At 31.8% G+C, this 144,179-nt stretch overlaps 1 protein-coding gene across 1 annotated transcript; it reads left to right on the top strand.

Annotated features, from left to right (window-relative positions):
• The first annotated feature begins 27,248 nt into the window (after nucleotides 1-27,248).
• Nucleotides 27,249-87,816, top strand: LOC115875305 (peripheral plasma membrane protein CASK). The gene is made up of 11 exons (XM_030890724.1): nucleotides 27,249-27,267; nucleotides 27,344-27,552; nucleotides 27,874-28,038; nucleotides 37,231-37,299; nucleotides 45,681-45,779; nucleotides 47,491-47,626; nucleotides 64,768-64,887; nucleotides 65,238-65,360; nucleotides 72,606-72,745; nucleotides 74,790-74,933; nucleotides 86,740-87,816. The coding sequence occupies exons 1-11, from the start codon at nucleotides 27,249-27,251 to the stop codon at nucleotides 86,917-86,919; spliced, it is 1,404 nt and encodes a 467-aa protein (XP_030746584.1). The 3' UTR covers nucleotides 86,920-87,816.
• Nucleotides 87,817-144,179: the final 56,363 nt, after the last annotated feature.

Genomic DNA, 144,179 nt, shown 5'->3' with positions numbered 1-144,179 from the left:
GCCCACCATGCATGAATACATGGATAGCATTATGCTCCTTCCTTAGTCTTCTTATTCAAAGGTTGAAACAATAGTATATTAAACAACGATTTTCGAAAACGACGTTTTGCATGCGATTTCGACAGTTTGTTGGCTCGCGCCGCAAGCAAGATCCACAAGTCGAACGAGTGTACAAAGAAATTTTCGAACCAGTTTTTACGCTATTTTTCTTCGACTTCAAATTAGCAGCAGGCTATAGTTTTTGCAGGTTTTGTGAAATAATTTGCGATGTAATGATGACAGTTTTCTGACGGCTGCGTTGCGTTGGCACAAAATTGGCACATGTCGTGTGCAAAATGACACACGTCGTGCGCTAAAGCCTTTGCACATAACAGTTTGCAAAACGCCAATTTCAGATCGAGTTTTCCGTGTGTCAAACTGCATTTTTCTAGGCTAGTCATGAAAATATTTTATATGGTATATATTGGGAAGACAAGGCATTTATTATAAAGGGACTTAACATGTTTAAAAAGCTTTGGTTTTGAGACTAGTATGCATGCTATAATAAAAAACTTTTAAAAAAAAAAAACACCCTGTACATTACTTTTAGAATTAATTTTGTGCTGACTTTCAATAGAGAAATAAGCTTTACTAAAAACTTGGTGCTTAAATGTATACAGGGTTATGAAAAATTGCTGATCTATTTTAACTATTTAGTTTACAAAAAACGTTATTTCAAATGCAACCTCCACAGTATTTTTTAAAATAAGTTGAAGCAGATTTAAATGCTCTTTCAAAACTATATTTAGGTTTTCTATACCTATTCGGCCACTAGGTTTTATAAATAAAATTATTGAGGAAATGTTTGAATAGTTTACCCATGTCTTTCGATATGTCTTGAACCCGCTGTATATAAATTGTTTCTTTCGACCAGCGAGACTGAGTTTCAAAAAGCTGCTCTAAAAATATACGAAGCACGTTAAAACTTTCTGAATAAAACCGATTAACACAGACACTCTGCAGTTATCAAAACTCCCCCAAAAAACTGTACAACTTTCAAGTGTTATTCTTTGTTCCCTGATGTAATTGTTATCGAAAAATCCTGTGGGACAACAGAGCCTGCTGGCCATGCTGTGTTATGTAAGTATATTTGTGCAATTTTCCTTTCTTTTTTTATCTGACACAGCATTAGTATAAAACAAGATGAAAAATCGACCGAAGTAGAGACTGCGTTTATAATTAGGTAAATATCTTTTCTTTTCTTTGTTTGATTATATGTACGTTTGTCCGGTATATTTTCTGTATTTTCTAGTTATGAGTATGATAAATAAACGTTGGATGGCTTCGAAAACAACATTTAATGAGGGAATTTAAATTAAACGTTAAGTTCAGAGACAAATTTAAATATTTTGCTAATGATATATAGATATAACAAATGAATGTTGAAATAAACTATATAAACATATTTTCAACTAATTAAAACACATCTAATTAATATAAAATACAGTGGATTTTCTCCCTTTTTTATAAATAAAATTTGGATATTTTTGAATAATCCTTATATTTTGAATAGATATGATAATTTGAATAAATCCAAAACCAGATATCATTTAGATTAAAGGAAATGCAATTTAATTATCTCGGCAAATAATATTTTAATTGCTCTTTAAAACTGCCAAAAATGTTTACTAAGAATTCGTTCTGAATAAAAGCTTCATTCAGAACGTCGAATTTAGTGAGTAAATTAGTGGTTTCGATTAGCGTAGAAGTTTGTTTTTTTAATTCCAATGTAAGCATTCAAAACATCAAAATTAGTGTTAGTCACGTTCAACTAGTAGAAACACTATAGATACACTACTGACTACCGAAAACTATTGGTAAGATATTCTATTAATTTGAATTCTGTTTTTTAGACATTGTGAATGATCGCAAACTAAAAAGAATGAAGTATTATTGAAACCACTAATTTGTTCCACTAATTGCGAGGTTCTGAATGAAGCTTAAGGACCTTAAAATTGAATAATAAAATATTAATATAACATCGAAAACAAAATATTCCTAATTTCGAGACAAGTAAAGGACCATTGAAACGTTTCTACCCGTTAGTTGGCATTCGGCGTCTTCCACCAGTCCCGTCCTCTGTAGGTGAGATCTCACGCGTTCCATTCCTGCCGGCCTTTAGGAGTTCTCCTGTTCTATGTTTGGATGGCCCTGCTAGGATTTTCTTGGCATGTTCCATTCCGGGACTGTCATTCCAGTCCCGGAACGTCGCACGTCTAACCCATTCGCAGAGCCTGTTTTTTTGGAACGCTAAGTGTCGATTCTGGGCTCACGAATGGCGAGCCTGCACCAATTTTGGCGGGGCAATCAGCGTTCATTTCTCTCTAGGCCGACATGTCCCGGTATCCATATTAGCGACACTTTGTTCTTATCTCCCAGTATATTGAGTGGTTTCTTACAATGAAGAATCGTCCCGGACGTGCTTTTCGTTGCCTCATGTGCTTTCAGCGCGGCTTGACTATTTGAAAATATGCATATTGTTTTCCCGGTGTATTGCTGTTCTACCAACAGATGCACACAGGTTTCAATAGCATATAGCTCAGCTTGGAAGATCGTGGTGTGTTTTCCAAGACTGTAGTAGATCTCGGTCTTTGGACTGCTGCAGTAAATTCTTGCGCCAGATCCTTTTTCGGTTTTGGATCCGTCCGTGTGCCAACACATTTCCCATGCATGTAGTAAACCGTTTCCTGGCTTATCCCACTCGTCCCTATTCGGAAACAGGACGTTGTAGGTGCGCGTCAAGAGTTGAACTGGTGGTGTAAGATCCGAGATCATTCCTAGAATCTCATCTGACTGTAGTTCTTCTACTAGCCGGTTTTGTATGAACATAATTGTTCCTTGGCTTCCTCGTGCTATATTTAGAAACCTATATGTAGCCCATCTCGCCTCTCTTCCCAAAAGGATTTGGAGAGGAGTTAGGTCGAGTAGGGTTTCCATAGCTTTTGACGGCGTGAAATGGAAGGCACCAGTCACCGCTAAGCATGCTTGTCGTTGTAGTTTCGACAATTTATTCTTTACCATTCATTTTGGTTGGCTTTCTGCCACTGCAGGCAACTGCACCATACGTGATAATAGGTCTGATGGCCGTCACGTATAGCCAGTACATATTTTGGGGGTTTAATCCCCAGTTTCTACCACAAATTCGGCAGCATGCCCATAGAGCATAACTAACCTTTTTTGATGTTTTTTCAGATGAAGGTCCAGCTAAGTTTTTGTCCAGGTTTAATCCTAGATACTTATCTTCCTCCGCAAACGAAATTGTCTCACCAAGAAGAATGGGCGGTTTCAGTTTGTCTGTTTTCCTTCTTCTGGTGAATGGTATGATCACGGTTTTCTGTGGGTTTACACTTAATTGTTCCAGTGTGCACCAGCCGTGAATTGCCTCTAGGACTTCCTGTATTTTTGAGGAGATGTCCTCCTCTTTGTGTCCTTTTACTAGGATTACCAGGTCGTCTGCATATGCTTGTGCTTCAACCTCGTATGCATTGATGATTGCCATCAGGTCGTCCGCTAACAGGGTCCACAGAAGAGAAGAGAGAACTCCTCCTTGCGGGCATCCCCTGCCCGGAACAAACCTAACGGACTCACCACTGAGCGAGGTCGTTACTACTCGATTTTTGAGCATTTACTCAATCCATTCAGTTATGGTTGCTTCGACTCCTCGTGCTTTCACAGCGCCTAGGAGCGATTGAGGGGTGACATTGTTGAATGCTCCTTCAATATCTAAGAATATCCCTACCGCAATTTCTTTGCGATCAAAGGTACTCTTAATTTCCCCTACCAAATTGTTGAGGGCCAGTTCTGTTGATTTTTCCTGTTGATACGCATATTATCGGATATTCAGGGGATTAGACGTAAGAATCCTCCCCCTAATATGTCCATCCAATATCTTCTCCAGAGTTTTCAGCAGAAATGATGTAAGGCTTATTGGTCGATATGAGCCAGGTTGTAGGTTTTGTTTCCTCATTTTCGGTATGTACACCACCTTTGCTCTCGTCCAGTCAGCTGGCAGGTGTGACCATGCCAGACTTGCCCTAAAAATTCTTAATAAGCGAGGGACGATAATGTTCTCAGTCTTCTGCAATAAGGCCGGAAACACCCCGTCCTGGAGATTTGAATGGGTCGAAACTTTCGATCGCCCCTTTAGTCTCCCTATAGGTGATTACTTTCTTCGCTATCTCCCAATCCTCTTTTTTGGGCCGATTTTTACGACGCATGAGTATCGGGGGGGGTAGCTCTTCATCACCTAGTATCAGGCAGCCTGGGAAGTGTTTTTGGACCAAAATCTCTAGCGTTTCTTTCCTGGACTCTGTGAAATTGCTGTCTAGGCGCTGTATCGTCCTTAGCTCATTCACTGGTTCTTTTGAGATTACTTACTTAATAATGTTTAGCCCTGTAGTATTTTAGCAATAATTTTTTTAAAAAATATATTTTTTAAGATTTTGTCACTTATTAATAGAAATTTGTAGGAAAGAATGAAGTAAGATATGTTACATCACCGTATAAAGAAAATTAGCTTTTAAATGACACTTTTCTTTCACAAAGAAAGTTTTTTTTATGAAAAATTGTCATATTTTATATTATAAGTGATATTATATATTTATATAATATATTATAAGTGACATAGCGTTGTCGAATGTCATAACAATGCATTTTCACGTCTTCTTGTAGGGTTTTCCGCACACCCTGCGAATCCGATATTAAGATTAGAAAGATAAGTTAGCAAAAATATAATGTTATATTATTATATACTTAATTTGTTCTTCGCTATTATATTTTTGTCTTTTTTTGGCCGTTTTTTTTTCAGTTTCTTGGAAGCCTTAAATTACAAAATCAAAAATGTTCCATAAAGCTTGCTTTTTTGTAGATGTTTCAATATGCAGCTAACAGCTATAAGGAACTGTGTATCATGGACTGTGAAGTTATGAAAATAAATGTAGTTTTTGTCAGATATTTTGAAGACAGTAAATAATAAATTTAACTATTTTACTACTAGTAAATTTAGATATGTATACTGGTAATTTTAAACAACTGTAGAAAGAAAATAAAAGTGGTTTGGAAGTAAATTAGTCTAAGACTAAGAGAAATCTGTATCGGTTGGTTCTAGACCGAATATTATTAAATTATTCGTAAAGAATTTTTTCTAACGATGCCTAAAAATTTGTATATAAAAAATAAATAGTTCACGTAAAGCAAATAGACCCATAAATAGCACTTTTGTTGGAGTTATGGAAAATTAATACACGGTCGATTTTATTAAAGAATTGTTTATTCATTTTCTAAAAACACGCACTCGGAAAATATCTTTGCAACTTAACTCTAAAGCCGGTCCCAGACACTACGTGCATTTGGCGAATATTCGGTATTCGAGCTTATTCGCGTAGCGTGTGGTACTTCGACGAAGATTCGTACTTCGTCATTTTTCCGACGGCTGTCGGTAAACTAGCACGCATCAAAGGAGCTCGTAGTGCGGTATAGTCAACTTCGGAATTAGTCCCAGACGCTACGGCTATTTGTTTACGTGTTTTTTTTTCTTTTAGCGGCGCGCTCCCCTACACGTTGCTCTACTACGGGAAATATTTGTCATTGGACGCATTTTTACAAATAACGTAGCGTGTGGGAAGGTGGCCGAAACCGCAGTACATAATTGGAATGTTCGCACATTCGCCAAATGCACGTACCCAAGTAGCATTTGGATGTTATCTAACGTTGGGTATACGTCGCGTTCAATAAACCCGACGTCGGGTACCAACGTCAGTTCGACCGCCTGACGACCCTTATTTGCACCTAAATGGGGAATACAGATTCGGGTCGCCTCGACGTCGGTATCTGACCTAATAAGGAATGTAATTCTAGCAATTACCAACGTCATATCACGTTGGATTTTAGTCACTTATAATGCGTCGCTAAGCACTTACGTTACGTTTGGTTTCATATTCGCTACCAAGAATACGTAAAAACCTAACCAAACTACCTAATTACAAATGGCCTATCTAATTTTATATTATAATAATTCTAAATCATTAATCCAGACATCAGTTTGTCAACGAAGTCACTTTTTTTTGATATATCTGATTAAAATACTTCGGAAAACAACGAGCGCCTTCAAATTAGGTAGATTATGAAATAAATATCTATAAAAGAAGTAACTCATAAAATATTTTTAATTTTTTAGCTGGTTTAATCATAAAACTGTACTGTGGTTCCCCCAAACCCAACCTTATCAATATTATTCTAGAAATCGAAATGTGAATATAAAATTTTAAAAACAAAAACGATTTTTAAAATGGCTGACAATCGGATACTTGTTAAGAATGGCGAATTTTTATTCCGGCAATATGAACTACTAATATACCAATTCCGACCAGGTCTCCAACATTAGTCGTCTCACACGACCGAAGTCATCAAACCGGACGACCGGCAATCGTATTATGACGTATATAATTCCAACGTACGCCACGTAACCTCACTTTGCGTATCATTGATTTGTGGATTTGTGCAACTATATTTTTAGTTTTTGTTTCTCTTTAAAAATGGACAGCGCAAGTCTAACCTCACATGTTGGAGGAGGATGGGGTCTACTGGTTTCCTAAGCTAAAAAATGAAATTAAGATGCACCAGTGTAATGCAGCATCTCTTCCGGATAAAAAAGCATTTATGGGTGGAGGCAAGACTACTACTACTATTATTATTTTGCAAGCTTCGATCTCTTTCTGTGAAATGTAGATGAATGTCTAAGTACCTTTGTAGTGTTTTTTAGGCATAATAAAAAAATTAAGTTTGTTACTAAAACTTTTATTAGGTTATGTTTATGATGTTTATTAGGTCGCAAATGCTACCTAATGGGTTGTATTTACGGATGTAAATAGAAATACGTAAATTAGGTTATAAATATGAACATAAAATACAACAAAATATAATTGGACGTTACTTTAGGGATTATCAGTGAGACGTATCCTATATTCGGACAACAGGTAGACGTCGGGCTAGTTCAAGTATATGTACGTTGTGCGAGCCAACGTGGGAACGACGTTAGAGGAAGTATAAAAAGGTACGTTGTTATTTTGTGCGTCGACAGATCGTTGGATTTACCGACTAGGATCCAACGACGTCGCTTTTAATAGGAAAGCGACGTCACCGGTCGTATCACCAGCACCTGACCTAAATTTGCACAAAGTCTGACGTCGCTTCAGGTCAGATTTAGTTCGAAGTCAGATAGATGCTACTTGGGTAGTGTCTGGGACCGGCTTAACTGTTTAAAATACGTAGTATATCACTAACAAAGAACACATTTAGGCCACAACTGTAACGGGCCGATCATCTTACATAGCAGTTTTTGTATAGTTATTAATTATTAACTTACTGCATTCATAGCTTTCGTGCTCTAAACTTTAACATCATTAAATATTAACTAAAGACAACATGAGGGCGTTGGTCTTAGAATATATATTTTTGTTTATAAAACATATAAATTAATTTTTGTAAACACTCCAACACTTTTCTTGTCTAAAGAAAGTTTTCATCAAAAATTGACGTAGATACACAGAGCCTAAGGGTTTCAATTTCAAGAAATGCATTTTTCACGTTATTTTGTCGAGGTTTCTGTACGATATTTAGATTTTTACGAAAGGAAGACATTAGTGAGAATTATTTCTTAACTCGTGTACCGCTTTTCTTATCTTTTTCAGCTGTTTTCACCAGTTTTGGAAGCTTGAGGTTAGGGAAAAATAAGGAAAAAATACCCCTTGTAGAGGTTGAAATATACAGTTAGCAGAGATAAGGAGCGGTAAATCATATGCAGTGGAATTATGAAAACCGTGTGTCATTTTAATCGAGATTCTTTTTAAAATTTTGAGAGAAGTCTTCAATAGTGTATTACACTTTTAGTGGAGATTATTACAATGTTCTCAATGTCTACCAGTTGATATTTCTTTGTTTTAGATTCATCCATAGATTAGCTTCAGTCTATAGAGGGTAAGTCTTTAATAAGTGCAAATAATTTTACGGGTAATTAATTTCGACTCCAGAAACATAATTATGAGGTCTTTTTCTCGATTTTTTTCGAAATTGGGAATGTATTGAATTTTTTATTAAAAACCATAATTTCTTGATAATATGGCAATATAGAAGGTAGTAGATTAAATTTACAAGAAAGGAAACCCAGAAAGATCAATGGTTCTCAAAATTTAAGCAAAAATATTATTTTCGAATTTCAACTTAAAACTCGGTTATTTTGGACTTATTTAAAGAAAAACTGGCAAAGGAAGATGTTCTTTATCCAGATCACCAGCTCTGAAAATATTTGCATTTTTTTTTTTTTTAATTATGTAATGAATATACATAGAAAATAAAAATTTCGGCATAAAAAAGCCAGTAGGTTCTTCCGCACACATTTCAGATTTTTTTTTTCAAATTTCTTTTTCAATTTTTGAAAAAAAAATTGTAGAAAGAAAATGTTGGCAGTAAATTGATCTGTAACTGAGAAATACGTATCATTTGGTTCGAAACCTAATAGCATTTTAGAAAAAAAATGTTCCATACCAATATCGTGCACATAAAGCAAATAACACCTTTCTTGTTAAGGGGAAGTGTTTCATCAAAAATTGACGTTCACAAGTGACCTAAGGATGCCGAATTTCTATAAGAATGTATTTTCACGTCTTTTGTCGGATTTTCTATACGATATTTAGATTAGGAAAGGAAGCCGTTAGCGAGAATTATTTCTTAGCTCGCCTACCGCTTTTCTTATCTTTTTCGGCTATTTTCTCCAGTTTTGGAAGCCTAAGGTTGCAAAATAAGGGGAAAATACCCCATAAAGCTTCTTTTTAGAGGTTTAAATATGCAGTTAACAGAGATAAGGAGCGGTAAATCATATACAGTGGAATTATGAAAAGAAAATGTTTGTTTTGCCGAGATTCTTTTTGAAATGTCGTAAGATTCTTAAAGAGCAGTACTCTAATGTCTAGCAGTTAATTTGTTGTTTTATTTTGATTCATCCATATACCTACTTAAATCTATTGCATCCTTCTATAAACTTTTGTAAAACAAAAAACAACGATTTTTGCTAATGAAGAAAGATTTGATAATAATTTAAATATGTAAGGACAGTAGATACACAGGTAATATTCTAAATTCCGTATCTCTTTATATTCCGGTCGCTTACATTTTTTGATAAAAAAAATGTAATTGATCACATCTGCTGGTAAAATTGGCCCTCTATAGTTTAAAATACTATCTATTTAAAAAATCCAATTGAAGTTGCTATTGAAGATTATTTCGGAGGATTTTAAAAAATCTATGAATCAAAATCGTTTTGTATCTAAAGCGCGATCGCGTCGTAAATCACCAGAAACGAAATAGCGGATGCTTTTTGCTTTTCTGTTGTTTTTTCTATAGGCATTGGTTCGATTTCTACTGCTCTTTTACCGATACATACGAAAATATGGTAATGAACCACTTCGGATTTGATGGTCAGGAAAAAATCCTGGATTTCTTTTACCTTTAATAGTCCTGATTTATTTCTTTAGGTTTTTAAGGTACTAAAAGATATAGCTGAAAGCCTTGGGAACATTTCCGCTAAAGAGACAGATATATTTATTACATATTTTTATAAATATAATGGTGATTTTTTATGAAACTGAAAAGAAAATGTAGAAACTAAATTAATCCGAAAAAAATTGATTCTAAAAGTTATGAAATAAAATGTTCCATGGCCAATATCATGCGCATAAAGCAAATAAACCCTTAAATAACACCTTTCTTGTTAAAAGGAAGTTTTCTATCAAAAATTGACGTACATAAGTGACCTGGTATTTGAATTTCGATGAAAATAATTTTTTTTTAAAGATACGACGCGACGGGTTTCCTATACGATATTTAGATCAGAAAAGGAAGCCGTTAGCGAATTATTTCTTAGCTCGTCTATCGCTATTCTTATCTTTTTAGGCTGTTTCCGCCAGTGTTGGAAGCCTGAGGTTAGAAAAATAATGAAAAATGTCTCATAAAAAATTTTTGTAAATGTTTAAATATGCAGTTAACAGAGATAATGAACGGGAAATCGTATACAGTAGAATTATGAAAAAATTTGTCGATTTTTTTTTTAAATTTTAGCAATTTTATATTAATAACTGGTGATTTTTATGTTACTGTATAAAGAAAATGAAAGTAAATTAATGTGAAAATTAGTAATTTTATGGGTTGATTCTAGACCTAATAGAATTTTAGAAAAAAAATGTTCTATGACCAATACTGTTCACATAAAGCAAATAAATTCGTAAATGACACTTTTCTTGCTATAAGGAGGAAGCTTTTCTTCAAAAATTGGCGTACACAAGTGACCTAAGTGTGTCGAATTTCTATAAAAATGTATTTTCACGTCTTTTGTCGGATTTTCTATACGATATTCAGATTAGGAAAGGAAGCCGTTAGTCAGAATTATTTCTTAGCTCGTCTACCGCTTTTCTTATCTTTTTCGGCTATTTTCTCCAGTTTTGGAAGCCTATGGTCGCAAAATAAAGGAAAAATACACCATAAGACTTCTTTTTAGAGGTTCAAATATGCAGTTAACAGAGATAAGGAGCGGTAAATCATATACAGTGAAATTATGAAAAGGAAGTGCCTGTTTTGTCGAGATTCTTTTTGAAATGTAAGATTCCAAAAGAGGCAGTACTCTTCCAGTGGATATCATTGTAATGTCTAGCAGTTAACGTGTTGTTTTATTTTGGTTCATCCATATACCTACTTAAATCTATTGAATCATTCTATAAACTTTTGTAAAACAAAAATCAACGATTTTTACTGATTAAGAAAGATTTGTTAATAATTCAAATATGTTAGGACAGTAGCTTACATTTTTTATAAAAAATCTTATAATTGATTACATCTGCTGGTAAAATTGGTCCTCTATAGTTCAGAATACCATATATTTAAAAAATCCAATTGAAATTGCTATTGAAGATTATTTCGGGGGATTTAAAAAAAAACTATGAATCAAAATCGTTTGTATCTAGAGAGCGATCGCGTCGTAAATCACCAGAAACGAAATAGCGGATGCTTTGTGCTTTTCTGTTGTTTTTTCTATCGGCATTGGTACGATTCCTGCTCCCCTTTTACCGATACACATGAAAATATGGTAATGAACCACTTTAAAGTTTGATGGTCAGAAAATCCTGGATTTATTTTACCTTTAATAGCCCTGATTTATTCCTCCAGATTTTTAAGATACTAAAAGATATAGGAGAAAGTTTTGGAGATATTTCACTAGACAGGTTTAAAATAAAAATAACTACTTTTATGAGTTTAATTTTCCCCGCGACTTCTTCCGTATAAAACAAAGTACTAGTCTATCATAAATTAATATTTCATATTTTTAGGCCCAGATGTAATAAATTTTGAGTCAATTTTTATATTTAATTTATTCCTTTAAATAATTAAATAAAGTTTCTAATACTCAAGAAGTCATAGTTAATTTTCATGAGTTTTGATAAAGTCACACTTTATTTTGCATCTTAAAAAGATGCTGATGTCAAAAAGATTCTTGATTCAAAGGTGCTTCTCTCTGGTGTCAGAATTTTAGAATTTAGAATGAGTGGGAGGGGGTTAATCACTGCGACCTTAGATCTATTGTGTCCTCTTTCTTGAGTTATAACTCATCCTACAGTCCCAGGGCTGACAAAAGCCAGTATCTGGACGGTTTTATAGAGGGTAATTCTCCATCTTCAATATAAGTCGTACCAAAGTTCATGGCACGAATGGTTATCGTCTCGGCACACTAAGTCATCTGGTTTTTCCCCAATTTTCCCCACAGAATTTGCATTCATTATACTGCATCATACGTTAACTGGGTTGAAATTCTGTGAAGAAAAAGTTCAGAAAAGGAGAAACCAATAATGTATAACTATTAATCTTATACAGTTCTATAATATTTTTTTGGTTTATTTTTTATTTTTTGAAAAAAAGATATGAAATAAATGCGTCTAGCCTTAAGTCACTCTTCAGAGATTTTCTGTAAGTATTATTCTTATATTTTCTCCTTTTCTTGCAGTTCTGTCACAAATGGTTTTATGACAAATAAAATCCGAGGAGATTTGGCTGAAGTCTGGTGAAATATGGATAATTCCTTTATTTTGGATGACTGATAATCTTTTATGACATAAAAGCAATAAAAAATATGAAAATATTAAACAAACCATGAGAAATGAATATAAGATTTTTTTTCAAGCATAAATATAAAAATTTCCAAACACATACAACGCGCAGAGGAAGTCTGCGATATATTGGATTTTTTATTAATTGAATTAGGTGAAATTTTGTCTTTGTCGTTAATTTTTGGTCTTGACTTTGATTAAAAATGGCATAATAATACTTAATCTGTTGCTTGCGACAGACGATATTAATTTATAATATATAAAAAATAAAATAGAGATAAATTAAGAAAATAAAGATAAAATTATAAAATTCTATATACTTATGTACTTAAAATTAACTTACTTACTTAATACTTACGTACTTAATATAAATATACAGGGTGTCCCATATAAAAAATCAAATTTTCTGTTGATAATTCTTAAATTATTAATTTAAAAAAAATTATACTTAAACCATTAAATTCTACGTAAAAAGGTGCTTTGGAAATGTTTTCATAAAAATAAATTTTCCATAGCAAAAAAGTTACAGACTTTGTTAAAATGCATATTCTTGAAAAACACCCGTAACTCCAAGCAGTAACAGATATCGATATGCGGTTTTTCACCATCATGTTTTGACAAAAATTGAGCTCAGATACCGATATTAGTTTCCGTCTATCTCCTATAGAAAAGTGTTTCCATTTAAAAGCGTCGAATTTGACCCACCACCCTGGCCACACCGTTTTTAAACAAATAGACAACTCAAATTTTAATTTATCCATTGTTGTAATTACATATATATTAAAAAAAATGTGTACAACTAAAAAATCAAAACTACCAAGCACAAGCTTGTTTCGAAAATAAACTTCGAACAAACTGTAAGTACTTTCATATGGAAAGCTTTCCAACACAACAAAACACAGTTTTAAAAAATACTTCAAATTTAATTTCGAAAGAAGAATATATCTGTTGTACAACTGCAGAAGGAAAAACAAAAAGGAAATAAATTAATTTTTCTTAAGTAAGTTAAGTGCTAGCACAAGAAAAAGCCCCAGTTTCGTACATTATTATGATTAGCTCATAAATAAAATTACCCCGAAACATATTGCAGGACTTAGGACACTATTTTTAACTTTTTTTATTATTATTAATGTTGAAATAAAAACAGATCTTAGAAGTAATTTTTCGCAACAAGAAATATTTTAGAGAGAATTATTGTTTCTATGATATTATTTTCAGAATATTACGCATTTTTTAGTTTAAGTAAATATATATTTTATTTTGGATATTGCGAATCTACAGGGTTATTCACGCAGAACATTATAAAGGGTTAGGCAATAGTGCGTCGAGCAACTGTAGCTCATAGATAAAAGCAGAATTTTGTTTAAGTTAGTTATGGGAATACCGGTTCCACATGAGTCGCATTACAGTAGCGACCGTTCCAGAAAAATACCGCGACAAAATACCGCTATTTTGTAATCGAGGTTCCGACTTCCACAGTGTCGCGGTCCTCGCTTATGCAATATTTCTGGCATTAGTTACCTACTCTCAACCAATGTTGTCTGGTTCTTATAATTGTACCAGCTGTTACAACCATTCACGAATGGTTATGGCACTCACGAATGGTATCTAGGTTCATGGCACGCCATGAACGGTTCATATTTATGTGTATTGCAACATAATATATTTAATCAAGAACAAAGTTCAAACCACTGTCAAAAAAATTCTTTATTGGTAACCGGTTTCGGCAATTCCAGCCATCATTAGACCTTAAAATAGATATAAACAATAAAACTTATATAAATGTATAAAAGCAAATAACATTTTTATTTTATTTAATTTTACGTTTCATCTTTCTAACAACGCTATTTTATGTCATGTCTAGTACATACCAAAAATCGCAATTTCGAAAGTAACGTAGCGACGGGACCACCAACGCCAGTAGTAACCGACCAAATCGCGACAGGCGAAAACGAAACCCTAAAAGCGCTCCAGCGACTGCTGGAACTAAGTCCGTCGCCGCCGAGGTCGAGCGTCGATAATCAGTTACAACAGTTACTTCTGTTCGCGACAGGGAACTAAAACTCTAGGAGCGCGACGGCTGGAGCGAAGTAGGTCGCCGCCGAGGTCGAGCGTCGATGCCCAGTTACAGCAGTTACTTCTGTTCGCGACAGGGAACTACAACTCTAGGAGCGCGACGGCTGGAGCGAACACGTCCCGATCGAGATCGCGCGGCGCTACATACATACCAGTTCCAGTTACTATTGTTGGCGACCGACGAAATCGCGACGGCTGGAGCTAAACACGTCGCTATGCGGTTACTACGGTTCGAGCTAACTTCAAGAGCGATTATAAATAATTTATTTGCAAATTATAAATAATTTATAATTTTGTTGTCATTATGATCGTCGTTCTTCAATAAGCGCGACACGACGTTACAAAAACATACCGCTCCAAAATCGCGTTACTCAAATACCGACACATGACTAGTTTAAGTGCAAACCTAAAGTATGTATTAAAATGTATTTCAGGAAAATATTTTAACCTCTACAGCGTGACTCAAGAAAGTGTGGGTGGATAGGGATGATTTTTTTAAACGGAACAAACTCCCTGTATATTATTGCGTTTTTGGTTTTTTATCTGATCACTTTACATAGTCCTACTAATATACTAAGATATTTTTAGATATGTTTTGATAGTTTCAGAATATTAATAAATAAATAAAAAAAAATTCAGAATCTTTAAAAAAAAAATATTAAAATACAAGAACTGTGAAATGAAAACCTTGGTATAAATATCGTAATTTTATATCATACAGCGTGTTCAAAAAATATATTAAAAAAAACTTTATAAAATATGAAATAATTTTTCTTGTTTTATTTTAAATGGAACACCTAGAATATGCCATTCTTATTGCTCTTTCAACGGTAAATACAGAGAAAAATTTTAGTAAGTTTTGATAAAAGTTTACTGTGGGAAATGCCATATGAAATATAAAACCGCAAATATTTGCAAAACCGTTAAAAATCTTGAAATACTCTAAATGCAGAAAATGTTTGTTTTTTAATTCTCGATCTATTAAAAAAAAAAATATGCAGGTGTTTCATTTAAAAAAACAAAAATTTTATATTTGCAAAAGTTTAACGTAGAACTGGGAACACCCTATAAGATAAGATCACGATATTTATTACCAAAAGTACAGACCATCTAAAGTAAATATATATTTTTGATTTCAGGACAGTTCATTTATTTTATTTTTTTTTTTTTTAAGGTAGGCTGAAAAATTTTTCGTATATATTTATTAATAGATCTGAAACTGTCAGCTATATTTACTCTATCTTAGGATTATGTAAGTGATCTGAAAGAACAAAATGCAATAATTTACAGGGTTTTTTTTTTTTTTTTTTTTTTTTTTTTTTTTTGTAGAATTTATAATATGTGCCTGAAGTTCCCAAATTCCCAACAAAATTTAAGTTTTATTTAGTAGTAGATTTGATTCAGTACAGATGCCCGACACACTATTGTCGGACTTTGTAGATAAATTATTATTTTTTATTTCTTGGGCCACTATTACACTATCAAATAAATTTATTTACAAAAAAAAAAAAAAAAAAAAGAAAAATTTGACAGTGTTAATACAATATTTTATAAAATCACACACATATTACACTGTCAAATTCTTCATAAAATAACTTTAAATAAATCTTTGACAAAGAGATTTTATAATTAACTACAGGTATACTGAATAATGAGTAATATAAGCTTATATATCATCTTCATTACTCTAACCATAAATAGAGTCATAGCTCCTTTAGGACATTATTAATGGGAATTAAGATGACATAATTCTCTCGACCTTTTATAGGTAACAACCATGAAATATATTAGAGATTTTAAGTAATAATATGAGATGAAAATGGATATATTTTATTTTGGATACTCTTTCGTAAATCCTCTTCTGATTCTTAAGTTACATTCTCCAGCTAACCTAACACTAACCTAACCAAAAATGTCTTTCGCACGAATTCGGCACACGTTCGAGTACACGTTCGAGTACGTTTCCACTAAAATGGAGGAAATATTGAAAAAAACTGAAGAAGCACGGCAAGCGTTACTTCTACCACAGAATATCTAGCTACGCAACAGAAAAATACTCGAAATGAAAGAGCTAAAATTGCACAAATAGAATACTAGATGGCGCGACAATATCATAATCACAATATAATTAGAAATTTTGAACTTTCGGTTTTGGATCGACGGCTCGTCGACGGCCTTATAGCTCGGCTTAATATGCACAGTTGCCAGATTCAAAAAGACTTGAATTGGCATCCCATTCTTTATATTGTGTATAATGCAGTATGTGTTTCTTTCTATTCTTCTTTCCTTGTCAGATGCACTTATATTAATTATTCCTTTGGCTATTAAAATAGTTTTAAGTATATTAGTACAAAACATATACACTTTTAATATACGCCTTATAATGTTAAGTAAAATACCGCTTAATTACTTTTAAAATTAATAATATGGGGCGATTGATAGTGATATTTATTAATGCTGGGACGTTAGTAATGAAATATAAGTTTAATAATAATGGAAATAATTTATTAAATAAATTGCAAAAAATGTTAACTGACTAAAAAATATATATAACAAATTTCTTTCCGTTTGCCACGTTATTTATATAAGACCTGGTAGATTTTAAAAAGTGACACGGGTACAATTAATAATATATTAGTTCGGCATAAAAGTTGCTGTCACGACATCGAACTATAAGTAAAAATTGTAAATAAATTAAAATTAATTAAACAAATTTTTTTTTTTAATACAAAACATTATATACAAATTTGGGCCCAATGGAACTCCAGGAAATGACATCATAATAGTGTACTATATTATGGTACCACTCGATATACTTTAAGGTACCATAATATTGCAATGTCAACGAAGATCCGTAGTATACAAAATTTAAAACAATTTTTTTTTTTTTTTTTTTTTTTATTTTTTACTTTAAGGTACACTTTACCTTCTCTATCTTATTTATCATACAATGTCTTTAAATGCATTGTGTCCCAAGTTTCGCCAATCCATGACGCCATGCTTTACGTAATATTTTATATTATGGTACCAGTTGATATACTTCATGGTACCATAACAATGCAATGTCATCAAAATACGCAAGTATATATCAAATATGAGCTCAATCGAACGCCAGAAATGGTAGTAGTTAACTATATTAAAATTTTCTACATAATATGCATCATAATACCATCATATTATAGTGTAACCGAAGATACGTATTATAACAAGTTTAAGCCTAATCGAACGTCAGAAATGGTATGTGTATATTTATATTATGGTAACCTCATATTATGCTCCATGGTGCCATAATATTACAATATCACCAGGAATACATGTATTATCCAATTCTTAATCAAAGCCATGGCACCAATATGGGCTATTATGCCAATTTATATGATGGTGCCATCATATTACAATGTCACCGAAAATACGTAGTATACCAAGTTTAAGCCCTATTGCCGCCATGTGCCTAATATTGCTATGTCATCAAATGGTACTATAGAGTACCCTTTATGTATTCTTGGTTCCATGATATTACAATGTCACTGAATATATAGTATACCAAGTTTAAGCCAAATCGAACGCCATGTATCGTAATATGGTACTATAATATGGTACCACTCGATATGCTTCTGAAAAAACAGCATTAAGTTGGCTTGGAAGGGCGATCGACATTCCCCATAAATTTACATATAAGTAACAGCGATATTCATTTCACCTTATCGCTAACGCCAGGTTTTTGATTAACTTAAATGCCCATGAACTTGTTATGAACACAATCGAACGACAGGAAGTGGTACGAATCTATAATAATAGTTCTGTAGAACAATCCTTATTATATTGTCGCCGAATTACAATGAAAATTCAGGATTGAATTTTACAATCAAACGTCAGGAAGTAATTGTAATTTAGCTCATAAGATTTAATTCCAGCTAACATGGCAAACTGAAAAAACAGCTCTGATCTGTTATTTTAATATGTTAAATGATGTAGCAAATTTGAAGGTAGGCTTTATCAGGTATTACGATATGAATTACACAATGGCAACACTGCACAAAATTCTTTAAATTTTGTTTGTGAAACTGTTTTCTTTTAAATTTGTGCCCTCTATTATGTAGTAGCGAAACTACCACATCAAAATATCTGATTTGGAGACAGGCTTTTAAAGCCTGTCTCCTTTTGCTTCCTACAATTTTATACATGTAACGAGGCTTCTGTTGCGTAGCTAGATATTCTGTGCTTCTACGTAGAAGTGAATCCATTTACGAAAAGGAACATAAAAAATACCTTCTGTGGTTGGGACAGAAATATATTGTGGGGATGTCGATGCAACTGTTCTCTTGTAAATTTATGTGACATTAATGACTTCTAGTCATTAATTATTAGTTACTATTCTAATAATTTATTACTATAATACAAATATTTAGTTCTAATTCTACAAATATTTCATTACAAATAATTTATTACAAATACTTCAATATTAAGAAAAAAATACTACAGATACTTCATTCTAATAATTTATTACTAGAATAGTAACTAATAATTAATGACTAGAAGTCATTAATGTCACATAAATTTACAAGAGAACAGTTGCATTGACATCCCTTGCTACAATATGTTTCTGTCCCACACACAGAAGGTATTTTTTATATTCGTTTTCGTAACTGGATTCACTTCTAGGTGGAAGTAACACTTACCGTGCTTCTTCAGCTTTTTTCAACATTTCCTCCACGAAAGACGATTTGGATAGGCCTGGAGAATGTAACTTAAGAATCAGAAGAGGATCACAATAGATCTGAAAAGGTCGCAGTGTGGACCAGTGTTTTCATTATTAACAACTAACGTAATACCTCTAAAAGCTTAAAACATCGCGCTATTCATAATCAGGGCCGGCTTTAAGCGATGGCTTCTCCCAAATGAATCATGAGGTCGTATCAGGACCGGGCTCGTTGGAATCTAGCCCATTTTTAACGAGATTACCGTTGTGTTTGACCTAACCGATCCTGATCTACTTTTCCAGGGCTGAGTAGAAGGATATCTAATAGTGTATTACATATATTATACTACGGTAATGAAACGATAGCTCGTGACTTTTGAGAGTTGATTTTTACATAGATATGAAGCAAGAGTTAATTTAATAGCTTGTTACGTAATTTACTACGGTAATGACCGAAGTAGATTATAAATTGTATAGGAGGGGAGAGGGGGTTAATCACCGCGACCTCATAGATCTATTGTGTCTTTCTTGAGTTATAAGTTATAACTTATCCTACAGTGTCAGGGCTTTGACAAAAGCCAGTATCTGAGACGGTTTTACAGAGGGTAGTTCTCCATCTCCGATAGCAGTAGTACCAAAGTTTCTGGCAGGAAATGTTGTCGTCTAGGCGCACTTAGTGATGAGTGATGAGGTACTCTGGTGTTTCCCCATTTTCCGCACAGGGGCTGTAATTGCTGTTGTTTTTTAGATTTAATTTACTGAGGTATTCATTGAGGAGACCGTGTCCTGTAAAAACCCCGTGTCAATCCGAAGATTGTTTTTACTTAAATAAAAGAAAATCTCTCGAAAATCTAGTGTGCGATGTAAAATACCTGTTAAGATGCGTTCTCTAACCAGAATATGTTTTTTCTTAAGGGACAGTAGTTCTCTGAGAAAATTGGCCATGTTATCCATTATATAAGAACTGTCTTTACCTAACATTAATCAAAACAGGAAATATCAAATTAAGAGAGCCTCTAATAATGATCATTGTAAACATCTAACCGAGGCGTGTAAATTTTAAAATTAAGGAAATTCAAAACATATTTTATCTTTACTAAAAAGTCATTCGAGGCATAACAATAACTTCGTCGGATCAGTTACACCATTTATAACTTTATTGGCAATTGATAGCTCACGTCACTAGAGATCTGGTTGTTATTTAACTACTTATCTGTTATTTTATAACAGTTATTTAGAAATAACATAACGCAACCGTTGCTACATCTAAAAAATAACAGATATAAAATAACGATACGTAGAGATCGACCGCTCGTGATACGAAGTTGGCGCTATGCATTGCCACGAAATTTTATTCGGCTCGAAGCAGTTCCAAAAAATAACTAAGTAGTATGAAAAATCTCAGTTATTTCGACAACCATCGATAACGGACGACGGTCGAGATACAGCAGAGTGGGGAATGCTCTACAGTAAACGTTGCTGCATCGGTCGATAGTCGATGTTGTGCTCTCAACATCTTAAAATAACGTATATAAAATATAAGCAGTTATTTCATATACTACGTTATTTTTTAACCAGTTGCGAGCATAACTTCGAGGCGGTCGAGATAAGCAGGTCGAGATAAGCATCGGTCTATGGTCGATGTTGGGATCGCAACGGGTTGGTGAATAACGTATAGAAAATAAGTAGTTATTTTAGATACGTTGTTTTTTAACCTGTTGCGAGCATAACGAGCGGCTGTCGAGATAGGCGATATCGGAAATTGTATCGGGCGGTGTATGGTGACGCTAAGCTCGAAACAGGTTCAGAAAATAACGTATATAACAACCAAATAACCAAATAAACTGTAGTGACTACCGATATAGTTCAGATAGAAATTAACAGCTTTGTTTTTGAGCTTCTGTTATTAGAATCGTTTTGAGCAAGTTTATTTCACTATTTTGCTTTCTGCAAACTTATTTTTATATATTTATTTCCATTTTAAAGTTATAATTTTGCTACGTTTTAAAACTCTTCAAAGACAGTTTTACTTGCCTATCAGCAATAACGATGTCAAGAAATTGTGAATATTGATTAGGTATTTAGTGAATTAGAATTTTGGTGATTATTAATATTAAGTTCTTTCAACTACTTAAATAAATTGAGCTTAGAAAAAATTAATTATATAAAATATAATAATTTAATAATTAGCTTAGACAGTCTAAGCTAATTTTTTTAATATTAATAATGTTGATTTTTTTTAATAATTATTTTCTTAATTATTAATAATATAATAAAAATATTCTAAAAATTAAAACAGAGTTTGATCTGTTTATAAATTTTATATTTTAATAATTATATTATTTTTTATTAGTAAGATAAAATATGAATATTTTTATGATTTTTTTTACAATTTGGATAGGTAATGTGTATGCTCTTTTAGATGTTTAACATTAAAGTAAAAAAATAGCAAAAACCTATTATTTTAAACTGTTATATATAAATAACAGTAACAATTTCAACTGTTATTTAAAAGTAACGGTTTTGCCCACCACTATAGGTACTTTACACACGTTAATAGCTTATACCAATAATGATGCCTTCTGCAAGTTAGTGGCATAGTAGACATTATGGAATAGAAATTCAACGGAAAATAGTACAGTAAAGACTCGATAATCCGAAGAGCACTAATTCGGATTCCTTGCTAGTCCGGATCGGCAGCGCACTTGCATTATGTACCTTGTAATCCGAATTTCGTATGATTCGGTAATCCGAATTTATGGTTCTAACTTGTTTTAACGCGTTTTCTCGAAGCGGTAATTCATTTATATCGTAATAATTTGACGGCCGGACATGTTTTAACGTAGGTACCTAGTTCACCTATCACTTTGACGATAAAACAAAAAGGTGAAATATTAGATCAACTAAAAAATGTTGTTGCTGGTGAATTACTTGCACAGAAGTATGGCGTTGGAACTTCTACTATATCCGACATTAAGAAAACTGAGAATAAAATAAGGAGGTAAGATTAACTACATACATATTTTGAAAAGAGCCTTTTGATTATCATATCAATTTTTTTAGATTTATTGACTGATTTTTTTATTTATTCAACAAACTTTTTGTGATCTCGAACATGAAGTTATAGACGACGCCGACGAGACCAGCGATGAAGAAATCTATATCCAGTCAAAAAAATTAATCATGTTGATGCAATAAAATATTTTACACTGGGATTGCAGTGGGCTGAAGAAAATGATCTTAGTATTAACGATATTCTTGTCTTAAAAAATATACAAGAGGAAGCTATAGTTAAGCATTCTTCAGTTAATGCACTTAAAAAACAAAGTAAAATCTCTGATTATTTTAAATAATGTAGTATGTATTTTATACTTTGGTATCTATAGGATCTATGTTCCTATTCACAACGAGTTTTGTTATAGAATATACTTATTCTTACTTAAATTATATTTGTTTAAGGTTTTGCTAAGAAAAATGTTTTATTTTATTCGTTTTTTAAATATATGTGTATAAAAATGCAAATCGCGATAATCCGGATTTTTTGTTAATCCGGATTAACCTGTGCTTTAATTGATCCGGATTATCGAGTCTTTACTGTATATTCAAATCTAGAGAGTAAAGTAGAGTAAAAATAATAACAACTCATTTCAGATCATTTGGTCAATCAATCATCCGTACCACAAGATTGACAAAAAATACTTGCACTTATTTTGGCAGTACGACCCTAGCTGGTTTAGCTAGTTTGACGTAACAATAACAACTTTTTTTGCTAAATTTATTACGTAGTTAGTATAATGTAACATGGATAATATAAATCTTGACTTGTAACATTTGCCCATCCCTTAATTTGAGTTTAGAATTACCTCTTCCCATCCCTGCCACCCACTTTACAAGCCATATTTTAAGATTCGGGTCAGCTTTACGATTAATAACTCGCCAGTTTTCGAAAGTACTTTGTCGACAAGGGCTTAAATCGATTTGGGTTTGTGTCCGAACAAGTTTCATCTTGATTAGAACACCATCCATACATCTAGAATACGAATTTCCTAGAAAATCCAGTTAATTTTTGAACTGACTATAATTCCTTAATAGGATTGTCTCGCAGTAAAGATTTCCAGCGTATAGCAGTTCAATTTGGAAAGTTTTTGTCTCTATACATTCTTTGCCATTGGCACGTAACCAATATACATTGATTTGTTTTGACCCATTTTATAGAAGCAACATGTAAACAAACCGTTGGTTTAGTTTAAGTTTGATTTGAATAAATTTTAATAGGTTATTTAATGACGTCTTGTCGTTGAAATTAGTTCAAAAATCAGGTATTTGACGATTAAAATTCAACCAGCTATTTTTGAGGCTTAAACTATGCTTTTAATCTTATACTACAAAAAAAATATACCTCAGTAAAATTGCCAAATTCAGCGTTTATCACAGTTCACAGGAACACTTTAGCCCACGGCCACACAGAAAGCGATTTTTACGTTATTTGCGTGAAGAGCCTTTTGCGACTAAAACAAAATAACAGGATTATATACGAGTAGCCCGACAAAAAGCGTGTAGCGTTCTTAAAAATTAATTTTTAAAAAAATTGTATTTAAACATCAATATTTTTGATAAATACGTGGACTGCTCACAAATACACGTCGCGTCACTACGTATTTCTAAGCCGTTATCACTTTTTGTTACTACTAGTTTGTGTGTCGGCCCAAGTAGCAAAATTACGTTGTTCAACGTAATCACAACGTCGCCGGGAGCAACCCAACGTTGCCTGACAACGCCGAAGCGACGTCTAAGCGACCCATATTTGCACCAAAATGGTGGATGTTTTTAGGGTCATTACAACGTCGCCAACGTTGGCGACGTTGTTTGAGGCGACGTAGTACGTCGTGTGCTAAAAGTTGTTTTTCTTGCCGATTCGCGATATTTTGGGGTTAGAGTTAAAAATATTCATCGTCAAATATTACTATATTCAACCATGGGGAAACCAAACTAAATGACGTATGAATTAGAAATGGAATATATTATGCTCCATTAAGAAATATCTAGGTGAATTCAACTTCGACAAACCTGCAAAGTTTTGAGATGTCGGCAATTGAAATTCGTCAACGAAGATTAGTTTACTGTTGAAAGTGACCATGATACTTCGAAATATGGCAAAACCCTTTTTTTATTTCCTAGTTTTAATTTTAAAATTATAGTTTACTTGGTTAACCTCATTTTTTTTTAATTTTGAGACAAATATGCGAAATCTATCAGGAAAATTAGCTTACAACCCTAACAGATACAGTTTTTTAACGAAATTCGCAGTATTTTGTGGTTTCTGATATTTTATTCAATTCGTTCACAACGCACGAAAAGATAAATCGTATTAAAATGGCGGAGTTGCCTAAGGCAACCTTTAAAATACCAATATAGTGCATAAGGTGCGGTAACCGACCTTTGGGTTACCTATGCCAACCTTTGGTTCTGAAATTGACACCTGCTTTGACGAAATAGGACCTCTGAACCCTACCGACATCTAGGAGGTAAATAACAAAATTCCTTCTTACAGTGCTCTTTTTTACCAAGGAAAAATAAAATAAAGAAGAAAGCTGGGTCATCCTTTGGTGGTGGTGGTCACATACTCGTTAATAAGATCGCTGACATTAGATCAGTATTTCTATTTATTTATTGTTAAAAAAAGCCGTACAGGAAGTATTGTTGATCTTACCACTCCACGTGCATCAATCGGCAGCCCTTTTATACCACAAGATGATAATCCTTTTAAAAGCTAGTTTACAGTTGAATGGGATATATTATTTTGTACACTCCACTGACTTGTTCGAAAGGACGTCAGGATGAATTTCAGTTGACTGCTCTTCTGGAGGATCATTATTCTCATAGTATTTCTCTGTTGTATGGGCTTCAGGTGTACTGTTATTTATTTCTATAGTATCCATTGATGATAAGCTACCACTAGTAGCACATTGCGAGGATGTAGATGACGAACCTAAACTCGTTATTTCCACATCATTTTTCGGACACTGACTTGCTCGCTGACTTTCTTCTAAATACTTTTTCCTTTTTCTATAAAAAGTTGTAGAGTATTTATATACTTTTTTCCTATGCATCTTTTTTTTTCTTTACACAGTATAAGTACCACAGAAAAAAAACGTAACCAATTGCTCTGTGACAGTACAGTACAGAATTTTTTGAGGTTAGGTGTAGATAGTTCCGCTTCCACAACAAAAATCGATATCGTCGCGCTCGTCGCCGTAATCCAACGTAGTAATTGGTTAATATAATTTTGAAGTTGCTTTGGGTCCTTTAATGAAACGTTGTATTACGTTGTAGTTAGTATGTACTTACACTCGTAATTTAAAAGTACGTTGCACAACGTTGTACTACGTTTGTTATTCTGCAGTACAATAAACGTGCCTTCTGGTGACGTAATGAAAACGATATAAAACCCCACTTCTAACAACGTTGTGCCCTACAACGTTTACCAACGTTGTTAAGGGTCAAAATATACAACTGTTTAAGTGCAACGTCGTAGCGACGTTTTGGCTACGTAATTTGAGGTTTGGGTATGCATAGGGCAGGGAAAAGTACCAATTTCAACGTTGCGCGTAGTCAAAACTAGTCGGAAGTCGGAATTTTGTTACTTGGGATGGCCATCTCACTAGCTCGTATGTCACGGCTTTGTAATTTTACTCCCAGCACGCGTCAAAAAATTTCACTTCAAAAAGTTTGATAAATCATGTCCTAAAATTACGTTACCAATTAGTAATATTTACTATTCTAACATAAAAAATCTATACACAAATAAACTAAAATTCCTAAAATATATGGCAAATAATAATTATTATTTTACATACGCCACTGGCACTAGCAGTAGATTGCGTTTGTCGTCTAATATGCACCCCGCTCAACTTTCGATCCGAGCATATCTTTCATCTTCGTCTTTTCAACGCTAACCGCGCCGATCTCGCCTATATCTTTCTCAAAGGATTGATTGTTGAACGGGCCGGGAATTCCAAGAGCTTTTTCCTTACTAATCGACAGCTTGATAGAAACTGGAGACCTACCGCTTCTTTTGCGTATTTTTAATGGATACAAATCGAAATAAATAAAGCTTCAAACGGTAAAATCGCAAAAGCGCAAAAAAATGCTTCTATGTGGCCGTGGGCTTAAGCCATATTTATACACCAGACTTTAATTCGTTAAAAAAATAGTAGGCGTCTGTCAGCTTTTTTAATTAAAATACATTAAAGCTCTTTGTCTGATGAAAATGTTTGTGCAAATTGAGAATTATACTGTAATTTCCTTATATAAACTTATATGCTAGCACATAATTTTATAATTAAACGCCAAATCGGAACATTTTATACGGAACTCTCTTTTATTTTTTTAAAAGCAATTATCTTCCTTTTTCTTTCCTTCTTTATTTGCACCATGTATTTTATGTTTTAATGTCAAATAGTAAAATATATGATGAAGTTGAACTGGAGATTAATATCCATTTGAAAATTATCAAAGCCATCTATTGATCGGTTCATTAATTTGATTGACAGTTAAATGTTAGCAGTTTGCCAGTTCTCTATAACATGATTTAGTTTATGAGAATAAAGAGAAAATTCAAGCGAAATTTGATGCAATTATGTTTTGTGTTTTTTGTGTTTTTAGTACATAACAGTTTTTGTGATTTTAAAGGTTTACCTGCCATATTCCGGTATCGGTGAATACATTTTGTCGTTTTTTTTAATGTAAAGGGTGTCGCACCTCATTCGCCTCGTTTAATTATACAAAAACGGCAAAATCTAGAAACATAATAGTTTATGAATTTTTGATACCCCTGTATACATTTAAGGAAGCAATTAATTTTTTTAGTTAAGTTTATTTCTCTGGCTTCAAAGTCAGTCCAAGTATTAACTCTAAAAAATGATGTACAGGGTGTTGACAAACTGTTTTATTATAACATGCATATTTAAATATATCTAAATATCTCAAAAACGAAGGCATTTAAAAATATTAAACTCTTGTAATAAATGCCTTATTTTTTGCCCAAGAATCCCCAAAAACGAAATAAAATACCGGGTATTCCATAAGAAAAAATATAACTTTGGTATGGATCTTAGTTCTGACACACCCTGTACATTTGAAAATAATTTTAAATTATGCACATTTCCTCTCTACATATACTCATAAAAATTTTGTTTCAACATCTTTCTGTTTTCGTATAATCAACCGAGGCGAATGAGGTGCGCCACCCTGTATACTGTAAAACTGGATTTCTCGGAGTTGGGTATATGGTAAATATCTATAGAAGTATCGTACTTCTTTAACGCCCATTGTAAGAACTATCCCTATTAATCCTGTGCATATTCATGCATACTAAAAGCAGTTATTCTTCTTTTGCAGGCTCTTCTGCAAGCCCACGACGTTGTAGCGCACGAAGTCTATGGAGAAGACGCCGTACGAGTTACCCCTCCCCCACTCCTACCCTACCTCAATGGTGGGGAGGAACTGGACGGCCCCAATGGCGACCTGGAAATGGAGAACGTTACCAGGGTGAGATTGGTGCAGTTCCAGAAGAATACCGACGAACCTATGGTAAGTACTAGCAGGAGTTTACAGTGTATGACGTAAGTTGGTTCACTCCCCGTCAATCAATTATTTTCTAATAAAATAGAATGAAAGTCAGAATAAGTTATCAAGATCGCCATTATAGTATTTCACTCCTAGACATAAGACTGTAAGACTCTCTTGATAACCTGGCGAAAAAATCTTCATTATTTAATTAAATACTAAAATCACCATTTACGATCTTCCTTATTAAATTTTATATTCTTTTGGTATATGTAAAACATAAAATGTATTTTTTTGTATAGACACTACTTTCTGAAATGCTTTATATTTTTTCTTTTTTTTTAGGGTATAACGCTGAAGATGGACGAAGATGCAAAATGTATAGTGGCGAGGATCATGCATGGTGGCATGATACATCGCCAGGCTACCCTGCATGTTGGTGATGAAATTCGAGAAATCAACGGCATACCTGTAGCCAATCAGTCTGTCAATGCATTGCAACGGATCCTTGTATGTATCTCTTATTTTGAATACAAAAGTAGAACAATTTTTTTTCAAAAACATCAAACCGTATACGCGGTGTTTCAGAACAAATTAATTGCCATTGAAAGTCGTTGCCGTTGCTCACAAGATCGCACTTCCTAGAGGAAGGGCCTACACTATAGGCACGCCACTAATACCAATGTTAAATTTTCTTAGAAAAACATATTTTAAAAATAATTTATTAACAAACATGTTTTAAACTAACCCATCTTTTGTATTATCGTCGCTGGAAAGTCAAAACCTCGTATCTCCAACTTTTGAGATTTACTAGTGTAAAATGTTTCAGTAAATATGTCCGCGTTAAATGGCAACACCTAAGGTTAGACGTTATTCACTACGCATCCGAATAAAAGTTGATTCTCACTATACCTTCCGTTTCCATTCCATATCCATTCTATATCCATTCCATATCCATTCCATATCCATTCCATATCCATTCCATATCCATTCCATATCCATTCCATATTCATTCCATATCCATTCCATATCCATTCCATTCCATATCCATTCCATATCCATTCCATAACCATTCCATATCCATTACATATCAATTCCATATCCATTCCATATCCATTCCATATCCATTCCATATCCATTCCAAATCCATTCCATATCCATTCCATATCCATTCCATATCCATTCCATATCCATTCCATATCCATTCCATATCCATTCCATATCCATTCCATATCCTTTCCATATCCATTCCATATCCATTCCATATCCATTCCATATCCATTCCATATCCATTCCATATCCATATCCATATCCATTCCATATCCATATCCATTCCATATCCATATCCATTCCATATCCATATCCATTCCATATCCATTCCATATCCATTCCATATCTATTCCATATCCATTCCATATCCATTCCGTATTTTTTTATTGTATTGACGCTATACGTAAGCTTCCGTTCCGAATCAGTTCCATACTTTTTATTGTATAATTTATATCATTAGGAAAGTTTCATTTTAAAAATTTGTATCTTTTGAAAAAGGTAATAGATTTAATTAAGAGGTGAAAGAATAAATAAATATCAGCAAAATTTTAACAGAGCTGGTACAAATGTAAGAACTTGACAACGCTCTTTCCTATACGCTTCAGTCCGTCCGCCAACAAAATGTATGGAAGGAAATGATATGGAAGGGAAGGGAAACGGAACGGATAGTGTGCATTGTCCTATTCATTTACATGATATAATATTTTATGTAAACGGAAGGGAGCTGATATGGAAGGTATAGTGAGAATCAACCTTAAATAATCTTGATACGAGGTGTTACATAGAACGCGGACATATTTACTGAAATATTTTACACACTCGAAATTTCAAAATTTGGAGATACGAGGTTTTGACTTTACAGCGACGATATATTATTCAACGGAACTTCTATGTAAAATCATTAAAAATATTTCAAATCCAATTTTTATGTATAATTCAATCATAAAAATGTATTGTGTTTAAACTAACTCAGAATGTATAAAAGCGATATTAAAAGCGTTCAATATGCCAGCGTTTTTAATATCACTTTATTATACAGCCCACTGGATTTTTTTTGAGAAATATTTACCTTCCCGAAAAGTAATGAATTACATTTTATTTTTTAATTTCAAATCCTGAAAGTTTATGAAAAAAAATACAAGAGGTAAAAGAAAGTCAGGCTGTCTAAATTTATCTTTGTACCGCTAACATATCCCTAATGGTTAACTTTTTATAAAAAAACAAAATATTTTTACTAAATAATCACCCCTAAAGTTTCATTTATTTTGAAACATTCTGTATAGAAAAAATATATAAACTAATCGAAAAAAGTTAAGGATATTGTGTTTTAGCTAGGAAAAAAAATCAGAAAAAATGTGTTATAACTATTAATACCTATGCGTTTGTGTTTAAAAAAATACTGTTTGTGAACATAAAAAATTGTACTCAAACAAATAAAAAGCATTATCATCAAAAATGTACATTTAATTTTTATTTAGAATAGAACTTGTTTAAGTGTTGCTAAGCGGCAGTTTGCGATATTGTGGTTATTCTGTCATCGATAATATGAACAGACGTCATTTAACAATAGAGGAAGCAAATCAGGCCATTGGGTTGGTTCTTAGCAGTGCGCGACAGATCGATGTGGCTGATCGATTTAAAATCACCTAAAGTGTAATTTCTATGCTTAAAAACCAATTTAATGAGACTGGATCTGTCATGGAGAGGCATAGGAAGGGTCGACCAAGGTCGACAAATGCTAGGGAGGACCGAAGCTTACTGAGAGGAGCAATGATGGATCCTGCAAGAAACTACACATTGCTCTGTCAGGACATTTCGGCTGCCAGCAGATTACGTATTACCCTTCGCACGGTCTTAAATCGATTAAAAAAAGCAGGTTTACATTGCTATAGGTAATAAGACGCCCTCCGTTGACCGCGAGAGTAAGGTTGAGATCACAAAGCTCAACGTTTGCTCTGGTGTAATGAAAGAGCTAACTGGAATGATGAATGGCATACTGCGATGTTCAACGATGAAAGCTGTTTTTCTCTTTGTACTGACAGACGTACAGTTCGTGTGTGGAGATTAAGAAATACAAGACTTAACGACCGATGTTCAAGAAGGGCATCCCTTTGGAATTAGAGGTGTAATGGTCTGGGGTGGAATTTTCTGCGGAGGCCGAATGGAATTGTATATCTGTGAAGGTACAATGACAGGTGAAATTTATGCCGACAACATCATTGGAGGATCACGAAGGCCGTCTTATAGGCCTATATCAATGTAAACCGGCTTTTTTAATCGATTTAAGGCCGTCCGAGGGTCAATACGTACCCTGCTGGCAGCCAAAAGGTCCTAGCTGAGCAACGTGTAGTTTCTTGCAGGATCCATCCTAGCTCCTCTCATTAAGCTTCGGTCCTCTCTAGCATTTGTCGACCTTGGTCTACCCTCCCTATGCCTTCTATGACAGATTCAGTCTCATTAAATCGGGTTTTAAGTCTAGAAATTACACTTTAGATGACTTTAAATCGATCAGCCACATCGATCTGTCGCGCACCGCCAAGAAGCAACCCAATGGCTTGATTTGCTTCATTTACTTTTAAATGACATCTATTCATATTATCGATGACAGAATAACCACAATATCGCATACTGCCGCTTAGCAACACGCAAACATATTCTATTCTAAACAAAAATTTAATGTACATTTTTGATGATAATGCTTTTTATTTGTTTGGGTACAATTTTTTATGTTTACAAACAGTATTTTTTTAAACACAAACGACATAGGTATTAATAGCTATAACACATTTTTCCTGAAGAATTTGTTTCTTAGCGAAAACACAATCCTTAACTTTTTTCGATCAGTTTACATTAGGGTGGATCAAGAAAATTGACTTTTTTTCACGTTACTTTGAAAAAAAGGTTGGTTAGACACCTCAAAAAATTCTCTCCAAGTATGAGTTCTTAACTTTAATAGGTAGGTCCTCCGCCTTTCAGTTTTCTATTTTTTCCTTGTATCTCCGTTGATAATTTTGTTTTTTCTTCTAGATCAATACTTTTTATATTAAATTTGTCACAAAAATGTTATTTACTCGAAATTTAATGAATCATTGACTCTAAGTTAGAAAAAATGCAATACTTTTTTGTTTCAGGTGCTTAGGACTAAAAAAACTAGAACAAAAGTTTAAAACATTTCTTTGTTCATAGAAACTCAAATTTGTACAATTTTTTCCGAAACTCATAAAATAAATTGGAATCGTTCGAATTATTAATCAAAAACTGTTAAAATTATTGTGCATTGAAGTTTGACGAGGAATATCTTTTAAACGGTTAATTTAATCGACTAATCATAAGAAACCATTTTCGTAGAGCAGTGAATTTCCTACAAAACCGTGAATTGCGCGTATCATAGTGATTTTTTGTTAACGAGTTATAAAATTCATAAGAAAAAAAATTGTCTTAAAATAATCAAATTTCAACCTTTAATAGCGTTCGAACGGTGAGGTTTACAAAAAAAATTATAAGAGACCTTTTTTTATAGAGAATTCACTTTCCTACAAAGACGAGACAAGATATTTTTTCCAAATAGTAGATACCGAGATATGATTTTTTCTTTCTAATAATAAGGAAAAAATAGTAAACTGAAAGGCGCATGACCTACCTATTAAAATTAAAAACTCATACTTGGAGAGAATTTTTTTGAGGTTTCTACCAACCTTTTTTTCAGAGTATAAAGTAAAAAAAATACAGGGTCGCTGATATTTAGGGAAACGGTCGATTATTAGGTAAAATATACAAGATACCGCAAAAAGTTAAATATAAAAGTTCTAGGGTTTTTAAATGTCTATTATCTGGTAGTAAATTTAGGTATACAGGCATACCATTTTTTTTAAATACAGCCCCCTGTATATTAATGCATATTTCAATTCTTCCTCCAATTTTAATCAATAATCGTAATACACATATGTACAGGGTGGACCATTTTGGTTGTTGGTATAGGGTATCTAGGAAACCGTAAGAAATATTCAAATTTTGATACTGCAGTCGCGGGTTCATTTTTTGAAAAAATCACAATGCCGCAAACGGATCGTGGCCATCTTGATCGGTTTCGAAGCTACAGGGGGATTCACAAAATTTGTACTTTTTGAAGATGTGCTATAGTTTGTTTTTTTCAGCAACTACGCAAAAATGAATTATACATTCTAAAGGCACTTTTCTATGTAGAATGCAGTGGCGTAGTCAGACTTTTTTCGAAAAAAATACTTTTTTAGATATTAACTATACTTCTGTTTTTTTAAATAGAACCCCCTGTATATTTTTAAATTTCCTGATTCAGCTTGGGATGGGCTTCTCGAAAATATATAACACTCTATATTTATTTTCACTTGTAACCTCAACAATTTTTCTTAAAATATCCAGTTAGTAGTAGTCCGCGCCGAGTAACAAAGTAAACGGTTGTCATGGTGATCGGGACATACCTTTGATGGATGCGTGACATTTCACTTCAACAGATTGAAGTGTGTGTATTTTAAATAATAAAAAAATGAGTAAATTTGAAAATTTTGAGAAATATAATATGTTAGAATGTTATATTGAGTCTAATAAACATAAGCAAATGGCAGCTGATTTATATTTTGGGCGCGAGCAACCAAACCCAGCCATTTTTAAAAGGTCAGAAAATAGTTTAATCCTAGCCACCTAGGTCACCTGATATACAGGGTGTCCCAGAAATGAGTGCAGATATTTTAAGGGGTGGTAGATCTGGTCAAAATAAACATATTTTCTCTTTACCATTTTTAAATTAAATTGAAAATAACCGAGTTATTTAACTTTGAAAATTTAAAAAAATAATCGCAACATTTTGAGAACCACCGGCAGATATCGCCAACTACATCCAATTGCCCGGATCAAGCCCGAATTTCAGTTAATTCGACGCACTGTGTTGCCATAGGGACAAGAAAGTGTATGTTAAAAGTAAGTCATAAAATCACAACACCTGACGAGTTTGCAGAGATTCATTACATTTTTAAGATTGTGATATTATTACATAAAATAAATTAAAAGTTAAATGTTTAATAATGTGTTAAAAAATGTGTTAAAAAAGTTAAATTAAAAAACTTACCCAACATTAAAAAAGATACTTATGACAGATTGTAACTGTGACAATTCTCTTTTTCGATATACACTTAACTAAAATACACTTCACTGTGCTGCTTTACTTGTACATGCTGTAGTTATTATAATAACTACTAAAATAACAGTGTCCCCATTTTTAACACATTATTTTCATATAGGCCTCATCACAATTTGAATCACTGATTTACAAAACTCCTTGAAAAGCACACATTACTTTGAATACCTTTCTGAATGAATAAATGTTGAGAATTATTGTCTCTCACCGCCACTTTACGAACTACTTTCAATCTAAGGAAATACATGTTTCACTCAACAATTTTAAATACATATTTTGTTTTTTCGCTATTTTTTCTATGTATTTCAACAATTCCATCGACAGCCCAATCGTCGCGTCGGCCACCGGCCAAGAGAGCGGCGCATCACTGGTAACTGCTCCTTTGTCGCGCCGCCGTGTCGAGCTTGCGTCATGCGAGGTTGCCGTAGTTTCAACAATTTCAAATTCAAGACACTCGAAGCAATCAAATTCTTATTAAATTTTAAAAATAAAACAGAACACATGAAAGGAAACAAACAAAACACAAATGAATTGGTTACTGATAGGGTCACAAAAAAGAAATTTCTAAAATGTTTATCGTAATTCAGAATTCAATACATCAAAAACAGCCCGACGAATAATCAATTCATTTTTGTTTTGTTTATTTCCTTTCATGTTTCTCTGTTTTATTTTTAAAATTTAATACGAATTTGATTGCTTCGAATGTCTTGAATTTGAAATTGTTGTAACTACGGCAACGTTGCTTACATCGTCGTCTGACGCAAGCCCGCCACGACGGCGCGGCGACCGGCGACTCAAAGGACCAGTTCACACGCGGCGGTTCTTGGCTGACGGTTAGGCCAGAGAAGAACGACCGGTTAGGGTTTGTCGATGGAATTGTCGAAATACATCGAAAAAATAGCGAAAAAACAAAATACCTATTTAAAATTGTTGAGTGAAACATGTATTTTCTTAGATTGAAAGTAGTTCGTAAAGTGGCGATAAGAGACAATAATTCTCAACATTTATTCATTCAGAAAGGTATTCAAAGTAATGTGCGCTTTTGAGGGTGTTTTGTAAAACAGTGGTTCAAATAAAACAGAGAAACATGAAAGAAAACAAACAAAACAAAAAGGAATCGATTATTCGTTGGGCTGTTTTCTAAATTTCTTGAATTGAATTCTAAATTACGATAAACATTTTAAGAATTTCTTTTTTGTGACCTGATTGTGAATAATATGAATCATTTTATTAAATTTATTCCAAAATAAAGTTATTTTGCGCATAACAAAGATTTTCGTAAACGTCATAAACGTAATGTTTTAGTTAATTTTCGGTGGTTTTTGTTAAGTTTTCATTGAAAGGGTAAATACTAAAAATAATTAATGTGTTTTTTTTTCTATAATTATTAATAATGAGCACTGATAAAAGATTAAATTTACCATTCCTAATTTTTTGAGTAGAAATTTGTCTATGAATTTATAAATGTAGAACTATGTTCCGCCGAACTATGTAGAATGTCGATAACATAGGAGGTTGCAAACTGCAAGGTTTAGATACAAGTGAAATTTCACTTCAACAGAACAAGTGGTGTATTTTAAATAATAAAAATGAATAAATTTGAAAATTTTGAGAAATATAATATGTTAGAATGTTATATTGAGTCTAATAAACATAAGCAAATGGCAGCTGATTTATATTTTGAGCGCGAGCAACCAAACCCAGCCATTTTTAAAAGGTCAGAAAATAGTTTAATCCTAGCCACCTAGGTCACCTGATATCACTCCATTGAACTTCTTTCTCAGGGGTTCTGAAAACCGCAAGTTATCGAAATGCAAATAGAATATTAGAAGAGTTACAAGATAGTTTTGTGTGGCTTTGCAAAGTGTAACCAACATGCACATTCGAAATGTTAGCGGCGGCGTGCAGAGACGGTGCCAATTCCGTCTAAATAATAATGGGCAGCAGTTTGAACATTTAATGTAGTCTTTGCCTTTTTATTTTTTATATTAACTGAGAAGCCCGATTGAAGTAACCTGTTGCGTTTGTATCATAGAGAAAGTAATAAAAAGAAAGAAAAAAAAATATTATCTTTCTCTATGGTTTGTATTAAAATGTGTTCTTTGGTTTCTGTCACACTTATTTTTTATTTGCTTCGTATTGTTCGAATTTATTTATAATATAATTATATTTGCTAATACATGGATTAATTTGAAAGTAGATATTCGCTTGTTTCCTTTAATACTCAGCATGACCTACTACGAGGAAAGTCGATATCTTTAAATAAATTGGAATTTTAAAGTTAATAGTGAAAATAAATATATAGTGTTACATATTTTCGAGAAGCCCATGCCAAACTGAATCAGAAAATTTAAAAATATATAGGGGGTTGTATTTAAAAAAACATAAGTATAGTTAATATCTAAAAAAATATTTTTTTTCGAAAAAAGTCTGACTACGCCACTGCATTCTACACAGAAAAGTGCCTTTAGAATGTTTAATTCATTTTTGCGTATTTGTTAAAATAAACAGACTATCGAACATCTTCAAAAAGTACAAAATTTGAGAATCCCCCTGTAGCTTCGAAACCGATTAAGTAGCCACGATCCCTTTGCGCCATTGTGATTTTTCCAAAAAAAGAAACCGAGACTGCTGATCAAAATTTGAATATTTCTTACGGTTTCCTAGATACCCTATAGAAACAACCAAAATGGTCCACCCTGTACATACCTAAATTCAACAATTTTCGAATTATGAAAATTTGATTTTGAAATGTTATATGAAGATTTTGTAATTTTCAAACTTGATATAATCTCATTTTATACACTATACACCTATAAATGGTAACTTGAAAACTATTGTCAAATATTATTATCACAGTTTTCACAGAATGGCATCGTTAAGTCAAACGGAACACATCGAAATTAATTAAATCGATTTTTTTAAGTGATATTTTCAAAACTCTCGGAAACGGTTGGTTTGAGGTTCATTGTGTGTATTTCGATTTTTGCTTGGGATTGAAGGAAGAACTGAAATATGCAATAATGTACAGGGGGTTCCATTTAAAAGAAGTAAATTTTGATGTGCCACGATTTTATGAATCGACCCTGTATACTTAAATTTATTACTCGTTAATAGGCATTTAAAACCCGTATAACTTTTATATTTAACTTTTTGCGGTACCTCGTATATTTTACCTAATAATCGACCGTTTTCATACATATCGCGACCCTGTATATCTTATGAGATTATAAAATTCTGAAGAATTTTTTTTTAAAATTGGCGTTCTTAAAATAAGTTTTTTTCTATCGACTATTATTAATGTCTTGCTACAAAAAAAACATGACCAACCCTCTTATTTCTCATTTTATATATACGGTTCTTATTAAACTCGTGACATATTGCCCAATAAATTCTGCCACGTTTTTTGTATATTATCGATATCGATAGCGGCATTATATTAACTTTTTTTTTATTCTTTCCTCTTCTTTTTCCTTTGACAGAGAGAAGCCCGCGGCTCTGTCACGTTCAAAATAGTTCCCTCATACCGAAGTGCCCCACCACCTTGCGAGGTAAGTCGTTGACATTCTTTGCTCGTCTTCAATTTGTTCCTCATGACAGGATAGATAAAATAGACGACATTCCAATACAAAATGTCGTCTGTTTTTATTCGTTCTTGTTTATTTTTTGTTATTTAAGTCATCTTCAATTTAAAAAACATTTATTGTCTGTCTAGGCATGGATTTGACTAAACTTTGACATTTAAAGTATAGTTAGATACATTCTAGACCAGGGTTTCTTAAACTTTTTGCAGTCACGGACCACTTTCGCAATTTGTACAGGGTGAGTCAACAATAGAGTAAAGTCCATTATCTCATTTGTTTCGAGGTTTACAAAAAAATGTTAAATACAAAAGTTATAGGGAAGATTAAGATACACATTTTAAAAATATTATAGAGTATACAGGATGCTTCAAAAAAGTGAGGAGGATATAACATGTTTTTTTAAAGGCAACAACCTATTTTTTATTTCATTTTTAGATTCGGCGTAAAATTCTATAACTTTTTTATATATAATGTTATATACCTAAAATTAATAGTTTTTGTAATATTTAAATTTGTTTATACAAATGTTAAATTGCAGTGTGGTAAAAAATTGTCAGTTGTGCCATTGTTTCTGAAGTTGGAATACCAAATTTGGTATGAGAGTTCTATAGAGATTAAAAAGAAGATATATGTTAAGATATTTTAGTTAAATGCTACAGGGTGTTCAAAATATATTTATAAATTTCAACTACTTAAAATTAAAAAATCTAAAATTTTTTAAATGGTACACCCTATATATTTTTTCTGATAGATTTTGCAAAGCTCTGCAACTTTTATTAAGTATGTCATATACCTATTTTTAATAATTTGCGATTTATTCCAATTTTTTCTATTTTTACCCATATCTTTAATACAATTACGCTATAACATCATAGTTACCATGACAAAAAATAATAATTGTTATCAAAATTTCATATGTCTGTTAGGGAAGTTAAGAACAAAAGGTGAATTTTAGTTTAATTTGTTCTAATAAGTATAAATGTTAGAGGTAGATGTAATAGTTTCAGATTTTTCTGAAAATGGATTAGTCATTGTGACTGATAAACACGAACAAGCCAAAATAAACATATTTTTTGGTTCAGTACTATATATTATATAGTACTTTGCTAAGTACTACAAGAATAGATGTAGATTATCTAGAGAACATTTTTATATTATATTATATTATAATATTTTCAGTGTGTAATGGGACGGTTTTGTGGCAGTAGTAATATTGGCTTGACGAAATAAATTATAAACCAGAATTACTACGAGAACAAAAACTTTACTGTATGTCGGAGAAAATTTCAATATCAGTAGTCGTCAACAATTAGGTAATCTAGTTAGAATTACCATAATCTGTGGCTATTCGGCCCGACGGAAAATCCAAATGTCATCTTTCATAAGATAGAAATACACCAAGAAATTCACGACGATTTTAGTTTATTTGAGTAAAGTTAATTAATTTTGACTAATAATAACATTTGTAACTGATTATTAAACTACTTATTAAAAATAAGTAATAAATATGTTTGTTTTGTTACGGTAACTATGATGTTATAGCGTAATTGTATTAAAAATTAGGGTAAAAATAGAAAAAATGGAATAAATCGCAAACTATTAAAAATAGGTATATGACATACTTAATAAAAGTTGAAGAGATTTTCAAAATCTATCAGAAAAAAATAAAATTTATAGGGTGTACCATTTAAAAAATTTGAGATTTTTTAATTTTAAGTAGTTGAAATTCATAAATATATATATTTTGAACACCCTGTAGCATTTAACTAAAATATCTTAACATATATCTTCTTTTTAATCTCCATAGAACTCTCATACCAAATTTTGGTATTCCAACTTCAGAAACAATGGTACAACTGACAATTTTTTACCAGATTGCAATTTACCATTTGTATAAACAAATTTAAATATTACAAAAACTATTAATTTTAGGTATATAACATTATATATAAAAAAGTTATAGAATTTTACGCAGAATCTCAAAATAAAATAAAAAATAGGGTGTTGCATTTAAAAAAACATATGTTATATCCGCCACACATTTTTGAAGGACCCTGTATACTCTATAATAATTTTAAAATGTGTATCTTAACCTTCCTTATAACTTTTGTATTTAACATTTTTTTGTGAACCTCGAAACAAATGAGATAATGGACTTTACTCTATCGTTGACTCACCCTGTACAATTCAACGGACACCTATCAGAAATAATAAGGCCTTATTAAGGAAAATAAAAAAAGCCTTATTTATATAAAAAGAAAACGTTTATTAGTAGATTTGTTACACGTACACTAGTAAATTAGTTAGAAGGATGCTGCTGTTTAGCCTCAATGAGAACGTAAAATAACAAGGCAGGGCGCATATCATCTGCGACGTTCAATCGGTTACAACTTTTTGTTTTTATTGAGACCAGAACCGACGCTACTCCGTATGTACCTCGCAAAGGTACGTAGTAGCAAATGGTATCAGAACGGACATAGCTCGCTTGACAAGAAGAGGGTAAGCTTGACTTAAAGAACACCAAACTCAAAACTTTCAAAACTTCTTTTGATATCATGTCAATTAAGTCATCTTTAATGAGATCTTCATTGCTGATATTATCCGTGTCGATTATAAATGGACCCCGCACCCGCGGTTTATTTTCACGCGATTCTAAGTTACAGTAGCCTTCAAAAGAAGTTTGCAATGTATCCAAATGTTTAGGCACCTCTTTCTGTAGCATTTTTGATATCGTGTTGCCGTCACCTTGTGCTATCGACTCTTCAAACAACGGAAAATTTGCAAAGTTACCAGATTCCACCCTCCTTTTCCAAAGTGGCAGTTTACATATGACACCTTTCAACCGTTCAGATTCATCCACGATCGTCACCGCAAAGCCCTGAAGAGACAAGTTAATCTCATCCAATTTCAGCCAAATACGCTAGCCCCGTACAAAATCTTTGCTCTCAAAGATATTCAGACAGTGAATTTCCTTCATCTTTTAGAAAAAGTAACACTTCTATCCTCAACTCAAACAATCGCTTTAAGATCTGTCCCCTTTACAGCCAACGAACTTCTGTGTTGTAAAGCAGTACTTCATGTTCTGACCCCATTTCTTGACAAAGTCTTTTAAACACGTGGTGGATTAAAGCTCTTGCTCTGATGAATTTAATTATTTTGACACATGTATAACTGCCTTCATAAATGTAGGTAAAGTCCGTGAAGACAAGGCATGTCGATGTAAGACAAAATGAGTTATTATAACATGAGGGATCTCTTTCTTGACCAAAGCCGCGAAACCAGACGTATTACCAAGGATTGGGGTAGCTCCATCGGTGCAGATACTACCAAGTTTATTCTTCCAGTCTATATTTTGTTTGTTGAAAAACCTTTTTGTCATTTCAACAACATCTGAAGCCTTTTGTAGCCAAAAGTGAATTGCAAAAAAGAAACTCTTCTTATACTACGTATGTCTTGTTGTACGTAACGGACAAATACCAAGAGTTGGCTACATTGTGACACATCGGTGCTTTCATCCAATTGAATGCTGAATGGAAACGGTGAAGCAATTAATTCTTCAACGACTTGTTGTAAAACATTGACGACATTTCAACAATTCTAAAATGAATAACATCGTTTGATAAGGGAACAGCTTCAACTTTGTTTTTTTTTTATCCTTACGGGCATCGCGTAGTGTTTAGTGATTAAATACCTACTGAATTCGCCGCCCTACACTATATCTTTTCTTAATAAATATATTTACAGTTAACTGGCGTAATGCGGACCATGGGGAACCCTGATACACATGCTATGGACCCCTAAGGGGTCCGTGGACCACACTTTAAGAAACCCTGTTCTAGACTGTATTTTTTTACGGATTTGGGATACCAGACGATTTCATGCTTTATAATTTTAGTTGTATCTTTTCTAATTAGATTGATGTTTTCCATGTGATGGACAATAAACTCAATAAATTGTTTATTTTTTTAATAAATTATTCTTACTAAATAAACCTTTTTGTCTTTTTTATGTAACTTGTAAATTATGAATAATATTGAAAGTGTATTTTAGTTGTTTTAAATAAAGGATGTGAACTTATTTTTAAATTTACCACCTCCAACTCGAATCGTAATGGAGGCAATTGTAGTACTTTGTAAAAAATAAAGGATTGTAACATTTTTCACCTTCTAGCTCTTAACTCTATAAATCTAGTGTCCTACATTTCTAGAATTAATATCCTTTATGATCAGTATTTTATTTCATACTGATTATTCTGTGAAAATTTCCAATGTAGAACATGTTTTTTAAATTTATAATTAATATTTTATTTATTTATTTATTATTTCTACAAAACATGTGCTCTTCTTTTTAAATCTACAGCCTCTAAATCAAGTCAAAATTGAGGTAAATGATGTAATGTGTGTAAATTTGTTTGACCAAACTTCTGTAAATAATAAAATATAATATCGACAACTTTAGAAATCTTACACATCTTAGAAAAACTTTTTTATTATTTACATTTTGAGAAAAATTAATTTTTCATAAAAATTTTTCCTTGTTCTAAAATGGTTATTTTCGTTTATACTTTTCCAAATTTCCTTACCGTTTTAAAGAAAATTAAGAAAAACATGAAAATAGGATGGAAAGTCCTAAAAATCAAAAGGCGTGTCTATAGCAAAATAACTTAGACTATTAGAGTTATACTACTCTATTTTGTACAAATTACTACACTAGAACTACTTTTCAAAATTTATAATAGATATTTTAAAATATTTTGACACGATTCCTGTACATACACTAGAGAAACATAAAAAATATTGTTTGTATTTTTGATTTTTATAAATTATTTCAGCATTTTTTTATTTTCAACTTCACCGAGCAATGAATTTATTGAAACATTCCAATTAAAACAGGGAACAAACTCTTTGACAACACATTTTGTTGACAAAATATTCATTGATTGCAAATATATTCTCTAGTTTGGATGCAAATTTGTTCGTAACTTGTTAAACGTTTCTACTAGTTGAAAATTTCAAATTAGTTAGTCACAATGAAACTGTACAGGAGAATATAACTAAGTAAACTTTTAGTGGTGCAGCTTTACTTTTGTTTGAAGTAGTACATATTTTTGGAATTCGTTGATGTCTTTATTTATATTTTATAATTTTATGTATCCAATCATTTATAAAACGAAAAATATTTTAATGAAAGTATATAAGTTCAATTTTTGCTTCAACTGTACCGCTTATCGATGGAGTTCACATTCTAAATATAGATTTCGATGAATAAATAAATATAGGTTGTTATTTCCTGAAATGCCTAGTCAATTCACGTATTACCGGCAAAACGTAGCCTTTCAATTGGTACATCGTTTGACTATAGATCTCAATCGTTCCTTGTAATGACGGAATATTTCATTGAAACGCCGTAATAAGCTACATTAATTAAATTCCACTGTCTGCCTGTTTTAGGCGATCATTTAACTTAAAGACAGTGTTGCCTTTTAGTGCATCAAGTACTGTATTTTCCGTAGTTACGATATTTAAGATAAAATGTACAGGGTGGTCCGAACTGTATTCCGGAAACTTCGGCAGCATATTCTGCAGATAAAAATAAGTAAAAAAGTTCGCATAAATGTATGTCCTAAAAAGCTTAGTGTACAAGTTTCATTTTTATTTCGATTGTTTCCAAGTAATTTTTGAAACGTCAAATTACTGTCTGGGAGTTTTTTGACATGAGAAATTTTATTTTGATGTCAATATGACTCCTATTTGTAGGGGGCGCCACCTATGTGTTTTAACTGTTTTAAAGAGTTATAACTTTTCGTCCGTAACTGTATAAAACTACCGAATGAAAAAATATATATTTGCTTGATTTTTTACGTAAAAAATCTCTCTCGATAAAAATCGCTACGAGCAACCGTTGTCAAAATATTTAGAATGGAAATAGTCAATACGTCATTATTGGCAAAAATACACACGTTGTGTGAGTAGATAGTTATTTAACTGAAATAATAAATTTGGGAAATTTTTATTTTTTTTTAAATGATAAATCATAAATATTGCTGCTAAAAAATGATGATAAAACAGTTTCTGTTGAACTTTTGGCACAAAAACATTTCAAATTTATAATTTCAGTCCAATAACTATTTAGTCAACACGTTTACACGTTAATTTATGTCAATGATGATAGGTATTGATAATTTTGATTCCAAATATCTCGAGAACCATTACTCGTACCTGTATAAAACAGCTGAAACTAAAAATATACATTTATGACGTAAAAAAGGTCAGACAACAAAGAAAAATGCATGGCTGCAAGTTGCTAACCTAACACTAGAAAAGCCCGCGGGTTTCACAGACTATACCAAATGGATTGTACGTAAAGTATGTCCAAACACACTATAAATAAAGAACATACAGTTCATAGCATACAAAAAGTAACGAAATAAGAAATAAAAACACAAGGATAAAATAAATTCAGTGGTATAATTGCCATAAATTATTTTTTCATCCCTAATAATTAATAAAAGACAAAAAAAAGAGAAACAAGGGAATTGTAATGAATCAATTAATTAGGGCGTTTCACTGAAATAATTCCTTCATTACAGGGAATGCCCCGAGATTCACATTCAATCGATGTATCAATTAAAGAGTTACGCTGCTTGCCGGAAATACGTGAAACGATTAGAGATTTCAGGGAATGACGGATATCAGTGTATGACATCTTCCCAAAAACTAATACATCCTGCGATCATTTTTATTTCATTTCCCTATTAGTATTGCTTAGCACATCTCATCATACCAGTAAATATGATTTGTATCTTTATTTTTTATATACCCCAGGCAGTAACATATAGTTTTAGGGGCCGACACAGCTATTTATGTTTAATTTCGTTATTTTTATATTATTTTCGATCCAAACAGCTTTGTTTAGTTTGTTTTTAGTAGTGTTATCATCAAAATTTTCTAAAAATTGACGATTATATGAAATTTTGTGTTTTTTTTTGTTTAGCTGTTCAGGATCAAACCCCTGCCAGTACTTGTAAGTACCAACAAAGTAGAGAATCAGAGTTTTACTGGTGATGTGATGTGCTGTATATTTGCTTTTTTATATTTTTAGGTGCTGTTTTAAATGCGTTAAATATACAGGGTGTATAGATGTATAAGTGCAGAAAAAAAATCAGTAGCCGATTTTTTTAAGTAGTTGTTTTTTAATATCGGCTCGAGTTGTAAAATTCGACTATATATTTTTTGATTTCTAGAATAATTTTTGAAGTAAAAAAATGCCATATCAGTCAATTTAGAATTTTTTATGAATCTACACATTTATTGTTCTACATAGAGCTTTCTACAAACTGATTTTTTTTGTTAGTCTTCATTTATACCCTCTATTTTTAGTAGGTATACTTATAGAGAAATTTTATAAAATAAAAAAATATGTACCTACCTATATTTGAGTGCTGTTTTTTTCTGTTGATAGTTATATTTAAAAAAAAAACGTTGTATTATTTTTTATCATTGTAACAGTTAGGTATTGGTATGACAATGTTTGGTAAAATAAATATCAGACTTAGTGGCCGTAGAATTGTTTACTAGAAACCGAAATTACAGTGCTATCGAAAAAAACAGCAACCAGTTGGCTAGAAAAGAGCGATCCTATGGCACACATTTCCCATATAATTTTACATATAAAATGACAGCGACCTTCATCTCAAAGTCATCCGTGACGCCGTTTCATTTTGAATCGTATCGTAGATAAACTGTAGACTATGTAGACCTTACTGTACAAAATGAAGGTACCCGAGATATACAAACCAGATGTAGACAGAAAAATGCGAGGTTGCGACATATTTATTAACAAAGTTTATCACGAAAATCATTTATCAATTATAAAATAAAAAAAATCATGTAAATTATTCTATTTCATTAAATTATTGTGTAAAATCATTGTTTTTTTACCATTTGTAGTTTTTTTCGTAGTTTTTGTAGTTTAATTTTTCGGGTCAAATTTCAATTTGGTTAACATACAATGGTTACTGGAATTAAATATTAGGCACTACCAATTGCTTGAACAACTATTGTAAAGAAAGACAATGCTCGAGTCATTGTGGCACAATCGCAATGGTTATCATCTGCCTTTTTTTACTTGAATAATTATAATTCGTGTATAAATCGTGTAGCTTAGGATATTTGTTTTTAGTGTCTACTTGATAATCGGGAATGATAATATCTATATATGGCGACACCTCGAATGCGAATTGTTCAAATTAAAGTTTTATTTCACTAACACAACTGTTGCAATGATAAATACCCTTATTTTTGAGCAGAAATAGAATTTAATGGTCTCTATTTTTTTCCCGTTTTTAGATATTCGTTAGAGCTCAGTTTTGCTATGATCCTCTCGAAGACGATCTCATACCTTGCGCACAAGCTGGCATCGCTTTCAATATTGGCGACATCCTTCAGGTAAGGAAACAATAAAATAGTTTTATTACAGTAAAATGATTTTATTACTCGTCTAGAGTAATTGCTTATCTAACTGTAAACGAATCTTATTTTCATCAGATATTGTACAAAATTAAAATCATACATTTTTGAGATTTGTAACATTCTAGCTTTACGATATTTATTTTCCGTGAAAAATATCAAATTGCTAATTTTCTTCCACAATTCTTCGCATGCAATTCTATCTTCATAGAGGGACAGTGAGACATCCATTAAAAGAACCAAATCTTTTTTTTTTTAGATTTAGTTGGTAAAGATGGAAACTAGAGTTGGTCTAAAACGAGAATTCGTATACACAGTTATACCTGTGAACGTGATCTTTTATTCACGGTGAAAAAACATCTGAATGCAAATTTTACAATTTATGATCATTTTTACATTTAGGTTATGTCGTTGCCATGAGGATGAGCTTATTATTTTTACATGAATTAACTTGCCCCTGATTTCTTATACCGGGTGCGTCTCAAAAGTGGCTCACCCCTATAACTTTTTTATTTTTTCTGATAAAAAATCGAGATTTGGTATGTTAGTATATGGCATAAATTAGGATTGATAGACGTATTCAATTCTTTTCGGTCCCTTCCTGTTTCACCGGAAATGACTATAACTTTTGATTTCTAAAGGGCACCCTCATTATTTTTTTACTTTATTCGATAGAAAATGACACTCTGAATAGAATGACATATCATATATCAACTTTTGACATTTTCGCTTAAAACCAAATTATATTTTTAATTTCAATGCTGTGTTAAAGACACTAATTTTTAATCAAGGAGCCTTGGAAAAATAGATTTGATCGTCTAATGTTTTTAGTATCTTGTCCTGATCGGTTAAAAGATTCCCAAATCGTATTTTTAATCATATCTCAATTTTTTTAAATGGAACGAGGGTGGCTCATTAGCATATTTGGAAATTTTTTGCATTTTTTACCAATAATTTGGTACCACACACTTAGTATTTTAAGTCAAATTGTCGTTATGAATCGTTTATTGCAATTTCAAATAAACCACATTCGAAAATGTCAAAAGTTCACATATGATATGTCATTCTATTCAGAGTGTCATTTTCTATCCAATAAAGTAACAATATACCAAGGGTACCATTTAAAAATCAAATGTTGTAGTGATTTTCGGTGAAACAGGAAGTGACCGAAAACAATTGAATACATCAATCAATTCCATTTTATGTCATATACTAACATACCAAATCTCGATTTTTTATCTGAAAAAATAAAAAACTTATAGGGGGTGAGCCACTTTTGAGACGCACCCGGTATACTGCTGCTTTTAAACTTCGGGAACGATTTCACTATCGTAGTTCTCATTACCAATTATTGATATATATAGTAAGATTAAAATAAATAAAATATACAGTTGAAATGTTCAGCACTTGTATGTATACACCATTTATATTTTATAAAATTATAAGTCTATACAAAAAGTAATAAACTTATAACGATTGTAGTAAATATGAAATATGTTTGTTATTTTACTTTGAAATATGTTTTTATGTGTGTTTTTGCTATTAATGATTACTGCTATTAATGACGAATTCCTGCAAACCCCGAAAGTCAACAAAAACAAAAACTTTAATAGTAACACTATTAAATTTCATATTAAAAAAAATAAAAATATAAAAAATTAATTTTATTTTTTGTCTGTGGTCCTCTTAGATTATCAGTAAGGACGATCACCATTGGTGGCAAGCCAGGAAAGACCAGGCTGGATCAGCAGGGCTCATACCCTCCCCTGAGCTGCAGGAATGGAGAGCAGCCTGTGCAGCCATGGAGAAATCCAAGCAGGAACAAGGTACCGCTTTTTAGCTCGATGGATTTTTTTTGTGTTTAGTTTTAAACGTAAAGCCAGCTTTTTACTATAATTTTTCGTGATTATTTTTCAGAAGAAATTTTCTGATGGCTAGACTAAAGTATACAGGCCTGCGGTGCGATTCTGTAAACTCGTAACATGAAATTTATTGATTGTGACTCACTCTTCTTATGATATTTTTAGGATGTATGAAATAATTTTCCTCGATTTACGAAACCTTTTCGAAAGTTTCTTAGATCCTGAAACTACGCCAATGACATTGTAAAATCTTATAAAAAGGACTATCTCTCCAAAAAAGTCCTATACCGGGTGTTGCATCGTCGGACGGGACATAGGAAATCCCATAAATCCCCGTAAATTTTAATGGGTCAATTATTGGCTTCCATAATTAATTTAGAAAATAATTCTATTTAGGTTTATTGAAGAACACTAAAACCGACATTCAAAAGAATAACTAAAAAGATATTTTTGATTAGCTCGTTTACGAGTTATCGCCGATTTCTTTTTAAATATTTCTCCTCTCTTATGGCCCTGTATTTACTTATGAGCACCAGTTAAGGTAAAAGATAACTGTCAAATGCCAGTTGTCATTTCAGAAAATTACCTATTTAGTGCTTTATTATTATTGAAAACTCATTCCTACATCGGAAATCTTAAAGATGTATTTATAAATACAAATTAACATGAATTAAAGTAAAATAAAGTAATCAATTACAAGGCTAATTATAGTATTATTACAATATTCAATAACTTATTAATTTAGGTTCTATTAAATTATTAGAACTTTACGATTTAAGACGATGTTCAAATATTCCTCCATCGACTGCTAGACAATACCCCAGGCGATCATAAAATTCTCTTCTTACATTCGCTAGTTGGTAAACTGAAATTCTATTGCATTCGGCAAAAATAGCATTTTTTAACTCGTCTTTTCTCGGAAGATTTGGGTATTTTTTATCCTTGTATATCCTGTTTTTTAAATGGCCCCAGAGAAAGAAATCATTTGGCGAAATATCAGGAGACCTTGCTGGCCAATTTACTGTATGATTTAGGCCAATAACGTTTCCGTTAAAACTATTGTCTGAATATTCCCGAACAGCCAGGGTACTATGTACCAAGCAGCCATCCATTTGGTACCAAACTTCCTGATTTTCCCTAGCGGCATCATGTAAAGCAGGTAAAATATGATTTTCGAGTAATTCCAAATAATATTCTGCATTTAAATTTCGCGTAAGAAATAATGGCCCGATAATATTGTGTCTGAATATCCCTGCCCAAACATTTACTTTCTGTGGATATTGCGTCCTTGTTTCGACAAACCTGTGTTGGTTTTCTTTTTCCAATATCGATAATTTTGAACATTGGATTCATTATTTAAGGTAAACGTGCATTCGTCAGTGAAACATATGTTTTTTAAAAATTCCCTATCCGTGTTTGCTCTTTCCATCATATCAAAACAAAACGCCTGCCGCCGTATTTCATCCCCATCTCTTAGCTCTTGGTGTTTTTCATATTTGAAGGAATAGTATTTATGTCGTTTCAAAATTCGAAACGCTGTAGTGTGATCTATTCCTATTTCATCCTCAAGTTTCCTTGTGCTGATCTTTCTATCGTTCTCTTCCACGCACAATAAAACTTCCAAGTCGGTATCGTTTCTTGCATCTTCTCTTTGTTCCTGCCTTGCTTCACATCTGCAGTTATTAGGGTACCTTTGGTCTCAAATCTCTGGATATTTCTTGCGATTGTAGATTTTCCAGGTATCGGTCTATTCGGATACAGAGCAGCAAACATGTCCGACACCTTTTGATAACTATTTCCTTGATAATACCATTTAATCATCAATACTTTTTCTTCGGTAGTGTAATTCATGGCTAATATTTTCGATGTAGGTATGAGTTTTTAATAATAATAATAATAATAAAGGACTAAATAGATAAATTTCTGAAATGACAACTTCATATGACAGTTATTTTTTACCTTGACTGGTGCTCATAATTAAATACAGGGCCATAAGAAAGGAGAAATATTTAAAAAGAAATCGGGCGATAACTCGTAAACGGGCTAATCAAAAATATCTAAAGTTATTCTTTTGAATGTGGGTTTTAGTGCTCTTCAATAAACCTACATAGAATTATTCTCTAAAATAATTAGGCAAGTCAATAATTGACCCCATTAAAATTTACATGGGATTTTCTATGTCCCGCTCGACGATGCAATACCCGGCATAAGAAAGTCTACAAAATAAAATAATTATTTTTGTTAACACTGCTGCGTTAATTCAACGGAGACTAATTGTCAGCAGTGGCTTACAAATGAACTAATTTGCCTAACGGACAAAAAAATGCTTAACGTTTTGGAAAGTACATTAAAATCTACCCTGTTCCCTGTGTTCCATGAATGCTGAAAAAAATAATGCAAAAATTATGATGAAAGAAGCTATAGCCTCTAAAAGAAAAATAATAGAGGCTTTTTAATTCAATCTAATAAAAATAAATGTATTGTTAAAGCATCTGTAGATGTTAGTAATGTACGGCAACATAAATAAACATAACATACGTAAAAATTTAAAAAAAAAATAAAAATAATTATACAGAAAGTTTGAAGCTTTTTGGTTTTACCTTATTAAGTAATTGTTATCAGGTAGTATTTGTTAATTTTGAACTTTAACTTTTGGATATAATGTAATTTTTCAGAACGTCAACGGTTTTTGTAGAAGTATCTGTTTAAAAAAAACTAAAGTGTTCTGGAATAGTTGCATTTAGATATTTAAATAGTTTTTTCTTTGTTCTTTGTATGTATTTGCTTCCGACGACGGAAAGAGATATACTTTCCGAAATGTTAAGCATTTTTTTGTCCGTTAGGCAAATTTGTTTATTAGTAAGCCACTGCTGACAATTAGTCTCCGTTGGATTAACGCGGCAGTGTTTACATAAAATAACTATTTTATTTTGTAGATTTTCTTACAGTGGCGAAATACCCATAGGACTTTTTTGGAAAGATGAATCCGTCACAGAGGTATATACATTTTTTTTAAAGGATTATATTAAGTCTATGGTCAGATCAAACTATAAATTAACAAACGGTATTTTTTACATTTTACTTGTATTTATTGGATCAAACTAAATCAATGTATTTATATGGTCAGCCTGTCTTTTATACATGTCTTTATCTTTATCTTACTTACTGAAATAGAGCCCATAAATCTTTAGAGTGATATGGCTAGTGTACGTGGTGTACCATTTTCGGGTGTTTCATGAGTAGAGATAGAGTGTGTAGCATCTTTAATTTCATAAAAAGTAGCACAGTGGTGTGAAAACCGCATCTTTGTATCTCTACTCATAAACGAGAAACCCTACAAAACACGAAAATGCGACACCCTGTACCTAAAAATCGTACGATATCTGGCTATTTTTTATTGAGGGCCCATTTCAAAGTCTAGTCATTCGAAAATTAAAGTTAAACAACTGAAAACGTACAACAACAGTATTTATTTTGATTTTTCATTTGCAATTTGACAGTGTTTTATTTTCCAGCAGATCATAGTAAACAATATGTTAATTTTTCTCCTCCGCACTTTATATATACTCTGTTTTTTTTCTACTCTATGCGAATGTAAATATATCGATTTTAATGCAAATATTTTTGTTTAGTCACCCTTTTTCCTATACTTTTATTGTTTCCACTATAATCATAGAGACAGATCTGGAATTTGCTCATTAAAACTTCTATCTATCTATAATTACATAATTTTTTAAACCTTTATAATGTTACAGAGTGTATTTAATTTATCATATTACATTATATCGTTGATTGAAGAAATAAGAAGATGGCAATCTGAGCGATTTCATGGGACAAAACATGTCCGAGATGTGGCTGGCGTTACCGTCAGCCTGTCCGAGATTTTGTTCTGCGCCGCGCCGCGCCGCTGCGTTGATATATAGTCGTTTACAGCTCAGCGGTTAAAGAATACTGTAACCTCGTTCTTTTTTTATTTTTTTTTTGGAGGTGTAAAATACCTTTACGTACGGAGTGTGGGACTCAATCTCTCCTTAAGCTGCCTGGAGGACACTACCCACTAAACGTCATCCCCTCGCTCCTGCCACGTCAACCTGGACCCGCTGGACGCATCTCCTCAAGTAGACGCCGGACTGTTCCTTTTTTGTCATTACTCCTGCTCTTCGCTGTATTTTGCCCCTAGTATAATTTGGGCCAGTTTTGAGATGGCTTCAAAGTTTTCTCTTCTTTCTGTTACCGATTTTAAGAAGGCATCTGCGGAGATCAATCATCTACCAATCGTCATGCGTGCCTCACATCTTTCCTGTTCCCATCTTGGACAAGCAAACATTGTGTGTTCTGGAGTATCATTGGGTTCAGCATAGTATCGGCATTCCGCGACTTCCCTCTTTCCAATTTTACACAGGTAACTCCCAAAATTTCCTTGGCCACTCAAGATTTGAGTAAGATAGAAGTTTACCTCTCCATGCTTTCTTTTAATCCACATATTTATATTTGGGATGAGCTTATATGTCCATCTTCCTTTTTGTGATAGTTCCCATTCTGCCTGCCACTGCTGCACTGTGCGGTTTCTCTCCATCTCTCTGCTTGCCCTGGTTTGTACTTCACCCTTGAGAAAGAGTCGTTCTCTTTCTCTTGAGAGAAGATGCAAGGGCACCAGACCCGATATCACCAAGGCTGCCTCAGTTGAAGTTGTGATACGCCGAGCAGACCCTCAAAGCTATGACTCTCTGTGCACCTTCAAGTCTTTTTTATTTACGTGCATATTGGTTGACTCTCTGTGCACACTTCAAGTCTTTTTTACATACGTAATATTCTGGCACGCATATGCTAACACTCTTCTCTTTGCTGGTGTTGGGCCCCGAACGTTTGGCAGTATTGCGGACAATGCTTTAGCAGTTCGTTGTGATTTCAGACACACCTCCTTGATGTGCAGGCCAATCGTGAGTGCACGGTCTATGTGGAATCCAAGATAGTTGACTTGCTTTACTGGATTTATTATTATATCCTTAAAATTAAACCTTATATGGTCAACTTTTCTCTTGCGGCTCAGTAAAATCGCCTCTGTTTTTTCCACAGCTATTTCGAGTCTGTTCTCACGCATCCATCTGGCTATGATCTATGAGTGTATAATCCACAGTCTGCATTAGGTCGAGGTCGTTTATTTTTTTGTTTCTTTTAGTTTTTTTTGTTATTATCACAGCAAGATCATCGGCGTAACAGATCAACTCTGTCCCACCTGGTACAGTAAGCTCCATGACACTGTCGTATAATATGTTCCACAGAGTTGGCCCCAGCACCGAACCCTGTGGGACGCCACCGAATACCTCTCTTTCATCTTCTCTATTGAGAACTATAAATCTATTATCAAGATAGCTTCTTATTATGTTCACCAAATAGCCACTTATGCCCCATCTTCTAAGTTCTTTAATTATTATGACGCGCCCAAATGCATTTTTAACGTCGACTAAAATCAAAGCATTATGCCAAGTGGCTTTTCTTTCACGATATCCGATATTTTCTTCATTGCATGTGTGGTAGATTTCCCCTTTACAAATCCATACTGGTTTGGATGCATACCATTTCGTTTCTTCCTAATTTCTTCCAAGAGTCGCGTATTGATGAGTTTCTCATAGACTTTCCCGATTACATCAATTAGGCAAATCGGACGATATTTTGATGGATCATTTAGGTGCTTCCGGGGTTTCTCTATTAGGGTTAATTTGGCAAGTCACCAACTATGTCAGCTTACAAAATGGCAAAAATAATTCGCGCAGCATACCATAAAAGTACTCCGACTGTCCGTTGTAACCTCGTTCTGCTTTCAGTCGACAGAGTCAGTGGTTGCCAGAGACGGTGTTGCCAAAACTACGGATTAGTCCGTAGATTTACGGATTTTGGATACAGTACGTTAATAATACGGATTTTTAACATTAAACAATTTAATATAATATTATATAATTAAACGAAGAACGGCGTCAGAGTTGGCTTGGAAACGTTCTAAGCCAACTAAACACCTTTTTTTCGATCATACGTATTCAGTACCTATAAAAGAATTTTTATTTTTGTTGTTTTTTCTATGTTTAACACGAATAAATTTTCAACACATAAGCGCGGATTTTTCATCCAAAGATATTTTCGTCAAACGTATTACAGATATTACACATTTTAATATGGCAACACTGTCTACTTTCAGTTTCACACCATCTTCGATATGCCTTCGGTGGCCGAATTAGAGAAAATCAGTGTTTTATGCGATGGCCGCAGAACGATTGGTGGCTCCACCGTACAGCACTTGAGACGTAAGGGGAAATCAAAGTAACCTTGTCACGAATTCGCCTTTTAGATTGCGTAGATCTTCCCAATTCTTTCAATCACCGATTATATGTTTTACTGGAGATTTTAGTAAACATAGAACGCTTTAATACGTTTGAAACTGGCAAATTAAAGGATGATTACAAGAAATCACGAAAAATAAACTCGCCACGAGAATCAAAAACTCCATTCTCTCTGGCTTTACACACAGCTACTTTATTTTACGAAATTTCAGTTTCTATTTACTTATTTATCGAAACATTTTGTGCAATTTGTTTGCTTTGGCAACAAAGCAAATATTCGAACCTTTACATTGAGCTAAAATAATTTTGAGAATTTTGTTGTTTACTGACCCATGTGAGAGCATTTCTTGTATTTAATTTAACGAAAGGTTTTGTTAAATTATTTATTAAGTTATCGATAGAGTAAACATTTGAAATGTAACAAGTTTAATACGCTACATTAAACTATTATAAAGTAGATAAAGAATGACTCAAATTATGTTTTATATTAGCAGTTCAAGGCAAGAAACTCTTATATAATTTTATTATATACCTAAAAACTGCAGGAAATTTAATTTCCATTATATAATTTGGGCTAGCCCAAAAAAGCATTTATTTACTATCGATAGTTGTGCCTCGGTGGTACGAAAGTACTACCATTGCACGCAGGCCGCTATCTCGCGATGCGGGACTTAATATCTTACCGCTACTTTACGACAAGTTGTGTTTATATACTCTGCGCTGTACTCGACATATTGTGGAAACGACCCAGGCTCACCTGATGATGGGGTAGGGCCCCGAAACCGGTAGTGAGAGCAGGTTGGTCCACATTATGTCGAACACAGCGAGGAATTAATTTCTATATTAGCAGTTCAAGGCAAGAAACTCTTATATAATTTTATTATATACCTAAAAACTGCAAGAAAGTTAATTTCCATTATATAATTTGGGCTAGCCGAAAAAAGCCTTTATTTACTATCGATAGTTGTGCCTCGGTGGTACGAAAGTACTACCATTGCACGCAGGCCGCTATCTCGCGATGCGGGACTTAATAGCTTACCGCTACTTTACGACAAATCGTGTTTATATACTCTGCGCTGTGCTCGACATATTGTGGAAACGACCCAGGCTCACCTGATGATGGGGTAGGGCCCCGAAACCGGTAGTGAGAGCAGGTTGGTCCACATTATGTCGAACACAGCGTGGAATTAATTTCTATATTAGCAGTTCAAGGCAAGAAACTCTTATATAATTTTATTATATACCTAAAAACTGCAAGAAATTTAATTTCCATTATATCATGTTTTATTAGATATACAGGATGTTTAAAAAACACGTGCCATCTCTCCTGGGGAGATTACTCACGTGAAAATAAGGTTAGGTCCTTGGTGAATCTGTCGACACTTTTTTAGCAATAGAATATGTCGCACTTTAGTAACGTTTACCCTCAAAATTTCATTTGACTCGCTAAAAGCACTTGGAAAAAAATTATAATAAATAGAAAAAATATTAAAACTTTAACCCGCTATAGCTAGGAAACAAAGCAGAATCGTTGTTCGTATGTTGATATAAAAAATAAATCCTATTTTTAATGGAGGTATCTCTCTACCAGATGGCACATAATTTTTGAAAATCCTGTAGAGAGAGTTGAGAAAAAATGAGCTATTCCATGATCTGTTTCTTTAATGCATGTCAGTTTTATTATTGCTTCTATTAAATTTTCATTTTTAAAAACCATTAATCGCCCAAACTTAAAAAGATTTTCTGCTACTGTTTATACCCACATAAAACAAACATTTACAAGATCAAGAATTCTTTAAAGTACTGAAAGAGCGAAATGTCTTGTTTTTTCTAAAAAGATTAATATAAGGTCATTAAAGACGGATTTTAAAAATAGCAGAAGAATCTTTTTAAGGGGCGATTTATTAAAAACAACTTTGTAATTAATTAAATTTGTAAGAGCCTTAAAAACCCCTAATCTAAACCGATCTCACTTAAAAGTTTCCCATCGGTAAAGTTTCCAGATCGTTTTTGGTTTTAATTTTAATTAAATATTAATTTTACTGGTGCATAGTATGGCGAATTTGGGGTTTGTCTCTAATCCTAAACCTAATTTAATAAAGAAAGAATATCTGACCCACTAAAACAGTTTTTTTAATGGTATTTTTTTGTCAAGCGGTATACTGGTCTTTTTTGAAAAATAAAATATCACATGAGATTAGGTCTAGTGGATAACTTAATGTAGGGAGATTATTATATCTATATAATGCCATGTTAGTAGACCCACTACAGCTTTGACTGTTTTTCTCTCTTTGCAATATGATAGATACGATGGCTGAAAAATATTCAGAATTAAAAATACAGATGAAGCAGCAGCTACTCTAGTTCATATTTGGGAGAACTTATCTTAAGAGTTGATTGATACTGTCATCTGAAAGATGGGGAGACAGATAACTACTGTCATAAAAGCACGTGGAAAATAAAATACTTATACTCATTTTGTAAATATTGTTGATGGAATGAAAAATAAATTGAAATGTGGACCTGGGGCGCTATTCTGTAAAATCGTCGGTATCGGTAAGTTACGACAGCTCAAAATAAAGGGTTTCAAAGAAAAGATTAGGATTTATTTTAATTTTACCCAGGGGCGCTATTCTGTACACGGCATCGACAATCGTCGGTATCGGTAAGTTACGCCAGCTCTCGATAGGTATTTGTATATAGTAAAAATGTGTTAATTGTTGTTGTCATAGTTACCGCTCGGTCCTATGACAGATATCGCAAATTTGTACCGACGAAAATCGGTCTCTCTACCGTGCCCTTGTCAACCTCACGGTAGAGATACCGAGAGTCGTCGGTATAGTCTGTCCAACGAGAAGATCCTTGACAGTGATAGATGTGTCTGTCATTTTAATTTCAAAGTAGTTTATTTTATTTTACAAAGAAATAAGTTGGTACAACTGGAACGCATAGCAGGATATATTTAAAATTTGATTGACAAGATGACAAGTGATTACTTCAAAATATTGTGAAAAAAACTGTATAAAACTGAAAAAATGTAATCGAGTTATTTTATTTAATAAAAACGGTATGTGTTAATACAAAACAAACAAGAACAAGACACTACATACCAAAAAAAATATAAAAAAGAACTATTATTTACTTTCAAGCTTTATGAAACTATCTGCATTTATGATATATTTATCAATATAACTTATGTACAAATACAAATTTGTAATATTCCACAGGAATGAATAAAACAACATAGGTAAATAAAACAAACTATTTTATTAATAATAACTCTTACCAAATTTTATACCTTAAAGGTTGATTAATTAACTTTAATCTTAATTTTTTTAAACCAGGACCTTTTGACATTATTTTTCTGCAGTACTAAAATCCATTATTTACCTCTCCTGTGATGTCGATATTTTACAGCTACTCGAGTTTTTAGTATATGTTTAGTTTGATCCTTCTACCATATACGAGATGCACTTATCTACGACGAAATGGTATACAAACTTTATCGAGACTTTCTGCCTGGACAGCGAGAATTAACCATAAAATGTGCTCTGGGTCTACAGTTAATTTTCACTCGATTTTTCCTCCACTTGACTTCAAAAGACACAAAACACACGTAATAATACGAATCAAAATGCATCATCTTCCAAAACGCAGGGTATTTAACAAAAGTTGACAGAAAATTATAACCTATAATTTGGCAAGACTTTGACAAGCGTCAAAAATGACAAAAATCTAAAGGTGAGTTCATAGGCATCGGTGTCCGTTTGTCGTTCATCGTTCCGTCAAACCAATAAAAATGAAATACGATCTGTCTTGTTTTTTAAATAAACCAATAAAACTGGTTAAAACAACAAGACACGACGCATGACGGATTTATATTTAAACCCATCCATAGATAACTTAAAAATTATTAGAAACTTTTTTTAGTAAAATAAATAGATTGGTATGGGACGTCATCTGCTTTTCTTCTGTCATCGTCTGTCGAAATCTTACCTGAGAAAAAAAACAGAGTATACAAATTTGCGATATCTGTCATAGGGCCGATCGGTAACTATGACAACAACAATTAACACATATTTACTATATGCAAATAGGTAACGATAGCTATCGGTAACTCACCGACTCCGACGATTGTACAGAATAGCGCTATGGGGGGCTATTCTGTACACTGCATCGACAATTGTCGGTATCGGTAAGTTACGACAGCTCTCGATACGTATTTGTATATAGTAAAAATGTGTTAATTGTTGTTGTCATAGTTACCGATCAGAATCGCAAGTTTGTACCGACGAGGATCGGTATCTCTACCGTGCCCTTGTTAACCTCACGGTAGAGATACCGAGAGTCGTCCTGTCCCCTGGGGCGCTATTCTGTACACGGCATCGACAATCGTCGGTATCGGTAAATTACGACAGCTCTCGATACGTATTTTTATATAGTAAAAATGTGTTAATTGTTGTTGTCATAGTTGTTGTTGACAAGGGCACGGTAGAGATACCGATTTTCGTCGGTACAAATTTGCGATATCTGCTTTGAATAAGAAGACTAAGGAAGGAGCATAATGCTATCCATGTATTCATGCATGGTGGGCGGAAAAGCCACCATAAAAGCTCTCTAGGGTGGGGATCCTTGACAGTTCTGTTTGACGATTCATTTGACACATTTGAATTTGATTTGAAATTTTGTGGATTTGTCAGTCTTTACGGAGCTTATTTTATGTTATTTATTATTTATTCTACTACTGATAGTTGTATAAAGGTAGTAAATCTAGATGAAAATTGTGGCAGAACTTAAATTAACAGTGACACTCTTCGCGATTTATCGAAAAGACTCTAAAATAGTTGTTGGTTGTGTAGCGTGCGGTAGATCTCGGCAAAAATGGTGAAATAATGGAACAACTTTTCGCTAGTAAGTGACTATATAATATACATACGTGTAGTAAACCGATCATTTATGAAATTCACTTAAATTAACTAAATTATATATTTTTCTTGCATTTTAGCTTTTATTTATTACTTGTCAAAGATTAGATGTCAAAGAATTTAGATAGGTTAATTTGTCTTACCTGCTTCAGTAGCGTATCGGATGTTTGTGTTAATAAATATTTATTATAACTTATCTATTTTTATTAGAATTATATATTTTTATAACAATTTTAATAACTACCAACATTTATTCACAACGTAAAATAAAACAACAAATTATTGAGTCTACCCCACGTCTACCCTACATCATACTTTTACATTTTTTAAATAAAATTAGAACGACACTGATAAACCGGAATTTAAGTCGGCCATATTTGAGACCCATCGCGGTGTACCTAAGATTTTTGATATGCTCCTTCCTTAGTCTTCTTATTCAAAGGTACACCGCGATGGGCCTCAAATATGGCCGACTTAAATTCCGATTTATCAGTGTCGTTCTAATTTTATTTAAAAAATGTAAAAGTATGATGTAGGGTAGACGTGGGGTAGACTCAATAATTTGTTGTTTTATTTTACGTTGTGAATAAATGTTGGTAGTTATTAAAATTGTTATAAAAATATATAATTCTAATAAAAATAGATAAGTTATAATAAATATTTATTAACACAAACATCCGATACGCTACTGAAGCAGGTAAGACAAATTAACCTATCTAAATTCTTGACATCTAATCTTTGACAAGTAATAAATAAAAGCTAAAATGCAAGAAAAATATATAATTTAGTTAATTTAAGTGAATTTCATAAATGATCGGTTTACTACACGTATGTATATTATATAGTCACTTACTAGCGAAAAGTTGTTCCATCATTTCACTCAATTTTTGCCGAGATCTACCGCACGCTACACAACCAACTATTTTAGAGTCTTTTTCGATAAATCGCGAGAGTGTCACTGTTAATTTAAGTTCTGCCACAATTTTCATCTAGATTTACTACCTTTATACAACTATCAGTAGTAGAATAAATAATAAATAACATAAAATAAGCTCCGTAAAGACTGACAAATCCACAAAATTTCAAATCAAATTCAAATGTGTCAAATGAATCGTCAAACAGAACTGTCAAGGATCCCCACCCTAGAGAGCTTTTATGGTGGCTTTTCCGCCCACCATGCATAAATACATGGATAGCATTATGCTCCTTCCTTAGTCTTCTTAATCAAAGCGGTGTACCTAAGATTTTTGATATGCTCCTTCCTTAGTCTTCTTATTCAAAGGATATCTGCCATAGGACCGATCGGTAACTATGACAACAACAATTAACACATTTTTAATATATACAAATACGTATCGAGAGCTGTCATAACTTACCGATACCGACGATTGTCGATGCCGTGTACAGAATAGCGCCCCTGGGTAAAATTAAAATAAATCCCAATCTTTTCTTTGAAACCCTTTATTTTCTCTGATAATTGAGATATTACAGTGAATAAAAAGATCGGGATAAATATATATGATATAAAATCAAATCATTTAAAAATAGCCATAAGTCATCATATTTATTCAGTCAGAGAAATTGATGCCAAACTTAATATACGGGGTTGTTCACCACATATCACACGGAGTATTGTAGCTAAACGACTGGATTTTTACAAATTGTAAGTTTTGGGTTCGTTGAAGGTCTATTAGAGCTACAATTTAAAAATATTTTTACAAGATACAGAGTGTCACAAATAAGTAAGAAATATTATAGTTGTATTTTTTAAAATGGAACACTCTATATATTCTTCTATTTTTAGATTCTACGATTGAAATAAAGGAAAATTTGATAAATGTGTATCACACCTTAAACCTTACCGTTTTTGAAATATTTTCAATTTTATGAAATTGCAGTAAAAATTTTAAGGCATCATTTCTCCAAGGGTATCAAAGTTTTTAATACTAAATATATACTGAAGTTTATTTATTGATCAGATATTGTGTTGCAATAATAAACAAAATATTACATTTTACAGAGTGTTTAAAAATATATGTTACATAATTACTAGCTTTAAACGGCAATAACTTGTTTAATTTAAATGGAACACCCTGTATATTTTACGAGAATCAGATGCGCAATTTAATTGTCTATCAAATAGTATTATATCATTTTTTACCTATCCCTTCAAGTTTTCGTAGAAAATGTACTTTCTTATCACTTAGACCTTATTTATCACTATACCCATGGAATATTGACATTTTGGATTATTTCTAAAGATGTAAAAAAGAGTACCAGATTGTTGATATAGTTCGCTTATTTCATTAAAATTAAAAAAAAACTGTTTAAATATTTTTTGTCAAAGAGGACCAATTAATATGATCCCAGAATTCAAACTATATTAATTGACTGTTTACGTTGATTAATAAAATTGCTCCAAATACTAAAAAAAAAATTTGAATGTGTATTAGACAGTTTGGTAAAAAGTAACACTTTATAAATTTTATATAATTTTTTGACGAATGCTTATTTATAACAACAGACACGTTCATTTTTATAACTTATTATTATATTGATTTCTGAGTCAAATCCACATTTGTTAAGAATAATTTAATAATTAAAACAATTAAGGATGTAATTAACTAATTTTTGGGCGGAAATAATGGTGGTATATTTAATTGGTATACTCTTTTACAAAGATTTAAATAATTTTCTTTTTGTAAACATATGGGCTTGCAATATTATTATTTTTACCACCTGCACATTTTGTACATATATCCTACATTAATTTTTTTTTTATTTAAAATGTTTCCATGGGTTGGTTTGGTAATAAATGAGGTCTAAATTATAAGAAAATGCATTTTCTATGAAGACTTGAAGAGATCGGTAAAAAATGGCATAATACAATTTGATAGAAAATTAAATTGTGCATCCGATTCACGTAAAATATACAGGGTGTTCCATTTAAACTAAACAAGTTATTGCCGTTTAAAACTATTAATTATTTAATAAAAAAAATTTGGACACTCTGTATAAGGTAGTATAATTGTTATTATTGCAACACCAATATCTGATTAATAAATAACCTTCAGTAAATATTTAGTATTAAAAACACTTGGAGAAATGAAGCCTTAATTTTTTTACTGCAATTTCACAAAATTGAAAATATTTCAAAAACGGTAAGGTTTAAGTGTGATAAACCTTAATCAAATTTACCTTTATTTCAATCGTAGAATCTAAAAAAAAATACAACTATAATATATTTTACTTATTTGGAACACTCTGTATCTTGTAAAATTATTTTTAAATTTTAGCTCTAATAGTCCTTTAACGAAACCAAAACTTACAATTTGTAAAAATTTAATCGTTTAGCTACAATACTCCGTGTCGTATGTGGTGAACAACCATGTAAATATTGTTTTATCAATTTTAAGGGTGGGTGGGTGTATTATGCATCAGAGTTTTCTTGCATTGTGATAAAAGTCTAAATAAAATGGCGCGTTTGCCTGGAAACATTACTGACGTAAATTTGTATTTGTTGTGACATATATATTTCTGTTGTGGTACTTACCTACTTGGCTAGAACTGGAAAAAGGATGTTCGTCGCACGCTAACAGTTGTGATGGTTCAACAGGTATAGGAGTAGACTATATTGTAGATCCGTACCGTAGCTTAATATGTCTTTTTTTATTTGTATTTTTGACCTGAGTTTTCTCATTTCTTCTGGTAGATAGTATAATTAAAAACAGTTCCTCTAATCATATTTCAACGTACAATGGTCAACTGCCACCTTACGGAATGCCATGGTAAATCACCTAGAGTAAGGTCTGTTTAAGGAGTCAGGAAAGATTTCGATACACGACATCCCAAAAATTACAAAAAATACAATTTGCATATAAATTAGAGTGACAGACACACTGCCACTGTCAGAGGTCAGCGATAAACTATAGGTTCCGTGTCTGACTGATGACACATCACAAGTATACTTTATCCAAATCAATGACTAAAGAACACAAAGACTAATAACACCCGAGACCAAATTGTTATCATACCTCCAACCAAAAAATATGGAATATTTTTTCTATGTTTTGCAGCATTACACAAATGGGAATAAATATAAACTATAATAGGTGAGGATAAATAAAAAATATAATATGTGTTTCAAGATTTTATATAGAAAAAAAAACTAAATACCTTTTTGGGGGTTAGTAAGTAAAACTTACGCTTAGCTTAGTTTTCTTTACTCTTTCTCTTTACATAGGGCATTGTCTTTGTGGTAAAGACGTCATTCCTTTTTTTTTGCTTCAATAATTGGATATTCTGAACAAGATGGATTTAATAATAAATTGTGACGTATGTGAGGGGCAATTGTGACCTAAAAAAAGACTTACATCCAGGCCATTTATATTTTCAAATGTCAATGTTGTCAATATCTTCCTGTGATCTTTTTGATGTAAAAAGCTTGATTCTTCTTCCAATATTTTACTTGTAGTGAGGTAAGTGTAAGCAGTAGCCATAACTACCCTCACTAGGGTAACAGAGGCTTTGGCCTTTAGCCTTTTTGAGGCATATTTAATGCACTTCTTACCCGAGAACTACTAGTAAGAGTGAAATTATCTATTTTAATAGCTGTCAACCATTTTTACGAAGCTCGTCATTTTTGGCATGTAAAAGGCATGCTACAAAGAATGAAATACCTATCTTTTGATTATTGTAAGTAACCATTATAAAGTACTATGCAGACTGGCGGCGAAGGCTTTTTACTCATTTAGGTGTAATATCTTGATAAATACTTCTTACCTTAAAATAATTAATAATAGAGGAGTACGACAAGCACAAAAGTTTGAAGTTCCCTATGTGGAATGACTGGTTTGGATTTTTATTACACTGTTATTTTATCACAATTTTCTGATCACACCATGCACTGAACACTAAGAACTAAACAAAGGTGTTGCAGAAGCAAAACAAACTAGAGATAATTAATTATTTCTGGTATGCAATCGGAACGAGAAACCACTACCGGCTTTTCAGGTTAAAGGTAAACAATTTAATAATGCCCTGCCTTCGCCGCCATATTTGCCTTGCCCATATCATGTTGATTGGCCTTGAGTTGAGGTGGTGCTGGTCAAATTAAATTTCAATGTTGCCAGTTGTTGGCTGGCGCACGAGCACGGTTCTGCAATGTGATTGGGCGTATTTTTCATACGTCATCAATTGGCACTTTAAAATTATTTCAAATTAAAGCAATTTTGAGGGCCTATAAAAAAATTATTCAATGTCATGGAACTATTTTTTTTTTGGATAAATATACTGAAAATAGTCTTCTATTTTAGATTTTGTCCTGGAATTGGGTATTTTATTTTTTGTGAAAGAGGTAAATTAAATATTCTGTCTGTCATTTTTTAATGTCACCTGTCGAAATATTTCCTGACTTTTTGGACAGGCTTTATATGAGGGGGATTGTTTACGCTTTATTCATTACACTATTCGAAGAGAGACATCCATTTATTACTCTCTTCTACGAATTTTTTAAGTATGGTTAAAGGGAATTTTGAAAATGAGGGTAATACAAGCTACATGATAATAAATTCTTATTATAATAACATGGTAACTATAATTATTAAGTGAGACTAGCAAGTATTACCTACATCAATACATAATAGAACAAACTCTGTACGCATGCTTACTAAAATATACACTGGTGCTTTATTCTGATGATTTTTTTTCTTTTGTGATGTGCTGGGAAAATAAGAACATGGCGCATGTCCATATAAAACAACGCATAGTTACAAAAAGGAAACAGAAAATATGTATAACGGAGTCATGAGAGATAGCTTCAAAGTTTTTCTTTCTTCTTTTTCAGTCAATTGCTCAATTTTTGGAAGAAAGAAGAAGCAGTACAAGGACAAGTATCTGGCTAAACACAACGCAGTTTTCGACCAATTAGATTTAGTTACCTACGAAGAAGTTGTTAAATTACCTAGTAAGTACTCGTAACAAAAAGATTATTAAATGATTAATCTCTGGGTCCGGCAATAGTGCGTCGGGCATATGTAGCTCGTAGAATAAAAAAACTTGGGAATTTTGTTTAAGCGCAAACGTAAAGTATGTACTAGGATGTATTTCAGGAAAATATTTTAACTTCTATAGGGTGGCTCAAAAAAGTCCGAGTAGATTGGGATGATTTTTTTAATTGGAACGCGCTATATATTATTGCATTTTTGGCCTCCTTTCAGATCACTCTATATAATCCTAAGAATTGAGTAAATATATTTCGATAGTTTCAGAGATATTAAAATATTTAATTAAATTAATAATTAATTATTTTTACAGTGACTGATCCCGCTTTCCAAAGAAAAACACTAGTGTTACTCGGTGCTCACGGCGTTGGAAGGAGACACATAAAAAATACGCTCATAGCTAAACATCCGGATCAATATGCCTATCCTATTCCACGTAAGTATAGTAAGAATAAATAAGTTATAAAATTCAGTAAATAAAATTATTTTACTGAATTATTTAGCTTTAGTGGATTATAAATTTTACTGATCATAAATTTACCTAAGTTAAACTGGTATCTCGGACTTGAATTGTCGTTATTAAATTTTGTAGTTATATTTGGCTGGTTTTAACGACTATAACTCAGGATATCCGAATTAAAGTTTATATTATACCAATATATTGAACTGCAAATTTTGAACTGTGCAAATATTGGCTCCCCTATTAATTTTGCAGCTAAATCGTAAATAGATTTTTAGAGGTTTGCCTATGCTGAATACTAGAGATGAGCAAAACTGCGATTGCGATTTTTAAATCGCAACGGACTGTAACTTGCGATTGCGATTTTAATGTTGAGATATTGTACTAGAGGTATATAATTGTCTGTGTATGTATTTATATCTGTGTATGTATCTATAACAGTTCAAAAGAGTTAATAATAATCAGTTGTTTAGTTTTTAAGTTTTTTAACATCTGCAACACATAGTTCTTTAAATTTTATATATGTATGCTGCAAACTGCGGCAACTACACGTACCTACTTTTTCTACGGTTCTCAATTATTATCTAATTCTTTATCCAATTCTTAAAAAATCTAAAAAAATATTTTTTAAGATGACTCACCTCTATGATTTTTTTATTATTATTTTTTTTTAGAAAATTTTAAAATTGCAATCTTAACCTGCGATTGGCTGTCATAGGAAAATACGATTGCGATTTATTTTACTGGCGATTTAGCCCACGGCCACACAGAAAGCGTTTGTTGCGTTTTTAGCGTGAAGCGTCTTTAGTGACTAAAACAAAATAACCGAATTATATAGGAGTGGCCATACCAAAAGCGTGTAACGTTCGGCGTGTCTCGCAAAAAACACAAATGAAAACAAATCAATTTGTTTTCTGTAGCGTCTTTAGCGTTTTCTAAGATGAGACCCCGTCATAGGCGGACGTTATATTTAATAATACAATAAAAATAAATTAAATAGTATGCATTTTTTTTTCATTTTAGGGTATTATCTAAAAATATTTTTATAAAGAACATCTACTGTTTAGGAAGATTCTATTAAATTCAAAAATTTGAAGGAAATGTTTGAAAAAGTGTAGTTTCAAATGTTGAAAAAGTAATAAATTAAAGGAATATTTTTTTACGCTTAAAAAATAGTTTTTTTATGTGTAAAAAGTGTTTTTTTTCTGCGTAAAAGTTTTTTTAACAGTAACAAATAGTTTTTTTACACGTAAAAATATATTTTTGGGTAAAAGAGGCTTTTACTAGAAATAATAAGTTTTTGACGCGTAAAAATTAGTTTTTTACGTGTAACAAATAGTTTCTTACACGTAAAACATATTTTTTTTGCGGAACAAAAGGTTTTTTTACCAGAAACAATAAGTTTTTGACGCGTAAAGAATAATTTTTTAACTGTAACAAATAGTTTTTTACACGTAAAAAATATTTTTTTGTGTAAGAAAGGTTTTCTACCAGAAACAATCATTTTTTGACGCGTAAAAAATAGTTTTTTACGTGTAACAAATAGATTTTTACACGTAACAAATAGTTTTATAAACGTAAAAAATAGTTTTCTACCGGTAACGAATAGTTTTATACGCGTAAGAAATAGTTTTCTATCAGTAACAAATAGTTTTATAAGCGTAAAAAGTAGTTTTTTACGTGTAACATATTTTTTTACACGTAATAATTTGATTCACTTTTACAAAATCTATATTCAAATATCAATATTTTTGATAAACTCGTGGACTGCTCACAAATACACATCGCGTCACTACGTATTTCTAAGCCGTTAACACGTTTCGTTACAACGAGCTCGTGTGTCAGGGCCGTCTCACTAGCTCGTATGTCACGGCTTTGAATTTTTACTCCCAGCGCGCATAAAGAAGTTTCACTCCAAAAAGTTTCATAAATCATGTTCTAAAATTGCATTAGCAACTAGAAATATTTACTATTATATTATGTAATAATCATTATTTATTATATTATATTATAATTATAACAAGTACTAACCACAACACTACAACATAAAAAAAATATACACATATAAACAAAAATTCGTAAAATAAATGACAAACAATTATTATTATTTTTACACACACCACTGGTACTAGCAGTAGATTGTATTTGTCTCCGAATATATGCCCCGGCCCGTCCACAATTCAATCCCAGCATCTTTTATCTTCGTCTCTTCAACGCTAACGGCGCCGATCTCGCCTATCTCTTTCTCACAGGATTGATTGTTGGACGGGCCGGGAATCCACGAGCTTGTGACGTTACTAATTGACATCTTGATAGAAACTGCAGACCTGCCGCGTCTTTTGCGTGTTTTTAATGGACACAAATCGAAAAAAGCGCTTAAAACGGTAAAATCGCAAAAAGCGCTTGAGACGCAAAAAACGCAAAACGCCAAAAACGCTTTCTGTGTGGCCGTGGGCTTAGGCAACGAACTTGCTGCGACTTGAGATTTTGCTGCGATTGTGATTTTATAAACTGGAACCGTGATTTCTATCTGCGATTTTAAATTTTTAGGAGGTCTATTGAAGCATTTTATAGTAAACTGCGATTGAATTTTTTCTGTGATATTATTTATTTATCGAGAAAATTATATAATATATATTTTTTCTGATAAAAAACCCCTATAACTTTTTTATTTTTTTTTCTGATAAAAAACAGATTTGGTACGTTAGTATATGACATAAATGAGGATTGATGGACTTATTCAATTGATTTGTATTCAATTCTGTTTCACCGTAAATAACTACAACTTTTGATTTTTTAATGAACCTTCGGTATTTTTTGATGTATTTTTATTACTTTATTGAATAGAAAAAGGAATAAAAATATCATATATTATCAACTTTTAACATTTTTTTCGCATATGGTTTAATTGTTTATTGTTATGGTTTAATTGGTTCATAACGACAATTTTACTCGAAATACCAAGTGTACCTATGGTACCAAATTAATAACAATAGATGATAAATGAGGATTGATGGATATAAATGAGGATTGATGGACTTATTCAATTGATTTGTATTCAATTCTGTTTCACCGTAAATAACTACAACTTTTGATTTTTTAATGTACCTTCGGTATTTTTTGATGTATTTTTATTACTTTATTCAATAGAAAAAGGAATAAAAATATCATATATTATCAACTTTTAACATTTTTTTCGCATATGGTTTAATTGTTTATTGTTATGGTTTAATTGGTTCATAACGACAATTTTACTCGAAATACCAAGTGTACCTATGGTACCAAATTAATAACAATAGATGATCCCAAAGACATCTAAATAGGTAGACAGAACACTCCATTCATAAAACTCAATTTTTTAGAATCATATATGGTTTGACACTTTTATGAGAGTTAAAAAGAGATGGGTACATAAATATGACAACACGGTTGAGTTTCGTCTATCTTTCTGTCATTTGGCTCTATCAGTGGCGTAACGGTGGCGTGATGTTTTTTTATTAAAAATTGATGAATTTTATCAAAAATTGATTGGGATTGCCTCAGACCAATTTTCCATTATAACTAGTTTTGCCTGTTATTGAGTGTAATTAATTTCACAATCGAAAGCGCCAACAAATAAGAAAATATACGTATTTTTGTCAGGGGCGGCTTGTCCTATGAGGCAGTGCCTCACCAATACATTTGAAAAATTACACGTATTAATCGATACCATCTTTAATCACAATTTTATATTTTTTTCCCTATTTGCATCAATAATAATTGTATTTTTTATCCGTCATTCTACAATAAATTACGTCGATGGTATTCCTTTAAATGCGCTTCCTTTCCCATATGCGACAAACTCGACGTACTCGACGATGTATATCCATCTCATTTGTTCTTTAAGAAGTATATGTGCAGAGGTTTGCCTCTCGCCTTTCCTTGTCTAGCGTATTGTGGTATATCGCACTGACGGAGCGACAGCGTTCACTGGAATCTTAAATATATAGACTGAAAAGAAAAAGCATAGGCAAAACCTTTAGTTGAACAGAGATAAAATGTATGGAGTAGTGGCGCGTAAAAAGACTGTATTGAGGCGAGCCTCAAATGTAAATTTAAACCTTAAAAGCCGTTCGTTAAAAATATGTATCACTTCCCGATCAGCCCGAGAGATTTTAGGCGACAGACTGAAAATGCAGAATTCCATTATTTGGGAATTTGGATTAGTTTGAATCAGAGTTTGAATTAACTCTGCCGGTTATTGCACTGTTTTGTCTCTTAACTGATTAATATATACGTTTTTTAATGTGAATTGCATGTTTAATTACTCGTCTTACTGATTAGGTATTACGTATTAAGTAAATACCTAAAAAGTGGGCAGTGACTTGTTGATTGATATGATGATTTAGAGGGACCATGCATCATCAGAGGACTTCCCCAGGTAAAGTTTTTAGAATCATTTCTAGATAAATTGTGTAAGTCAAAAAGTAAAGCAACCTGTTTCAGATTTCATTTTGTTTTATTTTTATAGGATGGGTGGAAAAATAAAATTTTACCATACAGATTAAAATACAAGACAAAATATCCTGAGGTCGCTTTGATAAAAATTTACTGTTGCAATAGCCCTATGTAATAGGTATAATACTGCGAATTATATTACATAGGGCTATTTCCGCAACTGCTAAAAATTTATAAATATTTTAAATAAAAAAATGTGCGCTTTTTAAGTCTGTAGGTATCTAAAATACTAAAAATAATATACAGTGTGTATTGCATTTAAACAAATTGAGATATAGCATTATAATATTGCAATGTTGGCCGTGCCATAAAAAAATCCCTGTATAAAATAATTCTAGGATTTCTTCTTTTGTCCTACATACCTCGCTATATAGTACATACTTAAGCAATAATAATATATCAATAAGTTAAATTCACACCAGGTTTTTACCACTTTCTAAAAAATTAAATTTTTGAAATATGAATTATCATGGAAATCCCGCATATATAGTGCTTCAAATAAATCAATAGTGTGATGTATGCTGAATTTTATGTTGAGCCCAATTCTGTACAGAAAAATGGTAATGCGATTGCAATTTTAAAGAAAATATTTTTTTAGGATATGCACTTTTTTATATAGAACTTTTTTTTCATATATTTGTCAACTACGACGATATTGGACTTCCTCGTACTAATGGCCACCCTATATACATACTAATAAAAATTCTCTTCTAATGTGCCTCACCATCTTCCAGTGCTACGAGCCGCCCCTGATTTTTGTAATAATCTACTTATAACTAAAAGTGTCTAAATACGCTAATGTAAGCTGGCTAAAGGTAAAAAAAACGTAATGACACTTACCGTCGAAATATCAATTCCGGGTTAGAATAGTCCACCTTTTTACAAACTATGCACTGGCAAACCATCGTAGATAGTTAAAAACTACGTTAAATAGTTTTCTTTGCAATAAACACTAATAATTATTAGAAAGTTGTTCAAAAGCTACAAAAACTTTCAACTACCGCAGAAAACTCAAAACCGCGCGCTGTCAAATATCAGTTGAATGAAAACAAATGAAAACGTCAAATGTCAGCGTAATTCCTACAGATTTCGACAATTTCTTAGTAAAGATGAATCCACAACGATGCCGCTAGTTGTCATTGTAATTTCCCTAATATAATGTAATTAGAAAACTAAAAATAATTTCAATGGTATTATAATCCTGGCACAATCTATGTATATTAATTAAAGTTTTATACCTATACAAATATTTAGTTTAACGTTTCTATAGATACCCAAAAAACATTAATAACAATAATAACATTTGGAACTCGAACCGTATTCTATCACATACCGCGTAAATCTGTTATCATCGATTTTTGCGGAACACGGTTCGTGATCGCGATAAAATGTAAATTATTTTGTCTCCCTTTATTTAGATGTCTTTGGATGATCCATTCTATTTTTCCAAGGCATATTGATTAAAAATTAGTGTTTTTAACACAGCCATGACATTCTAGATTGAAATTTAAAATACGATTTTTTAAGCGAAAATGTCAAAAGTTACCATATGATATGTCATTCTATTCAGAGTGTCATTTTCTATTGAATGAAGTAAAAGAATACTGAGGGTGCCATTTAAAAATCAAAAGTTGTAGTCAGTTCCCTTGAAAGAGGAAGTGGCCAAAAATAATTGAATACGTCGATCAATCCTCATTTATGTCATATACTAACAGACCAAATCTCGATTTTCAAATTTATTACAGGACATTCTTTGATTATAGTTGGGGGTTGGAACCTTAGCAAAATAAAACACCAATACACCAAAACGCTTACTTTTACAATGCACTTTTACTCATCAGCAGATAATTAAAACTGAGTAGTTTTAATCATCTGCTGAAACGCGCGTCCAGTGTAAAAGTAAAAGTGTTTTGGTGTATTGTGGTGATTTAGTGTTTTATTTTGCTTTTGAGGACATTCTTATAAAATTATGAAAAAATGATCTTAGTTTTCTTTTTCTTTTTGTCGTAATTTGTGGAGATATTTATGGTTTTACCAGTTTCATGATCTAATCGTCGTTTTAAAAATGAACTCTTCCAATACCGTGGTCTCTTTCATCTTGGATTTTCACACTCAATGCATTGGAGTATCAAAAATCTATGTAATAAATTAATAATCAAGAGAAAAAGGCATGGTGAAAACTGTTCATTTGGTAGAAACTTCAGATAACATTTTTAAAACAAAAGATGCGGTTTCAGTACATTTGGTGAATTTGGAGATTGTTTTCGAAACTGAAAACATGTTCCTTTTTCTGTTTTTGTAAACATAACTAGTTATAATGGAGCACAGTTTATAAATGAATTGTAAATATTCAACGGTGAATAATTGGTTCATCAGTTAGATTGTGCCACGAGAACTCTATTGAGTTTCTTTAGAGAAGTTTTCCAAGTTGTTGTTACTTCAGTGCTTTGTTTGCTAAAAACAGTATTGTTTTGAATAAAAAAGCCTTTTAGATTTTAGTTTGTTCTAGTGTGGTTTTCTGTAAATAACTCTCAACCTCGAACCACTAAATGCCCTGTTGATTTTATCAAACATGGTGTACTATTCTTGATTTTTTTATCTTTCTCTATATTGTGTATTAGTGTAACTGTTCCTTAACTCTAATTTCTGGTGATCTATTTTAAAGAATATTACTCTAGAGAAGCGTTTAGTATTTAAAATCTATTAACAGTGTTTTTTTTATAGATACAACGAGGCAGCCTAGAGCTGACGAGGAAAATGGACGTAACTATTTTTTCGTCACTCATGACGAAATGATGACTGACATTTCGGCCAATGAGTACCTCGAATACGGTACTCATGAGGACGCCATGTACGGCACCAAGGTAATACAACCACACCAAAAGAAAATACTAGTAATAATAAATATAGAAAACTTATTTTTATTATATTCAATTTATTTTTTATTAGGTATTTTTTTCTATCGATTTTTTACTTTATTATACCCGAAAGTTGTCCGAAATTTCCCCGATTTGCCCGAAAAAAAGAAAAACACAGCGTGGGGTAAATTTTTCATAGCCCCAGTTCACGGCAAGAATTATACAGGGTTGTTCACCACATACGACACGGAGTATTGTAGCTAAACGATTAGATTTTTACAAATTGTAAGTTTTAGGTTCGACTATTAGAGCTACAATTTAAAAGTAATCTTACGAGATACAGAGTGTCCCAAATAAGTAAAAAATATTATAGTTGTATTTTTTAAATGGAACACCCTGTTTATTATTCTATTTTTATATTCTACGACTGAAATAAAGGTAAATTTAATTCAGGTTTATCAAACTTAAATCTTAGCGTTTTTTGAAATATTTTCAATTATATGAAATTCCAGTAAAAATTTTAAGGCTTCATTTCTCCAAGGGTATCAACATTTTTAATACTAAATATTTACTGATAAATATTAAATTAAATAATTACTAGCTTTAAACGGCAATAACTTGTTTAATTTAAATGGAACACCCTGTATATTTTAGGAGAATCAGATGCACAATTTAATTGTCTGTCAAATTGTATTATACCACTTCTTACCTATCTCTTCAAGTTTTCGTAGAAAATGCATTTTCTTATAATCTAGACCTCATTTTCATTATACCCATGGAATATTGACATTTTAGATTATTTTTAATTTTTAAGATGTAATTAATTTTCAAAGAGTACAGGTACTATTGTCGTTATACTTCTCTTATTTCATTAAAAAATAAAAATAAAACTGTTTAAATATTTTTTGTTAAAGAGGACCAATTAATATGATCCCAGTGTTGAAATGTATTAATTGACTGTTTACGTTGATTAATAATAATTGATTTCATTTTTTAACGAATGCTTATTTATAACAACAAAATAGAATAATGTATTAATTAAAACTATTAAGTATGTAATTAACTAATTTTTGGGCGGAAATAATGGTGGTTTGTTTAATTGGCAGCTATACTCTTTTACAAAGATTTAAATAGTTTTCTTTTTGTAAAAATTTGTGCAATATTATTATTTTTACCACCTGTCCATTTTGTACATACCTATGTTGCTTTAAAAAAATCTAAAATGTCAATATTCCATGGGTATAGTGATAAATGAGGTTTAAATTATAAGTAAATGCATTTTCTACGAAAACTTGAAGAGATAGGTAAAAAATGGTATAATACAATTTGATAAATAAATTGTTCATCTAATTTACGTAAAATATGTAGGATGTTCCATTTAAATTGAACAAGTTATTGCCTTTTAAAACTAGTAATTATTTAATATAAATTTTTGGACTTCTGTATATAAATATTTCAAAAACGGTAAGGTTTAAGTGTGATAAACCCTAATCATTTTACTTATTTGGGATACTCTGTATCTTGTAAATCTGCATCCTGTAAATTATTTTTAAATTGTAGCTCTAATAGTTCTTCAATGTACCCAAGACTTACAATTTGTAAAAAATCTAATCGTTTAACAGCAATACTCCGTGTAGTATGTGGTGAACAACCCTTTATAAACTATTTATGTACGTAAAACTGCAAGAAAATTATTTCCACTTTGCATATCCAGGCTTTCGAAAAATGTATAATTTGCAAGTGTTCTGTACATAGATATCATTTATGATATAAAATTGAGAATATTTAAAAAACTGGAGTATATAAAAATTATTGGTGCTTATATTTATTTTACACGGCTGACAATTTTATGATTTCTGTTTAAAATCATAAAATTATTAGCTACTTAATACCGGTTTCATTTAAATTTGATACTTTTAATGAACGGGTTATGTGAACAATCCTCTGTATACGAATAACAGTAACTATATTACATTTTCTAATCTCGATTTGATAAAAACGAGAAAATTCTCTTTAAATATTAAGAACGTTCTGTTTTCTTATTCCACAGCTGGATACGATAAGAAAGATCCACCAGGAGGGCAAGATGGCCATCTTGGACGTGGAGCCGCAGGCCCTGAAGGTGCTCAGAACAGCTGAGTTCGCCCCTTACGTCGTTTTTATCGCGGCGCCGGTGCTGCAAAATATCGCAGACGTGAGTAGATTTTTTCGTGTTTTTGTGTTGAGGTTTTAAAGAAGAATATTCGTTCCGTTTTTGAGATCTCAGAGAGATTGTATCAGCGATATTTCTTGAAGTTGCTGATGGTTTTTACAAAATATTGTCCTTTGTATTCGACATGTTTAAATTTTAAAAAAATACAGGGTGCGCATAATTTAAAATTATTTTGAAATGTATAGGGTATGTCAGAACTAAGATCCACATCAAAGTTATATTTTTTCTTATAGAACACCTGGTATTTTATTTCATATTTGGATCCTTCGACACAAAATAAGGCATTTATTATAAGGGTTCAATATGTTTAGAAGCTTTGGTTTTTGAGATATTTAAAGATATTTAAATTATGCATACTATAATAAAAAAAATTGTCAACACCCTGTACATTACTTTTCAGAATTAATTCTTGTGCCGACTTATAAGCCAGAGAAATAAACTTTACTGAAAAATTTGATTGCTGCAAAAAAATGCTGGTCTATTTTAAATGTTTATTTTACATAAAAACTTCGTTATTTCAAATGCACCCTGTATTTTTTAACATAAATCGAAGCAGATTCAATATCTGTTTCAAACTATATTAGGATTTCCTATACCTATCTCAAATTTTAAATAAAGAGCAATTTTTCAATAAAATGTCAACCAAGAGGGCTGGTGTCGTCATGGCAAGTTTGTAGTGACCTTTGAATAAGAAGACTAAGGAAGGAGCATAATGCTATCCATGTATTCATGCATGGTGGGCGGAAAAGCCACCATAAAAGCTCTCTAGGGTGGGGATCCTTGACAGTTCTGTTTGACGATTCATTTGACACATTTGAATTTGATTTGAAATTTTGTGGATTTGTCAGTCTTTACGGAGCTTATTTTATGTTATTTATTATTTATTCTACTACTGATAGTTGTATAAAGGTAGTAAATCTAGATGGAAATTGTGGCAGAACTTAAATTAACAGTGATACTATCGCGATTTATCGAAAAAGACTCTAAAATAGTTGGTAGTGTAGCGTGCGGTAGATCTCGGCAAAAACTGAGTGAAATAATGGAACAACTGTTCGCTACTAAGTGACTATATAATATACATACGTGTAGTAAACCGATCATTTATGAAATTCACTTAAATTAATTAAATTATATATTTTTCTTGCATTTATTTATGCTTTTATTTATTACTTGCTTTTATTTATTACTTGTCAAAGATTAGATGTCAAAGAATTTAGATACGTTAATTTGACTTACCTGCTTCAGTAGCGTATCGGATGTTTGTGTTAATAAATACTTATTATAACTTATCTATTTTTATTAGAATTATATATTTTTATAACAATTTTAATAACTACCAACATTTATTTACAACGTAAAATAAAACAACAAATTATTGAGTCTACCCCACGTCTACCCCACATCATAGTTTTACATTTTTTAAATAAAATTAGAACGACACTGATAAACCGGAATTTAAGTCGGCCATATTTGAGGCCCATCGCGGTCTACCTAAGATTTTTGATATGCTCCTTCCTTAGTCTTCTTATTCAAAGGTAGTGACAGTAGCTATTTTCAAAATCGAAATTAATTCATGGGCTTTATTTAATTTTATAGCCAGTTTACTTTTATTGAATTTACCTATAATAATTTAATAAATATTTATTAAATATGAACATATTTATTATTCTATCAAGAACAACGAAGAAGTAGTTCTTTGATTTATTTTACGATGACTTGAGATATAATATGGATTTTCTATAAAAGAGCCAATTACGGAAAATTCATTTTCTTTACTTCCAACGATAGGTTTCTGCCTAATAGGTTTTTTATAAACCACAACTACCAGCTCTGCAAAATAGGACAAGTAGTTTTTCAAAGGAACGCTTATCAGGAATAATTCCTATTTGGATATCTTTGAGCATAAGCCATTGATGCTAAGGAGCAATTTTCCTGACAAAATAAAATCACTAGTAACATATCTATTCATTCCGCCAGCAGATACTGCTTTATTTTTCTTGATAAAATAATGAATACTTACTTATTAAACTATTGTGGGTAAATTCAAGTAAACTTAAAATAACTTATAACTTTAAAATTCAATTATAAATTTAAATAATAATGTTCATAAACTAATGTCGATTTTGAAAATAGTTACTAACTGTCACTAGAAAATTGCCATGGCGACACCAGCCATCTTGATTGTCATTTTATTGAAAAATCGGGTTTTATTCAAAATCTGAACTAGATAGGTATAGGAAACCCTAGTATAGCTTGAAAGAGCATTTATTTTAAAAAATACAGGATGTTGCATTTGAAATAAAGTTTTTATGCAAAATAAATTTTTAAAATAGATCAACAATTTTTGGTACTCCTGTATAAATTTAAGGCAGCAATAAAATTTTTCAGTATAGTTTATTACTCAACCTTTAAACTCAGCACAATAATTAATTCTGAAAAGTAATCTAATTAACTTTAAATATCTCAAAAACCAAAGATTTTAAACATATTTAACCCTTATAATAAATACCTTTTTTTGGGCCCAAGAATCCAAAAATGAAATAAAATACCGGGTGTTCCATAAGAAAAAATAAAACTTTGGTATGGATCTTAGTACTGAAACACCCTGTATATTTCAAAATAATTTTAAATTGTGCACATTGCATCCCCACATATACCCATAAAATATTTTGTTTCATCTTTCCGTTGTCGTATAATCAACTGAGGCGAATGAGTGCGCCATCCTGTATAGTAATTGTACAGGGTGGCCCATCGAAAACGTTCCGCAAGGCATAACGGCTAGGGTATTCTTTTTTTCAAAACTTTTGCCCCAAAAATTATTGCGAAATCTTCAACCCTCTGAGCGGGAGTGTCATCCCCCAACTTTTTTCAAATGGGAAGGGGGGTCAAGTGGCGCCGCAATGAAAAGAGCTTTCTATTCTCTATATTTCCCTGCCTCGTTTTTGAAAATCGGTAGAGTCATTGAGGAAATATAAAGGATTGAAATTTGAAAAGTTGATTTAAACATTTATCAGAGTAAATGATAAGGATAAATTCCTTCCACCAATTTGAGGTTTTTTCTTGTTATTTCTAGATGTTTACGCATTTTTTCAGTTGCCACAAGGTTGAACGATCAGGTGCGGTAGTTGATAGATAGCTGCTCTGTGACTTGTGCGTTGAAGATCTTCTCAATATCGTTAAACTGACCCCCACAATAGAATTTTCAAAAATACCAGCCCACACGTTCAATTTCTGAGGATTTTGTGTGTGCATCTCGTGAAAAACCCTGGGGTTGTCTTCAGCCCAGTACCAACAGTTGTGCCGATTAACTACACCGTTCAAAAAGAAAGTACACTGATCCAAAAAACACACATTAAATAGGAAATTATTATCATTCGCACTTGTTCACTCATAGTTTCACAAAATTGCAAGCGACGATCAAAATCGTCTTCGTTGAGTTCTTGTACCAATTGAATTTTGTACGGGTGGAACTTGCTTTTTTTAATATCCTTTGGACACTTGTACGATTCACGCCGGTCTCATTGGCTAATTTTCTTGTACTCAGCGTACTATCCATGGCAACTTGGCCCAATACGAATACCTCCATAGCTTCATTTACTACGGAACTTTCCCTCTGCCTCTTTTTATTCATAACGGAACCAGTTTCGCGAAATTTTGCTGCTAACTCGCGAACAATTTTGCAATAAAGGTGGTTGTCAGGATGGCGTTCATTGCCTGCGCAACCTGATTGCCACATTCATTATTTTTAAAATAAAGTTCGATTATTTCCACTTTTTCTGCAAGTGAGTATACCATAATAATTGTTAAAAAATTTACCGATATAACTTTAACGCATAACAGCTATCTAGCAATTACCGCATCTGGTCGTTCAACCTTGTGGCAAGTGCAAAAATGCGTAAACATCTAGAAATAATAAGAAAAAACAGCAAATTGGTCGAAGGAATTTATCCTTATCATATACTCTGATAAATGTTTAAATAAACTTTTCAAATTTCAATCCTTCATATTTTCTCAATGACTCGACCGATTTTCAAAAACGAAGCCGGAAAGTATAGAGCATAGAAAGCCCTTTTCATTGCGGTACCACTTGACCCCCCTTCCCATATGAAAAAAATTGGGGGATGACATCCCCGCTTAGAGGGTTGAAGATTTTGCAATCATTTTTGGCGCAAAAGTTGTCCCCCTCACAAACAAAATTGACGTGTTTTTGAACTTTCTATAAAAAATTACCCTGGCCGTTATGCCTTGCGGAACGTTTTCGATGGGCCACCCTGTATATTAAGTCGACAGTTCTCCTTTTTTATATCGGGTTGTTCAACATTGTTAGAAATATAGAAAATCCCATGCAAATTTTGAACTGTCCAAATATTGACTTCCCTGTAAATTTTACATGGAAGTCGTAAATAGTTTTTTAAAGGTCGGCGTATGCTGAATGCACATACCAAATATCTAATGTCGGGTCCAGACCAAGCAGACAAAACAACGACAAGACAGAAACATTCATGTTTAACGACCAAATTACGACAAATCCAATACATTTCTGCGACATTTTTGTCTCATTTTTGTTTTGTTTCAAATTTCGGAGACTTTTCAATATCCCGTCTCGAGTCGATAAAGATCAAAGTGTCTATGTTTTGTTCGTATATTTTACGACAAGTTGTCGGCGCAGTGTGGATAGCTTGTGCTACCAATAGTAGGATACCAGTGAAATCACACATGGTTAATAAAACTCATTCTCAACAACTAAACTTTTTTGACTTTGTTGTACTTTTGTCCTTGCGGTGTGGACAATTTTCTCAAGTTTATCTTGTCAGAATTTCCAATTTTTTGTCGCAAGTTTATCTTGTTTTTGTTCTCAAAATCGTGTTTACTTCTGTTATATCCGTTATATATTATTCTGCGTAACAACAGAAGTTGCAGCAACACAAAAGAATACTAACTTTATATCACGTAGATATACTGACTAGGCTTTTAGAGAACTTAGATATACTGACTAGGCTTTTTAACAAGATCTATGATAGAGGAAAAGTACCTGATGACTGGCTCCACTCAACTTTTGTACCGCTTCCGAAAAAAACATCAGCTCGACATCTCAGTGACTACAGACTTATTAATTTAATGAGTCACGCACTCAAAGTGTTACTTATAATAATACATAACAGAATTTATAAGAAGTGTGAGCAAGAAAACGGCTATGAACAGTTTGGGTTTAAGTGTGGATTGGGAACACGAGAGGCCTTATTCTGTTTACAATTGATGGCGCAGAAGTGTACAGACCAACAAAAATCAATGTATGTGTGTTTCGTATATTTCGAAAAAGCATTCGATAGAGTCAAACATACGAGACTTATCGAAATGGTGTATGAGTTGGGAGTTGACAGCAAAGATGTAACACTTCTGAAAAATATATATTGGCAACAAACAGCCCACATGAAAATTGAAAATGACAATTCCAATCCAGTCAATATACAGAGAGGAGTAAGACAGGGATGTGTGCTGTCTCCTTCGTTATTTAATGTTTATTCTGAGGCGTTTTTTCGGGAAGCTTTCTCTTCAACAGATTGCGGTATTAAAGTCAACGGCGAAGTCATTAACATTAGATTTGCCGATACTGGTCTCCATAGTTTAGTGGAACGACTTGAAGGCTCCTGTAAGAAATACGGGATGATGATCAATTCTCTTAAAACTAAAGTCATGATATTTGGAAAAAACCAAAATGTTCCAATTCCTATTAAAATAGAGGGCAATACCTTAGAACAGGTCTACAAATTCAAATATTTGGGGTCCTGGATAGTTAACACCTTGAACAACGACGTGGAAATAAAAACCAGAATAGAACAAGCGAGAAATGCATTTTTAAAAATGAAGAACGTCTTCCAGAACCCCAGATTGGACCTAGAGTTGAGAACTAGGCTCGTTAAGTGTTATGTTTGGTCAATCCTATTATACGGAGCAGAAACATGGACACTGCAAGTTCAAGAGATGAATCGCCTCGAATCGTTCGAAACATGGATATATCGAAGAATGCTTAAAATTCCATGGACAGCCCATATCACAAATACCACAGTCTACAACAGAATAGGCAGAGAGAGAGAATTGCTCAATATAATAAAAATAAGAAAAACATCGTACTTAGAGCATATATTGAGAAATGAAAAATACCACGTCTTACAATTGATAGTTAAGGGTAAGATTGAAGGAAAGAGAGGCAGGAAGAAACTATCTTGGTTGAGAAACATCAGAAACTGGACTCACCTAACTTTTGAAGAACTTATAAGGAAAGCCGAGAATCGTGAAGATTTTGCCAATGTGATCGCCAACCTTCACGAAAGAGACGGCACGTAAAGAAGAAGATATCTACAATCGAAATATAGATTTTCTCTCAATTTTTTTATCTTTTTATACAATTTTAATAGGATATTTTTACAAACTTAGAAATTCGAGAAAGAGAGCCGAGTACAAAGAAATTCTATACGCCTAGAGGAGTAAATTGGAAGTTTGTTCAAATTAAGGGTGCGAGAAAACGAATTATCAAAGGAATCGAATACTTCTGTGAATTTGTATTATATTACGAAGTATACGGGCTCTTTTTATAGTTTCTTTTGAAGCTAAATTCTATTGCAAACTTGGTTTTAATTTTGTTTACTGTGTTGAGTATATAAAATAGAGAAAATAATGTAGGTTAGATCTCAAATGTATTTAACAAAAAAGAATGGTTATATTGATTTTTACTGAGTGCATGGGTGCCGCCAAAGTTTTTTTCAGGGGGTTACATCTGCAGCTTAAGCATGGGAAGGAAGTACCATACGATCGATTGACCACAGTATACCGGGTGCGTCTCAGAAATGGCTCACCCCTATAACTTTTTTATTTTTTCAGATAAAAAAAACATTTGGTATGTATAGTCTGTCCAACGACAAAATCCTTGGCAGTGATAGATGTGTCTGTCATTTTAATTTCAAAGTAGTTTATTTTATTTTACAAAGAAATAAGTTGGTACAATTGGAACGCATATTTAAATTTTGAGTGACAAGTGATTACTTCAAAATATTGTGAAAAAAAAACTGCATAAAACTGAAAAAATCTAATCTTGGTTAATTAACTTTAATCTTAATTTGTTCTGCTAGTACTAAAATGTATTATTTACCTATCATGTGATGTTATTTTACAGATACTCCAGTTTTTGGTACCATATACGAGATGGTATACAACTTTATTTGTGGCTAATACAACTCTCTGGCCATAGTCTCTGGTAAACTGTGTTTCTGGCGGTCTCTGGGCACCGAATATTAACTGTAAACTATGGTCTGGGCCAACACTTAATTTTCCCTCGAGTTTTCCTCCACTTTATTTTAAAAAACACGAAACACAATTAACAACACAGTCCAAAATGCAAAATGCAAAATATTTATCATTTCTATTTGACACAAAATTATAACCTATAATTTGGCAAGACTTTGAAAACTCTCAAAAATCTTAAGTCGAGTTCATACGCATCGGAGTCCGTTTGTCGTTCATCGTTGCGTCAAACCAATAATATTGAAATATGATCTGTCGTTTTTGAAATAAACCAATAAAACTGGTTACAAACAACAAGAGACGACGCATGACGTGTTACTTATAAACTCATCCATAGTTAACTTAAAAAATATTAGAAACTTTTTTTAGTGAAATAAATGGATTGGTATGGAAGTCATCTGCTTTTTTTCTGTCATCGTCTGTCGAAATCTTACCTGAGAAAAAAACAGAGTATAGTATTTAGTATGTGACATAAATTAGGATCGATTGACGTATTCAATTGTTTTCGGTCACTTCCTGTTTCACCGGAAATGACTACAATTTTGATTTTTAAATGGCACCATTAACGACAATTCGACTCGAAATACCAAGTGTGCGGTACCAAACTATTCGTAAAAAATGCTTTTTCCAAATGTGCTAATGAGCCACCCTTGTTCCTTTTGAAAAAATTGACTTATGATTAAAAATACGATTTGAGCATCTTTTAACCGACTAGGACAAAAGACACGAAAAATATTAGACAATAAAATCTATTTTTGCAAGGCTCCTTGATTAAAAATTAGTGTTTTTAACACAACTATGGCACTCTCGATTGAAATTTAAAATACAATTTTTTTAAGCGAAATGTCAAAAGTTGAAGTATGATATGCCATTCTATTCAGAGTGTCTATTGAATAAAGTAGAAAGATATCGAGGATGCCATTTAAAAATCAAAAGTTGTAGTCATTTCCGGTGAAACAGGAAGTGACTAAAAACAATTGAATACGTCAATCAACCCCCAATTCATGTCATTTACAAACATACCAAATTCGTTTTTTTATGAAAAAATAAAAATGTTATAGGGGTGAGCTACTTTTGCCCGGTATAATTCTTTCTTCAAAATTTAACGACGGTATTGGCATATATTTTCAGGATCTTCTGAAAAACAGAAAAAGAGTATTAAGCAAATAAAAATAGTCCTATTCAGGGAATGTATGACCACAGATTAGGTATTCTATAAGTATACAGATAAAAATCTTGTCCCTAATTCGTGGTACGAAAATTATTTTTTATGGCGATGTGCAAACGAGTAAAATTTCCTGTGCGTAAAAATAAACTCGCGTAAAATAACAATAAACAGCGTAATAGAGAGATATCGCTAAACCGAATAGCGTGCATGGACGTTAATAAGGCCAGGTGTTATTTCCTTTACATGAGGTGGTATTAAGTCTCTTCATTTATAGTTATCGGATCGGAAAGAATTCTGTTCGCGTCGCGTCCGCTATATAAACTTAACCTAACTTTGAATTTAAAACTTTGAAATTGTTTTGTTTACTAGGTATTTTAAAACTAAAGGGCTAAAGTGCTTATTTCCAGTGCTTTATTGTTCAACGTCTGCCAGTGGGCTTAGGGCAATAAGCAACAAATTCTCTTAGAAGGGCTAAGTCGTCATCTGCTGTAAACTTAAGCCTCTTTATAGGTTCTGTAATATTGGAAGAGGTGGAATCCATATTTTGAGCCATATTTATTTAATTAAAACTAATCCCAGCTACTTAAATATCAAATTACCTAATAAAACTAAAGTAATAATTCACAACAATTCAAACATAACCTAAAATAAAAGATCTCGCCCCGGTTGTCAAATACCCGCTATTGCCCATTTAAACAATTTTTTAACGTTATTTAGAAATAGCGCTTGGGGTAATTGATCCGCAAATTACGTCCGGCGGTAACGTTATTAGCGGGTGTTGCGTTAAAAATTGACTCGCGCATATCGTAACCATGATAAGGTACGCGTAAATACTGCATGACGCTATTTGGTTTTCCGATACCTCTCTAATAACTGTGCCGGTCAGGCGCTGTGCACAATTTTAGAGGCCATAAGTGGACGTGCTATGTGCGCAAACTAGTAACCTAACGAGTGCCCGATTCCGAAAATTGGAACCACGAAAAACAATAAAGAAAAAACAAAGTTTATAATCTGTATAATCTGTGGTATGACGGTGATAAATTCATTCAACGATCCTCCCCCCTTTGTTGGAACAGTTATTCGCGTCGCTCGTCAAAGTTGCGAAGAAAACCCATCGAAGGAATTTCATCTATATTTGTTTGACCCAGGGATTGAGGTCTAGTCTCAATCCTAAGACTTGAAAAGTTGAGAATTGGAAAGTTAAGAATTGGGAAGTTGCCCCACACATTTAAATATCGGTTCCGCAATTCTTTTCCGTATAAAAATATTATTCTGCAGTTTTTATCTTTCTATGCATAATAAAACCAACACTGGATATTTAAATACTAATCGATATTTCTACTATTTCCGGGTAGGAGTGTGCCCCATTTTCGTATCCTGTATGGGATTTGTCGTTTATGAGTAGAGATACGAACTACAGCGATTCATATAATAATAATAATAATAATAATAGCTCCCGTATATAGCGTTTAACGCCTTGGGAGTAGCAAGGTACAGCTTGCCATGCTAGAGCCGTTCGATATACAAGGAAGGTAATGTGGCTAGCACTACGCTTCAACCGCCTATTATTACCGCAGGATTGTGAATCCCAACTACTCATTTAAGGCTGAGTCGACCTAGGTACCCAAACAATTTTTATTTTATTAAAAATAGTCGACTGATGAAATGCCGGGTGTATGATTCGAACCCACAACCTTGAGATTGGTAGACGAGAGCCTGTACCTCTACGCCACCGGGCACCTACGTCACTACAGGGATTCATCACTATGCTATTTTTTATAAAACTAAACATACTACACACAGGTTTATCCTAGCCCCTTTAATTCTTTAAATACAGGTCAAATTTGAAAATGTTGCATTTTTCCTCTCCTTCGTGTCTTGGTTATCTTAAAACTAAACGAAACTGTGTCGCGTAGAGTTTTTTTCACGAAAAATTCAGTAGCGTAACTAGTTTTTCGCTAGCAGTCATTTTTGAAATATTACTCTTATTTACCTTCTTATTAGCCGACCATACCAACAGGTATGGTAGGCTATTAATATCGTCAAAAAAAGTTTTTTTAATTTCACTCAAAATGAGTTATTTGGGTCATAAATGACCTAAATACAAAATATTTTCATGGTGTCTGTCTGTCTGTCTGCCCATATGTCGGTCCGTCCGTCCGTTCGTTCGTCCGTCCGTCTGTCTGTCTGTCTGTCTGTCTGTCTGTCTGTCTGTCTGTCCGTCCGTCTGTCCGTCTGTCTGTAACACGATAACTCAAAAACCGCTAAACCGATTTTAACCAAATTTGGCACAAAAATACTGTGGCACTCGAGAATCTGGTCATTAATTTTTGGTGGGGGTTGGAAGGGGCTATGGGAGGGTGTTAAAAATTTTAAAAAATCGTAACTCCAAAATTACAGTAGCTAGCGAAACGCGGTTTTCAATTTAAGATTAGGAATAATATTTGCAACAAAATTTGTAACAGCATCAAAATCAAAGTCGCAGTTTTTGAGATAATTGAAACTAAAAGAACTGCCTACCAACTTTTTATTAACATATTTTAGTATGGGCTCCCGGCGCCATTTTTTTTTCAATCAGACAGAGACACCTTGTATATTATTTTTTGTTTTATTTGCCTTGTTATGGGTTTTCCACCAAAGATTTTCCAAAAATATATATTCTATACTTCGACAAATAAGGTAAAAATGCATTACTTAACTTTTTAACATAAATCAACCTAGTTTAAAAGAGTATTAATTTATTTATTTTGAACCACATAATTTTATTGCTTTCCATTGTGTTATCTTAATAAATTGCACTGAAAATTTACATATGCAGCCTTTAGATAACGCGCTGTCAATCAGAGCTATTGATATTTTTGATACACTTGTGCAATAAGTTTACACACAGAAACTAGTGTGGAGTAGCCAATACCCAAATTCCTCATTACCTTGTTTATAAAAATAAGTATAGAGTATTGTATTTTTAGAAAGTTTATAAAAGGCAAATAAAATAAAAAGTAATAATATTCAGAGTCAGGGAATTAAAAAAATGAGTTTGGGTTATACTAGTTACGCCACTGAATCCTACGTGAAAATGCTTTATGGGTCTCAGTTTTCACCTTCTCGAAAAGTTATAACCGAGATTCGAGAGGAGTTGTAAAATGTAACCATTCCAAACTCGCATGGTTTGTCTAAGGTTGAAAAGTATAATCAGTCATAATATTCTCTGTTGAAATCAAAATATTACTGTTTGCAATAATTTTGGATATGTATTTATTTTTTATTATCTGCTTTTCACTTGTATTCTATGGTATTCTACCTAACTGTTTCCTTTTACAGTTTGACGGCAGCCTGGAACGCCTAGCCAAGGAATCGGAAATGCTGCGCCACGCCTACGGCCACTACTTCGACCTCACCATCGTCAACAACGACATCGACGAGACGATCGCCGCGCTGGAGACGGCCATCGGCCGCGTCCAGACCACGCCCCAGTGGATCCCCGTGTCCTGGGTCTACTGACAGCAGGAGAACCAGGACTATTACGGGTCTCTGCAGTATTTTTAACGTTGGCAGTACCGGGGGTGGTAGTGGACAGCCGGGGGCGCCCCTGGTTGTCGAATACGACGAGGATGATCTGGTGTGAGGGTTGAACATGTAACAAACTCGAATTTTTGGCGAAAAAGGGACGATTTTTAACGTTTTTGTTGTTAAGTCTTTGTTGAGTGTTTTATTTTAATATATTTAGTAGGTGTCTCAGTGCCCCGATTTCATTGGATTGGATTTTTTAAAGTAGAAACATAATACAGACCTGGCTATTATAAAATTGTGGTCTGGATTTTAACGTGATGATAAAGACAGTGATAAAGTATAAATACAAACGTGTTAAAAAGAGAAAAAATGGACTGCTTCATTTGTTCTTTGTGGGGGTCAGTTGTGTTCCATTTAAAAAATATATATATAACTATCCTAGATCATACAGACTTACGTGGATAAGTAAATCACTATGGAAACTGTCGCAAACATATTAACGACTTCCATTTATCTTCTTTTTTTGTTGCATACGCGGTGCTTCTACTCTATCTATCCTTGTCGAGGACCTATCGTCCGCGCGCCATATTTAAACATTAATTTTAAAAATTTAATTTGTAAAATGCTTATATTTGAACAATAAATTGAATGTTCACTGTCTCAAAAATTAAATTATATAAAAAATAAATTTATCCACTCCGTACGAATATCAATATTCTTAGGAAATCTTACAAGAAAGTATGCATGTGGCTTAATATAAATAAAAGAGCAACTGAATACTTTACTTATTGCCTATGAAAAGATAATTCGGGAACCTTATTAGAACTTTCACACACTAAACACTTTCTAGCCATTTTTACGAGTATTTAGAAAGTCCAACGAAAAAAAAATAGAAATATAATTGCACAAACTTAACATTAACTTCTCACTGAACACACTTGCATCCTTGGCTATATAAAAGCGGTCGATAAAAGAGTAATTAATACGATTTTTAAAATAAAAACGCAAAAAACAAGCGTCGTTACACAATATAAATAAGATGACATATGATTATGACCATAGATTATGACAATATGATGACAATGAAAAGTTGGTTTTTATAACAATGTTTAATTTGTACTTACTAAACCGTATAAACCGTGTAAAATTGTAATTATTTTGGAAATACGTGCAACTTTTAATGCGCATGCGCAAAGTAAGTCCCTCGAGTAAGACAAACTTATTGAACTGATTGTTTCGTAAGTACAATAAAGAAGGTTTGAAAATGGCATGTCGTGATGTTGGAGACATATTTTTTAATGCTAAACTTATGGCGCTGATTTATCCACCATATGATCTAGGGTAACTATGAAAATAAATAATTGTTGGATAGAACTGTTTTAATAAAGAAAGGGAGCGAAGTCTAAACAAATTATTTTAATCATATACCGTGCTGGCACCTCTTACTTTTGGGTCGGTATTTACATGTGTGGAAGTAAATCGCATAGGTATCTTATTAAGTCGGAGTGAGAGAAATGCGACGGTGTGCTGTTGCGGCGTTGCCACATTTCTTTGGCACGCCTTTCTCTATCAAGTAAAGTAAAATTACAATTACAAACCGCTAATTTTTTAAAGAGTTTTATTTTCGAAAAGATAACTAGATAATATCATTAGATATGTTTCTGAGCATCTGAAATGGAATTATAAGGATATCGTTAAGGCGTCCATCTTTTTATAACGAGAAAACGTAGTAATTCGCGATAATTTAAAAACTCAACTTTTTAACATAACACGCGATAACTCAAAATAAAACACTTAATCACCACAATACACCAAAACACTTTTACTTTTACACTGGACGCGCGTTTCGCTAACCATGTTAGCATTTGTTTTTGATGTTTGTGGCGATTTAGTGTTTTATTTTGCTGTGTGACACCAAAAATTCCAACCCCCAACTGTAATAACGCGATAACTCAAGAACTACTTTAGATATTGAAACTTTTTTTATTTTCAGATCTTTTAGAAGATTTTTAAATAAGAAAAATTCGAAATGATTTTTCAATTCAAAATTTAAAAAAAACTTCCATTTACTTTTAGTGCATTGCAATTTTCAGCAATCGTGTAACTTTTTTATTTATAAAATTTTCACATACTGTCTGCGAAGGAAATATAGCAGAAATATTAAGAAAGTTTTGAAAAAAAAAACTACAAACAATTATTTCTAATGAATTTCGAGATATCAATTTTTGAATTCATAGTTCTAATAGCGCGACCACTGTCGAACACCAACTCAATTCCACTTATTTCTACCAAAAGTGCAAGTGTTTCTAACTTACACTTAAAAATTTACAAGCTCTAGGGAAAATTACAACGACTCGTTAATAAATAAACAAATAAAGTATCAGAAGACCACGTGAACCACGTTAAATCGTGAAGCTGAACGCATAATGTATAATCTTTCCTAGAATTTTAAGTACTGATACGGAATATGGTACTGATTGGGTCGACTGGTCGACCGCGACGAATCTGCTATATCCCCTTCCACGTCTTTTAGCAATGTGCACAGCTTCTCGGTTTATTTCATACGTTTGGCAACGTTTTTACTGTTCTCTCTTTGTTCAGTAAATTATATAAACGCATTTTACTCTTTTTACATACGGAAATCTCGATCCAAGACTAACCTTTGTCAGCCCTTAGTATAATATCGAGTATAATATATTAAAATTCAATAGATAGATAGATATAGAAAAAATATATAGAACATATGCCAATATTTTTAGTTCCTATACAATGATATATAAAAAAAGCTAATATTTTTTTTAAATAAAATTATATCTTTATAATTTATTTTGTAATGTTTTTTTGTTATTTAATATTTATTTGTATTTATATTTGCTTCTATTATGATTAGTATATTTATGTCTAAAAAATCGTCTCTTATTTCGCCTAAATGAACTCTGAACCAAAGTGACAACTCGCTACAAGCGAGTCTATAAAATTTGTTAAGGACTTCCAAAGATCAATTATATAAAAGTTAGATCTTAGATAAGAGAGATTTAAGGAAAACTAACGCTCAGTCGGCATTATTTACTAACGAATGAACACCCTGTACGTAATGTTTTTTGTAGTTAGATAAAATATATAGGACAGTATAAGGTATGGATTGTATCATTCAGGATATACAATACAACTGGTATTTTACATACAGCACTGAGTGTCATTGATTCAGCGGATTACGTCACCTGGTAGCATTTGCTTATAAACTACTCTTATTTCTTATTTATTGCGATGATTTTGAAATTTTGACTAATAATTTCATTACTGTGAATTACGCTTGCGATAAATTGTGAAGCGGGTTTATAAACTATTACAAATTATTGATCTGTGGCTACTTGTAAAAACTTGTGGTATACTACATGCAGTCATAACATACGCTGGAGCATACCATGTGTATCTTGAAATCAACTAAATCTTTTAAACGGTCTATTAAAAAATGTGCCATATTTACTCTTATATCTAAATATAGTTCTTTGGACACTGGTTGAATTCATAAAACCTCGTCTTTTCACTATATTATGTCTTAGAGACATTAATTTGTCTTGTGTATAGCGGGGCACAGTTTGCTATATGTTTACTAAAGTTTGTACGACTCATGGAAGATTTTGACAGCTGACATCTAGAAAGATTACAGAAAATACAATTTACCTGTTAAATAATCATAACAATTGAGGGGTTCAGAAGTGAACTGGATCATGTCCTAGAAGATAATTATAGAGAAAATGAGAGTTAAAGTTTTTTAATGTTGCTTAATTAAAATAAAACAAGCTGGAGAAGAAAACTTAACACAATGCTTAACCCTCAACTGGCGTGGTAAATTTTTGTAACGCTTATGGCATGCTGGGGTCCCACGGACCCCAATTTATTTTTTCAGTTAAAAATACACGATGAAGAGATTTTATAAAAAGCTTGTTATTTTAACATTGTTTACAATATATTCAAACTTGTGAACAAATAGTTACATTAATATTTTTAACAAATTAATAAGAACAGACACAAAAATAAAGTAAAATGCATTTTTTAGGCATTTTTGACAACAGAAATATAACTTGGTTAAGAAACCCATAGAAATTAAAAACATATATATATATATATAGTCTGTCCAACGACAAGATCCTTGACACTGATAGATGTGTCTGTCATTTTAATTTCAAAGTAGTTTATTTTATTTTACAAAGAAATAAGTTGGTACAACTGGAACGCATAGGCATAGCAGGAAATTAATATATTTAAAATTTGACTGACAAGTGTGGACAAGTGATTACTTCAAAACACTTCAAAATATTGTGAAAAAAACTGTAAAAAACTGAAAAAATGTAATCGAGTTATTTTATTTAACAAAAAACGGCATGTGTTAATACAAAACAAACAAGAACAAGACACCACATACCAAAAAAATAAAAAAAAAACTATTTCTTACTTTCAAGCTTCATGAAACTTCCTGCATTTATGATTATATTTATCAATATAAAAAATGTCTATACCTATGTGGCGGATTCATCTATCCAAAAAAATCCTTATGGGTTTTTCGCCACTGCACTGCAAGAAAAATCTACAAAATAAAATAGTTATTTTTTGTAAACACTTCTGGCGTTAAACCTAAACGAAATGCATCAAAAATATAACTATTATTTATTAATTTTTATCAATATAACTTATGTACAAATACAGATTTGTAATATTCCACAGGAATAAATAAAACAACATAAATAAAACAAACTATTTTATTAATAATAACACTTACCAAATTTTATACCTCAAATGTTGATTAATTAACTTTAATCTTAATTTTTTTAAACCAATACCTTTTGACATTATTTTTCTGCAGTACTAAAATCCATTATTTACCTATCGTGTGATGTCGATATTTTACAGCTACTCCAGTTTTCAGTATGTGTTTAGTATGGTCCTACCATATACGAGATGCACTTATCTGCGACGAGATGGTATACGAACTTAATTGATGGTAACTTTATTGGTGTATTAGACTTTCTGCCTGGGTATTAACCATAAACTGTGCTCTGGGTCTACAGTTAATTTTCACTCGATTTTTCCTCCACTTGACTTCAAAAGACACAAAACACACGTAATAACACGAATCAAAATGCATCATCTACCAAAACGTAGGGTATTTGACAAAAGTTGACACAAAATTATAACTTATAATTTGGCAAGACTTTGACAAGCGTCAAAAATCTAAAGGCGAGTTCATACGCATCGGCGTCCGTTTGTCGTTCATCGTTCCGTCAAACCAATAAAATTGAAATACGATCTGTCATTTTTGAAATAAACCAATAAAACTGGTTAAAAACAACAAGAGACGACGCATGACGGATTTATATTTAAACCCATCCATAGTTAACTTAAAAATTATTAGAAACTTTTTAGTAAAATAAATAGATTGGTATGGGACGACATCTGCTTTTCTTCTGTCATCGTCTGTCGAAATCTTACCTGAGAAAAAAAACAGAGTATATATATGGTGACAATTTTTCAATCAAGTTATCAAACTCCTGTACAGACAATCTGTGAAAATTCCTAAATTTTTTCTCATCTCTTGTACTCATTTTTTGAATTAAATTGCGATAAGCACCTTGTTGCTTACGAAATTTTAATATTTCACATGTCCCAAATGACCCATAAATGACCTATAAACCTGTGCTATAAACCCGTTCTTTTCTACGTTTTAACAATAAGTAAATGGCAATTTTGCGCCTTATTCTGTTCCAATCCCACAATCGTAATCGATATTCATAATCATTAAACAAATTTAAACTCATATTGTATGCTATAAAATGTAAAATAAAGATCGCAAACACGAATAAATATGTATAAAACAAATTAAGTTATCTCAGGTTATGATTTTTTTGGTAACTTTCAGTGGAGCAAAAATGAAATGTCCCTAAAAATTCGCGACTGTATGAAATAGGTCGAAATTTTACGAATATTTATTGGCGAATCGCTTTTCGCAATTCGCGATTTGCGTCTACATGAAACAAGCTTAATGCGTTAAGTATGACTTGATTCATATCTCTACTGGAAAAAAAAAACAATATTTTATAAATGTATAATGACGATTATCTTAAAATAGTTTTAAATTGGACTTGATTCGTTTTAATTCTGATCACTCCAACCCGTGCATTCAAAAATTAAAAAGTATGTAATATAGTTTTACGTATTCAATCATATCTGAAGAGACTATATTATAGTTATATGCGTTTAAAATAAAGTAGATTTATTACAGTATAATTTAGTTAATTTTATTTTTAAATAAATGTCTTAAAAAAGTATTAAACATATTTTTTAGTACTGAAAACTGTTGATTTTTCTTGAAAAATATTCTTATTCTATTTTACACAAATAAATCTATAATTTTTCTCTTACTTTTTAGAAAAAATATTACAATTTTTTTAGGAATCTACTTCTAAGCTCAAATTGATAAATGAAATAAGCAATATCTATAAGTATTAACTATACATATTACGCTATTGGTGCACCAAAGTTTCTTTGTTCGACTTTCTATCGCACTTAATATTAGAAAATACAGGGTGAATCATATTTAACACACTGCCTTCGAAAAGTACATTTTTGTTTTCTTAGTCTTAGTTTCATTTTATTTTGAAGGCTTGTTCATTACATATTGATCATCCTGTGTACTCATAGGTCGCTAGATAAATATGAATCATCTTGTATATATGTACAGGGTGTATATAGCGGCATTTACTAAAATAAGTATTGCCTATCAATTACCAAAAAATTAAGATAAGGCTAAAACGAAAAGTATATTTTTGGCTTCTTGCTTTATTTAGTTTATAGAGGATGTTAAAATATCTACTATTTTTACGTATTTATTTTATATTTTTTTAGTCAAAGATAAAAAGAACTATAATTATTTAATAACTAGATTTCTAAATATGTAGTGTATTTTGGCATCCTTTTTTTACAGTTAGGTGTAAAATTGTAGAAAATGAGTAATATATTTCTCATATCTTATTCATATACATGTATATTAAATTTAAATCATTTTCTACAATTTGTTAATTAATTTTGACTGATTTTGATTGATTAATTTACTCTGATTTTTTAGGTATATCCTTGTTGAACGATAAATTTTATTGTTGATTTTAATTTAAACCTTATTTATTTTATTTTGTGATATACCTATAAAATTCATCGATTGTATCTTAGAAAGAAAACATTTTATAAATTCTCGACATTAAAAAAGAACTAAAAAACTGAAAATAACTAATTATGTTATAAAAATATAGATCAGTGACGAAATGAAAAGAATATTAGAATAATAAAAAGATCCTGTAAAATAATTATAGGTGTAATATTTTTTTCTTGGATTTTTGTACAGAATCGATATAATATTAAGTGCCTCTGTTATGTGTTTTTCCTTTTTTTTCTAAAATATTTAAAAAATGCCGATTTTAGTTCTGAAATACAAAAATCCAAAAGAAATAGATACAAAAAAGCGCAGGTTTTATATTTTATTAATAAAAATATCCTGTTAAAATAATTATAAACCTTGTATAAAAATTACTTTGTTAAACTCGTATGATCATCACATTTTATCATATGTATTTAAAATTCATGTAGGTACAATATATGTGTTGTATATTTTCTGAATATTGTATTTTTTTTTTGTTATAAGTAGTTCAAAATAATACTATTAAGGTTTTCTTTTCAATTTTTTTTTGTTCCTATGTTGTCAGTGTTTTATTTTAAACAATATACAGCGTGAAAATGAAAAAGTGCTGAAAAATTCAAGATTTTAATGAGATTTAGTATTATTTTGAATGATAAAAATACCGTATGATCGAAAAAAAACTGGGACCAGTTAGCTCGGAAATGAATATCGATGACTCCCCATATAATTTTACATATAAAATGACAGCGATCGTCATCTCATAGCCCTCGCTGATGCGGTTTTTTTTCCGATCATATGGTATTACGGACATATAAATAAAAGGATTCATGGCGTCGTGTACCCAATGACGTAGAATATACGTCATTGCATGTACAAGGTGTGTCTTAAATAAGTGAAAATATTTTCAAGGGTGGTATATTTCGATCCCAGGAACACGCGTCTATGAGTTTTTTTTCGCAAAAAAAATATGTTGAAAATCGTGCATTTTCTTTTAAATTTTCCTGTATATTTTAGAAAACTTTTAAGACTGCCTGTTTACCGCAAATTTTCCCACGGTATAATTTCTTAATCCCTGATATTATCATGATTATAGCAATAAAAGGGCTGCAAATACAGAAAAATCCGGTGGCTCTCCAAATTTTTTAAAAATGAATCAATCAATTTTTCAAATGTTTAAAATTGAATAACTCGGTTATTTTGCTGGGGTTTGGGATTCTGTGGGATGTTAAATTATATATTTGAAGCCAAAGCCTCCAATTATGATTGGCCTATTTGGCGAGCAATACCCCTGTATTATTGTGTACCAAAACTTCCTCTCATTCTTTCTCTGCGTTAAAGAACTTCCAGCTCTTTGCAAAGTTGACGATGTCGTTGATGTTGGCTTTTGCTGCTTCCTCTAGTCCCTCCAAAAACCCATGCCCAAAAGTTTTAAGGCGTCGGTTTTCCAGTGCATGACAGTGGTATAGCGAATGCTCTATTGTTTCTTCTTCCTCTCCGCATTATCTGCAGTAGTCGTCGTTGGAAATATTCCATCTCACGTGATTTACCCCTGTGGGGCAGTTTTCAGTGACGACACCCAGAATTATGGTACTAGATTCTTTATGTCTCTATAGTTGTTTTGTCTTTTCCATGTCTACCATTGGCCACAGTCTTCGAGCTGTAGCGCATTTCTCGCTGTGTTGCCACGTTTCTTACTGCTTGGCCTTAGATGGTATTCCTAGAGCGAATTCCTTCAGTGTGTTTGGTGCATCCAAGTGATTTGAGTCATCCACACATGGCCTCTCCTACTGCACAGTGCTTCAAACATATGGCCTCTAGAGGACAAAAATGGCAAAAACTTCTCTTTATTGTAGGCAATTTATTCGAAACATAGGTTTATTTGACCACAAAATGATGACTACTCTCATTGTACTAAATGACGATGTTCTTAAGTCCCACTTTATGAAAAAAAATCTTGATAAATAATAAAAATGTTGGAGCTCTGTTCCATCTAAGGAGTAATAAAATTATAGTATGAAAACGGTAAGTATTAAATAAATCCCTGTGATAAAAAGAATTTAAATAACATTAGAACTATTCCTACATATAAGCCTAATATAAAGATAAAAAAAAAAAATGTTTTTCTTTAATGAAAAAGAAACGTTAATGTTATGATTTAATTAAAAAAACTTAAGATACTAGAAATTTACTTTAGGACAACAAAATGCATAGATCGTAACTTACTGATTCAGAAAAATCACTGCTGACAAGAATCTTCCCCAAATTTATAGTAATCCAAATTACAGGTAGATGAAGTATCTTCACATATAAGATATTTCTGTACATCATTCTAATATGTACTTTTTTCGCGTTGTTACTATTCCTTTTGTTTGGTTTTGGTTTTAAGGGGTATGAGGTTTAGAATGAGGGGTTCGGATGTTAAAAGTTACCTCTTTAATAGACCATATCCGGTATATTATTTTTTCCTTCCTTGGGTATGATGTTTTATAATAAATTGAAAGATGGGAAAACTTTTTATGCGACGTTGGCTCCAACATAGGGCTTTTTCAAATTACAGGTGCCTCAATTGACTGGAGGTCATCAATATCTAAAAAAGAACACATTTTTTGAAATTACAAATAATTTGAGTTCTTGTCCTTATGATCAAGCTAAATATTAACCAGATCGGCATTGCTTATCAATTTTACTCCATTTGAAAATTATATTCTCCGTTTTAGAATAAGCAAAAAAAAATAAAATATACCAAAAATTAAAAGTGTATGCAATATTGACAGAGAAAAATATTCAAGAAATACGATAGTGTTTTGAATTTTTAAATGCCTTTTTTAAGTTGAAAACGGAAAATTTTTATATCCAATTTAAGAATCATCTAAAAAATAAATAAAAAACTAAAAATCACGAAACGTTGTTAGAAATAAATTTAAAGTACATATCTTGTTTAACAATATCCATAGTGGCTTTCAATTTAAGTACGTACCGTTTAACTCCATAATAACAGGAACTACTATAACAGTTATTTTTTCACTGATAAGATAATTATCGCAAAATCTTATTTATTAGGAAAATATTTGCTAACAAAAAACGCTGTTTATGGAAAAATAATATACAGGATTTTTTTTTTTTTCAAATAAATACAAATTTCACATATTAGTAAATTTTAACCTTTTTTTTCGATTGTTGTCCATGGGACGAAGCACTGTGCTCTGGCCCCCTCTTTGGCGAGTTTGTCTGCTTTCTAGTTGCCCTGCTTGCGGGTAAATTTGAGACTACGTCCACAATAATTAAACATTTTGCTTAGAAAGTTGGAAATTTTAACTTCAAAATCAGACCGTATAGAGGTACATAAACGATTTAGTGGCTGGAAATCATGTAATTCTACCAGAACATATAAGAGCAATAAAGTAATCAGGTCTTTGCAAAATTTTGCACCAAGAATAATATTTTCCTCGCAACATGAATCCTTTATCGAAATTTGTCTGAGTGAAAACTATAATTTTGATGTAATTCAACAGACAAAGTCTATCTCAGTATACAGGGTGGTTTTTTAAATAACCAACCTTTGTACTATGAGAACAACAGAATAAAAAAGAATTGATATTTATTTTCTCCTCTATTTTCTTTGAGCTATGATTAAAAATACGATTTGATCGTTTTCAAACCAAACCAAACTAAAAACATTAGACGATCAAATCTATTTTCCAAGGCTCCTTGATTAAGAATTGGCACTCTAGATTGAAAGAATTTTTAAAATACGATTTTTTATTAAGCGAGAATGTTAAAAGTTGACATATGATACATTCTATTTAGAATGTAATTTTCTATCGATCAGTAAAAAATACTGAGTTTTTTTACAAAAATAATATTTTTATTATTTTTAATAGTTTATTTGTACATATTTTTACAAAATAAAATAAAAAAGTTGTAGTCATTTACGGTGAAACAGGAAGTGACTGAAAACAACTGAACATGTCAATCAACTTAATTTATGTCATATACCAACATACCAAATCTCGTTATTTATCTGAAAATAAAATGTTATAGGGGTGAGCTAGTTTTGAGACGCACCCGGTATATAAGGTGCCTCAAATATATTTTTATACTTATGTTATATTTTATTAATAGAGTGTCTATAATAATAATAATGTGTATAATTTTTAGTTAGTGGGATATAACTAAGTCTATATGGATATTCCACACTATACCCAGCAAATGTTTGAAGATATTCTATACCCAGAATCGATATAATATCAATTGCAAATGGGATTTTATAATTTTGAAATTATACTATGGATATACTGGGTGAGTCTTAAATAAGTGCTAATACTTCAACTCCAGGAATACGATAATGAGGTTTTTCTCATGAAAAAAAATGAAAATTTGGAATTTTTGAAAAAAGAATTTTTTTTAGTTATTAGTTAAAAGATATCTTTTCTTGATAATATAACAACATAGGAGGTAGATTAAATTTACAAGAAAGAAAAGCCAGAAAAGATCCAGTGGCTCTCAAAATCTAAGCAAATAATCTTTTTTGAAATTTTTAAAGGAAAATAACTCTCGGTTATTTTGGACTGAAAACGGTAAAGAAAAATGTGTTTCTTTTTATCGAGATCTACTCAGCCCTGAAAAGATTTGCACTTATTTAAGACTCACCCTGTAGAATATGCCATCATGGTGTAGGTAATAGGAATTTTATATCAAATCTGCTAAGCAAAGTAGATATACAGCATTCTTTTTAAAAATCTACATCTTTCATGTAAAAATATATTTGAATTATTCTGGTATTTCAACGAAAATATAAAAATGTGCGCTACTTTTTAAATTGCCCGCATATTTTAAAAATCGTATTACATATATCAAATAGGGAGCCTATTTGGCACTTTTATTAGGAATTAATTTAAAAATGTTCTCAAACAATAAAGTTTTGTAAAAACAGAAACTAATTAAATATAGGTATCCTGTTGCACGGAAGTGGCTTTATGAATGACACATGTATCAAAATATGTTTTTGACTATCATGGCGCTTGTAAAATACCCATTTTGAACTTTCAGAGCATTTTTAAATAAAGGTGCTAGATTTCACGATGAAAGAATACATAAATAAATGACAAACTTAAAATAATCAAGTGAACTAACTCCGAGTTTATGCTTCCTGAAATAATCTAATGTAATCAATCGGACTTCGCAGTCGAAGTTTTATTTTTCGGGGTTTCCCGGCAGTCGACGAAAATGAATTTAAAATGAAAACTGTTTAAAACAAAATGGAAATTCAATATTTTAGAATAGAAAAAGGTCGAGTTTGCATATTTCATTAAATAAATTAATAAGACAAGGTAGGTGACAAAATGTAGTTCAATATTTCTGAAATAAAGAAAATGTACCGTTGAAACTAGTTGTTTTATTTTTTATTTTTATACCCTGTTATACGTTTCATATTATCTCATTTTATACATCTATAAATTCTAACTTAAAAATTAATGTCAAATAATATTAAGTATATCACAGTTTCGGCAGAATGGCATCGTTAAATAAAACTGAACATATGGAAATTAATAAATCATTTCAAAAGTCAATAACTCGAAACGGTTGGTTTGAGTTACATTGTGTGTATTTCTAATTTTGCTTAGAATTGAAGGAAGAATTGAAATATGGCAGTAATATACAAGAGGTTCTATTTAAAAAAATGAAACTTTTATTTGCCAATGACTTTATGACCGACCCTGTATACTTAAATTTCTTAAAATCTTTTTTAAAGGCTTAAATCTTTTTCCAAAAAAGACTTAAATCTTTTTCTAACGACTTAAATATATTTAGCCGACCATACCAACAAGTATGGGGTAGGCTATTGGTCGACAAAAAGTTATAATTTCACCTCAAAATGAGTTATTTGGGTAAATGACCTAAATACAAAATATTTTCATGGTGTAGTCTGTCTGTCCGTCTGTAACACGAAAACTCAAAAACCGCTAAACCGGTTTTAACCAAATTTGGCACAAAATACTGTGGCACCTGAGAATCTGGCCATTAGATTTTGGTGGGGGTGTGTGTTGGTAAGGGGGTATGGGAGGGGGTTAAAATTTTAAAAAATCGTAACTCCAAAATTACAGTAGCTGGCGAAACGGTGTTTTCAATTTAAGATTAGGAATAATTATTGCAACAAAATTTGTAATAACATCAAAATTAGTGAAAGTCCAAGCCAGATAAAAAAAATTGGAAAATCTTTACTTTTGAAACTAAAAAGAACTGCCTACCAAATTTTTATTATCATATTTAGTATGGGCGGGCTATATGTGCCTCCCGTCGCCAATTTTTTTTATTTCGGAATAAAGACCTAAGTCACAAGTCATTTTGAAACTGACTTAAACTTTAAGTCTTTAATGATTTAAGTCATTAAAATGATTTTAAGTCAAAAAAAAGACTTGTTTTTTTGTGAGCTTGCAGCTCTGCCTTCTAGCATTTACCACATTTTTGTCTCTTGTAAAAAACGCCACATCGCATACTTTTTTGAAAAAATTTTGGAGAATTTATTTTTTCAAATAAGATCTACAAAATATGAGTTTAAATATTTTTTTTTTTTATGAGTTTTTTTATTGGACATAATTTACTTTTTATATAAAAGTGCTTCGTTTGTCCATCAGAGGGCATCAATCAAAATAAACCCGAACGTTAATTATTTTAAAATTTAATATTTTTTCAAGCTTTTGTGAAGCTTATTGTCAAATATAATTTATGACTTATACTAATATATAAAATCCTTAAGTGATTGACATACTGATTAATCACGATCCTGCTCAAAACCACTCAACGTAAGAAGCTCAATTTTTGGCATACAGGTTGATTCTAGGGTGTAGAGGTCTGGCTAAGAAGGGATTTTCGGAAATTCCAGTTCCAACAGGGCGAAACCACCCTCAAATATTACAATATTTTTATTTAAAAACGGTAAGTTTCCAAAATCTTAAACACGTATATTTTATTTTCTCTTTGTTTTATACAAATTTTGAGATTTTTTAAAATGTATACAGGGTGTTTAGAAAATCGGGTCATTGATTAATCACGATCCTGCTTCTTTAAGTCTTATTTTTGGAAAATTGTCTGATTTGGAAACAGATTAATTTTAGGGTGTAGAGGTTCGATAAGAAGGGATTTTTCGAAACTCGAATTCTATAAAGAAACTATCCTCAAATATCAAAAATACTTTTATTTAAAAACCGGTGAGTTTTTCGAAAACTCTTAAACACGTATATTTTATTTTGTTGTTTTATATATTTTAAGATTTTTTTTAAATTTATACAGGGTATTTCATAAAATATGACCATTGAGTGAATCAATGATTCTGCTTAAATTGCTTGACGTTAAAGCTGATTTTGGTAAACGGATTGACTGTGGGGTGAGGTTCGATAAGGAGGGGCTTTCGAATCTCAAGTTCCAAGAGGGTGAAAACGTCCTCAAATATTACAATATTTCTTATTTAAAACGGTTAGTCTTTTCGGGAAAACGCTTGAACAAGCACTTTATTTGGTTTTTTTACATAATTGAAATTTTAAAAATCATACAGGGTGTTCCAAAAAGTTAGGTAATTTCTTAACCACGATTCTGCTTAAACTGCTTGACGTAAAAAGCTTATTTTTGGCAAACGGATTTTTCGAAAGTCAAATTCCAACGAGATGAAACTACCCCTCTCAACATTACTAAGTTATATAATAATATCGCTATTGTTTTTCTCATGCTGACATAAAATGTGAGAAAATTTTATCCAATTTGTATGTTAATGGAAATTTTGCTTTGCTTTATCATCACCATAGCAAATGATTAATTCGACGCAAACGAAGTCGCTGGTACACGCTGGTACTAACATAAAATTCCATATTTTTCACCAACTAGATTATTAGAAGATATAATAGATTTTATGCTCCTCCATAGCTTGATAAAACAAAATCATTTTTTTCAATATAAAAAAAAAAAAAAATATTTTTTCTTCTCAAAAGCATGCCCCTTCTGGCATTTTTTAAGAGATAATAATGTGTAGATGACATCAAGAAACGTTTTACGGAAAAAAATCAGTCGTTGGTTGTTGAAAAATATACATACTAAATTTATAAAATATGGGGGTAGTTTTCACCCTTCCCGTACTTTTTCTCGATTTTTTGTGAAAGTTAAATGTTAAAGCACTTAGCAGAACATAAAACACCCGAAATCTCATTCAAATTGGAATTATTGTGTGGTGGAATTGCAATATATTGTGTTTATTTTTTAAAGTTTGATACCTCTAACCTCTAACGGATAATGGAGCTCATTTATAGAGGCAAATTAGATTCCAAAAATACGTAGTAGTTCTATATCCATTTGGATACCTTGTATACTTACAACTCTACTGTAAGATTCCGATAATAAACCTGCGATTTTCTTATATCGTACTGGTACAAATTACAACCATACTACTTAGTACTGTTTAGGAAACATCATAGAAAATAATAAAAAAATTGGCGCCGGGAGGCACGTATAACCGCCCATAGTAAAATATGTTAATAAAAAGTTGTTAGGCAGTTCTTTTAGTTTCAAAGTAAAGGAATTTTTCCAATTTTTTTTATCTCAAAAACTGCGACTTTGACTGATTTTGATGTTAGTACAAATTTTGTTGCAAATATGATTCCTAATCTTACATTGAAAACCGCGTTTCGCTAGCTACTGTAATTTTGGAGTTACGATTTTTAAAAATTTTACCTCCCCATACCCCCTACCAACCCCCACCCCCACCAAAACTAAAACCAGGATTCTCGGGTGCTACAGTATTTTGTGCCAAATTTGGTTAAAATCGGTTAAGCGGTTTTTGAATTATTGTGTTGCAGACAGACGGACAAACAGACACTATGAAAATATTTTGTATTTAGGTCATTTATGACCCAAATAACTCATTTTGAGCGAAATAAAAAAACTTTTTTTTTTATTTTAATAGTCTACCAAACCTGTTGGTATGGTCGGCTAATAAGGTAATGTTTAATCATGTGGAATGTAAGAAAATATTTTCTAGTTTGAGAAAAAATACCTTCATATAAATCAATTACCTTCCCTCAAGCCATACAAAATCACTTACCATAAGTCATTGAAATAGAGTGGATTATATGTATTATTTCTTCATGCACTTGTGGTATTTTAGGCTGACAAAAATATACCGTATGATCGAAAAAAAACGGCGTCCAGTTGGCTGGAAAATGACGATCGATGACATTTCCCATATTTACATATCAAATGACAGCAAACTTCATTTCATAGCCATAGCTGACTCCATTTTTTTTCATACGGTAACATAAGGTCTTTGCAATTATAGACCAGATTTTGAAGAGGTACGATTTAGAATCTGCTACAGTTTAGGCAACTTTCCCCTCTAGTGTAGTTAAAAAAATCTTAGTGATATATAATGTCATTCACTAAATATTCACGATTGCAGTTCTCCAAACTGTAGTCCTGTATAATGTTGATTATTTAGTAATAAATAGAAAAAATAGAGAGAAATGTCACAGTACGACCTATGGCTACAACAATACGATATTTCGCTCAAACTTTACATCGATCTTACTCAACCCCCCCGACTGACTTTTTCTGACAGAAGATCAAGCAGATCAAACCTTTACAGACGACTGAACGAGAAAATCTACAATTAACTCCGCAGAAAAATCGAATCCTAGTCTGTTCGACATGGCCTTTTACCTTTACCACTTCACCTCCTCGACGGCTTTTTCTTCTTCTGCACGATTTTGTGAAAGGTCGTACGAGTACCGTAGTACCACACCATCTCTTTTTCTATGGGATAACATCTTCGCGATCTTTTATCGTACCAAACAAGAAGGGGGAAGAGCTGATGCTAGTGGTACTGCTGGTACTGGTAATAGTTTATCGTCTGCCGCATCTTCGCAAGATAGATTTCCCTCCAGTTTCTGCTTTTTTCTTCTTCTGCCACCAAAAAGTACCTTCCAGCGGGCTGCGTGTGTTATGATGTGGTGCTGGTAGTACGGATGATTTAGTCGTCGTTACGGTCTATTGGTGATCGATCGGTGTTCGATTTTTTGGAAGAACAGCAGGCCGTGTATTTTAAATTTTAACGAACGTTTAACGTGTGACTGTGGAAGACTTATTTTTGAAATTAACAGACTTTTTTGTTTTCTTGTTGGTTAAATTAGTCAAGTAAGTTATATTTTTATATATTTATTTAGTATTGTTGTTTATAAAATTTATTATGTAAATTTTATATTATAATAACATACATCTGTATAGGGTTTACTGTTTCTCTAAATATACCTGTTCGTATAAAATAAGTCGGGTCTATAGAAAGAAAGAAGATTGAATTTTAGACGATAATAAATAAACGTAATTAAATATGTTTAATTACAATTTTCAGTTTAACCCAAAGCAACACCGGCTTTTAATATTTAAATGACACACTGCATATCTTCTAAGATATTAAAAAGAGTAAAATTTCAAATGTGGCATTCATTTGAAATTAAATTCAGACCCCTTAGAAAATTGGAACTTAGAAAATCATTTTTGGTGCATTACTTAAGGGGTAAATTCGAACTTCTGTCAAAAGAAAAAAATATTAAAAATGTCTAAATGTGCATATCAGGAAAATGGTTCATAAAGCAATTCTACAGATGATTGATTATGGAGATAACATCCATAACAGTTACCTATTACTTATTACCATAACGGAATAATATTTTGAAATAGTAGGGAGAAATAAACATCTAAGTAATTGTTTAACTCTATACAGAGTGAGTTTCCTACGATATTCTCTATGGGTATCAGGTATTATGAACAAAAAATCACTGTTTCTTTAAACTTGGTATTATCCTCAAACCAATATTACTTTAAAAAACAAACCAATATTACCTACGTCTCAGGGCTTGAGCCCTCCCAAAAGTTGGTGTCTAGTTGCGCCCCTGGGGTATCTAAGAAACTACTGGAGATAGAGAGTCGGTTAAATGGAGAAAGAATTGCAGTTTTATGAGGTCATAAATATGCGCCTTTCAGATTTTTGAAAAAGTTCATGGCTTACTATATATTTCGAAAAAAACATATTTTGGCTATTTTAAAAATTGTCCCTAATTCCATTATAATCTACACACACCGGAAGAGTCTAGGGATATTACAATTTTATCCAGCCATCGTCAGTAATTTTATTATTTGCATTTCTGATATAATAAAATTAAAATAAACAAATAGTTTACAGGACGTATTGGAAATAAAAATGCGAAATTTACCGAATTTTTCAAATTTACCTTGATTTTTATTGAACTCAAAAAATACACACTTTTTTTTTATTCTAAACTGTGAATTAAAAAAAAAGATAAAACCATTTTTACTTAATAAAGGGTATGACCTCCTCTACTGGTCATTACAGCCCTACATCGTCTCTCCATGCTCCTGATCAGCTTGTCAATCTCTTCTTGAGGTACAGCCTGTCACGCTGCATTCACGGCCCGAACCAGATCCCTACGAGTTTCACGAGGCATACCCATTCTCAAAACTCTTCTTTGGACCGCGTCCCAAACGTGCTCGATGGGGTTGAGGTCAGGAGATTGTGCCGGCCAGGGCAAGATGTTTAATTGATGAGCATTGATAAACTCACTTACCACTCTGGCTGTATGAGGCCGTGCATTGTCATGCATGAGAATGAAGTTTCTCCCAAAATCATTGGCATATGGTAACACGACAGACTCAAGAATTAAATCACAATATGTGATTCCTGTTAGAAACCTTTCAAGAAAGACGAGATCGGTTTTTCGGCCTAACTGGACTCCTCCCCAGACCATAACTGTTCCACCTTGATAAGGGTGCACTTCCTGAATATGATCCAATCGAATAAGATTTCCCAGTTCTCTCCATACCCTAAGCCTTCTCGAATCCGGATGAATTCCAAAGCGTGACTCATCCGTGAAGAGAACATTGGCCCATTGTTCATTCGACCACTGAACATGATCTTGAGCCCACAAATATCGTACCTCTCGTTTTCCTCTCGTTAAGGGTTGAGCTCTCCAGGGGCGTCTGCTTCTCAAGTTGCCCTCGCTAAATCTATTGCGAACAGTGTCAGGACTAACGGTTACATTATGTGTTTCCTGGAGAATTAAACTAAGCTCTGGTGCTGTAAGAGTCGGTCGGCGTCGAGCATTTAGGGGTAGTAATGTGATGTCGCCCTGTGTGCCTTTCAGCAACATCACCACTTTCACGGTAGCGTGCACTTAATATGTGGTTGTTTATTCAAAACATTTATTTTTAACTTTATTAAAAATGATATCCCTAGATTTTTTCCGGTGTGTGTATTTTAGACAAAAAGTTTTCAGATAAAAGTTGTAGATAATCACCGCATAAAAAATTGATAGGTCAGGTGATCGAGGAGGCCCATGCGATTTGTCCACCTCTTCCTATCCCCGAGTTTGCCTTAAATATGATATAAATAATTTTCAACATTTTTTTCATTACGGGGAGGTCCACGAGTTAAAATCTCTAAATTTAACTTTTCTAACATGTCTTGAAAACCGTTCTCTAAAAAACGTAAGTAACGTTCACCGGTCAATGTATCCTCGAAAATGTACCACCAAAAAAAGTTGAACCAATAATCCTACACGCTTTTCTTCATTTGAAAAGTTCATATTTTTACATTTTTGTTTATTTTAATTTACAAAGTTTGATGTGACAGTTTCATTTCTGAGAACAATGACGCTTGACCTTGTTTCCATGACTAACTAAGTGAAATTGTTTAAAATGATAAGAATTGGCTATAACTCAGTAATTTTTCGAAAAAAAAACATATTATAGCTTATATCGCTGAAAAGCTTTAAAAATTACGCTTTTTATAAAGCCATGGCCAACTATGGTTTCCATTTAAAAAAAAAAACATGTTTGTGGCATATGTCAAAAATTACAGGCTTTAGAAAAAAAAAACGTAGGACAAAATCTCATTAAGGATGTGATTATCTACAACTTTTATCTGAAAACTTTTTGTCTAAAATAGATTATAATGGAATTAAGGACAATGATTTTTAAAATAGCCGAAATTTGTTTTTTTCGAAATATCTAGTAAGCCATGAACTTTTTCAAAAATCTGAAAGGCGCATATTTATGACCCCACAAAACTGCAATTCTTTCCCCATTTAACCGACTCTCTATCTCCAGTAGTTTCTGAGATACCCACAGAAAACTCACCCTGTATATAAGGTATTTAAGACTAATGCAAACATCTCATCAAGTGCAAATATTTTCAGGGCTGGTAGATCTGGATAAAAGAATCATATTATTTTGTCCTTACCGTTTTTCATATACTAAGTCAAAAATAACTGAAATATTTCAGTTTGAAAATTTTAAAATTCTGGTAAATTTAATCTACTACCTTTTGTTACCATATTTTGAAGATATTATGTTTTTTAACTAAAAATTAAAAAAAATTGCAACATTTTCTTTAAATAATTCCAAATTTTCAATTTTTTTTTCGCGAATAAAACTTCATAGACGTGTTTCTAGGGTCGAAATATACTACCCCTAAAATATTTGAACTTATTTAAGACTCACACTGTATAAACGTTGGACCAAAGTTAAAAAGTTAAGTTTCTAAGTAAATTAGCCTTTAAAAAAATTATTTTTTTCCAAATAGATGTGTAAGTATTTCTTCAAATTTTAATATGGGTAGTATATTTCTACCCCCCCTTCACTCATTTTAATAAAAAAAATATCTAGATAGTGTATTTTTATAGAAATATTACTTAAAAAATGTTCCTTTAATATCCATAAAATGTCATTATTTTCTTTTTAAAATAAAAATTAAAAATATTATTTTGTCGCCATCTTTGTACAACTGTCACACACAGCTGTTGACTCTTGCTCCAAGTTTTATGTAACAAAGTACTCTTTATTTTTAACAACAAATATCCTCTTAAAATTTTTCGTATTTGTTTTGAAACACTCTGTATAACATGCAATAATGGTAATCCAGTGGTTACCTATATGATATTATTGCATGGTTTCTTACAACTATCCCAACTAGAGATAGTCTTCCAAGTCAAATATATTTTATTATGCGCTTTGTCTTTTGAACTTTTATTATTTTTATCTGTAATTAAAAGTAAATAATTTATATATTTGTTATTTAAAATTACAAAAGATTATAATTAACACCAGGAACTCATCTCGCACATTAATAATAATAAGCAAACAAATATACACAAACCTCCTTTCATATTCTTTTTTATTCATTTCTTTAATTGTTTGTAAAACAACTTTCGTTCTAAAATTACCCATCTTCTTCATATCTCATCTTCTGTCCTTTTCTTCATATTTTAGCACCTCATTTCTATCTTTGTCTTCGATAATTTACTACATGTACCTTACTTAATTATAATGACTGACGCATGAATGAAAACTTTTGAAGGTGATTAGCATTTTGAAGAGGGCACTAAAACATCTTAAGTGCATTGTTATTTATGCGACTTTGAGTTAAAATAATAATTAAACATAAAATGTTGACAGTTGATATTACATTAGAAAGAAGCAAAAAGTGTTTTGAATGAAAGTTGTTTGAAGTAAAGTAATACGTATGTAGGTTGAGTTGATATGCAATATCGTGGACTGTCTCTGGTCTGTATATATTTTGGAGGTAAATAACCCATTAATATACAGAGTGTCCTGGTAAAAACCCCGTGACAGTGCGAAAATTGCTCTTACTTAAATCTAGAAAAATCTTCGATTTTTGTCGGTCGTAAGTTCTGAGGAACTGTTTCGAGTGTCTTAAACCGGTTGGAGGAGACCCATTCCAGGTTGCGGATGGAGTCTTCCAAGTTCTTCAGTTCTGCTATAAGTTGGTTTCCACTTGGGAAGCAGAACGGTTCTGGTCCAGCTACTGGAGTGCTTGCTCCTTTTCTAGCTAGATAATTTGCTTTTTCGTTGCCTTCTATCAGCAGAGATTATATTTTCGGAGATTGTTGCTTCAATTGAAGAAGGTAGAGATCAACCTCTGGATTTAAAACGATCTCTACTAGAGTAACTGCCAACAAAAATTAATAATTAATGCCCACTGGTTTGGAATATTTAGTTTTTGGCCCAAATAATCCTATCCCTGTCCCTTCTTTGGTTTTAGAAGCATCAGTATACCTACCACGTTATGGTATGGTCTTTTACCTGCTGAGCAGACTTTTCTCTCTTCCAATCCTTTTTACTGCTCAATACTACAGTGAGGTATTTCTCAAAATTGTACATTATTGGTATATCCATCTACTGGGATTTGAAGGAAATGGAATTTTCCTTTTGAGAGTGTTTAAAGCTTCTGAGCTGCCAATTCTATCAGTACTGTTTCCGTCAATGACCATTCTAATCATTGTCACATTGGCATATCTACCGATGGCAATATGCAGTGGTATTAGGTCTAGAATGACCTCATTGCTGCTGTTAGGCATGTTCTCCTGTGATGCAGGATGCAGATGCATGCCAGTCCCTGCATTTTGAACAGGATTTGCCTTGCTGTACGTTGCTCTAGTTTTGTGTACCAAACAACTGTTCCATAAGTATGGGTCTTTACTATCATGGTATACATTCAGCAGTAGCGTGTCGTGGATAAAAGGGCGGAGGGGGCGAAGACCTTAAGGGGCGCAATAATCAATAAAGGGTCAAATAAATTACAAACTTTTTTTTAAATAAGACTACATGAAAACTTTTATTTTTTTTATAAATTTGTTTATTAAAAAAGTTAGTATACAAAACAGTTATTTCAAAGATGAAAGCGTCTTCTTTTAACCGATTTAAAAGAATCAATTATTTCGTCTATATTTAGATCCTGGGTTGTGTCTGCTTCAATACTGAGAAATGATAAATAATTGGTTCTATCTTGTGTGCTGGTGCACCTCTGGTAATTATTAATTCTTCCTAATCTACTGAAAGATCGTTCTGCACCAGCACTGTTGGTGGATATAGTGTAAAAAATCCTAAGTAATGCACATAAAGATGGATATGAAGACTCTAGGTCATTTCGTCAGGTGCAAGTTTGTTATCATCAGCATTAATTTCTTCTAATAAACTGCACAAAAAGGTTTATATTCCTCAACTAAAGAAGGTTTAACATCCGCTTGGTACAATATCTGTATATCCATAAAACATTTTAAATTGTCATCATTGACGTCCATATCCAATAAACAATTAAATTTTTGGCATATTAAGGAAGTCTTCAAACCGATTCTCTAAAGTACCAGTTAAAATGTCTAAAGTACCATAAAACACTGATATCTTGAAATTATCTTTAGATGTAGGTAATCATTCTGGATTTCATCATGAATTTTTTTGATTCTTCTTTGTCTTTTTGTGGAAAATAATGTTGACGTATTGCATTTATTTGCCAAAATAGTAGCCTTTTTTTTAATTTTCAAAATATTTTTCACTTCTTAATGATTTGAGATGTTTAGTTACCGCAGTAATCATATGAGCAGCTGTACATAAGTTGATTTTAACCTTTTGCAAGTGATTGGAAAATATATTAATTTTATTCAGAACTTCATTATAATCGATTATATTTCGGTCGGTGATTCCCCGAATTTATTTCCATCGCGACTGCTTTCGTCTTCCTCTTTGGCGGCGCTACGTTATGTCTAGCCATTGTATTTTTATTTATAGACAATGGTCTAGTGGTAGCGTAGTTTCAAACCCATATAAAAACTTTCGTACGTATATGCCTACTTCATTAGAGATTTAAATTATTATATATAAGTAAACATTAAAAAACAAAAATAAAATGTGAGAAATATATACGTTATTTTTTATCTTGAAGAGTTAAGGGCACGGTAGGGCACCGTTTGTTTTTGCGTTAAATTTAGTTTTTCTATTTTATTCTAAAGGGCGCCAGAGGCCCTAAGCGCATAGGGGCGGCGGGGGCGTTCGCCCCCCCTGGCTCCCTATACGACACGCCACTGACATTCAGCTCAAAATGTCAAAATGTTATTTCCCGCCAGTCTTCTGCATATCATGAGAGCCCTTGTGGCTTTGCTGATAGAAATATATATTTCTAATTATAATAGTTTTGGCAATTATTTAATAACAGCGATGCCAGATACGCCACTGTCACACTTAAGTCTGATTGACATATTCTTACTATTTTTGACTAGTGCCAAATAAATAAAAAAAACAATATTACAGTTGGGGGTTGGAACCTTTGGTTAGGTTAAATCATTTCAGCAGGTGATTAAACACTTTTTTAATAAGGAAAAAGAAATAGAAAACTTTTTTAATCATCTGCTGATGATGCTAGCATGGTTAGCGAAACGCGCGTCCAGTGTAAAAGTAAAAGTGTTTTGGTGTATTGTGGTGATTTATTGTTTTATTTTGTAAAAAAATCAAGTTCAGAAAAGACCAACAAATCCCCAAAATTTCACATCAAATTCAACTGAAACATCAAACAAAACTGTGAATAAAATAATAATGGCATCATAATATCAATTACGCCTCTAATGCATGAATGACTATACAGGGTGGTCCGAACTGTATTCCGGTAACTTCGGCAGCATATTCTGCAGATAAAAATAAGTAAAAAAGTTCGTATAAATGTATGTCCTCAAATGCTTAGCTTAGTTTTATTTTTATTTCGATTTTTTCCAAATAATTTTTGAAGTCACATCAACATTTGGATGAAAATTAGTGTCTGTGATTTTTTTTGACATGAGAAGTTTGATTTTGATGTAAATATGACTCCTATTTGTAGGGGGCACCACCTACATGTGTTTTAACTGTTTTGAAGGTAATAACTTTTCGTCTGTACCTGTATAAAATAAGTGAGTGAAAAAAATATACATTTTCGTGATTGTTACGCAAAAAATTTAACACAAAAAATGTGTTATGGTAAAAATTGCTACGAACAATCGTTTTCAAGATATTTAGAATTCAATACATGTCATTATTGACAAAAAATAAACATGTTGAGTAGATAGTTATTTAACTGAAATTATCAATTTGGGAACTTTTTATTTTTTTAATTTAATCATAATTTTTTCTTCGAAAAAATGGTGAATGATAAAACAGTTTCAAAAATATTTGAAATTTATGATTTCAGTCTAATAACTATTTAGTCAACATGTTTAATTTATGTCAATGATTACGGGTATGGATAATTTCCGTTCCAAATATGTCGGGAACCGTTACTCGTAGCGATTACTACCAAGAAACCTTTTTTACGTAAAAAACATCGGAAGAACGAAAAGTTATTACTCTTCAAACCAGTTAAAAACTATGTAGGTGGCGCCCTCTACAAGTAGGAGTCATATTGACATCAAAATCCAATTTTTCATGTCAAAAAACACCCAGACACCAATTGTCATCCAAATATTGACGTTACTTCAGAAATTATTTGGAAAAAATCGAAATAAAAATGAAACTTCTACACCCTGTATCTCCGAAACTAAGCATTTTCGGACATACATTTATACGAACTTTTTTACTTATTTTTATCTACAGAATACGCTGCCGACGTTTTCGGAATACACTGTATAAATAATATTATAGTCGGTTCAACCAGTCAGGGAATATTTCTACAGACGACATCCTCAAAATGACAGAAAATACAATTTATCTGTGAACTAAAATGACAAACAATAACTGTCACTGTCATGGATCTTGGACAGGCTGTAGAGTGTAGAGTCTTTTTTTAGTCTTTTTATACAAAGGTCCAGATTATGTCTACGTAATAAAAATTTGCAAAACGTGTGTGTGTATGATCATTTTGAGTATCAAAAAAAAAATGATAATACAGTATATAAAAAATGTTAATTAAAACAGTATGACGTTAAAAAACATTTAAATACCAAAAAGAAATTGTAACAGATACAATTCAGGACAAGAACGTAATAATGGTGCATACCTACTACAGTAAAACAAGTTATTGCCAAAACTAGTATAATTTTTATTGCATTATGTCTTAACGTTATACTAATGATGAATGTTGCGAAAAACCGTGCAATGTTTGAAGACCTGCACTATTTAATTATTTTCAGAATGTACTTATCACACCTTTTGCATCATTGTTAATAGCAAAGCATTAGATTATTATTGTTAACGAATGCATAAAGGTTATTTTTATTATTATCAATAACTAAGAAAAAATAATAATTAAAAAATAAACTATTAGTTTTTTTAATTTATTTTTAGTACACCATCAATGACCATCACTTTTATTGACAGAATTATGAAATATTTATGATTTTTGTTGATTTAGTTGATTTAGATCAATTATAATATTATTAGAAAATAATGACTTTAACGAAGAAGGTTTTTAATACGGAAAAAGTTTGTTAAATTTTCGAGACTGCAGATGTACGATGCATTCAAATGGAGGAAGTACCTGATAGAAATAAATGGCCATTCAAAATAAAATAAGTAAATACCAATCACTTCTTTATTACCAAAATAAATTAGATGAGAAGAAAGTAAAACCATCTGGCGGGATAGGGATGTGCAATATTTTTCATATCTGTCGATACATTTTATCGATCCAGATCTATCGATTAAAAATGTATTGGTCCATCCAGCAAAATATCCATTAAATAAAAATTTATAACAGTATTTCAGAATACGTATTATTTACAGTTCATACATAGACAATTAAATTTTGCATATGATTCACGTAAAATATACAGGGTGTTCCATTTAAATTAAACAAGTTATTGCCGTTTAAAGCTTGTAATTATTTAATATACATTTTTGGACACTCTGTATAAGGTAGTAAGATTTTTATTATTGCAACACAATATCTGATCAATAAATAATATTCAGTAGATATTTAGTATTAAAAACTTTGATACCCTTGGAGAAATGAAGCCTTAAAATTTTTACTGCAATTTCAAAAAATTGAAAATATTTCAAAAACGGTAAGGTTTAAGTGTGATAAACCCTAATCAAATTTACTTTAATCGTAGAATCCAAAAATTGAATAATATACAGGGTGTTCCATTAAAAAAAACTATAATATTTTTTACTTATTTGGGACACTCTGTATCTTGTAAAAATATTTTTTAAATTGTAGCTCTATTTGTCCTTCAACGAACACAAAACTTACAACTTGTAAAAATCTAATCGTTTAGCTACAATACTCCGTGTCGTATGTGGTGAACAACAACGTATATCCAGAAACTATGGTTACGCTCGTTGAATTTGACACTAATATACATATTTTCGTACTTTTGTGTAGGCGTAAAAGTGCTTTACTTTTATGCCTAAGTGTTAAAATTACTTTTTGATGTTGTCAATCACGTCGCAAAAATAATACTTTTCTGACGTTTGAAAAAAAACATAATTATCGACATTTATAAAATCGTTCAAAATCGAATCATCCCTAGTTAAAGATAGCTTTGGACAAAATTCGAAGCTATTATATCCAATTTGTGTTGCGGCATCTTCTTTTTCTATCATCTCTTTCTTATTTCGTGCTCTTTGCTCGGATCTCACGCGAACACCATTACAAAGAAATTTATGTAATCTAATAAGAGATGTCGATGGCGCATAGACAATGCTGTGTTTTAGTTTGTGGTAGTTATGAAATGCTGTGGCTGATAATTTATTGTTCTTCTTGTATTGACGTATATTTAAACGATTTTTATTTAATTCGATTTCGAATGAGTTCGTGTATCATTAATTTTCTTTCGTTAAACTTATATTAATAATAATAATAATACCCCCTAACAACTTTAAAGAGGGTTATTAATAATAATAATAATACCCCCTAACAACTTTAAAGAGGGTTTTACAACTAAATAAAATCTAATAATACCCAGTCCAGAAGTGGAACTACATTTACAAAACATTATAATCGTCAGTCCAGTAGGAGATTATCTTTACCAATAGAAGTCAAGAAGCTCAGAAAAGTATAGTTAGAGAACCACCCTGATCAGAGTTTAAAACGTATACATCAAAATTGAAAAAATCTAGTTTAAGAAGATTATTTTTTATTTTAATTTCATCAATAATATAAATGTTGAAAAATTAGACTAATATAAGGCATTTATTATAAGGGTTAAATATGTTCAAAAGGTTTTTGAGATATTTAAAGATATATTTAAATATGCATGCCATAATAAAAAAGATTGTCTACACCCTGTACATTACTTTTCAGAATTAATTCTTGTGCTGATTTTTAAGCTAGAGAAATAAACTTTACTAAAAAATTTGATTGCTTCCTTAAGTGTATACAGGGGTATCAAAAATTTCTGGTCTATTTTAAATATTTATTTAACATAAAAACATTGTTATTTCAAATGCAACATTCTGTATTTTTTAAATTAAATCGGAACAGATTTAAATGTATTTAAATGCTCTTTCAAACTATATTAGGGTTTCATATATCTATCTGGCTCAAATTTTGAATAAAAATCGAATTTTTAATAAAATGGAAATCAGGATAGCACTAATTAGTAGTGGGAACTATCGAATGAATACTATCGAAACATTCGATAGTTGCAATTCATTCGAATAATTCGATAGCTAGTATAAAAACGTTCGTTGAAAACTATTCGAATAAAAATTATCCAATAGATGCGTCATCTGCCTTGAAATATTGTATTCTGGTAATTCGGCAGCAAAAACCATTCATTTATAAAATTCATTCATTTATGAAATTCATCTATTCGTCAGGATCGATTAAAATAAAATATTAACTGGATTTTAGTTGTCGCCCGGCGACGTAGGTTTCTTTCCGAGAAACCCGACAGCGGTCGGTGGCAATGCTAGAAAGAAGTCGGCATCTTTGATTTTTTGCGGAGTCATATAAAGATAAGGAGAAGTGTCTAGTTCTAGCAGTCAACTATTAAGCTTGACCAATCAGGTTGGTTAGCGTGATTATTTGGAGTGTGTTAATTCATTCGTGTTTGTCAAAAACTCTAAAGGTGCGTATTCATTATCCGAACGAACGAACGAATGAAAGTGCGGTATATTTAGACGGGGACCGAACGCATGCGGCCGTTCGTTCGTTCGTTCGCTCGACCATCCGTTTCGAGTCGGTACATCAAAGGCGTTCGCCAACAAATGCCTCCGGTCTTCTCGTGCGGTTCTATCGTACGGTCCAGTCCATACCACTAGCGAACATTCGTTCGTTCGTTCGTGCGGATAATGAATACGCACCTTAACGTGATTGGTCGGGCTTAACAGTTGCCTGCTAGGGCTAGACACAAGTAGATAAGGACACATTATTTTTTTATTGAGGTGCTAGTATTTACACAGAAAATACATTATGCAGGGCGCTGTTGCCATATATTGGTATTAGTTGATATTAGCAAAGAATATTATTGTTTGGCTTTAGTTAGTTAGGGATAGTATGTCTATATATTTTGCATTTTTTTTTATTAATATTCTGTTGTTAGGTTAGGTTAGATAATAAAATATTTTGGATGTAGGAAAATGATTTTTAATGTTTTTAAACAAAGACTGGTTTAATAAAAATAATAATAACAGTAATAATTTGTTATACCTATTAACAACAGAATTTAAAATAATTTAATATAAACATTTTTTTTACGTAGTAGCAAAATATAAACAACAAATTAGATGTCAAAATTATTTATATTAGATCCTATTTAAAAATAATATAGTCTTTAAATTTGTTGGCATCGTTGGTTTATTAAATAATAATAATTACAGAACTAATTTGTTATATTAACAACAAACTTTAAAATCATGAAATATAAACATTTATTAATTTTCTAAGCATGCAGTGTAATGGAAGGAAAATATAAATGAAAAATTAGAAATCAAAATGATTTATGTTAGGTACTTTATATTATTATTTAAAAATAATATTTACTTTTACTGGCATTTACTTTAAAAAATAAATGAAATATTTCTTCGCAAAAAACTACATGTAAGAGAATTAGCATAAACAAAATACAAACATCGTTTTTTTTTAAATTGGCACGGGTAAAACTTCAAGTTCATCTCATCTCTCTTAAAAATTGCTACTTCTCAAAATTTCCCATTAAAAAATAGATCATATATACCATATAAAATAAAATAATTGAAAGATCGGGCTACGGAAAATCACACAAATTTTCGGAAAAATTTTGACCACTTCGCACACAATCGTCAATTAAAAAGAAACTACTATTTTAGTATTTTAAATATTTTAATAAACGCAAAAATAGCACAGTATTTATAAGGTGAAGTTATAAAAATTTGGAAGAACTAATAATGCACTGACACACACACAAAAATCAAACGAATACTAAATTTCATTTATCAAAAGCATTCGATAGTCGTGGCTCAACGATAACCATTTAGTCGCACGGCGAGGTTGTCACATATGCTTTAGTATACAAATGAATGAATTATTTTATTCGAATAAAACCATTCATTCATTCAGAACCATTCGATAGTCTAATTCATTCGATAGTTCCCATCGCTAGCACTAATAGCAGTGACGGCTGGTAGCTATTTTCAAACTCGAACTTAGTTTATGGACTTTATTTAAATTTAGAGCAGTTCACTTTTATTTATCTACAATAGTTTAATAAATAAGTATTTATTATTTTATGAGGTAAAAGAAAGAATTAGTTCTTAGATTTATTTTACTATGACTTATAGTATGGCGAATTAATTTTCTTCACTCCCAAAGGTTTCTGCCTAATAGGTTATCCATAAACCACACAATCAGCTCTGTCAAATCAAGTAGTTTTTCAAAGGAATATACTTATTAGTAAGATTCCTATTTTGAAATCTTTGAGAATAAATCCTTCAGGCCAACAAGCATTTTTTCTCACAAAATAAAATCACTAGTAACATATCCATTCCTTCCGCCAGCAGATACTGTTTCATTCTTCTTGATAAAATAATAAATACTTATTAAACTATTGTAGGTAAATTAAATAAAAATAAACTGTTATAAATTTAAATTAAGTCCATAAACTAATATCGATTTTGAAAATTTAGCTACTAACTGCCACTATAAAATTACAATGGCGACACCAGCCATCTTGATTGCCATTTTATTGAAAATTCAATTTTTGTTCAAAATCTGAGCCAGATAGGTATAGGGTATATAGTTTAAAGGAGCATTTAAATCTGCCTCTATTTATTTAAAAAATAGAGGGTGTTGTATTTCAAAATAACATAACATAATAAAGTTTTATATAATGTAAATATTTAAATTGGATCAACAATTTTTGGTACCCCTGTACACATTTAAGGAAGCAATCAAACTTTTCAGTAAAGTTTATTTCCCTACATTTAAACTCCGTACAAGAATTAATTTTGAAAAGTAATGTACAGGGTGTTGATGATTTTTTTCTATTATAGCGTGCATTTTTAAATATTTTTAAAAACTAAAATTTTTAAACAAATTTAACCCTTATAATAAATGCCTTTTTTAGGTCGTAAGAATGCAAAAATGATAAAATACCGGGTATTCCATAAGAAAAGAAGTGTACTAAACCAAAATTTTTAAACATATTTAAACCTTATAATAAATGCCTTTTTGGGCCCACAAATTCAAAAATGAAATAAAATACCGAGTGTTCCATAAGAAAAAATATAACTTTGGTATGGATCTTAGTTTTGAAACACCCTGTATATTTCAAAATAATTTTAAATTGTGCACATTGCCTCCCCACATATACCCATAAAATATTTTGTTTCTACGTTTTTCCGTTTTTGTATAAAAAAAAACAAACCGAGGCGAATTAGGTGCGCTACCCTGTACATAGAGCCAAATATCATATAATTTTATATTAAACCTAGCAACGTACCTGGGCACATCCGGCTGGAAATCTGAAGAAACTAAGACTACAATTATTGTTCGAATTGTTTCTGCATTTACTACCAACACAGCACTTTAAAAGTCTTCTTCTTTGCATTATAAGAAGTATAAACTACTGTAATAATAGTTTATATTAACTTTATTAGGTAGACAAAACATTAACAAAATAAAAGTACGTTTATAACGAAATATTATATCGACTATATTTGCCAAAAACTAGAATAAGAATAATAAACAACGCTCTCAATACAGTCTTGTCCCTACGCCGACTGATCACAACAAGTTATGTCATCCAACAAAAACCATTCCCTGATAAACAAATACTATCTTCTTTTTCATACGCATAGCCGTACTCATTTTCAGGGAGATGCAAGGAAATATTCATTACAGAAGCCCCAACGAAAAGAACACACACTATATAATTTTAATACTAATGAACACGGTACACAATTCACACACAGTTCCAATTTCAAATCACGAACTAATATGAAAAACTGTACCTGCATTTATTTTTGGTAAACTCTGTTATATAATACATATTTATTTATTGTTTTTAACTACTAACAGCGGTACATAATACAAAACAAATAATGTATATAATAATATATACTTTAATTTTTGAGTATAAAGCAAAATATTTTTTAGCCGACCATACCAACAGGTATGGTAGGCTATTAAGATCGGCAAAAAAAAAAATTTTGTCAATTTCACTCAAAATGAGTTATTTGGGTCATAAATGACTTAAATGACCTAAATACAAAATATTTTCATGGTGTCTGTCTGTCCGTCTGTCCGTCTGTCTGTAAGACGATAACTCAAAAACCACTAAACCGATTTTAACCAAATTTGGCACAAAAATACTGTGGTACCCGAGAATCTGGCCATTAGTTTTTGGTGGGGGTGGGGGAGTTGGTAAGGGGGTATTGGAGGGTGTTAACATTTTAAAAAATCGTAACAAATTTTACAGTAGCTAGCAAAACAGGGTTTTTCAATTTAAGATTAGGAATAATATTTGCAACAAATTTGCTTAATAACATCAAATCAAAGTCGCAGTTTTGAGATAAAAAAATTGGAAAAATTCCTTTGCCCAGAGCTAAAGAATGCTACACAACTTTTTATTAACATATTTTAGTATGGGCGGCTGCTGGGGTGGCCATCGAAAACGTTCCGCAAAAGCATAACGGCATTATCTCAGAGAGATTTACGAAATTTAGTAAAATTTGCAAGTCTGCGAAGTACTCTTCGCGAAGTAACAGTTAAATGGAATACTGTAACTGGTTTCAATATATCAAGAGAATGTTGCCGAAAATATATCCGTAAATGCGGTCTGGGGTTTTACAAGGTAAACTTTTATTTTGTGTGGATAATCAATTACCTGAAGAATTATTGATACAAATTCTTATTTAGGCCAAAGAAAAACCGCTGCTGACAGAAATTTAAATAAAAATCGCTACAATTGGGCAAAATCTAAATTATCGTAGGCACAAAATGATTGGAATAAGGTCATATTTAGCGATGAGTCTAAATTGATGTTTGCGTTGGAGATCATCGAAAACGAATAATACGAAATAAAGCAAAGCCTTTCATAAGATTGCTTAAAGAGGGTTGTTAAATTTTCTAAGGGGATTATGGTTTGGGGTTGCATGTCGGCAAAGAGGTTTAGGGCAAATTAAATTTTTATTTAGAAAATTAAAAAAAACATGAAAGATATAGTTGAATTTTTCAAATCCTAAATATTAAAAAGCGTTTTCTATGGTAATATAATTTCGATTTCATTTCTTTGATAGATCATTATAATTAATTTTTTATTAACGTCATATTTTTTGATGTTTATTAAAGTATCACATTTTGAACTATTATCACCATTTCAGTAGCATTGAACTAAAATTTAAATTGCTATCTTTTTAATTGAAAACGTAAAAAGTTGGGGAAACTGTTCAGAGTGTCATTTTTCTATCAAATAATGTAAAAAATACCAATAGTATACCATGTAAAATTAAAGTTTTAGTGATTTCCAGTGAAACAGGGGAAGCAGAATGGAAACTAATAAAATAAAATCAATCAATCCCTCCCATTTTATGTCCATATACCAACATACGAAGTCTCGTTTTTTATCTATGAAAAGTCTCTAGGGTTGAGCCACTTTTGAAATACACCCGGTAGATTATCGTTTAAAGAGCTGGTCCAAACTTTTAACTCTTCAACATGTTTGAATGACCCTGATCATGTTACGCTAAAAAGTAAACATGTAAAATGGTTCAATTTTAATATTTATTTGCCAAAGTAAAACAAAAAACGTGCAATTAAAAAAACGCCTTTTATCCTTTAGAATCTACTTATCCCACAAAATTATATCGATAGCTTCGCAATCGATTTAACTTTAAAGCGGATCTTTTATCCCTCCGTCTCGTCTCCTCTCCGAGACCTCCTCGATACTTCATAAATATGATGGGGTGCATTCGAGCAGATCAAAACGGAATTGCACTTAAACGATTTATAGTTTGCTATATATCGCGGCCAGTTAATTTCCTTACGTTCCTGCAGGTGATTTAAGTAAATTTCCGTTTTTCGGGGAAAGCCCGACGGGGAGACTTCTTATTCTTCGCCGTGTTTTATGGATTTTCGGATTCTGGAGATTATGTTGATCGTTTTGAGTATCCTCCAGGTCTATTCGGTATTATTATACGCTAGTAGTAATTTATACGAGTCGGATTTATATATTTTGCGTTCCGTTTTATTTTTTATACGTTTTATTGACTGTTCGATGCTTTTGGTTTTGTTTGAGTGTTGTTTTTTTTTAGTTTTAGTTTTTGGAAAATAGCTGAACTTTTATATAGAAATAATGAAACTCTCCCTACGTAGGTATTGTTTACATATTTATGTATCCCCAAATTTAATGAGACAGATACAGGGTAATATTTAACATAAAAAAATTATGATCTTATCCTATATAAAGACAAATTTGAATGATTCAATTTAAGGTTAATTTAGGCTTTCTTTTCAGCCACTTGAGGTTTGATTGAAAGTGGCTCCCAATTTGTTTATTTTCAACAGAACCCCCTATGTATAATGCCATATTATTATACTTAAATTTATTTTTTTTATAAAATTTCAATTTTATGACAAAAATTACAGTTGCAGAGCGTAACATTTTTCAACATTAATGGATCATTTTTAAAGGCTTGTTACTCTAGCAAAATAAAAACACTAAATCACCACAATACACCAAAACACTTTTACTTATTACACTGGACGCGCGTTTCGCTAACCATGTTAGCATCATCAGCAGATGATTATAAACTAAAGTACAATCCTACAAGATGAGCGTTTATATACTCACTCAATTGGAGGCTAGTGGGCGTGGCAAAATCTAGCCAACCGAGTCAGAGCCAACTGAGCGTAACAGTTAGATTTCCGCCACTAAAGTAGTAGGAACTAGTTGTTACTCTACTTAAATTTTTACAATAATTTATTAAAAAACAAAAACAAAAAACTAAAACCATAAAAAATCAATTTTTTAAATAGAACGCTCGTTTTTAATATACCTATGCGTTCGTATTTGCGTGTTAATATTTTTCTATTAGTAAAAATGCTTTACCCTTATTAATGTTATAGGGTAGTAGTTATTCCTTAATTATTCATGTAGTATATTAATGGCTAATTATATATAACTAACCATGAGTTCATTAATCTGAAATAGCTACCTACTTACGAGTACTAGCTTATTTAAATTGAAATATCTTATATTTTTTTATTAAGGAGTAACTAAGAGTTTAAAATCGACCAACAAATTTAAATTTTTGAAAATCGTATGAATTAGATTGCTTCAAAAAAAAATCAAATATTTTGAAAACTATTATATTTAGAAATAGATAACTTTATATGCAAAGTTATCTTCACTTTTGATGACAGATAAACTAAAAGAAACAAAAATTCATTTTTTCCATTAAAAAAAATAAATGGAAAGGATTTATACAGTTTTGTTGACGTAATAACTGTCACATTTTTATAAACGCCATCTAAAAATTTTAGTAAAGTACGCAATAAAGTTTTTACAAAGAGATTATTTCAAAAACGCCTAAACTAAAGATTCTAAAACTTCTAATCGACAAAAAGTGCTATTGCATTTAAAAAATAAAAGTTAGAAAATTGCATTTAAATCACAAAAATCAAATAATACGTTTCTCCTATTTAATTTCTATTTAAAATAAGCAAATTGCCAGTGACTTCTGGTTAAGCCATTTTTCCCCTAAAGTGAGAAAAAATATCAGTATAAATTCAATATACAAATTTCTATCTAAATTAGATCTTAAAAAAGTTTTAATAAACTAATTGCCTGAGAAACTCTGTACTGTATTAAATAAAATAACACAATAAACTATTTTTTAATAATAAAAAAATGATTATCGCATTATTGCAACTTTGTATCACCGCCGGAGTTAAGCACTATAGCTGCAATTTTCGTTCTTTTTTTAGTTTATTGTTTTTAATTTTTTTACTTTTTTGTGAGTTTTAAATAAGTGCAATTATTTTTAGGGGTAGTATATATTGACCCCCGAAACACGTCTATGAGGTTTTTCTCTAATGTTTTTTTTAGTTTGGAATTTTTAAAAAACAAATGCAATTTTTTTAATTTGTAGTTAAAAATCATAATATCTTGATAATTTGGCAACATAGGGAGTAGATTAAATTTACAAGAAAGAAAATCCAGAAAAGATCCAGTGGTTCTCAAAATTTAAGCAAAAAATTGTTTTTTAACTCAGTTATTTTGGACTTATCTGAAAAACGATAAGAACAAAATATGTTGCCTTTGTGGAGATCTACCAGCAATGAAAATATTTACACTTATTTAAGACCATCCTGTGTATTGTTAATAAAAAAAAATTACAAAATTTTCAGTTGTGAAAAAAACAATCCTCTGACAGTAAGAACTATAGCAGCAATTTTTAATTTCTGAAATTTTAAAACTCTACAGCCTTATAGACACTCTTTATTTCTCTTTCTGTTTTTCCACGCCAAACCATAAACCTTCACCAAATGCCTACCGGGTCCCGTATTTTCGGCGCTATTTCCGAATCAAACCGCCCTATTTACCTCGTTTTAATCCTGCCCCCCTCTTCCCGCACCCCTCACCCACCGTCGCTCCGGGGTGCTTATTTGGGATGCGGGCGCCACCAACCACTAACGACATTGTTATAGTGTCACGGAAAATACTGGAATCGAAGTCGTTACTTTATATTGTTACGAGCCTGCCGATTTCCTCTCAATAAAACGTTTTCCAGCGACTGAATAAAACCACGGAGAGAATTTTTTTCTCTGGCCCGAAAAACGAATTTAGTCGCAACTGAAAAACAATGACGACTTTTTCTCAAAAATATAATAAATATACATACTGAAATAATTTCAGACTTTGTCTATTGTCATTATCTAAAAAACACCAGGCAATTTTTGGCATGCACTTTTGGCAATTATGAAAAAGTTCGGAGTACCCAACAAATTTCTTACAGAGTGTAAAAGCCTCCATAACAACAAGTCAAGAGTACCACATCATGGATCACTGAGCGATCCATTCCTAACAAATACAGGAGTTAGGCAAGGATGTGTCTTAGCGCCTCTCCTATTCAACATATTCATGGCAGCGCTCTCCATTATAGTGGACAGCAAACTGCAGGAGAGAGGATTGGGCATTAGATACAGATACGACGGACGGTGGTCTGTTCAACATAAAACAACTCAGGGCAAAAACACGTACAAAATCATCACAGAACTTTAATACGCTGATGATGGCGCTCTAGTTGCAAAAACATTACAGCAATTACAAGAAATGTTGAACACATATACCTGGGCATACAAGGCTTTGGATCTTAAGCTAAACATCGACAAAACTAAAATCATGTGCACTCCCCCAGAAGATCACAACAATGCTATAAAAATCTATTGGAATATGTAGCGGAATTCAATTATCTCGGCAGTTTGATTTCGGAAAACGCCAATATCGACTCTGACATTCAGCACAGGATTAGCAGCGCCTCAAGAGCGTTCTGGAAATTAAAAGACAGGGTTTTCTACAACCATGACTTAAGTACAAAAACGAAACTTGCAGTGTACCGAGCAATAATAATCCCCACTATGTTGTATAGCGAAACTTGGGTGCCGTACAGAGAAATAGAAGGGATAGAGAATGAGCGTCAACATGCGCAGAAGGTCTAATCAAGTTGGGCGCCATATTCCAGGTCTCCCTGTCATTTTGTATATAGGTGGTAATCTATAAGTAATCAAATATCAATTTGCTGTTTTCAACCATACGGGGGGCAATTTAAATTTAGTGAAATTCTATGATTTATTATGGTTAGATAACATTAACACAGACATTAATATGATTTATTTAATTATCATCAGTTTCAAAACTGCGTACAATATTGGTATATAATACACTAAATATACGATTATTCTGACAAAAGACGCTAAGGACAGATGACCTTTTCTTAGTTAAACACTCGAAATGCCATTAAATAAGTAGGTATTTACAATTATTTCATGTTTACTTGTACTGAATTAGGCGTTTCAACTTAAAATTTTTGCAAATTTGGTAAAAATTGTTCTAACAACTTTTTGTTCAAATTGTATATTCATAAAAAACATTTGGTTCATAATTATTTTTGATGATTACCTACCTTGTATTTTTAATATAAACCTAGAAAAAATATGTTTTTGTTTTATTTTTTTTTATTCGTCCCTTCAAACTAACAGATATTTTCATAATACATAAACATCATTGATTTTATTAAGGGTATTATTAGTATTTATCCTGGTTTTTGTCGACAATAAAAACTCAATCTTGTAATAGAACATCAATTTTATATTTCGTAAAATTATTTTGATACAAATTCAATTTGTCAAAATTCAAGTCATTAATATATTGATAAACAACCCAAATCCTAAATATTTTATTATAAAAAAACCGTTACCGGTAAGTTTGTAAAACACATTATGGTTTGTCTTAATACTAGAAAAAATAATTTATTTTTTGCACAAAAGAAGCTTGTCGATCCTTATTTATCCATAACAAAATTCTGTATGTACAACATACATATACCTAATTTATTATTAAGAAAATTAGATTATATGATCTCAGAATTTTAAGAAAATTTTTTTAAGATAAAATAGTTTCTTCTCAACTGTTAATACTTTGGCCTGTATTTTATCTATTTAGAAACATGGGATTGACAATCCCTTTACTAAAATATATACTGGAAGGTACTGATTAAGTTTCATTGCATCAAATACCTTTGCTATAAATCCTGGCTCACAATTTAAAGCCATTGCAAAATGCTTTTGAACTTCATCATAGATTTTACAACAATAAAAGTGTAATATTGAAACAAAGTAAACATTGTAAGCTTCATGACTAATAGTCTCATATTTAACACTCTTTAAATATCATCTCGTTAATAATTATATGATTTTTTCAGTGATTTGTGGCACAAATACAAATTAATGGCATATATTAATTTGTCGCAACCAAACCATAACAGTTTTTAAATAAGAAACTTCTGCCTACAGATTTAATTTTCTTATTGGCATAATACCCTTTCTTCCTATATAAATCTTGCCTATCTTGCCTTGTGCATAAATCTAATTAACTGAATTCTTCTCCTCTTGGCACTCTGAACACTGCTGCTGCTAATGTTAGATATTTCTAAATATTTTTAGCACAAAACTACAACTGCCTACAACAAACTTTACAATAAAAATGTTAAATTTTCGCTGTTCGATTGAAATACCGGTAAATACCCTATCTTATGTTTTCTTTTCCTCCAAATAATCTTCTTGTCAAGTAAGGACCAATCTTATTTGACATATTTCTGGTACACTTGAACTTGTGCTTTCATGGACACTATAAAAGTGCACTGTTTTACAGAAGCACGAACATTAATTCCAAGTATCTTCTTCCTCCACACGTTATAAAAACATCCTCTTTAAATGGCCACATCATACACTTATTTTTGACCATTACCAATTACAATCACGATTTTTACAAATCGCCTTTAGGAAAACTAAAAATAAACAGTTTTGGATCATCTGTAAAACACGATTATGTTGTATAAACACATGAAAACTAATCATTTTTTCCAGCGTACTAGCTTTCTTAGAATGACTATGATAATATACAACAAGCCTTTTTGAATTAGTGTTTAGAATAATTGAGATAATAATAAATTTTAACTAGATAACAACACAAACGAAGAAAAAACAAAACAAACAGATGTCAATTAAAGAGGGGAAGTGACAGCGAGACCGGGAAGATGTCTGCCATCTTGCCGTCGACAAAAATTTGGATGCGCACTCGTCGAAGCTCATTCTCCCACTTCCATATCTCTGGTGCCGTACCACCGATGAACGCATTAAACAAGTTGCAACAGAGACACCTTAGACAACTCTTAGACAACGAAGACAGCTTACAATAGAACCAATGGAGAAAAATTGTAAACTCGATTAACAGCGACAACCAAAAGTAAAGAGGCAACAAAGCAATGAGATTTTTGAATGTCCGGAGTGCGGTAGACAGATAACATCACGTATCGGGCTTTTCAGTCACAGATAAGCTCATAAAAGAAAACGCCTTGCGTATAGATAATATTAAAATATAGAACGTTCTATTTGAAAAAAAAATATTACATTAATTTCAAATTGTTCAATCGCTTCGTATCGCCCAGTATGGCGATGAAATTATTTTTAGAGTATGTGTTACTATCTCCCGCATATTTTATAAAAAAGATTGACGTAAAAATCTGAAATAAAATATTTTAGCAAAGTTTGAGATCAAAAACTAAAACTTTAGCATATTGAAAAGGAAACAGAGTATAATTCTTAATTAAATTAATTTACACGTATAGCAATTTACGAATTTTCTCCGAATCAAGAAGATAAATCTGGGGAAAATTAACAGTCAGTCGGTGAAGACGAATGGCTATATTTATCCCGTAATGGAAACAACAATCCCAGTAATCACCGAGGCTTTTTCATTTCTCACCACCCTACTAGAGACGTACTTTTTCCCTTCTTGTATAACCTAATCATTGAGTTGCAGACATTAATATAAAGCTATTACTATTCTATTGCGCCCGTTTAGAGGACCAACGAACTCAAATATTTAGAGAACGCATTTCGTAACAACAAAATATATATATATATTATCTAAATTAATTAAAATTTCCCTGTAATTAAGGTATTGTTTTATTTTAGCAAGTTTGATACAATATAACTGAAGATAATAAAAAAACAGTACTACGCTCTTTTCAAATAGTTTTTCTATTATTCTTTCAAAAATAATTCTTTTAAAGCACAGGATGATTCAAATTGAGATAACTTATTTTATAATATATAGATTTATAATAATACACCAATGCCTCGGGCATCTGAAGTTCCTATAATAAAAAACTTAGGAATTTTGTTAAAATACGTACTATAGGATGTAACGTAAGGAAAATGTTTTAAGTTCTACGGGGTGGTTTAAAAATGATTTACTACACTTAGTCTGTACTTACCTTTTGCTGTAAATATCATAATCTTAAGTTATACAGAATGTCCAAAATTCCCCGCGAAACTTTCTAAAATATAAAATATCTTTCCTTCGTTTTGTCGGTTTTAAGAAGGCTGAAAATGTATTTTTTTTATTTATTTATTGTATTATCAAACCAAATTTAATAAAATATAAGGCACTATATAAGGACTATATAAAGTTATTAAAAAAACAAAAATGCAATAATATACAGGATGTTCCATTTAAAAAATCATTCTGACCCATTTACACTTCTTTAAGCCACATATTTCTTATACAGTACAAGTAGTAGTAGGTACAGTCTAAAATTTTTACGATCATGCGTGCTTTGTACGATAACAGATAAACAATCCTTATGAGAAATTTTTCTACTATTTTTTTACTTATCAAAGTCAAAAGCCGCTTAATCATAAAAATTTTTAATCATACATGGTAATTTACATCATAAATCGAAAATGGGCATTGTCCATTGCGATGACCAATTAATTAGAAAGCAGAAATGATAGTGAAAATAAACAAAACAAATTTGAAAGTATGCAATGTAAGATTCATTATCTTCTTAGAGTTTAACTATATTTTTTACTGCAATAAAGAGTAGATGCATATCAAGATACGTTATCGCCAATACTTATACACATCACCATTAGTGACTTTAAATAAAAACATTATGCAAAAAATTAAAATAATATACAAATAAACAAAAATAAAACATTTTTTATATCTAATATAATTCAGTGACGCCTCTATGTTTATGAACTCGTCGATTGATACAAGCAGGTTCCGCTTTTTAAATGCGCTCTTCTTTTGCGCTCAAGAAACTCGTAATTTTTACGATTTAAAACGAGAAAGTGACAGTTTCAAATTAAAAAGGCTTTTTATAAATTTGAATGAGTTTTTATATCTTCTTGTTCACTTATATTACTTATGCCGACAAGACAGCAAAATAATTAAACAAATAAATAAATATTAGAAATAAAAAAAAAATAATATTATAAATAAATATTAAAAAAATATAACACAATTAACGTAATTAATTCATTAAATGGTACGATTTTTTCAACAGACGTCTATAAAAACAGGGGTCGTTCTGTTAAAATGAATTTCACATTTCAATACGCATAAGATAATAATCCGATTACATCAAATTAAACTTCAAAAATAAATATTACTACCTGATAACAATTACGTAATGAGGTAAAACCGAAAAGCCTCAAACTTTCTGTATATGAATTTTTTTATTTGTTTCTTATTCATCTGAAAAAAGTTTTGAAATAATTTTTAATCTGATTTGAGGTCGACAAAAAAGCAAAATAAACTTATAAAAGAAGTTTTGCTGAAGCTCTAAACAATATAGTTCTATAAATTTGTGTCTCTTATGATATTATAAATTCACAATAAAAATATTACAATCATATCATAGAAAATTATGAAAAGTAACATTAAATATCAATCTGAATTAATTTTAAGTACGAAAGTTATCTGTTAGGATATACATACGTAACAGCAAAACAAAATCAGAAATTCCAATTTCCTTTTAATTTTCTTAATTGACGTATATTGAAAATGCAACATTGAATTTTTCGACCAATTACTAATTATTAGTCCTAGACTAAATTTGTCTATTTTCAAAAATAAAATGTTGTGGGCGGTTGTTAGAGAAGAAAATTTCATATTGAAAATTACTTGCATCCATTATTTCAATTGATCTTAAAATTGTCGTAAAGCCATATTATTTATTAGTTTTGTGGTACAAAACAGACACGGCGAGTCATAGGGTCCGCTTTAAAGATCAAAATCAAACACTTACTGTTAAAAAATAAACAGCCTTGTATTTTTTTAATAAAACATACCCTACCGATACGACATTATCCAATCTATAACCGTAAAAATAGGTATAATTTTAACAAAAAACCGACAACATCCCTTCAAACGAAAAGCAGTGTGGAGAGCTCTGTTCGAACGTGACATATCAAAGATCTCCGTGGTCCGTCGAGCCGTCACGGGGGCAAAAAGCAAGGGCGGCGCAGGGCCGAGGGGGAGGAGGGACATACCCACGACCCTCGTTAGATGTCCGACCGATAAAAAACACACTTTTCACGGTCGCGTCGCTTCGCCACCGCGCTGTGAACACGCATAAGATAATTTTGAAATAGTGCCCTGGGGCCAGTGTTTATGGCCCGGTCAAGTGTTTTTTTGTTCAGCGGCGGCCGTGTCAACATAGGAACGTGCCCCATCGTGCCATTTGTATTCTTTTTTGGACTTTTTTGAGTCCTAATTTTTAGGTATTAAGAGATGATTTTTGTTTAACTTATGGTTCAAAAATAAAAAGATTTTTTAAAGGATTGGAGCTTTTTCTATGATTTATTTTTTAAAAAGAACCAGAATATGTTATAACTATAAAAACTTGAAAAATGATTATAAAGAAAAATTTTAAGCAAAAATTTACCTATGTTAATGAGTACAGTATAACCATATTATGTCTTAAGGGCCAATTACCTATAAATATTGTATTATCGAATGTAATACCACAAGATGTTTCAGGATTACCGAATAATACTTTTACCTGACACGAAATGCGTTACCTCCTCCTTCGGCGTCGTAGTGTTGCCGGTATCACATTGAGTGTCAATCAAAAGTATTAGGTAATCCCGAAACGAAAGCATGCATATATCCTTCTTATTTTATACATTTACCAAGTCTTTCTTTTGCCATTTTGTAATAAGACTTGACGGGATATTTTGTGGAGCTGACAGAAATGACTTCTGAATTAATATTTCAAAAATGACCATTACAATATGGCCACCAAGCGATAATCACTTAAATGATTATCACTTATTAATCACATCCTTCTATATAGGAAAAATATACATAGAGTTGTATAATCACAGAAATGTCCTTACACAACAAATTTTTTTGTAAGCGGTAGTTAAAACAAGAGAAAAAAATAGATATTCAAAGAAATTTTTTAAGAAATGTGAATCATAGCATCTATAATTATGAACATAGCGATTTACAAGCAACAATACAGAAATGGTACCATTTTTTCAACAGATACGTCTATAAAAACCGTTGACATTCTGTCAAAATGACATTATATCAAATTAAACTTCAAAAATAAACAATTACTACCTGATAACAATTACTTAATGAGGTAAAACCAAAAAGCCTCAAACTTCCTGTATATGAATATTTTTTATTTGTTTTTAATTAAAAAAACTATAGTGTACTTAAATAGTTGTAATTTGTAGACAGAAATGTCCTTACACAACAAATTTTTTCGTAAGCGGTAGTTAAAACAAGAGAAAAAAAATAGATATTCAAAGATTTTTTTTTAAGAAATGTGAATCATAGCATCTATAATTATGAACATAGCGATTTACAAGCAACAATACAGAAATGGTAAAATTTTTTCAAAAGATACGTCTATAAAAACCGTTGACATTCTGTCAAAATGACATTATATCAAATTAAACTTCAAAAATAAACAATTACTACCTGATAACAATTACTTAATGAGGTAAAACCAAAAAGCCTCAAACTTTCTGTATATGAATATTTTTTATTTGTTTTTAATTAAAAAAAACTATAGTGTACTTAAATAGTTGTAATTTGTAGACAGAAATGTCCTTACACAACAAATTTTTTCGTAAGCGGTAGTTAAAACAAGAGAAAAAAAATAGATATTCAAAGAATTTTTTTTTAAGAAATGTGAATCATGGCATCTATAATTATGAACATAGCGATTTACAAGCAACAATACAGAAATGGTAAAATTTTTTCAACAGATACGTCTATAAAAACCGTTGACATTCTGTCAAAATGACATTATATCAAATTAAACTTCAAAAATAAACAATTACTACCTGATAACAATTACTTAATGAGGTAAAATCAAAAAGCCTCAAACTTTCTGTATATGAATATTTTTTATTTAGTTTTAATTAAAAAAAACTATAGTGTACTTAAATAGTTGTAGTTTGGTTTGGATATACCCATAGGACTTTTTTGAAGATATGAATCCGCTACAGAGGTATAAACATTTTTTAAAAATTATATTGATGAGTGATAATAAAAGCAGACACGATCAGAATTTGCTACAATTTTGGAAGCGTTGAAATATGTTACCTTAACTAATATTTAAAGAATCGTCTGTCTTAATAACTGTCCTATAAATATAATATTGTATTAACACGGAAGTGTCCTTACAAAATAGATTTTCTTCTTATTACGTATACAAAAAACACAAGAGAAAAACAGATAGATATTCAAAATTTTTTTTTTGAAATAGCAATAAAAAATGCTTATCATACCATCTATAGTTATGAAAATAATCTTAATTCAATATATTGATTGTCAACTTCGTTAAGTTCAGAAAAATTATTTTATAATTAACAACTTACAAACAACAATACAAAAATAATACCTACTATCTCATAAATATTGTCAAAAACCAAAATAAAGGCCCGACTTGGGATTACATATATTTATTCGACGTCAAAAATGTTTAACAGATTTTTAATAAATATTATACAGGGATCGAATTAATAGAAGTTATCATCAATTATAATTTCGAAAGTCAAACTTACGACTTTTTTGATAATACAGTATTTTAAATAGCAGATACAATAATTTTAATAAAAATGTAAGTGTCTAGTCTTTATTTAATTTCTTAGTTAAACTTCAATATTTCGATCGCTAATGTTATTTAATACTTCATATCTACCCTTTAAAAGGGTATAGTTTGAGAGATACTTAACTTTATCAAAACAAGTCGTTCAAAACTTTTAGCTATTTTATTCTACACAGATTGGCTTAACCGAGCACGGAATTTTGTCGTTTCATTCTTTCCGCATCATTTACCGCCAGGTGGAGTCCCAATCGAGCGCATTAAATTGACAAGTGGGAGATTAGGAAACCGGTAGCGCCATCTCGTAGTGATTAATGGCGATATAAACAGTTTATAAACCAGAGGGAAGCTTAATTAATATCACGTCACACTTTGGACCGCTCCAAGTTAACGAGAGAGAAGAAAGATATTTCCTCGATAGATATACTAATTTATAGAAAATTAAAATTTAACAATTATTATGTATACTCTCTGACAAATATTTGACACGCATCAGAAGATTGTTACTCAAGGCGTTTTCATTCATTAGCTTTTCTGTGACTGAAAAGCCCGATACGTGATGTTATATCTCTTTTTTTTGTATTCTACTTTTGTTGCCTCTTTACCTTTTTTGGTTTGCTGTTGTTAAACTAACTTGTCTTGAGTTTACAATTCCTCTGCATTGCGTTATATTTTGCGCTGCTTTCTTCCACTGATTCTGCATGCTTATTCCCCTTTAAGTTTTCATGCAAAATATCGTTGTATCTTTTGAGTTATCCACCATGTTTTTGACCCTTTACAAGCTCACCGTAAAGAAGAGATTTCGGTAGACGGTTTTCTTGCATCTTGCATACGTGACTATCATGTACTGACCAATTATGTACTAGTTTCATTGAGAGACAATTATTACAAAAAATGCAGGTAAAATATAAAATTACAAAATAAGCTCTAATTTAGAAAAACATATCTATATTTAGAATACCATATAATGAACTTTTATGCTTGAAACCATCTCTGGCAGAACACCTACTCATAAGCGAGATATCCTGTAAAACGCGAAAATGGGACACCTGTACATACAAACTGAACGTGTATAATCTCAGCACGAACGCATATTCGTGCGCACTCAGCTTGAGTGTGCTCCAGATGTGTATGCCCCTTTAAGTAAATTTAATACTTTTAAAAATAAAAAAAAAAAAAAAAAAATGAATAATTTATTCGAAGTATATGCAGGATGAAAACAACTTTTAATTAAGAATGAAAATTTATGACAAACTTAATATATATTTTTTAAATATGTGTCGAAAATTGTTACACACGCTGTATTAGAATGTCGATGGTGTTTGTCGCGACTCAAAGGAGAATTGAATAATTCATAAGCTCGGGGTTTTCCCGATTGGAAATGGCGATACCAGCCGAGTACCCAAGTCAACGGGGCGAACTCAATCGTTTTCTCGTTAGGAAATTATGTATAAAAGCAGCTCCCAATGCGTTTGTTCGATGTGTTCAAAGGTTTACGCCATTCAAAATTGTAAGTCTTATATTTTTTAGATAAATCAAATTGTAAATTAAGACAAGAGAGTATGTAAAACTCTTAAGCAGTAATTTTGATATTTTATTAGATATCCGTATATAGAAATACTAAAGAATTATCCATAAACTATAGTTCGCTTCAAAACTCTAAATTCTAAGTATGTTATAATGCTACCGTTCTAATTTTTTTTCTGTTTCTGTTTAAAATATATTATTTTCTCTTCTATGCACACTCCAACATAAAATCACAACAATGCTAAAAAAATCGGGGAAGAACTACTGGAATATGTAGCGTAATTTAATTACCTTGGCAGTTTGAATTCGGAAAAGGCCAATATCGACTCTGAAATTCAGCACAGAATTAGCACAGCGCCGACACGTAAACGCATTAAACAAGTTGCAACAGAGACACCTTAGACAACTGTTAAGAATCAAATGGTACCACGTCCCAAACGTATCGGTCCCAGAGATATGGAAGTGGGAGAATGAGCTTCGACGAGTGCGCATCCAAATTTTTGTCGACGGCAAGATGGCAGACATCTTCCAGGTCTCGCTGTCACTTCCCCTCTTTAATTGACATCTGTTTGTTTTGTTTTGTTTTTCGTTTGTGTTGTTATCTGGTTAAAATTTATTATTATCTTAATTATTCTAAACACTAATTCAAAAAGGCTTGTATATTCATAGTCATTCTAAAAAAGCTAATACGCCGGGAATGATTGGATTTTCATGTGTAAGTTTATACAACATAATCGTGTTTACAGATGATTCAAAACTGTTTATTTTTAGTTTCCCTAAAGGCGATTTGTAAAAATCGTGATTGTAATTGGGAATGGTCAAAATAAGTGTATGATGTGGTCATTTAAAGAGGATGTTTTATTACGTGTGGAGGAAGAAGATGCTTGGAATCAGTGTTCGTGCTTCTGTAAAACAGTGCACTCTTATAGTGTCCATGGAAGCACAATTCCAAATTGTATAGAAATATATCAAATAAAGATTGGTCCTTACTTGACAAGAAGATTATTTTGAGGAAAAGAAAACATAAGATGGGGTATTTTAATCGAACAGCGAAGAATTTAACACTTTTATTGTAAAGGTTTGTTTAGCAGGTAGTTGTAGTTTGTGCTAAAATATTTCTAACATTAGCAGCAGCCGTGTTCAGAGTGTCAAGAGGAGGAGAATTCAGTTAATTAGATTTATGCACAGTTACAGGTATGAAGGCTTTTTTAAACATAGTATTGAGTTCTGTAGTCAACATTTTTAATATTCCTACAACTGTAAAAACAAGGAACATTGGACTGAAGAAATGGCAAGATTTATATTGGAAGAAAGGGTATTATGCCAATAAAGAAAATTAAATCTGTATGCAGAAGTTTCTTATTTAAAACTGTTATGGGGCATATAGTAATTTGTATCTGTGCCACAAATCATTGAGAAAAATCATATAATATTCATAATTGTTAAAGAGATGATATTTAAAGAGTGTTAAAATGAGACTATTAGTCGTGAAGCTTACAATGTTACTTTGTTTCAATATTACACTTTTATTCTTGTAAAATCTATGATGAAGCTCAAAGCATTTTGCAATGGCCTTAAATTGTGAGCCAGGATTTATTGTAAAGGTATTTGATGCAATGAAACTTAATCAGGGGATTGTCAATCCCATGTTTTAAATAGATAAAATACAGGCCGAAGTTGACAATATTACAGTTGAGAAGAAACTATTTGTTATCTTAAAATTTTTCTTAAAATTCTGAGATCTTATAATCTAATTTTCTTAATAATAAAATTAGGTATATGTATGTTACATACAGAATTTTGGTATGGACAAATAAGGATCGACAAGCTTCTTTTGTGCAAAAAATAAATTATTTTTGTAGTTGTAAGACAAACGATAATGTGTTTAACAAACTTACCGGTAACAGTTTTTTTTATAATAAAATATTTAGGAATAATTTGGGTTGTTTATCAATATATTAATGACTTGAATTTTGACAAATTGAATTTTGTATCAAAATTATTTTACAGTATAAAATTGATGTTCTATTACAAGACCCCAAGTTTTGTCAACAAAAACCAGGATAAATACTAATAATAATACCCATAATAAAATCAATGATGTTTATGTATTATGAAAATATTTTTAGAAGGGACATGTTATGTAACAGTTTTTGTAACACAATTTGAAGGGACGAAAGATAAAAAATAAAAACAAAACCATATTTTTCTAGGTTTATATTAAAAATACAAGGTAAATAATCATCATCAAAATATTTATGAACCAAATGTTTTTATGAATATACAACGAACAAAAGTTATTTTAGAACAATTTTACCAAATTTACAAAAATTTTTAAATTGAAACGCGTAATTCTGTACAAGTAAACATTGTATGAAATAATTGTAAATACTTATTTAATGGCATTTCGAGTGTTTAACGACGAAAAGGTCATCTGTCCATAGCGTCTTTTGTCAGAATATTCGTATATTTAGTGTATTATATACCAATATTGTACGCAGTTTGAAACTGATAATTAAAATAAATCATATTAATGTTAACTAACACCAATAAATGATAGATTTCACTAAATTTAAATTGTCCCCCGTATATGGTTGAAAACAGCAAATTGATATTTGATTACTTATAGATTACCACCTATATACAAAATGACACGGAGACCTGGAATATGGCGCCCAACTTCATTAGACCTTCTGCGCATGTTGACGCTCATTCTCTATCCCTTCTATTTCTCTGATCGGTCCTCAAAAAGCTAGCTGCGAGGGCGCTGAAGTCATCATTACTAAATCCCGCTTAAGATGGGCTGGTCACGTGTGCAGGAATTCAATAAAACCCCCTACAAAAGTCTCTTCTTTACAGTGAGTTTGTAGACGGTAAAAGGAAACCAGGTGGACAACTCAAAAGGTACAAAGATATTTACCACAAAAACTTAAAGGGGATAAGCAATATAAGCATGCATGGGGGGAAGCAGCGCATAAAAGAGCGCAATGGAGAAGAATTGTAAACTCAGTTAAGTAAGTAGTAATAGTATTCTTTGATGCTTCCGGTTTAACCGGAATTGTCGATATTCCACAAATTTATTATTTAGAGTAGATGACACCGTTAATAATTATAGCAATGCAGCTGAAAAAACACGCATAAATTGTCAATCACGTCAATCATGTACCTCGCAAAATAAATTTAAGGCATGAACCGCATATAAATTTAAATTAGTTAAGAAAGCTATTAAAATAGCTGTTTTTGACCTGTATAAAAATATATCCGAACAAACCGAAGAAAATGGCTGAAATTTTCCTTTACACATTATATGTCAACCCACAACCTCGTATTAATGGAGACAAACAAAAATCCACTCCGAACAGACGGAACTTTGTCAAGTCGTAAATCGAAAAATATCGATGCGACTGTGACCGAACTACAAACGGTCAAACAATTGCCTATAGATAACGAACGTAGGTCTTGGAGCAAACAAACAAGATAAAGAATAGCCGCCTGTCGATTGAGAACTTATTATCCCCCTGGAAAAATCTGGCCGGGGGCGATCCCAAATAGCCACAGTTTCCTCTAACGACATCTGTCACAATACAAAGCTGTTTTCTTTTTTACCTACCTATTTATTTTCACCTTTTTTGTATTTCTTTACTTTGAGTTATTTGTAAAAATGTCATAATTATAGACCGAAATGTTTATGAGGCGATTATAAGGATCCACTAGCTCTAACCGTAGAGACTTGACTGGTCCTCTAGCTACTTACCCAGGGTTACCACCCGTCCCGATTTTGTCAGAAAAGTCCCGATTTTGTTCCAAAATTCCCGCGTTCCCGCGCAAAGCCCTAATGTCCCGATTTTTATTTGTTTAATAGCATTTTAATTGTAAAATTTATTATTAAAAATACATATTTATTCATTTCTTGGATTCAAAAACAGTTCTTTTCCACGAATTAATTAAAATCCTAGAAATTTTAGAATTAAAAGAAGTAGATATTGAAACTCTAATGAATATTCGATCCTATCAAAAACATAGAATGTAAAAAATGCCAAGTCTCGCCATACAATTCTTCCACTATAAAAGTTGGGAGAAGAAGTTTTAAAGGGGTATATCCAAAAAATCGACAATCCCAATCTTTCAAATTAAATATCTTGGAAACTATGCATTTTCGAAGCAGAGTTTAAATTTGGACGAATATAGAGCTCCACTAGCTCTATTCGTAGAGGCTTCACTGGTAGTTTAGCTAGTCTGTCCAACGAGAGGATCTCTGACAGTGATATATATGTCTGTCATTTAATTTCAAAGTAGTTTATTTTTATTTTACAAAGAAATAAGTTGGGTACAACTGGAACACCTGTAGAGGAAATTAACATATCATATTTAAAAATTTGACTGACAAGTAACTAAAATATTGTGAAAAAACTGTATAAACTGAAAAAAATGTAATCGAGTTAGTTTATTTAATAAAAAATTTTTTTTTTTTTTTATAGAAATACAAACAAAAACAAGACATCACATACCAAAAAATAAAAAAGAACTTATTTCTTACTTTCAAGCTTTATGGAACTTCCCGCATTTATGATTATATTTATCAATATAACTTATGTACAAATACAAATTTGTAATATTCCGCAGGAATAAATATAACAACATAAATAAAAACAAACTATTTTATTAATAATAACACTTACCAAATTTTTTATACCTCACAGGTTGATTAATTAGCTTTAATCTTAATTTTTTAAACCAGTACCTTTTGACATTATTTTTCTGCAGTATAAAATCCATTGTTACCTATCGTGTGATGTCGATGTTTTACAGCTACTCCAGTTTTTAGTATGTGTTTAGAGTATGGTCCTTCTACCATATTCGGTGATGCACTTATCTACGACGAGATGGTATACGAACTTTATTGATAGTAACTTTGTTGGTGTATCTGTATAGACTTTCTGCCTGGGCAGGGAGCATTAACCATAAACTGTGCTCTGGGTTCTACAGTTAATTTTCACTCGATTTTCCTCCACTTGACCAAAAAGACACAAAACACACGTAACACGAATCAAATGCATCATCTTCCAAAACGCAGAGTATTTGACAAAGTTGTCACAAAGAGTATAACCTATAATTTGGCAAGACTTTGACAAACGTCAAAAATCTAAAGGCAAGTTCACACGCATCGGCGTCCGTTTATCGTTCATCGTTCCGTCAAACCAATAAAATTGAAATACGATCTGTCATTTTTGAAATAAACCAATAAAACTGGTTAAAACAACAAGTGACGACGCATGACGTATTTATATTTAAACCCATTCATAGTTAACTTAAAAATTATTAAAAACTTCCGCAGGAATAAATAAAACAACATAAATAAAACAAACTATTTTATTAATAATAACACTTACCAAATTTTATACCTCACAGGTTGATTAATTAACTTTAATCTTAATTTTTTTAAACCAGTACCTTTTGACATTATTTTTCTGCAGTACTAAAATCCATTATTTACCTATCGTGTGATGTCGATATTTTACAGCTATTTTACAAATTTTTTAGTAAAATAAATAGATTGGTATGGGACGTCATCTGCTTTTCTTCTGTCATCGTCTGTCGAAATCTTACCTGAGAAAAAAAACAGAGTATACTTACCATTTCCAAGAGGAAGCAACTTATTTTTATTTACACCCCTGGTATAAATTTAATCTCAAATTTAATGTAGCGAACAATTGCCAAAATTTTCGAAGCGACTTCCACGCTTAATTTCTACGTTAACATCTTAAAAATTATTTAGAATCATAAAAAGGCTCCCTAAAATCTCACGGCATTTAATCTGTCGACAGGACTACATGGACACAAATTAGAGAATCTAATAAAAAATACAATTAAAACCCTATTTCTCAGGGACTATTACTAAATTATTTGATAGGAAATTTGTATTGTTGAAAAAATTCGGTTAACAACTAAATATACCAATCGCTTAAATAAAAGAAAAATATGCACATTCTGAAGCCTCACAGTAATTTACAATGGAATGAAGCTGTATAAGGAGCATTGTGATATTTTGTGCACCGCTACTCAATGGTGTAAGTATTTTAACATTCTTGGTATCGCCCCTCATGTACTTTCTTCCCCTTTACTAAATAGATTGATTTGTTGATTAACTGTTTCCAGAACTTCCTGTTTTTAATTAAGATAATGAGCAGTAATCTTGTATTACTTAATTATGGTGAATATTGGATATGCATTTTCGTAGGAATAAACATACTGAAAAATGATAAAGAAATATACAAAGGTGAGTCTAAAGTAAATTCTGAAATATTTTCAGGGCTGGTAGATCTCGATAAAAGAAACATATTTTCTCTTTACCATTTTTTAGATAAGTACAAAATAACCGAGGTATTTAAGTTTGAAGTACAAAAATTATAAAAATTTGAAACCACCGGATTTGATCTGTAATTACATTCCTTTTAGTGCCGTAACCATAGAATAGGTACCTAAAGCCGTAACTATGGTAATATCAGAGATTAAGAAATTATACGAGTACCGTAAGAAAATTACCAGTGAACAGGCAGTTCTAAAAGTTTTCGAAAAATATACAGGAAGAAGTTTAAAAGAGAATGCACGATTTTCAACATCTTTTTTGCTAAAAAACCAAATAAACGTGTTCCTGGGGTCCGAAATATACCACCCTGAAAATATTTGCACTTATTTAAAACTCACCCTGTATAGTTTCTAGTTTTTTCTTATGATTGTTATCAGCAGATCGCAGAAATAGCAAAATTAATATTTTTGTTTCAAAAAGACAACCTGATACGTTTGTTACTTTTTAGTCTTTTTTAGTTTCCTAGTATATTAGCATGCTTTCGACAAAACTATTTTTTTTTTTTATTAAGGACCAATAAATAATGAATGATTACCCAGATTTATTTTAAAACGAAAAGTATTCACAGCATAAATAGAATTCATTAACATGCACATGTTATAATATATTATCAAAAAAATAAAAAAAAAAGTCTTTTATATAGTTCATTTAAAATCGTTCAGAAGCTATACTATATACATATACGATATAATGATCGAAGGATGTGCCGCCGATTCTTTCGTTTAGTGGCCCTAAGCAAACACTCGGTTGACCCCCTTTAAATGATAATTAAATACATAAAACATGCATATCGAACCACCCCATGCCGACCGCAAGCCAGGACAAACCCTATAAATAGAGGGATTTAATCTTTGAAAAGGAATATTAAGTCGGACAAGGAATTTTCGCGCCGCTTTGGGACGATTTTAAACCGCTACGGGAGAGTGCTGCAGTGTGCGAGGAAGATAGAAAGGAGAGGATAGAGATGAAAAAAGGTTAGGGGTACAAGAAAGAGTCAAGTAATAATGTGTTAAATATCTAAAACTTACTGAAACAGAAATATCAAGTGTGTGGTACCAAATTATTAGTAAAAAAATGCCTTTTTCAAATATGCTAATGAGCCACCCTTGTTCCCTTTGAAAAAATTGAGATATTATGATTAAAAAATGATTTGTGCATCTTTTGACCAACCAGGACAAGACACGAAAGACATTAGATGATCAAATCTATTTTTCCAAGGATCCTTGATTAAAAATTAGTATTTTTAACACAGCCATGGCATTCTAGATTGAAATTTCAAATACGATTTTTAAGCTAAACTGTCAGAAGTTGACATATGATATTTCATTCTATTCAGAGTGTCATTTTCTATCGAATAAAGTATTTAAAAACCAAAAGTTGTAGTCATTTCCGGTGAAACAGGAAGTAACCAAAAACAATTGAATACGTCAATCAATCCTAAGTTATGTCATATACATAACATACCAAATATCGCTTTGTTATCTGAAAGAATTAAAAAGTTATAGGGGTGAGCCACTTTTGAGACGCACCCGGTAGGAGCACAATCTTTTATCATAGCACAAGTTTCCTTATACTATGCTTTTATTGTTCTCTTAGTGGCTAGCGGTTCGGCGATTAATATTTTGGGATTATTAAACTATATGGCGTGTATTCTATGAGTGTTGACAAATCTTAAATTTTCAAAAATATTATTTCTTTAATATTTATGTTCTCTAATTCAGAATATTTAAGAGCATGGACGTGTGTAAATTATGTGGACAAAATGTGGACAAAAATTGTGCATGGATGTGGACAAAAATTTTGTCCGTGTAAAATTAATTTCTCACCATCATATAAAATTTTTCTTTATTAAAGTTTTTGTTTGGTGTTTTCTATTTATTACTTTTGTTTGGGTCAAAATTTATATAATAATATTTTTTCTTTTAAACAAAATTTTTTACAAAAATTAAAAAAATGCTGATATAAAACTAAAGTCGAGTAGTATTACTCCAACTTTTAGTAGTACTCCAAGTATTACTCCTACTTTTAGTGGGCGCCACCTACACGTTTTATAACACAACTTGTTTTGTAGAGTAATAACATTTTGTCCGTACCTGTATTATACTACTGAGTGAAAAAAATTGTATTTTCGCCGTTTTTTACTTAGAATAGGTCTTTTGGTAAAAAGTAATGGTTTTCAAGACATTTGGAATAGAAAAAAGCAAAACATCATGATTGACAAAAATTAAACCTGATGCTCGCTAGGTAGTTATTAGACTGAAATAATATACAGGGTGAGTCTTCTACGATGTTCTCTATGGGTATCTCGAAAACGACTGAAATTAGAGAGTCGGACAATAAATGGGAAAAGAATTGCAGTTATGTGAGGAGAAACATATGCGTCTTTTAGTTTTTTGAAAAAGTTTATGGTTTACTAGATATTACGAAAAAAAAAATTTTGGATATTTTAAAAATGCTCCTTAATTCCATTATAATCTATTTTAGCCAAAAGGTTTTCAAATAAAAGTTGTAGATAATCGCATCATTAATGAAATTGTTCGCCGTTTTTTTTTCTAAATTGTCTATTTATATTATTTCTCTGAGATTATGACCGTTTAATAGTCTATCATTTACATTCAATTCACGCTATCCATATTATCTAATAAGTCCCCTATTTTAGCGTTTTAAGGCATCTGGAGCAGCACGTGGAAAACTCTCCCAAATATCAAACACATCGAGAGACCCATCATCATTTCCATGGGCAAATATGGCCCGGGACGACCACAAGCGAACAAGTGTCAACAAATTAAGATTCAAGAGCGGATTTTTGCATAAACCGAATCGGAATCGCCTCCCCCGTAGCGGTGGCGGTGCAATTTCAATTTATGCATATTAATGACGGTTAAAGGCGGCAGCAGGCGATCGGAAGGGCACTCTATCGAGACCTCGTAGCACAGGGCTAGAAGATGGGAACGACGATAGAAGGTTTTAAAGATACAGGGTAGACTAAAATGTAAAACTTATTTTTTGTTATTATTATTTTGTGTTATTGAAAAATAGTTTATGCGAAGTAATTTCATCATGCCCAATAATAAAAATTCATTTTTTTATTATCAACATTTCAATCCTGGTTGACAATTAGTAGTGTTTAGTACCAGCATCATATCTTGAGTTGTTAGAGATGGGTGTAGAACTTGCTCAATGATCTTCTTCTTCTTCTAGTGCAGATCCATTAATGGATGTTTGCGA

The sequence above is a fragment of the Sitophilus oryzae genome, unplaced genomic scaffold (genome assembly GCF_002938485.1).
Source record: "Sitophilus oryzae breed Bouriz unplaced genomic scaffold, Soryzae_2.0 scaffold_1368_pilon_pilon, whole genome shotgun sequence".
Lineage (NCBI taxonomy): Eukaryota > Metazoa > Arthropoda > Insecta > Coleoptera > Curculionidae > Sitophilus > Sitophilus oryzae.
This window is presented reverse-complemented; position numbering and strand designations above follow the sequence as displayed.

Bases quoted from the DNA above. Each gene is read 5' to 3' on its own strand.
- LOC115875305 (XM_030890724.1), top strand. The intron at 37,300-45,680 runs GTAAGTCGTTGA...TCCCGTTTTTAG, and splicing joins GTGCCCCACCACCTTGCGAG to ATATTCGTTAGAGCTCAGTT. The intron at 64,888-65,237 runs GTAAGTACTCGT...TTATTTTTACAG, and splicing joins AGAAGTTGTTAAATTACCTA to TGACTGATCCCGCTTTCCAA.